This window comes from Myotis daubentonii, chromosome 8 (assembly GCF_963259705.1).
Source record: "Myotis daubentonii chromosome 8, mMyoDau2.1, whole genome shotgun sequence".
Taxonomy (NCBI): domain Eukaryota; kingdom Metazoa; phylum Chordata; class Mammalia; order Chiroptera; family Vespertilionidae; genus Myotis; species Myotis daubentonii.
In genome coordinates this window covers 34,246,503-34,358,473 of record NC_081847.1, presented here as the reverse complement: position 1 = coordinate 34,358,473, position 111,971 = coordinate 34,246,503, and the positions used below count along the sequence as shown (strand labels likewise).

Below are 111,971 nucleotides of genomic sequence, written 5' to 3'. Positions count from 1 at the left end.
CTGTGCTGGGCTTTTTTTGTACCCCTGGCCCAAGGCTGCAGCTTGTGGGGAGCTCAGTTCAGAGTGACAGCCCTCAACCATGTCCTACTCTGTGCTAGTCTCGCAGAGGGTGCTGGATACTATGGAAGGGAGCCTGTTGCCTCCTCACCGCAGCCCGAACCGATGAAGAGTCACCAGCTCCACTTTAGAGATGGGAAACAGGCTCAGCCAGGGTCAGGGACTTGATTGGGACACCTCAAGGGAGAGGGCCTATCTCTGCCCAAATGTCTGTCCTCCCTCCACCACTAGAGGGCGCCAGGGCTCAGCCGACGGGGTTTGGCCGGCTCTCATCACCATCCCAGGTGCCCCACCCCACATCCACATCCACCCCACTGAGAGGAGATTAGGGAATAAACAGTGTGGCCTCATGGGCTCTGCATTGTGGGGAGAAGACCACGGCCTGGGAGGAGGAGAGGAGGAAAGGGGAACTGGAGGCGGGGACTGGAGAAGCCCTGGTGGCTTTTCGCACGGAGACTCCCAGTTCCCTAGCTCAGCACTTAGGTTCTAACTTCTCCCCTCTCATCAGGGATGACTGTCTCTCTCTGTCTCTCTACCCCTCCCTCTCTTGTGTCTTGTGTGTGTGTCTCTCTCTGTAGCCTCCTTTTTCTCTCTATCTCTGTAGGTTTCTTTCTCTATTTCAGTGATTCTTTTTCTGTATACTACGTGCGTGTATGTGTGCACGTGTGTGTATTTTTGTCTTATCTTTGTCTCTTTATGTCTCTGCCTCTATCTCTCTGTGTGTTTCTGTCTCTTGCTATGTCCCTACCTCTCTGTCTGTCTCTGTCTCTTTACATCTCTGCCTCTATCTCTTTTTCTGTCTCTGTCTCCCTCTGTTTCACATCATACTCCCCGCCCCCCCCCCCCCAAACCAGCCACCACCACACAGCACATGTGGGCTGAGGGTCTCACTCAGTCCCTTCCTTCCCAACTTCTTACCCCTGGCAGCTGCTCAAAACTTCCCAATCCAGGCCTCCTGCCCGCCCTCTTGGGCCTTGGAGGAGGGGGTGAGGGAAGAAGGGAGGGCAGCCTGGCGGGCCCACCCCCTTTTGCCTTTCCAGGCTGGGAGGCTGGGCCAGTGGGCCTTTTAACCAGCCTGGGCGGGCTGTGCCGGACACCAGCCCTGGACGCGGTGCCTGGCTCCCGTGGTCCTGGCAGCCGCCAGCCCGGCCAGCCCAGCCAGCATGCAACAGCAGCCCCCACCCGGGCCCCTGGCCCCTGCAGCCGAGCCCACCAAGCCCCCCTACAGCTACATAGCCCTGATCGCCATGGCCATCCAGAGCTCCCCGGGGCAGCGGGCCACGCTCAGCGGCATCTATCGCTACATCATGGGCCGCTTCGCCTTCTACCGCCACAACCGGCCCGGCTGGCAGAACAGCATTCGCCACAACCTGTCACTCAACGAGTGCTTTGTCAAGGTGCCCCGTGACGACCGCAAGCCAGGCAAGGGCAGCTACTGGACCCTGGACCCCGACTGTCACGACATGTTCGAGCACGGCAGCTTCCTGCGCCGGCGCCGACGCTTCACCCGGCGAGCAGGTGCCGAGGGCACCACGGGCCTGGCCAAGGCACGCCGAGGGCCCCTCAGAGCCACCAGCCAGGAGGACCCCGGAGTCCCCAATACCACGCCGGGCAGGCAGTGCCCGTTCCTGCCGGAGCTGCCAGAGCCCAAAAGCCTAACCTTTGGGGGGCTGGTGGGGACCTTGCCAGCCAGCATGTGCCCGGCCACCACCGAGGTCAGGCCCCGGCCATCTGCGGAGCCCAAAGAGATGCCCACACCCAAGCCTGCAGGCTCAGGGGAGCTCCCCATGGGCACCTCATCTTCCTCGTGCCCGGCCTTCGGCTTTCCTGCCAGCTTCTCGGAGGCTGAGGGTTTTAGCAAGGCCCCTACGCCCATCCTGACCCCCGAGGCGGGCCTTGGGAGCAGTTACCAGTGCCGGCTGCAGGCCCTGAATTTCTGCATGGGCACCGACCCCGGCCTGGAGCACCTCTTGGCCTCAGCAGCGCCCTCCCCGGCGCCTCCCACCCCTCCTGCTTCACTGCGGGCCCCGCTGCCCCTGACAGCTGATCCCAAGGAGCCCTGGGCTGCTGGCAGCTTCCCTGTCCAGGGAGGCTCTGGCTTCCCGTTGGGGCTGACCCCCTGCCTATACCGGACACCAGGAATGTTCTTCTTTGAGTGAAGCCGGCCTGGCCTTGGGCAGTCCCTGCCACTCCGCCCTCCAGGCTGAGCCTGGCTGTAGGATCGGGGAGCTCTCAAAGGACCCAGGGCTGGCAAGGCAACGACAACTGCGACAGGAAGCCAAGATGGGAATGTGAACACTCAACCCGCCCCCAGGACCTCCGGACAGACTGGGGGGAGGGGAAGCAGAGCGCCGTGGGGTGTCCTCTGTGGCTCTCAGCCAATAAAGCCAGTTGGTGATGAGGGTCAGCTTGCTGGATGGTTGGGGGCTAAGGTCTGTGTGGGGTGGCTGTGGGGTGGGGTTGTGTGGCAGGTGAGAGACCCGGGTGGACATACTCCACATGAGGACTTCTCCTGCTGGGGACTTTCTCGGGGAGTTTCCCAGGCAGGCAGAGGAAGGGGGAGCAGGGAATGGGGTAGAGAGAGGAGGGAGGCAACCATGAGAGACAGCAGGCAGGGAGTGAGGCTGGCCTGGCCTGAGGGACTGGCTCTCCAATCCCAAACTCTGTGACTCAGCTGCCCCCATCACGATGGGTCAGGATCACTGTGACCATTCGTGACATTTATTCCATCCCAGCAGCTATCCTCTCGCCAATCCTGTGTGGTATGGGGTGACGTCCTCATTTGACATGGAGGAGTCGCAGGCTTGGAGAGTTTGGGGTCCTAGCTTCGACTCCAGATGGCACCGGAGTGGCAGAGAGGAAATGGAAACTGGGTCTGTGTCCGCCCCAGGCCTGGCCTGCAGCGTGAGAGGACGCAGGGTGCCACGCTGGGGAGAAGCAGAGCTGGTGGTGTCCGGGACGGAGCTCACGGGGCTGGAGGGCAGCAGGGTTCAAATGCCAGTGGTAAAAGGGCATCGCTTATCCCTCTCAAGGCTCAGAGGCAGGCACCAGTCCCCCCTCTGGATTTCCTGCCAGAAGGGGGGGTTCCTGGGTCCCAGACTCTGAGCTCTCCTGGTGACTTCTCTCAGGGGGGGAGGGGAGCGGCTGTCCCGGGTACGGCCCAGAAGTGACAGGGCCCTGGCCTTTGGCCTCTCCGGCCGCCCCCTTGGGGAAGCAGGAGAAATGGGTGTATAGTGCCCCCATCAGAGGAAGGACTGATGGTGTGGAAGCTCACTGTCCCCACACTCCCTCATGTCAGAGTGGCTGAGGCTTCCTTCCAGAGCCTCAGTTTCCCCATCTGGATCACGGGTGTAGGGAGAGAAGGGCCAGGACATGGAGGAACCCCCTTTCCCGTCTTCGGTGTAGTGGTCTGGAGGGTCTTACAGCCCCCAAGGTGACACCCAGGGGGCTGGAGACCCCTTCCTCGGGCGGGCAGCCCAGGCCCCTGCAGAGGCGCTTCCTGGGCAGGCAGCCACCCGCCTTCAGTCTCTGCTGCTCCCTCCTCCCTCAGCAGGTCCCCTGGGGCTTGGGAGGAAGCGAGCCCGGCTGGACAGCCCCAACTGTCTGGTTCCCACAGACTCCAGGGCCAGGGGGGAAAGGGGTCCTGCAGGGTGGGGGCGAACTGAGGCCGGAAGGGCTTGAGTGAGTGCCTGGCCAGCTGTGGGGGCCCTCCCTTCCATGTCTGCTGGACCCCAGCCTGGAACCCATCGAGCGATGGGGAGAAGGAGAGAGGGTCGAGCCTGTCCCATTCGGGCAGCCTCAGGGCTGAAAGGGGAGGAGAGAAAGGCCCTGTGTGTGGGGACAGGGATGAGGAGAGGGGCAGGCGGCTCTTGTGTGGGTCGTAGGCGGTGTGTGCCTGTGTGGGTCAGTATGTCTCAGAGTGTGTGTGTGTGTGTGTGTGTGTGTGTGTGTGTGTGTGTGTGTGTGTGTGATGCACAGAGACAGTTACAAGACAAGGACAAGCAGATTCAGGGAAGGAGGCCTCGGCCAGGCACTGTTCCCTGTGGTGCATTCCTCTGGAGACCTGGTGACCCCAGTTCCTTCCCAGCCTGAGTCCTGAGCTCGTAGGAGGATGGGGAGGCTGGCCTGCCTCAGGGAGCCCCGGCCTCTGCATCCTGCCCAGCCCTCCCCTGAGGAGGTTTGGCTTCTGAACTGAGGGTGGGGGCTTGGGGAGAAGAATGCTGCATTTCCCCCCCACCACCACCACCCTTTGCCCTGGGGACACCCACACCCAGGAGCATGGACTCAGCTCTGGGCATGAGCCCCCTCTCCACGTCCCTCTCTGGCTCCCAACATAGCCAAGAAGTGAAGACAGGCCCCCCTCAGTCCCAGCCCCCAGCAGGACGCTGGGCTCAGTGCCTGCCTTGGACTCGCTGTGTAAGACTGGACCAGTGCCCACCTCTCTGGCCCTGATTTCATTCCCTTTGCCCCAGGGGGTTGGGGAAGCAGGGAAGCAGGGAAACAGCCTGACTTTTTGAGTCTGTGTCCCAGAGGAGGGTGTGACCTGGGGGGTGACCTGGAGGGGCTTTCATCCCCCAAGGCGCTGGCCCAGAAGCCCAGACATCATGATCTCACGTTGCCCTCTGCTTGCTGCCCAGCCTGGGGACCCCACCCACTGGGCCTTCTGCCCTCACATTCTTTCCATGACCAACAGACACCCTCTGGCTCCTGCCTGGCCACCCCCACCTGGGGGTAGACAGTTCTTAGCAGAGATTCAGAATGCCCACGCTGGGCGGACCAGAGAGTGCACCTCAGCATAGATGACGAGACCCGCCAGAGAAGGGAAGTGACATTCCCAAGGCCACGCAGCAGGGCCTTCTGTACCCACCCATGGTCCCCTCTGCTGCTGTAAGCTGTTTCGGGATAAGGGCCATCCCATCTGACTGCTTCAGGGACCCTCTCCACTGCGGACTTGTCTGAGCCAGGAGGAGGTCACAGCCCCCACTCCTCCTCGAAGGGTAGGGCAAAAAGGGTCCTGAGTCACCTTGCTAAGTCCAAACTGAAAACGGTAAAACCAGTGGTATTTCAGGATGTTCCAGAGTGTTTAATCACAGCAGCTCGGATTCTTGGAATATCAGAGTTGAAAGGGCGTCTCCCGCTCAATTTCTGAATCCTCTCTGCACCAAGTAGTGCATACCACGCGGGGTTCCAGGAAAAGGGAGCCCCTGACTTCAGAGGCACCCGCACCCTTTGGCAGCTCCAAAGGGCTGTCAGGAAGTTCTTCACCTGCTGGTCCGTTGGTCTCTGCTCTCCCTGCCCCCAAGGCGGCCACCCCCACCCACAGGGCCGGCCCTTCCTCAGCAGCTCCCCCGCCCTCCACATCTTATCTCCCCTCCTGCTCTCCTGCCCACGCCCACGTTTCCTTCCCTGGTTTCTGGCATTCCATTGCCCAGAGTTCACACCCCTTCCCACACCCCAGGCAGCCCCTGGGCCGGGGTGGGGAGACCTTCTCCCTTGGAGGGCGGGTGCTCAGACGCCACCGAGTGATGAGGAAGAAGGAAGGGGGAGGCCATGGCAGCCAGCCTGGCATGTCTGCCTGTTGGGAGTGTACAGAACCCAGGAATCCAGGCCTCAGCCAAAACACCTCCTCCCCACACGGGCTCCCATCTCCCCAAGAGCTAAGCTGCCAGAGGCAGTAGGTGCAACAGCTAAGAGCAGGAGCTCTGGGAGCCCAATTGCCTGGGTTCAGATCTGAGCTGTCAATTCCTAGCTGTGTGACCTTGGGCAAGTTGCTTTACCTTTCTGTGTGTTTCTGTGTTTATCTATAAAACTAGAGGCCCAGTGCATGAAATTCATGCACTGGGGGAGGGGGGTGTCCCTCAGCCTGGCCTGCACCCTTTCGCAGTCCAAGACCCCTCAGGGGATGTCCGACTGCCGGCTTAGGAGATCCTAAGCCGGCAGTCGGACATCCCTCTCGCAGTCTGGGACCCCTCACTCCTTACCACCCATCTGCTCGCTGCTCCTTCCTGCTCAGCTCGCTGTTCCTTAGCGCTGCCACAGAGGTGGGAAAGCCTCCCGCCACCACCACTGCGCTCGCCAGTCATGAGCCCGGCTTCTGGCTGAATGGCACTCCCGCTGTGGGAGCGTTGAGTGTCTGCCCCCTGGTGGTCAGTGCACATCATAGCAACCGGTCATTCCACTATTCAGTCGATTTGCATATTAGGGTTTTATTATATAGGATGTGGACATTAACAGTACCTACCCCCATGGGGTTGTTGTGAGCATTACATGAGCTAATATTTGCAAAGTGCTTAGGATAGAGTCTAGCACATGGAAGCTGCGATATAGTTGTTAAGTACAATAAATAAATATCTGGGCCCTGGGGGCATGTCCCCTTAAACTGATTTACCCCCAAGGAAAGGCCACGCTACTGTGGAGGTGGGAGGATGCAGGGGAGGAAAGACTGTGATGCAGACAAGGCTTTGGATTTAACTCCTGGCACCTCGTCCTCCTGGCTGTGTGACCTCGAGCGTGTGGATTCACCTTTCTGAGCTCCAGTTTCTTCATCTGTTAAATGGGGATAATGATTCCAATTCCCAGGACTGGTATGTGGGAAACCCGCACCATGTGTGCACCATTCAGTCCATGAGAATAAAGCTGGACCACAAACCAGCGCCCCTGGAAGGTCTTGTCACCTCAGCGCAGTCCTCGCTGCCTCTTCGCCGCGGCAGAGCTTCCCTCCCAGCAGGTCTGGAGGTGCCTGGCCCCCTGTTCCTACTGGTAATTGGCTGGTGATGCAAAGAGGCAGCTGGTAGGGCTGACGGAAGCAGTTCCAGGCTAAAAGCAGGCCAGAGCCAGCCAGAATCCTGCCTGGTGTTCCCTGGAAAGGCCAGGGCCCCCTGCTCCAAGTCCTCGGGGTGCACCTGTCTCTCGGATACAAACGAGAGTCTGATCCTCCTGCTCCAGGTGAAGACAGCGGTTCCCTGGTGGGTGTCTTTCTCACCTCCAGGCCTTCGCACTCACTGTCCCCCCACCTGGAATGTTCACACCCCACTGGCGGACTCCTCCACATCCAGAGCCCAAGTTAAATCTCCCTCCTCAGAGAAGCCCCTCCCCTGGGTCTGAGGAGACGCCCCTAGACCATTTTCTTTCTCTGCACCCTATCTGTTTCCTCCCCTGCATGTGGAAGCATGCATTTCTGGTGTATTCACTTTTATCGTGTTTCTCCTTAGAATGTAAGCTTCAAGAGGCAGGGGTCGGGTCTGTCTTAATCCTGCCTTAATCCACTTCCTTAACCCGGTGACCAGCACAGAGCAGGCCCTCAATAAAGGTTTGCAGAGTGGACAAGTGGAGTGGTGGTCAGCCATTCATCCATTTGCCATGGATTAAATCTCAGAGGGCTCCCTGGCCTCCTCAGAGCAAAAGCCCAAGTCCTCAGGAGCCCGTGTGACCTGGGTCCCCTCCTCTTGCCCTCCCCTTACTCCACACACCTTCACCCTTGCTCTTCCTTCTTCCTGGAACAGCCTTGCAGGAACCCCTCAGGACTCACGTCCTCATGCCCTCCACGTCCTCAGAGAAGCCCCACCCACCCCACCAACACCTTCTAAATTCACTCCTGCCCTTCCGACTTCTCCTGCTAGAACGAAGTTTCACGAGGCTGGAGATTTTTGTCAACGGGCTGCTGGTCCCCAGAACCTAGAACAGCGTCTGGAACGTAACAGGAGCTGGAGAAGCAGTTGTGGGACGAGGATGCCAGCAGCCTATGCCGCTCTCCACATCTCATGTGACTTTTATACTGGCTCTGGGAGGAAGGTGCTATTATTACCCCGTTTCACAGACGGGACTCTGAGGCTCAGAGAAGGCAAATAAATAGATTGGAACCCCGTCTGTCTGACCGGCACCCAGTCTCTGCCGCCAGCCTGTCTCCCGAGAAGGGTATGAGATCCGTGTCTCCCGCCTCCTGTTCCCACATTCTCACAGCCCCTCAGGCAGACATGGCTCAGCCTCTCTCTGGTCTCCCTGTCTCCAATCCCTCTCCCACTCACTGACCTCCCTGGCTGCAGAGGCCCTTTGGAACCACAGATCTGACATGTCCCTTCTTTGCCTAAAACCCTTCCATGGCTCCCTATTGCCCAATCCAGGCTGGCATTGGAGGCTGCCAACTCCTCCAGACTTATCTCCTCTTCATCAGATGCAAGAGCCTCACTGAAACGCTCCCAGACAAGCTTGCTCTCAGCTCCAAGTCTTTGGACATGTGACCCCTCTGCCTGGAACGCCCTCTTTCCTGGATCTGGAAAAACCCTGCTCCTTTTTGCCCTCGGCTTGGCTGTCACTTTCACTGGAGAGAAAATAGGGGTTAGTGTCTTCTTCCACATCCTTCCCGCTCCACTGTCATCCCCAGCCTCCTACCCACGGGGGTCCCAGAGGTTGTGAACTCCCCAAGCGCGGGGACCATGACTAATTCATCGCCAGGCTCCAGACTGAGGCCAGGCCCAGAGCAGGGACTCAGCAATTAGCCGCGAGGTGACTGGATGTGTCGGAAGTCTGTCTGCCGGCTTTGCATCCTGACTCCACTATGTACTGGCTGGGAGCCCATGGACTTGTCCATCAACTCCCTGTGCCTCAGTTTCCTCATCTGTGCAAGGCTGGTCATGAAAATGCCCACTCGTAGTGTGGGGATGAAATGAGCTCATACGTGGAATCGCTTGGTGCGGTGCCTGGTGCTCAGTAAAGACGCCCGTTAGAGTGCAGGAAGGAACAGGCGGTGGGCAGCTGCACGCGTGGGAGCGTGGTCCAGGCGGGCACCTCCTTCAGGACAGCCCCGGCTGCTTCACACGCTGGAGGCAGCCCTGCCACTGGCTGAATCTTTTCCCACCGCTGCCCTGTTGGGGCCAAGGTGGCCAGTGGAATTTGAGGCCAGTGGACACAGACAGGAAAAGGCAGCGTCACCAGCCTTGGTGTAATCCAAACCAGATGCAGCCTCAGACCCATGGGGTGGTCACTGTGGGCTTGGCCAAGGCCCAGAGGCAGGAAACAGTCTTGGAGGAACAGCTCTCTGGGCTGGGACCAGCCAGGAGGCGCGGTCCCATTGGGGCTGTTAACCCTTCCGAGCCCACAGAGGGGGCCAGGGCACGGGGCAGAGGAGGCTGGTGGTTCTGGCCCCATGAGGCACAGAGCACCTTGCAGGGAAGGTCACAGCATCAGCCTTGTGCTGGGCACCATGCAGGAGGCGCCCACACACTAGGCACCATGGCGGGCAGGGCACCCCAAGCAAGGGGCAGGGGACAGTCATAGCCTAGCACTCGGGACTTGCAGACCCAAAGCTTTGGCCCTGGCCTGGCCCCAGCTGGCAGGCCCAAACCAGCTGAGGGTTCATTCCCTCCATAAAGTGGCTCCTCAGAGGAAAAGGCTGCTCCCACCTCCCCGAGGCTGCTGGGATGGGGCTCCCCCCCCCGAGGCTGCTGGGATGGGGCTCCCCCCCCCTGAGGCTGCTGGGATGGGGCTCCCACCTCTCCCGAGGCTGCTGGGATGGGGCTCCCACCCCCACCCCCGAGGCTGCTGGGATGGGGGCTCCCACCTCCCCGAGGCTGCTGGGATGGGGCTCCCCCCCCCCAAGGCTGCTGGGATGGGGGCTCCCACCCCCCCCGAGGCTGCTGGGATGGGGCTCCCCCCCCCCAAGGCTGCTGGGATGGGGGCTCCCACCCCCCCCGAGGCTGCTGGGATGGGGGCTCCCACCCCCCCCGAGGCTGCTGGGATGGGGCTCCCCCCCCCTGAGGCTGCTGGGATGGGGCTCCCACCTCTCCCGAGGCTGCTGGGATGGGGCTCCCCCCCCCCAAGGCTGCTGGGATGGGGGCTCCCACCCCCACCCCCGAGGCTGCTGGGATGGGGGCTCCCACCTCCCCGAGGCTGCTGGGATGGGGGCTCCCACCCCCACCCCCGAGGCTGCTGGGATGGGGCTCCCCCCCCCTGAGGCTGCTGGGATGGGGCTCCCCCCCCCCAAGGCTGCTGGGATGGGGGCTCCCACCCCCACCCCCGAGGCTGCTGGGATGGGGGCTCCCACCTCCCCGAGGCTGCTGGGATGGGGGCTTCCACCCCCACCCCCGAGGCTGCTGGGATGGGGCTCCCACCTCCCCCGAGGCTGCTGGGATGGAGCTCCCCCCCCCCCCCGAGGCTGCTGGGATGGAGCTCCCCCCCCCCCGAGGCTGCTGGGATGGGGCTCCCCCGCCCCGAGGCTGCTGGGATGGGGGCTCCCACCCCCACCCCCGAGGCTGCTGGGATGGGGGCTCCCACCCCCACCCCCGAGGCTGCTGGGATGGGGCTCCCACCTCCCCCGAGGCTGCTGGGATGGAGCTCCCCCCCCCCCGAGGCTGCTGGGATGGGCCCCCCCCGAGGCTGCTGGGATGGGGCTACCCCCCCCCCCCGAGGCTGCTGGGATGGGGCTCCCCCCCCCCGAGGCTGCTGGGATGGGGCTCCCCCCCTGAGGCTGCTGGGATGGGGCTCCCCCCCCCCCGAGGCTGCTGGGATGGGGACTCCAGTGCCGAGTGCCGGGGCCAGGCCTGCAGAGAGGCAGAGGCTTGGTCCCATTTTAGGGGCTGCCACCCCAGCTTTTTCCTGGGTGTGCTCTGTGGCCTGGAAGGAGCAAAATCTCTCTGAATCCCCATTTCCCTATCCATAGTCCTGCCCCCAGGCACCAGGGGAGGCCCAAAGGAGGTACCTAGTGAATGAAGAAGAGCTTCCTAAGATGCCCTCCCGGGAAGGGAGGGGACGGAGGCAGCGATCAGCCTGTTCCATGCGCCTGGGTGGCTTCTGGCCCAGGATCTATCAACTTGCTATGGGACCTTGATCCAGTCACTTTCCCTCCCTGAATCTGTGAAATACAGTGAGCGAGCACCAGCCCCCTACTTGATTGTCACCGTGGCCCTAGGAATGGCAGAGGAGAGCAGAGCTGAGGGTTCATATTAGGAAGGAGGAGAGTGGGGCTTGTGCTGGGAGCCAGGGGTCCTGGGCTCTCGGTCCAGCTGTTGCTGTCTCTGCTGAGGAGCCTGCCTCGTTTTGGCCTCGGTTTCCACAGCTGGGCCCAGGCCCTACATCCCTGCGGTCACTGGACCTCGTTCCTCCTCCCGCCAGCCCACAGCAGTGACTCATCCCTCATCATCACGCTGTGTGGCCAGAGCTCGCCTGGGCGGGGGCCAGCGAGGCTGAGAACTCAGAGGAAGCCACAGGCCCGGCCCGGCTGGCAGGTGGCAGGTGGGCAGACAGCAGGGATCCTCAGCCAGGGGGCCCTGCCCTTAAACTCATCTCCCACCAAGAGCCCAAGCGAGGCTCCCAGCCCCTCCGAGCCCTGACTAACCACCCACCAGGCTCAGACCCCAGAGTCACCACTCCGTGTGGCACCTGCTGCAGCAGGACTCTGCACCCACTGCTGGAAGAGGGCAGGGGTGGCGGCGAGGACCCTGGCCTCACCCATGGGGTGGTCACTGTGGGCTTGGCCAAGGCCCAGAGGCAGGGGACCAGCGTTCATCACAGAGGCAGGGGAGGGAGGGAGGGGATGAACTGTCGTGGTCTCGGTCTGTGGGCAAGGCCAAGCTTCTCCGGAGGCCGGCAGCGCAGCAGTTAAGGGCATGGGCTCTGGGCCCAGATTGGGTACAAATCCTGGCTCTGCCACTGACCAGCTATAGGACCCTGAGCAAGTGGCCCATCCTCCATGAGGCTTGGCTTTCCCTTCTGAGAAACAGACACGACACAACGCCGGCCATGCAGCGCCACCGTGAGCAGTGGATGCGATCACGAGCACAGAGCTGGGCCAGGTCCGGAAGATGCGCCGAGTACGGGAACTGCTGTCACTGCCATTCCCGCCGGGGCCCAGAGCTATGCCTCCAGCAGGTGGACCAGCTGCCCTCCTTAGGTCAGTCCCACTGCTGACCAATGGCCTCACAACCAGAAAGGCTGCACCCTTCTGGGGTTAAGCTCTCCTGCCACCCCACCCCCAGCAGCTGGGCCCCTCCTCTGCACTGCAGGCCTGTGGGGAGGCAGGTTGGGGTCCAGCAGAGAACAGCTCTTTCCCGAGGCCTCCTGGGAGACCCCCTCCCTGCAGGCCCAGCGAAGGCTCTGCCCTCTGCTGACGCCTTGCTCTGGTGAGAAGCAGGGTGGGTGCAGAGCAGAACCCTGAGCTGGGAGACAGAGAGTTCATTTCAAGGCCCAGCTTCTGACCTGTTGAGTATTCTTCAAGTTTCCTCCCCTCTATGAGCCTCAGTGTCCCCCTCGGTAATAGGAATAGGAATAATCTCTACCACCTAACCTTTCTGAGAAGAGTAAATGAGCTAATATACATACACGTGCTTGGACAGAGCCTGGTACACAGTAGTCACCCAGTAAGTGTTAGCGGGTGCTGTGACTTCCCTCTCACAGATGAGGAAACTGAGGCACAACGTAGGGCAGCCACTGGCCCAGATTATGCACTGGGCAGTGTGGCTCCTGAGGCTGCACCGGCAACGATTACACTAGGAACCAACAGGTCGCTAACTGGCTGGCATGCAGCAGTTCTCAATGAATGGGGGTCGCCTGTGACTTCCTCTGAATGAATGCAGAGAGAAGGAGGCCACATCCAACCTGTACATTTATTTACAAGGCACAAGCTGAGAGCAGGTTGGGGGCTGCCCACGGCCTTTGCACTCCATCCTCCGGGGCCTGCTGACTCCATCATCTGAGGCCCACGTGGCAGGGATGGGGGCCCACAGTGGCTGGGTTGAGCCAGCGAGGCCCTCAGGCAAGTTCGGGGGTGGTCTTCAGTGTCCCCCAGGCCCCTCCCTGCCCCCTCCGCCAGGCCTGGGCTGGGCGCCCTCTCTCTCACTCAGAGTTCCTGTGTGTTGGTGGTCGGCAAGGAAGGTGGGTGGGAGCTGGAGCCGGCCAGATGGTGTGCGCTGGGCCTTATCTGTTGGGTGTAGGGAGGCAGGCGTGGCGTGAAGATCCTCTTTCACAAAGCCGGCTCTGTCTCCCGGCAGCTGGCCTCAGGGCTCCACTTGGTTGCCTTCCTGCCCCACCAAGAGCCTCCCACCCACAACCGCGGGAGCCCCACACGCTGGGACCCCAGCCCGCCCACTTCAGCTGAGAGCAAGCTCAGGCCAGGGATGCCCGGGCAGGGCCAAGCAGGGTCACCAGGCAACAGTTCCAAAGGGGGAGCCAGGGAAGGAACAAGGGGCCTGTGGCATCTGGGCGGCGGCCGATGGGCCGGAGCCCGTCTGGGGAGGCGTCAGCAGGATGGATCCAGGCCACATCCGAGGCAGCTCTCATCGGGGCAGCGGTCGCCGTGTGGGGGCGTGGGGAGCCCCGAGCCTCCCGGCCTGGCGCAGCCTTGTCCTGCCCAGCCCACCCTGGGGTCTGGCCCTCTGCCCTGGCCTTCTGGGCTGTGAGGCCTCAGCCCCGGCCACCGTGGAGCTGCATCCAGGCCTCCGCCGCTTCTGGGGCTCAGACCCCCAGAGCCATCAGAGCCCCTGAGCTGCTGATCTTCTTGAAGCGATTGGCAGCGCTGACAGCAATGAAGTTTTTCTGGGGGAGGGTGGAGAGGGGTCCCAGTCAGCATGGGGGCAGCTGAGTGTCTCCTAACGTCCCCTTTATTGCAGGAGGGCCAGATGCCAGGGAGGGTGCAGTGCTCAAAACGGCCACAGGAGGCGCCATGACTGCATCCTCCAGGATTCCTTCCTTCCACAGATTTGTCAGCCAGACTAGCGCTCTGTCAAGGTGCTCCAAGTAAAAGATGAACCCCTCGCCATGGCCAATGAGTCCCTCCACACCCCGCCTCCCGCTCCTCTCTGCGCTCACTCCCCCACCCCTTTGACTCTTCATCAGTCCTGGTTTCCTACCTGCTCCTCACACTCGCCAACCTCAGGGCCTTTGCACTGGCTGTTCCCTCTGCCTGGGACACGCTCACCCCTCACCCCCTTCAGGTCTTTGTTCACATTCTCCCTCTCAGTGAGTCCTCCCCGAGCACCTGTTTAGAAGTGCGACCTCTCCTCTCCTGAGTTCTTTCCAGAGCCCGTCCTTAACCCTTCTCCTATCTCCCAACACCCACCACCACCACCGGTAAGTCCACAAAGACTGAAATCCCGGTGTCTTACCCACTGTGTGTCCCCAGTGCCTAGAGGTAGGAGAAGCTCAATAAATATTTGAAAAAGGAAGGAAGGAAGCCTGTGATGAGGTCAGAGACCTTGTCCTGACCCTGAGCCCCAGATGGACCCCCTCCTCAGGGTGGAGGGGGTGGGTGGAAGGTCAGGAGCCAGCCCAGGACAAAGAGAAAAGCCAACCCTGTTTTCCAGACAGGGCCAGGCCCGGTGGGCGGAACCTGCCAAGGCAGGGCTGCTGGGGCCCCCGAACCTGGCGCCAGGAGCTCTTCCCGCCTTGCAGCCCCTCCCTTCACCCACCCCCAGCCCCGTGGTACCTTCCAGCGTCTCTTCATGAGGTATTTCTTAAGCAAGATCTGGGACTTGAGGCGTCGATTACAGCGCTTGGCTTTCTCTGCCAGGTTGTTGAGCCAGGGGTGGGCGAGGCACTGGGCAGCGCTCATGCGGGCCCTGTGGGGAGGGGGCGGCGTGGAGAGGGTGGATGGCGTGCCCACAGGCACTGGAGCCCAGCCGGCCTTCCAACCAGTTCCCACCCAGCCTGCACACGCATGCACTGGGCTCGCACAGCGGGGTTCGGGTTCGTGCCCTGTGGTGGGCCTCACCCCTGTTCCTTGACGATGAGGTGGGAGACAAAGTCTTTGGCCTCATCTGACACAGCCTCGAAGGTCTCCTCGTCAAAGTACCAGTTGGCAGCTAGGACATTGTTTAGGGTCTCTGTGTCATCATCTCCCAGGAAGGGGGAGAGGCCGCTCAGCCTGGAGGGAGGGGATGGTGGAGGGCAGCGAGGTGAGACTAGAGATGCTAAGTCACCTTGGAGGGTTTGGGGGATGGGGATAGATCCTAGGAGGCAGCACCAGATGCTGAAAAGACCCCCAGCCTCTCACGGGGGACAGACCTGAGTTTGAATCTGGCTGGGTGACCTTGGGCAAGTCACTTCCCCTCTCTGAGCCTCACTCTTCTCATCTGTAAAATGGGCATAATCATCCCAGCTTCCCAGGGTTACAGTAAAGAAGAGGAATGGTGAGTGCACAAAAATGTCCACCACCCCTGTGCCCCCACCCGGGGTCATCAGAGATCTGCGGTCCGGAGCCCTGGGCTGGGATGCTACGCCTTTAGGGGCCTTGGTTTCTCCATTTGTAAGATGGGTACAAAGTTCCCCATTCCTCGTTCTCCCTAACACTCCCAACACCCAGCAAAAGCCTGACTGAGTGAATGAGTGAGGTGAGACCACCTCACCAGGACCCCAAGGCCAGTCTTGGCCTCAGCTGCCCACACAGGCGCCCCAACCCCAGGAACACACGCTCCCTTGGGGCTCACAGCATGTAGGTGATGACCCCCATACTCCACATGTCTGTCTTGTCGGAGATTTGGTCGTAATTCACCACCTCAGGAGACAGGAACTCTGGCGTCCCAAAATTCACCTTCATCTTCTCCTTGGGGTTATACCTGGGCGTGAGACCAAATGCTCGGAGCACAGCCCATTGCCAGGCACCCTGGACCTCTCCCTCGCCCTCTGCCCTCCTCAGAGGCTGGCCCCGGCCTCCCCCCAGGTGGTACCTCCGTGCCAGGCCGAAGTCAATGATCTTCACCAAATGGCCGGTGTTGTTGACACACAGGATGTTCTCTGGCTGAGGAGAAGGGTGGCCCGGATTGGCCTCTGACCCGGCTCACCCTCCCTCCCCGCTCAAGTCCACCCCAGTCCCAGGTCCAGCCAGAGCCCCAGGCTGCCAGAGTTAGCAGCCCATCCAAGACCCCAGACCCGCCTGCTCCAGCTCAGACGTGGGACCTGAGCCCGAGAGGGTTTGGGAGGAGGCCTCGCAGCACCAGGCTTCTGGGTGGGTGCAGACGGCACTTCCCCTCATCTCAGGCCATGAAAGAACAGGTTCTAGCAGTTCTGAGGATGGGGTGGTTCTGTGCCCTGGTGAGAGGCTGGTGCAGGGCCACCGCCAGGTACGTGGAGCTCCAGGGACCAGAGAAAGAAAATGCCCGCTCAGGGCCCTCAAAGAAGCCTCTTGGTACGGAGGGCTTCGCGCTGCCCCTGGCTTGCTCTAGGGGGGCTACCCTTGTCTCCCAGTTAGGGATGGTGACAGCACCTACAAGCGTCCGGCCTAGCTCCTCAACCCTCCCAGCAGCTCTGAGGCAGAGACTGTCACTTTCCGTCCCCATTTCACAGCTGAGAATACTGAGGCTCGGACACAGAAGTGACTTGGCTACAGTCACCCAACAAGTGCGCTGGTCTTTTGATATCAATCTGCCTGCCGCCAGCCAGCAAAGACCCACAGTGCACGCTACAGGGCAGGGGCCGGGCACACAGCGTGCTTTCCGTCTTCTCTCGGCCCCTTTGCTCCCCTCCCTCAGTATCGAACAAAGACACCCATCGGTGCTCAGCCATGGCTCCCAGAATCCTATGTGAGTGAAGTTACTGCAAGGCTAGTCCCTCCCGACTCTGGATCTCCATATAACACAAGGCCACTACCAGTTGATCATAAAATCTATCGTTTCCCCCAACCTGCTATCTACAAGGACTGAGCAAGGTCGGAAGAGGGATATCAATAGTCTTCCATTAAACATTTTTGTTGGCGCCTACTGTGTGTGTATTGCTGCACTGACTGATCTGTGTTTCTGACTCCCCTCCTGGAATTTTGTCTGTTTTGTTCACCCCTGGATCTCCACCTGCTGGGCCACTGTCTGGCATGGAATCGGCCCTCAACAAGTATTTGCTGACTAAATGAACAAACACCTGCAGTGTCTTTCAGGGCCCAGCACAGAAGTAAGTGCTTTTGCAACACTTATCAGTAAGTTCTTTGTGGGAGGCACTGCGCTTGGGGATCGCAGGGCTGCAAAAGTATCTAGTATTAGATGCTAGAAGCTCCTAAGAGCTAGGACCAAGTCTTTCGCTTTGTTTTCTGCCTCATTCTTTATTTCTGGTATTTAGTAAGTGCTCAGTAAACCCTTTTTGAGTCTACAGGTGGGAGGGAGAGAAGAAGGGATGGTGGCGGGTTGCAACGCTGATTTCAAGTGGTCAGATGCTGCTACCGACCCCTCCCAGGAGGCCCAGCCCCAGTACCTTGAGGTCCAGGTGCAGAACCTGCATCTGGTGCATGAAGAGGATCCCGTCGCAGATCTGCCTGACAAACACCATGGTGTCCACCTCGGTCAGCTGGTAGTCCTCGTCCACGATCCTCTCGAAGAGCTCGCCGCCCTCGATGCTGCGTGCACAGACCCCTCTACAGGCTGCTTCCGGGCCCGCGGCACCCCCCGCCCCTCCCCCACTGCTGGCACTCACTACTCCAAGAACAGGATGATGTCATGTGGGGTCTCGATGGCTGCGTAGAGCTGGATCAGATTGCGGTGGTTGAGCTGGTTCATAACCTCGATCTCAAGCATCACCATTTCCTGGGGACCAGGGAAGTCGGGGACCATCCAAGTGTCATCACTCCCTGCCCTCCACCCTCCAGACCTGCACCCTGACGGGAACCTGGCCTGGACCACTGCCCAGCCTCCTCCTCACTGGCCTCCTTGCCCACCCCAAGCCTGTGTCCTCACCACCCCGGTCCTTCCTGCTGGGACACCATTCCTTTGCAGTTCTTCCTCGCCTCCTGGCAGAATACTGGGAACCCAAGGGCCCAGACCTCCCCGCTCATCACTCCCCTCCCTACACTCTCTCCCTGGGCATTCTCTTCACGCCCCATGACTAGATAACTCCACCCGAATGTGATCAATCTCCAAATACATATCTCCACCTCTGAGCACTCCCTTGAACTCAACATACCCCTTTCTCCAGCTGCCCAGCTGCCATTTCCCTTGGATGTCTAGAGGCATCTCAGCTCTGTCAAGTCCAAAATGAAACCCTTGACACCACCCCTTCCCCACATTTGAGCTTGTCCATTAGCAATAGGACATCGCTCTTCACCCCGGTGTGCAGGACTACAAGTTAGGAGCAATCCCAGATCCTTCTCTTAATCTTGCTTCCTCACACCCCATAGCCAATCCGTTAGGAGATCTTCTGACTCTACCTTCAAACTAGATTACAAATCCAATGACTTCTCACCTCCTCCACCTCTGCCTTCCTAGCCTAAGCCACCATTATCTGTCACTTTGAGAAAGTTTGCAAGCCAGTTGTCACATTGGTAGTTTGAAATCAGTCATGGTAGAAATATGTACACCACGGAAATTGGCAAATGCCACAAATCAGGCCTCTCCCTGAACTTTCCCCCCCAGGACATCGGATCTCTACCTGAATCACTTCATCTCTCTCATGCCACTCCTTCATTCGTGTCTCACCTTACACACGCTCCTCAGAGAGGCCTAACCTCGCCCCCCTCTCTCTGCACACCCCCTCACAGCTCCGCACTCCCTGTTTCTTACCTGCCTTTGTTTTTCTTCCTAGCACTTCTCAGTTCCTGGCACCAGGGTTTTTGTTGCATTTTGCTTTTTAGTTGTCTGTTTCTCTTCTCTAGCATGTCAACCCATAAGGGCAGGGACTCTTTGAGTTCACTGCCATTTCCTTTGCACATGGAATGGCACACCAAAAATTGCTTGGGAATTAATTAATCCATAGCTGCCTCCAGTGAATGTATGCAGCACACATGGATTGAGCCTCTACACTGAGCCAGGCCCATGATAGAGGCCTGGGGACCCAGCCGTCAATAACATGGATCCAGGCCCTGTCAAGTGGAAGAGGCAGAGAAAGACAGAGTCACATAGAAAATACACGCCTCCCCCGTGTGCTTAGCGCTACGACGGGAGTTCCAGGCACTCGGAGCAGCTCCTCGTGCTCCTCCTGGGCTCCAGGCCGCTGCACGTGCTGTGGTCTCTGCCTGGAATGCCCATGGCTCACTTCTCGGCTCCCTCTGCCTCGACTCAAGGGTCGCAGCCGTTCCCTGCTATTTCCAGCTCTCAGCCCTCTCTCCCCACAGTCCCTCCTTCTTCATAGTCTTCACGACAGCAGCCCAGGAAGGTTCCCTGACCCACAGGCTGAAACAGGAGCCTCCTCTGCCTCTTCTCACTGCCGCCCTGCCCTAGCTTTCCCGGGTGACAGCTCTCACTACACCAGGTGGCTAGGTTGTCATCACCTCCTCACACACCGACTCCCTCGCTCCACGTGAGCCTTTGCCTGCATTCCTTCCTTCCTTGTTCCTTCCTCACTTGTTTCCCCTTCTTTTCTTCTTCCCTCCCTCCCTCCCTCCCTCCCTCCCTCCCTCCCTCCCTCCCTCCTTCCTCCCTTCCTCCCTTCCTCCCTCCCTTCCTTCCTTCCTCAGCAAGCCCTGCTCTCGGCCTCCTCTGAGCCAGGCCTGGGCTGGGGGCTGGAGGCAGAACTCTAGACCAGGCCTGTTCACTTGGTGCTGCCTGAGGGCAGGGACCACATTCACTTCACTTCCAGACGCCCAGTGCCCAGCACAGGCCTGGCCCAGAGCCTGCACTCACCAGTGCTTGTTGAAGTGACCAAAACAGAGGATGTGACTATCCTGTGCCTAGAATGGGAAGTCCCGGGATACGTTCACTAACTGGGGTGTCTGGTTTCCGTTTAGGGTCGTCAGGCCCCAGTGGGAGGGCTGTCTATCTGTCCATCTGGACAGACATGGGTAGAGGGAGGTGAGAGGCCCCACACTCCACAGATCCCGCCTCTCACATAACCAAGCCCCCACCCCCACTACCTTGTCTTTGGGTGTCTGCTTCTTGATGACCTTGGCTGCCAACTTGAGGCCGGTGGCTTTCTCTGTGCAGGTACAGACCGCTCCAAACTTGCCGCTGGAGAGAGACGAGGCTGGGAGTGACGGGGTTTCAGGGCCAAGGGCCGAGGGGGCCTGTGCTCTGTGCCCATCTGGATCCCCACCGTGAGATGGGGCCCTCGTCCCAGCCAGCCCTCACTCCCTCCCGAAGCTCTACTTCAGGGACAATGGCTGAACCACACAAACCGCGGGCACAGGAAGGGCAGGCTGATCCGCAGAGTGGTCCCTGAGGTGACAACCTGGAGCTCTGGGCCCCAGGGGAGGGAACCTTCAGGGCTTTTTACAGAGCAGGAGTCACCGGAGACCGACAGGAAACTACTGTCGCTCCTATAGGAAATACTGAATGGCCGACGATGTGTCTGTGAGTGACAGTGACCTGACTAGGCATCAGCCACGTGGCAGCTTGCACATGACAGGTGCAGCCACCAGAAGCGATGTGTTCGCTGGGTCACGTCCAGTGGGGTGAGGCTGGGCCTTGCTCAGGGAAGATGCTCTTCAGGGGCCCAGGGGCCCAGCTCTTACCCGCCCAGTGTCTCCTTGGAGTTCATGCTGAATTGACTGTTGACATTCCCGGTCCTCAGCTCCACGATGCGGTGGGGGAAGGGGGCGGGGGGTGGCGGGCAATCGTCTGGAGGCAGAGCAGAGCCATCACAGTCAGTGCCAGGGGCTGCTGAGGATCCACCGGGCACTCCACACACACACACACACACCCCCAACTCCCTACTTCACCCCCCACCCCTCACCCCCACCCCACCCCTGCCTGGCCTGGGCGCATCCAGAGAAGTTCACTGAGTGCTACCTGGGGGACAGCTGGCTCCAGGACAGGGGCTAGGGGACTCGGCTTCCAATTTCAGCTCTGCCACCACCATACAAAATGGCCTTGGGAGGTCCCTGCCTCTGACAGAGGGAGGCTCACCTACTCCGGGCACCACCATGGGGACGGCCCATGAGACCCCTGGGACCCCCCCCAAGCGACCTGCATCCCAAGCCATCTGCATTTCCATTGAAGAAAAAGGGGCCAGATAGGGGTTACTATGTCTGATGGGGGCAGTGATGGGATCTGCCTACCATCCCCTCAAATGGCACCACAGGCTGGCCAGGCCAGCGGAATGGGTGTCTAACCCGTGCTTGGCCCGGGGGTGGTGAGGGGTGGATGGATGGGGGGGGGGGGTGGGGGGCGGGGAGTAGAGGCAGGGACACAGTTTGTTAGGGAGAGGCTGCCACCTAGTGACAACGCTGAGCAGGGGCCCCGGCGGCGGCAGGCTGAACCATCGGGAATGGAAAGCTCTTTATAAATAGCCAGAGGCGGCAGGGAAGCCGGGCTGGCATAAATCAAAGGCCTTGGAGGCGGTTCAGGTCCCGTCACCCTGAGGATGTGATTTCGGGGCGGGGCGGAGGTCTCTGCCCTATTCAGGAGGAGGCAGGGCTCCTGGCCGCCGCCCAGCCGCCAGGCCCTCCCACCCTGTCTGGGTGGCACTGTGCCGCTCACTAGGCAGGCTGGCGAGTCTCCCAGGGCGCCTCGGCCGGGGGGGAGGGTGTCAGGACACTCTGGGCTCTCCTGACCCCATCTCACCCCACCCCCAGCCCGGTACCCTGGCCCAAGCCGCCGGCCAGGCTCACGCATGCTCGGTGGCTCCCTGCCGCCGCTGACGAAGCCGGGCTCCTGGTCTGGTCGCCAGTTAAGGCCACGCACGGTCCTGCCCCGTCTCACGTGCCGGCTTCCTTGGCCACAGCTTCCGCACAGACACCTGTGCTCCCGGCCAGGAGCCCGCCCCACCCCGTCCACCAAGTGGTTTAAGTACCAAAGTCTGGCGTTTTAGTCCTTCTACAGACTGACTTCCAGTTCCACGGCCCAGGGAGCTGGTGCTGCTCCAATGACCTGCCTGACATTTTTCAAAGCCCATTTTAGCCAAAGGAAAAGAAAGCCAGACGGAGCTCTGGCGTGAGGACGCCCTGAGCGGTGCAGGTCCTGTCCTCGCTGTGGATTTGGGGGCACTCCTTCCATGTCCTGTTGCTGAGCCTCCAGTTCCCCATCTATCAGAAGGGTCTAGACCAGTGGTTCTCAACCTTCCTGATGCCGCTACCCTTTAATACAGTGCCTCATGTTGTGGTGGCCCCCAACCATAAAATTATTTTCGTTGCTACTTCATAACTGTAATTCTGCTACTGTTATGAATCGTCATGTAAATATCTGATATGCAGGATGTATTTTCATTGTTACAAATTGAACATAATTAAAGCATGGTGATTAATCACAAAAACAATATGTAATTATATATGTGGTTTCCAATGGTCTTAGGCGACCCCTGTGAAAGGGCCGTTTGACCCCCAAAGAGGTCGCGACCCACAGGTTGAGAACCCCTGGTCTAGAAACTCATGCTGCCTGGAGTTGTGTGGCACTCAGATGAATCAGCCTGGGTGAGACATGGCTCAGAGCAATTCAGTCCTCTAAAGTGGGGAGACTTGGGGATCCCCATCCCCTTTTCCCTTGGGCCCCCAGGCAGCCCCAAGCCCACCCCTACCCCTGGCCTACCCAAAATCTGGAAGCAGTCCTCCTCCCTGGCTGTGAGACAGAGGGGCTGCCCCGCCTCCGTTCTCTCCGGGGGCGCAGCCTGGAACTCGATCCCCCTCGAGGTGTCCCCTTCCACCTCAGCCGGGCCAGCCTGGCCGGAAGCCTTCTCTCCTGCTTCCTTCTGGCTGCCGCGCGGGCTGTTTTCCCCTCCTGCTGCTGCTTTGGCTGGCACGGGATCTATGGGGCTGGGGGTCACGGGCACCCCTTCAAAGATGAGCTCCAATGCCTCATTTGGGGGCTTCTCAGCCAGCGGCTGCTCCGGGCTACAAGGTGAGAACACAGAGGTGATGCCCCATGTGGCCTCCGGCCGGTCTTCAGGCTTCCGAAGCCTCATCTCTGCTCTCTGGAGCCAATATAACCCTGCCCCCACCCCAGGTGCATGGGGTGATGCATCCCAAGTCACTTTGTGCAAAATCAAGGGATGTTAATATTATCATAAATGACTGTGGTCATTACCTTGACTATTAACACACTAATAGATAATAACTGACCATTAATAGGATTAGTGATATGAGCAATCATTATATGGATATAATTAGGGAGGTAACACAGCTTTTGATTCATAAAAACAGTGGCAATGCAATTGATGTTAATATGAAATTTCAGTTGATATGTATGGTGTTATTATTTATATTTATTGTGGTTTACAACATATCATTAATGACCTGGTTAATCTGATTAGCACTCAGGTAAGTGTAATTGATTATATCATAAGACTGATGTTTTATTATGAAAAGTATTAGTAAGTTAATGAAAGTGTTAGGAAGGATCTACCCATCTGTTATGAGTCAACTTTCCATGTTATACTGATAATTATATTAAGAAGAGGGGTTTTCCTTTCCTCCTGATATCTCGGCTCCACCCTTGGCTACACCCAAGTTCACAGAATAAGGGGAACTCTGAACTTCAGGTGCCCAGAGAAGAAGAGTTCCACCTGAGCGGCCTCTGAGGACCTCTCCGACTGACATTCCAGGCTTCTATGAAATTCCTGCTTTATGCAAGAGGTAGCTGAACATCAGGCCCACCCAATCCAGCTCTGAATGTGACGGCAATGATTCCAGGACAGAGGCGCTCAGCACGACCCCTGGGACAGAGCCCCCTCCCTGATCCCAGGCAGGGGCATTCACCTGGAGATGGCAGCAGGGCAGCTGGGGCAATGTAGAAAGGCCGGGGAGCCCCTCCTGGCCGCTGCTTGGCTCTCTATTGCCTTCTTTCGCTCCTTGGCCTCTCCAGGATCCTGGTTGCCCGAGGACTCCTGATGATCGTCGCCGCTGGGCTTCTTGACACTGGCCTCAGCCGTCTGGGTCTGCTGGGGCAGGGCTGCTGGCTGCCCAGCACTGCCCAAGGCGCCTTCTCCCTCGGGCCCCTGGCTGCTAGCTGAGGGCTGGGCCAGGCCACCTTTCCCTTTCTCTGGGGCAGGGGCTTTGGCACCTTTCTTCATGGTGAGTGGACCAGAGTCTTTCTTTGGGTCTATAGGGCCAGAGTCTTTCTTTGGGTCTGGGGGGCCAGAGTCTTTCTTTGGGTCTGGGGGGCCAGATTCTTTCTTTGGTTCTGGGGGGACAGGCTCTTTCTTTGGGTCTGGGGGGGCAGGCTCTTTCTTTGGGTCTGGGGGAGCAGGCTCTTCTTTCTTTTGGTCTGGGGGGGGAGGTTTTTTCTTTGGATCTGGGGGGACAGGTTCTTTCTTTGGTTCTTGGGGACTAGGTTTTTTCTTTGGGTCTGGGGGAGCATTTTCTTCTTTTTTTGAGTCTGGGGGGGGAAGTTTTTTCTTTGGATCTGGGGGGACAGGTTCTTTCTTTGGTTCTTGGGGACTAGGTTTTTTCTTTGGGTCTGGGGGGGCAGTTTCTTCTTTTTTTGAGTCTGGGGGGGCAGGTTTCTTCTTTGGATCTGGGGGGACGGGTTCTTTCTTTGGTTCTTGGGGACTAGGCTTTTTCTTTGGGTCTGGGGGGGCAGTTTCTGTCTTTGGGTCTGGGGAGACAGATTCTTTCTTTAGTTCTGGGGGGTCAGGTTTCATCTTTGGGTCTGGGGGGGCAGCTTCTTTCTTTGGGTCTGGGGGGGCAGATTTCATCTTTGGGTCTGGGGGGCCAGATTCTTTCTTTGGATCTAGGGGGGTAGGTTTTTCTTTCTTTGAGTCTGGGGGAGCAGGTTCCTTCTTTGGATCTGGGGGTGCAGGTTCTTTCTTTGGTTCTTGGGGACCAGGCTCTTTCTTTGGTTTTTGGGGATCAGGCTCTTTCTTTGGGTCTTGGGGGGCATGTTCTTTCTTTGGGTCTGGGGGGGCAGGTTCTTCTTTCTTTGGGTCTGGGGAGGCAGTTTCTTTCTTTGGGTCTGGGGGGGCAGTTTCTTTCTTTGGTTCTTGGGGACCAGGCTCTTTCTTTGGTTTTTGGGGATCAGGCTCTTTCTTTGGGTCTGGGGGGGCATGTTCCTTCTTTGGGTCTGAGGGTGCAGGATTCATCTTTGGTTCTGGGGGGGCAGTTTCTTTCTTTGGGTCTGGGGGGGCAGGTTCTTTCTTTGGATCTTGGGGACCAGGCTCTTTCTTTGAGTCTATAGGGCCAGAGTCTTTCTTTGGGTCTGGGGGGGCAGGTTCTTTCTTTGGGTCTGGGGGTGCAGGATTCATCTTTGGATCTGAGGGGGCAGTTTCTTCCTTTGGTTCTTGGGAACCAGGCTCTTTCTTTGGGTCTGGGGGGGCAGGTTCCTTCTTTGGGTCTGGGGGGGCAGGTTCCTTCTTTGGGTCTGGGGGGGCAGGCTCTTTCTTTGGGTCTGGGGGGGCAGGCTCTTTCTTTGGGTCTGGGGGGGCAAGGTCTTTCTCTGTAGCTGGGGGTCCTTCGTCTGCTGCACCTTGAGGTGCATTGTCTGTAGAGGAGGTGAGACACCAGTCAGGATTCACCCTCCTTCCCCTCTCTCCCCAGCCAGGCTCCCCAGAGACCAGCTCTGGGCCAGGTCCCCACTACGGCAAAGATTTGCAAATGCTTGTCCCCGTGAGCCTCTAGGGCCCCTTGACGGGCTGTAGAGATGGGCTGCTGGGATCTCAGAGTCCTGTATAGAGGGCTCCCAGTCCTCTGCTGGGCCTGGACGCCCCGTCACTCCTTGCCCTGGATTTAGTGCCATCCATGAGAGCTTCACATTTTCCTAGTTTCTCTGGGGAGTTCATGTAAGCTCTTGACCAGCCCAGTCCTACCCAGAGAGAATTCAGATTTCTGGGTCCCCCAGGCACCACACAGAGAACTACCACTGAGGAACTGGCCCAAACCTGGAGTCAAACACCCCTTCCCAAGCTCCTCCCTCGCCTCCTGCCCCAGCTTGGCACCTGTTGGTGAGCTCTGGATTCCCAGCTCCGCTGCTCCGTTTTCTGTCGCCATGAGGTAGGAAGGCGTCCGCTTCCGCTTGTCTAACTCAGGTCTTTCTAGCTGCAGAGAGAAGCGTGGGGTGTGTCAGGCGGTGGGAGTCCTCCTCTTGTCAGGCCGAGAGGCCAGGGCCAGCTGACGGAGGGGAGAGAGGTACCTGGAGCAGAGAGGGGCAACCCGTGCCGTCTGTATTGCAGCGGCTGCCCAGGAGCCGTCCTGGGGCAGTTGTAAGGGATTGGGCCGGGTGGGCAGAGGCGGAGGCAGGGGCGCAGGCAGGGGAGGCGGGGACGGAGGAGAGGATCTCTTACACCAGGGGCCAGGCAGCTCGGACTGCCACCACCTGTCACTCTTGGCCCCCATTCAGAGGACACAGCATTCTTCCCACGGACCGACGGGAGGGGGGGACGGGGGTGGGGGTGGGGGAAAGTGGTGTTGGAACAAGCAGAAGAGAAAAAGGAGGGGGCACCTGGGGCCCCGGGGCACGGGGCAGCAGCCTTTTCCCAGGCCTTGGCTCGGACAGGATCAGGGAGGGGCCTGGACAAAGAGGGGCTCCCGGACTGGGCCCTGGCTCTGCCCACCTGCACCCCACATGTCCTGGGCCCCCCGGAACCTGGTTAGAGCCACACAGGCCCAGAAATAATCACCCTGGCCCCAGTGCCCAGCTCTGTGCCCATGAGCTCTGCCTGGCAATTGGACCTACTTAGACCATCTTTGGGTAAGAAATTGTCTCAGAGGCTCTTGCTCAACATGCCCATGGGCCTAAAAACCTTTTCTTTTGAAAATGTCTTTTTTGAATCATTGATCGACTGCCTCCTGCATGCCCGCTACTAGAGATCAAGCCTGCAATCCCGGCATGTGCCCTGACTGGGAATCGAACCAGGACCTCCTGGTTTATGGGTCGATGCTCAACCACTGAGCCACACCAGTCGGGCTACACTTTAACTTTATATATATATATTTTTCTTTTCTTTTTAATATATTTTATTGATTTTTTTTACAGAGAGGAAGGGAGAGGGATAGAGAGTCAGAAATATCAATGAGAGAGAAACATCGATCAGCTGCCTCCTGCACAACCCCCACTGGGATGTGCCCACAACGAAGATACATGCCCTTGACCGGAATCGAACCTGGAACCCTTGAGTCTGCAGGCCGACCTTCTATCCACTGAGCCAAACCGGTTAGGGCCACTTTAACTTTTTTATTTGAACCATGAGCTACATGAACAGTTTACTATTCAAAGTGAGTGAATATTTTTAAATATATTTTTACCGATTTCAGAGATGAAGGGAGAGAGAGAGAGAGAAACAAAGATGATGAGAGAGAATCATTGATCGGCTGCCGCCTGCACGCCCCACTCTGGGAATTGAGCCCACAACCCCAGGCATGTGCCCTGACCAGGAATTGAACCATGACCTCCTGGTTCATAGATCAACACTTAACCACTGAGCCACGCCGGCCAGACTGAGTGAATATTTTTTTAGGTGAGAAAATGCTGAGGAGGTTGGTACTGGCTAGAAAAAAAACAAAACAAAACAGAGTTGGAGCTCCTTCCTCACTCTTGACAAGTTTTGCTCTTCCTGGCCCTCCCCTCCCCTCCTCCATTTCTCTCCTCAATGTCCATGACAGCCTGCCTCTTCTAGAAACAAAAATAATACTGACCCTGCCTAGTACTTGCCATATGTGTCAGGCCTTGTTCTTGGTGCTCTTGTGTTGATTCACTCATGTGATCTTTAGAACAATCCAATGAGGTAGGTACAACTTCAGATGGGTAAACTGAGGCACAGAGAAGTTAAATAAGTTACTCAAAGTCATTCAGTTTGTAAGGGACTGAGCTGGGACTTGAACCCAGGCTCTCTGAAGGGAAGGGAGCTCCCCCCCCCCTTTTTTTTTGAGTGCTTATTATTATTAGCTTTATCCATATTGTCTTAAAACATCATCTTTTTTAAAAAATATATGTTTTTATTGATTCCAGAGAGAGGAAGGGAGAGGGAGAGAGAGAGAGAGAGAAACATCAAAGAGTAGAGAGAATCATTGATCAGCTGTCTCCTTCACACCCCCTGCTGGGGATTGAGCCCACAATCTAGGCATGTGCCCTGACAGGGAATCACACCATGACCTCCTGGTTCATGGGTCAATGCTCAGCCACTGAGCCACACCGATTGGGTTTTTTTATTTTTCCCTCACCTGAGGAGTGAGGATATTTTCCCAATGATTTTTAGAGAGAGAGGAGAAACATCGATGTGAGGGAGACACATCAATTGGTTGCCTCCCGAATGCACCCCAACCGGAGGTGGGGATCAAACCTGCAACCCAGTCATGTGCTCTTGACCGGGAATTGAACCTGCGACCCTCCAGTGTGCAGGCCAACACTCTAACCACTGAGCCATGCTGGCCAGGGTTAAAACATCATCTGATAACTCTGTGGGGAGCTTTCATCTTATTTTCTAGATGAAGACAGGGAGATCCAAAGGTTGAGTGACTTGCCATGGCCAGTGTGGTTCAGTTGGTCAGGTGTCATCCAGTGCCCCAAAGGCTTGCCGGTCTGATTCCTGGTCAGGGCACATGCCTGGGTTGCAGGCTCGATCTCCAGTAGGGTGTGTGCAGAAGGCAGCTGACTGGTGTTATGCTCTCACCTCTCTCATGTAGATGTTTCTCTCTCACCTGCTCCCTCTCTAAAAATCAATTAAAAAATATATTTTTTAAATTAAGTAACTTGCACAAACTCACTCCACAAGTAAGGGAGTCCAGCCAGAAATGTCCTTCTTCACAACCCAAAGTTCTCTTTCTTCCATAAAATTTCCCAGCCTGTGCTCGCCCCCTGTCCCCGCTGGGGTCTCAGCATTCTGGAGGTTGAAATGCTTCCTGTCCGCACCTGCTATTGGGAGCCCCTGGCCCTCCACTTGGTTGTCCCCGTAGCAGATTCTGGTTTAGCTTGGAATGCTAGACCTCCCTCCTCTGGCCTCCTTCCACTCCAGGTGGATCCCACTATTAACACGGTCTGGGAGCCCTAGAGGGCAGGGGCTGTATGATGCTCACATGTGTCCCTGCACAAGGTGTACTTGCCAATCAGTGTTTGGTGAGACTAGCAAGGGCCTGGGCTGGGTTGTGGAACTTCTCTACCATGATGGCGCTTGCTGACATCCTCTTGTTAGTGTGGTTGTCAATTCCGCTCACTTATTGAGGGCCCAGTGAGGGCCAGGCCTGACTCTGCCAAAGGCTTCACCCCGGCTCCTTGGATCCTCACAAGGGACTCCAGGGGCCAAATGTTAGACCACGTCAATGGCGCAGAAACTGATGCTGCGAAAGGGTAAGAGGCTTGTCTCTATGGAGTAGCTTCAAATTTCCCAGATTCAAATCCAGAGCAGCCTCCTGATGAAACCAAAATCCAGGCTTAGACAACATAAGGGGCTTCACTGGCTACCTTTGTCACGGTTATGAGTCCCAAATAATAACTAGCACTTACTGAACTCTTATGTAAACAGGCCAGGCCCTGGATAAGCAACTTCATGAGTCCTCAATTCAGCTCGTACAGTCTCCGTGGTTAGGAGCTCTGTCAGCCAAGCTGAGACTAATAACACGTGTGGGCAAATGCCTTTGCTTGTCTCCTCATCCTCCTCTCAGGGGGGAGGGATATAGGAATAGGGCCTGGGTACATAGTAAGTGCATTATAAATGTCAGCTATTTCAACCCCAATTCAAAGATGTGACAGGAAAACTGAGTCACAGAGCAAACTCACAGAGTTGGGTCTGAACCACCTAATCCAAGGCTCAGCTCATTACCACTCTGCCTGTGGTCTCTCTCCCGGGGTGGCTGGGACCGTTTAGCGAGCACAGGTATCAAAGTGCTCTGTATGGCCTAGAGAAGGTCAATGGGGGATGGGTGGGGACATATGTCTATTGTCTATGTCCATTGGTTATGCATATATGCATACAAGTTCTTTGGTTGATCTCTTCCCACCCACCCACCCTCCCCCACCTTCCCTCTGAGGTTCCACAGTCTGTTCCATGCTTCTGTGTCTCTGGATCTACTTCGTTCATCAGTTTATTTTGTGGGGTCTCCATAATGATGTGGACATCCCAGGTAGAGGGCTCAGCTGTCCCTGCAGGCTCCTTCGTGTTCCCTTCCAGCTGGGATGAAACTGGACTGGTTCCGGATCCACAGGATTGCGGCTTCTGGCCGCCCAGGCTGAGCTCAGCTTGACCAGCTGCTCCTGGGAGTCCCTGAGCTTCTTCTCAGCTCTCCCTTGGAGGCAGGGGGGTGGGGCACGGGGAAACCCCCTCCACCAGCTGGGGGCTGCCAGAGCCCCTGCCCACCCTGAAGAAGGAGCTCTCCCACCCGGCACCAGCTGTACAGCCACCCTCTCTGCTTCTACAGGGCAGGGCAGGAAGTGGGGCCATGCCAGAACCAATCAAACCTGCCAGGGGAATTAAGGTCAGCAGGATGCAATTATGCCTGTGGATTTAACAAGGCCAGAGGGAAGTTCTCTCCAGCCAGAGTTCACGGCTCCTTAGGCCTCTTGCCCTGGATGGCTCTGCACTCCAGAAGCCTGGGCTCCCAGGCTCACCCATTTCTGGGAGATTTCCTTGGGAGTGGAGGGGTTAACTCCAGCCGGGCACTGCTTCCCTGGCTCTTGGGATGAAATTAATCCAGCCAAGATGCTTTTAAAAGGACCTGCTCAGAGGAGACATTTCCCAGCCTCACCCTCCCTGCTCGGCTGTGATGGAAAATCTAGGGAGTTGAGCAATGACCTTCTGACTCTAAAGGGAGCAGCCAAGTCCCCTCACAGCTTTCCTCTGGTCCTGGAGTGGGAGCGGCTGAGGGATGTTTTCTCCTGCCCTCTCCCACCTTGGGCCCCAAGCCCAGGGCTGTGGCATAGCTCTCAGGCCTCTGGGAAAGCCCTGGGCCAGACTGCTGTCCTTAGAGCAGTGTCTGCGGAGATCTGTACGCACTCTGTATAGCCACCTGGACAAGTGACACGCTGTTCCCTCCCAGAACTGTAGAGTCTTACTGCAAAGATAGATAACTTACTGAGTGCTCTCCTCTCTGGCAAGGGCTAAACCGGTTACTTTGGGGACAGAGAGATGGGGTTTGGGGAAAAGAAGAATCACCACACAGTGCCTTTTAGGTGAAAACAGCTTGTAAAATCATTCATGAGTTTGGGATCCTTTTTGTTAAAAATATTTATAGAGAAAATGTCTGGAGGAATAGAAATATACATATGAATAGGTGTGGCGTATGGACAATTTTCACTTTTTGTCTGAATTTTGCCAAAATTTTTTTGAAGTGACCATTTGAAATTGAGCAGATTAATAAATAATTCAAAACCTACCAATATGGACTCAGATTTCTACAGTTCAAGGCAGAAAATGGTAGGAGCGACACATGAAATAAAAACACTGGGATTTCAGAGGAGGAATCATTAAGACTATGGTCAGGGATGCTCTCAGCCACAGGCATGGCTAGTGCAGGCTTTCTCCGTGCCCGGGCCCCGCATTTCGGTTGGTTTCCTGCACACCCGGTGTGAGAAGCCCCACGCAGAGGGCCAGCTATGCGGGCACGCCTGAGCGCCCCACGGTGCAGCCCATGGGGACTCCAGGGCACATCTCCCTCCCGAGCCCTCTGGGCTGTGCTCCTCAAGCTTGACGCTGAAAAATACAGCTGTGAGCGAGAGGAGATGACTATGTCACCCATTTGGAAGTCCCGGGGCCTGACATTCAATAGGTGCCCTGAAAATGCTGACAAATAAATGCTCCTACTTTGGTAGGGCCCTGGGACCGCGGGCGGCAAGACCAGCCCCTCCTTCATTCTTTCTCCCTCTCCCCTATCTCAGCCCAACTCTCTGCAGCATAAACAGCAAAGCCAAAAATAGCCATCTAATGACGTCAGAAAAACAAGGTCATCTGAAAACTGCCCGTGGCCACTGGACACCTCCCTATAGGATCAAGTAGCAGGAGGGTACCCCAGGCTGGCGCAGCTGTTCCAAGAACAGGAAACGTCCCAGGAGCAGACTTGGAGCACCACCTCGGGAAGGCGGCCTGTCGGGGGCGGGCACGAACATCTAAGAGCAGAAGCAGGATCCACGAGCGGAGGAGAGACCTGGGAGTTGAGTGTAATTCAACTTCATCCGCACCCGAAGTCCCTCCAGTCACACGATCCCAGGAAATGGCTCAGAAAGCAGGGAATGCGTGTTCTGCCCCACACAGGCCGGCTTCCCTGCCCACCACGGTGCTGTTTATAAAACTTCAGGTCCGTTTGCTAAACTAAGTTGTCCTAAGAACCAGGGGGTTTGAGGCAAGCTCTGAGTGACTGCTGGGAGAAAGGGCCCAGTGTGGGATGGTGGGGGCGTCCAAATGAAGGCTGAGGATGAGGAGTGGGCTGGGCGAAACGCCTCCTGCCTGCAGACACTTGGCACTTTGACCACCTTGGCTATCACCTAGGCCCCCTGAGGCTTGTGACTTAGTTGATTGGCAGCTACCACATCCCCGACAGGAATGGTCTGAGATGCCCGCTGTGTGAAAGTGAGGAGAGGACCTGCCTCCCAGCCCCTGGGAAGCTTAGCTGGAGGTTCCCGAAGCGAGGTCGAGAGTTCAGTGCAGGCCCCAGACCAATCTGCAACCTTCACAAGACAATTGCTCCCAAGGCCAGAGTCGCCAGTCCTGGAGGGTGGCAAAAACAACCTCTTCTTCACCCAGGGGCCTTTGATCAAGAGTCACTCAATTCTAAAAAGAGCCAGGAGGCCCTGGCTGGTTTTGCTCAGTGGATAGAGCACCAGTCTGAGGACTGAAGGGTCCCGGGTTTGAAACGGATCAAGGGCACATGCCTGGGTTTCGAGCTCCATCCCCAGTAGGGGGCATGCAGGAGGCAGCCAATCAATGATTCTCTCTCATCATTTTTTTTTTTAAATATATTTTATTGATTTTTTACAGAGAGGAAGGGAGAGAGACAGAGAGAGCCAGAAACATTGATGAGAGAGAAACATTGATCAGCTGCCTCCTGCACATCTCCCACTGGGGATGTGCCCGCAACCCAGGTACATGCCCTTGACCGGAATCGAACCCGGGACCCTTCAGTCCGCAGGCCGACGCTCTATCCACTGAGCCAAACCGGTTTCGGCAATTCTCTCTCATCATTGATGTTTCTATCTCTCACTCTCCCTTCCTCTCTGAAACCAATAAAAATATTTTTAAAAAAGATAAAAAGAGCCAGGAGAATGCCAGCTCCCATGTGGCCGTCTCCCTGCTCCCTTTGCTGGCTGTTAAGGAGCAGCTGCTGGCCCGGTTCTGTTAGGTTGTTACCTCCTGGCAACCCCTGGTGAGAAAGAATGACCACTCCCTACAGGTAGCTCTACTTGAGGGATGCAATGCATGTGGTGGAAAGGACACTTGGGGGCAGAGAGACCTGGATCCGACTTCTGACTCTGCCACTCACGAGCACGGAGAACTTTCAGAAAGTAAACTCTGAGCCTCGGTTTGTCATATAGCTCATTGGGAGGACATATGAAAAAGCATTTTTCACTCCATCTTCATTCTGATCATAAAATGTTGGTTAAGGAGATAAATACCTGTTCAAACTCAGCAGCTCTCCTGTTAACACGACAGACGGCACAAAGCCGACTCCCAGGGAGCTCTGGGCAGGAGGGGTGTTCCTGGCCTCCAGATTGGCTCGTTTGGTCTGGACACTGAGGGTCACAGGAGAGAATGGCTGCTGGCTCCCTGCCCGTAGAGACCTTTGAGCTGGGAGACCTGCAGGTCCCTCTCCTGGCACAGTGGTCCTCAAACTCGGGCATGCGTCAGTCCCCTGATGGCTTGTTAAAACACACATTGCTGCCACAGTGTCTGACTGAGGGGTCTGGAGCAGGGCTGGAGAATTTGCCGTTCTAGTCTCGGTTATGTTGATCTTCTGGTTCCCGGACCACACTCTGAGGACCACTGTCCCAGACCAACTTGCTGAGCTTCCAGCCTGGCAATCCCTACCCATTTTCATGAGGCCTCTGGGTAGGTAGGAGGGTTTGGGCACTTGTGTGAGGAAAACACAAACCCTCAGACCCCACTGTTAGTGCAGCTGATGTTCAAAGAAAGGGAGATGCACAAAAACACAAACTGTTTGGTGAACGGGGGTGGGTAGTAGCAGCTCCTTCCAACTTCTAACTACTTGCTCTGTGTAGCTTCCTGTATTCAATTTCTATTCTGCAGTAACAAATTATGAGAAAAAGGCTAATGAGCAAATAAGAGCAGCTAGCTTACAATGTAGACACCAACCTCCAGCCATTGAGAACGAGATTTCTACAAGCTCAGTTCAAATCCCTTGTCTTTCTTGCTTGCACAAACTCCCAGTAGCCTCCTCCCCGAGAAATCTCCCAGCCCCTTTCGCTGGCTGTTAACTAGCAGCTGCTGGCCCTGTCCTGTTAGGTTGCTAGTTTGAGTAAACAGCAGGGGCTTCTGGCAACCCCTAGTGACACATACCCACCAACAATTAGTACTGAATATATGACTGAGTCACACTGGCCGACAGGGATAAATATGTGCCCAGGGTGACAGTCATCGCTGCTGCCCAGAGCACATGTGAGTCATGTTAACGCTGGAAGAGCCTCATTAACAGCTGGAGGAAAGGTTCTTTCTAGACCAGGGGTGGGCAAACTTTTTGGCTCGAGGGCCACAATGGGTTCTTAAACTGGACTGGAGGGCCGGAACAAAAGCATGGATGGAGTGTTTGTGTGAACTAATATAAATTCAAAGTAAACATCATTACATAAAAGGGTACGGTCTTTTTTTTTTTAGTTTTATTCATTTCAAACGGGCCGGATCCGGCCCACGGGCCGTAGTTTGCCCATGGCTGTTCTAGACACATCTCTGTTACTTCTCAGACGAGGAAATTGAGACCTAGAGGATTCCAACGACATGCTCAAGGTCACAAAGCCAGAAACCACTCCCAATTCCCAACCTAGGGCTCATCCCACTAAGTAATTCTGTGTTCCTCTTGAACCCTGTGACATTTGTCCCAAAACAACCTAAGTCCCTCTGATCATGGACACAGTTAAAACTAAACTGTGGTGGAGACAGAAGGGCAGCAAGGCAAGGCATCAGTTTGACTGGGATGTCCTTAAACCATCTACAATAGAATCACTTCGAGACAACTTCACACCTTGAAATACCAAGCATGGGAGGGACTTCATGCAGCAGTCTGTAAGAATTCACTGAACATCCATTCTGTGCAGTCTTTCACCAGTTCCAAGGTCAAGAGAAACATGAGAAAATGTGTGTATGTCAGGGGACAGTATTCAGGGATTAGTCCCTTGGAGTGATCTGGGATAGATTTCCGTTTCCAGAACAGCCCTTGGGAAGTCCTCAACAAGGTAACAAACTGGTCTCCAACATACTTCACTGAAGTTCAAATGAAAATCCAGGGGCAGGAGAGTTTGCTAGAGGTGCCCTCTCACAGTGATTGAGCAACTGGTTATAGAAAAATATAAATACGAAAGTAGGGCCCTAACCGGTTTGGCTCAGTGGATAGAGCGTTGGCCTGCGGACTAAAGGGTCCCAGGTTTGATTCTGGTCAAGGGCATGTACCTTGGTTGCAGGCACATCCCCAGTGGGGCGTGTGCAGGAGGCAGCTGATCGATGTTCCTCTTTTATCGATGTTTCTGACTCTATCCCTCTCCCTTCCTCTCTGTAAAAAAATCAATAAAATATATTTAAAAAAAACCAAAAACACAAAAGTAGGACTGGTGTAATGAAAACAAATTGCCTAGAAAAAAATTTTGAAGATATTCAAGCTGAAAAGAGCCCTGTTAATCTTTCTAGTTCAATCTCCTCATGTGACAGATGTGGAAACTGGTCCAGAAAAGGGACGTGACCTGTTAAGCGTCACTTAGCATGTCAGGGACAGCAGTGAGATGATATCCTTGCTCCTATTCTTCCCCAAAGTCACCACAGCTCCAATAGTGTTCTTTCAAACCTGACCTGAAGGCTCAGAGACAACAATCCACTGTCTGAAGATGTAGTGTTCCAAGACTTTACAATAACATAACTAGCTAGAGTCCTCTCCAGAAGGGCCCGAGTGCCAGTAACACAGACCAAGCCAGCTAAAAGGAGCTTCCCATTTTGCCAGAATAACGTCACTAACTACGCTTTTGGGAGGGGCTTATATTTCCTTTTAATATTTTAATAACAAAGATTGACTAAGTGGTTTGAAACAGTCACTTCAAGTTGAGACAGACATGATACATTAGAGGGGAGAAAATCAAGACAAATCTGCCCTATAAATCAAGTCTAGAAAAATCCTTTGCAAAACAAGCATTTTCAACAAAGAAAAGCAAAGACAAAACAAGGGAGCAGTGTGCTGTGGTTAACATTGGTATTTACAAAGTATGTGTTGATACAGGAAAAATACCTGATCATTACTATGCTGAATTTAAAAAGTAGAATACAAAATATATATACAGAAAAACCCTATAATGTAGAAAAACAGACAAAAGTTTTACACAAGAGAAAAAGAGATTATACAAAGTAATACCAGTGTTCAAGGTGGGTGATGGGACCATGGATTTTATTTTTCTTTCCTCTTATTACCAGGTATATTCCAAACTGTATATAACTAACAATGAAAAGTGTACATGACAATGCTGTGAGATTTTTGCATACAGCAAATTTAAAGCCACTTTCTAGAGACATTGTGGGTTTTCTGAGAGATTGTGTACATGAGTGCCGACCAGTGAAAGTCTGTCAGTGCTGTCCAGACCGCTTTTCATATTACAATTTACGACCACTCACTATTTAGTATCTTGACCAACTGCAAACTATGTCTCCCACCCCTGACCTGAGAAAATACCACCGGTGCCAAAACAAGCTGGGCAGCGGCGCTTGGCTACAGCTCTTAGCACATTCACATACCTGCCTGGGCGGTTCCGGGATGCCAACCCCACAACTACACGGGTCTCAGCACATCAGACAGGCCTGGTTTTTATTTCCTTTTTAATAAAAGGGAGAGGGCAATTGATACCTTCAAGTTAGACTTAGTCTGGTGAAATAGTTCCTAAATAAAACCTAGTATTTGCCTCAGCTCTTTACCCCTGCCCCTCCAACTACGATTTCTGGGAGTGAAATGCCTGCATTTGTCAAGCCCTTTCAGGAAGCTGACACCTTCCGCACATAAAAGCCACGCTTTGGCCTGAGCCCAGCCTCTTATTATCTTGCATGAGAACAGCAAACATCATCAGACAGTTCCATGTCGGCTAACTTCACTACAGCACTGAAGAGTGGGCATGCAAGAAAGCGAATGCAACAAGGAAAAGGGAGGGTTTTGTCCCCAGGCTTCTTTTTTGCAGCAACTACACTGGCTTCAGCTGGATAACAAATTGTCCTGGAATTCTTGGCGACAGAGCAAACATGTCAGCTCCCTGGTTACGCCTTCGTCACTGCTCAAAGCACCACACACTTTAACCTCCCTGCTCTTTCCATAGGCCTGGGCTTGTCCCGTATCCAGGAAACTTTATATGTTGTCTAAACTGAGCATCCCAGCAGGCTGCAGGGCAGATGGCAGCTCAGGATTCCGAATGTTGACCAATTCCTACCTGGACCCACACCACCAAGCTGAAACTCAGCCTGCCTGTGCAGAAATAGGAGCCAGCCTCGTGGCCGATGGCTTTTTTAACTGCTACTGTCAGCAATGAGGAGCCTTCTCCGGCAGACAAGATTCGGAAGGGAACTGAGAGGAAAGCAAAGTCAAGATTTATCTAAAGGGATACACAGGTTTGACCAAATATGCAAGCCAATAAGCACCCAAGGCTCAGCTAAGCCAGGAGCTAAAAAAGACCAGATGTTACTGACCTGCCCTCCAGTCCTTGGGACCTCAGGTCACTAGCCAAGGACATCATGTAGAGGAACTAGACCCCACTCCAGATCTGTTTCCATGTCACTAGATTCTCATTAGAGACTTCTTACTTCAGTCAGGGAGCAAGCCAGCACTTGCCCAAAGTAGCAGCTGAACCACACCATTCAGTGTAGAACATATGAAAAGAGTGAGGTCAGAGTGTAGAGTAGGACACTTTGTCTAAAAATAAAAGGTTAGAGACAGGAATCCGTACATGCAGAAGCCATCTCCGCAGGGGAACACACCTGGCAGCGCCAATCTGGGGAGGGAGCAGCTGGAGGAGAAAGTGGGAACCTTTACCTTGGGAGCTTTTGAATTTTGAAACATGTGAATGCATAGCCTTTCAAAGAACAATAAAAATAAAAATGTAGAATGCTGTGTCATATTGTTATAAAAAGAAAAATGCCCTATAAATCTGTGTGGACATAAAAAGCTTTCTGGAAGAACACACGATTGTTAACTGTGAGTTACCCCGGGGAATGGGAATAGGGGGAGGAGATGTTCGTGTCTTGATATAATCATTATTGTTTTCTTTCCAAAGGCAGTATTACTTTTGTGATTTTTTTTAAAAATATATTTTATTGGTTTTTTACAGAGAGGAAGGGAGAGGGATAGAGAGTTAGAAGCATCGATGAGAGAGAAACATCAATCAGCTGCCTCTTGCATGCCCCCCACTGGGGATGCGCCCACAACCAGGGTACATGCCCTTGACCGGAATCGAACCCGGGACCCTTCAGCCCGCAAGCCGACGCTCTATTCACTGAGCCAAACCAGTTCGGCACTTTTGTGATTTTTACTTTAAAAAGAAAAAAGAGCCCACCTGGCCTGGCTCAATGATTGGGCCGTCGACCCAGGAACCAGGAGATCATGGTTCAATTCCTAGTTGGGACACATTCCCCGGATGTGGGCTTGATCCCCAGGAGGGGGCGTGCAGGAGGCAGCCAATCAATGGTTCTCTCTTATCGTTGATGTTTCAATCTCTCTCCTTCTCCCTTCCTCTCTAAAATCAATAAAAATATGTTTTTTAAAAAAAGAACTGCAACCTCACCCTGGCCAGGTAACTCCGTTGGTTAGAGCATCATCCCAATTCGCCAAGTCAGGGTTTGATCCCTGGTTAGGGCACATATAAGAATCAACCAAGGAAAGAGTGGAACAACAAATCAATGCTTCTCTCTCTCTCTCTCTCTCTCAAATCAATAAAAAACCCAAAAAACAAAAATAAACCCCTGCAACCTCACCTTCAACAAGAATCTCCCTCAGCATTTGTTTCGTCTGTCTCACATGGCTCAATCACATCTTATCTTGCATTACAATGCCTCGTGTACAGATCTCATCTCCATTAAATGATGGAGCAACTGAGACTGCAGCCTGCCTCCCACTCAAACTCCACGTTCCAGGGACAAACTCTGTGGAAAATAACCAGTAAGAACTAAAATAGCAGTCAAGATGTCAACAAAGCAATCACACAAGAGCAAATCGATCAACTAAAGAGTGAACAATAATCTCCTAAGTGTGTGAAACTTAGCACAGGACTATTAGCAATGGGAAACCATGACCAAATCAAAACAATATGGAAAACAGAGTTTGTCCCAGAAATTGTGGGAATTCCAACAATGCATAGGTGCTAGTAACTTTGCAGAATTGTCGAGCAAAGTGAGACAGCCAGATTTCTCAGAAATCAGTGAATTCCTATCAGAGGACATGATCTTTGTTTAGAAAAATTGAAGTGATTTTGGAGTGTTGAGAGGCTCCTTCTAGGACATGGCCTAAAGGGATGAAGAACCTGAATTTTTCTGTAAAATCAAAGTGGCAAGTTTCAGGGGAAATGGGAGACTGTACTACAAAAATGAATGTCATGTGAGGTAGTTCAGAGAGGACTCAATACCAGACAGGCAGTGCTAAGGAGCAGAGAGAGCCACTGGAAAATTGAGAAATTCTGGGAAGCAAGAGGCAATGGATATCTGTGCCTCAACTTCAAGCTATTTGTTTGCTTCTGAAACACATTACCACTCTGACAAGGTGTTTCTGGAGGAGGTAATCCAGAATGAAGTAAATGGGATAAAATGATCCCACAGGCCCCTAATTCTCAATAATGCTCTTTCCAAAACCCTCAACTTGAGGGCCAGATTTATTCTCTGTGAAACAACCAATAGCAAGAAATGGACAACAACAGAAATGATACCAGATGGGACTATATGAAGGATAGTGAACTGTTAGAAAGGAAAGGCTGGTGTAGGTAGGGAGAAAAGCTCCACAGGACAGAGAGGGGATTCAAGAGATGAACAAAAGTTAAAAACCAAAGCAAGAGGTGATTAGGAAAAATGATAACAATAATAAAGCCCCCAGAAAATCCAAGAGATATGAGGACTGGGGTAGAATTGGATTTCTCTGGGTACAAGGGATGGAAAACTCTGTTTGGGGGTGATACCTGCATGTCCTCCTTAACTCCCCTTTCTCTTACTCTCCAGGTCCAATCTGTTAGCAAGTCTTATCAGTTACAGCTTCAAAATCCATTCAGAACCCAACCATTTCTCACCACCTCCACTGCCATCATGCAAGCCCAGGGGCCACTATCAGTTCTCACCTCGACTATAGCAAGAACCTCAACTTTCCTGTTTCCTTCTCACATGCCCCGCTCCCTGCCCTAGTCTATTCTCCACACAGTGGTCAGTCAGTCAGGGAAACATGTCTCACCTGACAGAACCGTTACTTGCTTATTGTCCGTCTCCCCTCGAAAAAAGGTAAGCTCCATGAAGGCAAGGTCTTCTATTTTTGGTCTCTGCTATATTTCTAGAGACTAGCACAATGCCAAGTTATATGTAGTTGGTACCAAATTAATATTGTTAAATGAACTACATAAGTAGTTATGGAACTGTATACCATATGCGTCTAACTGAATAAAGGAACCATATTTTGCATCAGTTAGTGGGCCTGCAAATCATATCTTACTGAATCTATAATGGTTTGTACACAATGCTCACTGAATGAATAAATAAAAGGAATAAGGTCTAATATGGTATCTAGGACTGGCCTGGACAGAATATGATTGGTATAGAGCAGAGTTCATAAATAATGTCAAGTCTAAAAGAAAACATACTATTTAACATGGACCTAGCAAATACTGTGCCAGCTACAAGAAATACAGAGATGACTAAGGAAATTTTAGAAACCTGTGTCTCTGCTAGTTTGTAAACAGTACAAGTAACTCAGTGGTGTAATTGCTGTACTAGAGATATACACAAGGAACGTTTGGGAGGCACTAAAAAATAAGTGATCATCCTTATCTGGGAAGGTCAAGGAAGGATTTATTTAAAAAATGTTACTTGAGCTGACACTTATAAGGAATCAGGGAGGGGAAGACAAACATTCTGCCAGTCCAGGTTACCGAAGGACTTCAAACGTGGGCAGCACGGCATTGCCATTATTATCAGCACCGATAAGGGAAGAATGTGCATCGTAGCAGCAGCTCTGCCAAAGCTTGCTGATGGCTACCAGCAGTCCACACCGTCTTCGTCCTTGCTGTGCCATTAATGAGGCTTTGCCCTTGTAGCAATTGGCTCAACTTGAAATTCATTTTGCGCAGAGAAGAGGAATCTGATATACTGACTGTTCCTCACTGAAGCCATGACTCAAATCCTATCTCAGTAATTAACTATCTTTATTTTCTGACATAAAATAGAAAAGAAAAAGGGGGGGGGGGGCATGGGCAATAGAAATTACATAGTGCTGATATAAAGACTTTAAATTCTAGTCGAAGTTAAAACCCATTTTAAAGGTCAACTGATGGTCCAAAGGAAATAACTACATGGAGTCTGATCGAGATATATGTGAGTTGAGTCTCATTATTCGCTTCCATAATGCAAGATAACAATTCTCAACAACATTAGAGTCCACACTTGTTAGGTATGCTCTGTCGGGCATGGGTAGGTAAAGTCTGAAGAAATGTGTCCTCTCCATACCACTGTGACAAAGAAAGCTTTGATGGAAAAGGCAGCTCCTGTTCCCAGGTAGTGTCTGCAGCCCACAGCTGAGTTCAGCAATGGAATCGAGTGGAGAACTTGGGAGATACAGGCACGGTCAGAGGCTGGTCACTTGACTTGATCTCCACACCCTGGTATTTGCGTATTGGGTTTGCCTTGTGCACCTGCAAAGTAAGGAAAATAAAATCATCACTGATAATGACGGGCGGGGCGGGGGGGGGGGGGGGGTGCCAGGGACGCAACACAGTATAATGGAAAAGCACATGAGCTTTGGAGCCCAAGTAGATTTCTGTTCATGTCTTGCTACATCCCTCAGCGTACACTAAAGAATGTCAAGCCTATCTCCAGTTTGAGTGTTTACGCTAGGATGTAATGGGGCAGTACTCAATTGTAGCAAAGAAGAGATACATGTTAAGAATTGGCTAAAGTACAGCCTTAAGCTTACTGAGTCTTAATATTCGCCAAAAGCACAGACAAAAACAAACAAAAAACAGTAACCAGGAAGGGTTGCTGAAAGAATGCCTGGTCCTGTTATCCTCTGGGCAGTCTACAACAATCATGTCAAACTCAAAGGCTAACAGAGGCCAAATAAACAAGGTTTCAGTTTATGTGGGCCACAAAAAAAAAAAGCTTCAATTTTCATAGAAACGTAGGTTTATTTTGATAGAGACATGCTGAATGCAAAGGGCTAAAATAAATGAGTAACTGTTGACATAAAATAATAGAACGTTTTAATAAAAATTAATATTTTTTCTTGAACATTAACCTACCAGACACTGAATAACTGCACAAATTAATAAGCATAACGCAAATAAACCTATTTTTCTTTTTCTCTGAAAGTGAAACATTTCCTGTTGTGCACACCAAACAAGTTAGTCCAAGACTAATGACGTGGCAATCAGCTGCTCAAATATTTGCTGCTAGTATTAGTGGAGAGAAATGGTGCGCCTTCGCGTAAGGGAAATGAATGCCACACAATTATAGTAATCAGTCATTAGCAAATGTTGTAGTTCGTTATTAACACATTGTATGCGGGAAACGTATTTACACATTTCACGTTGACTGGTAGTAGAGCGTGGGACACGTATTAATACGTTTTTTATAGACTAGCGGTAGAATGGGGGTAACGTATAAATACGTTTATTTTTATACTTTTTTATTGCTCTAAAGGGATGCTAACATGCAGATATACGAATTCCAAAGGGCAAAATTTGGGTCTCTAACACATACAATGGTGAATTATGTATGTACTTCCAGGTATAACGGTAATCAATCTATTCAACTGCAAAAATGGCCCACGCCACCTGTTAGCGCGCGATAAAAACTACCCGCAAACAATGTGTTAATAATTATGTGTAACAGGATATTGTAAAAATTAAGTTACGAAATTGTTATTAAAATGTTTCTTATACACCGTTATATTGGCTGGGCCGCAAAAATACTCGTTGTGGGCCGAAAGTTTAACATGGTTGGTGTACAATCAATCCTCCATCAAGCCGGATTAACAGGGAGCCAACTACACTGACAGAGCTGTGCCCAGCCGACACGGAGACTCAGTAAGAAACAGCTCCATGATGGGGACAAACAGAAGCAGCAGGAACCAAGTGTTGAAGAAAAATCAAACAGCCTGAGGATGGAAGAAAGGCTGGTTCTGTGAGTGTATCTGGAGTGGGGAATGTATTGTTTTTTCATTCAATCAGAAAATGGTAGCTTGAATTTTGCTGAGGAGCTAGTCCCTTTAATAGTTTGTGCTTAGTCCCTTCCTGCAGCCACAGTCACCTCTGCCAACTGCTGTATCAGCTGTTGGCTTAGCACTTTTAGACAAAACCTCAACAATTTATGTATTTCCATAGTCATTTTTATTAATCGTATGAAGCTTCATCTAAAACTGTCTTCTTCCTCCCTGATGCAGTTAATGTGGCTTGCTGCCCTCCTAGTGAAAGGGTCCTAAATGTGAATTAAGCTTTCTTTTTGGGTAACTAATATTTAAATCATTATGCTAGTGTTAGCACAGAGGTTCATGTGAACCGATATGCACTGTGACTCCAAGGAATTTGAGTCAAGTATTAAGAGGAAAATGAAAATAGAGTTACTGCCCAATTCTCAAGTCTTTCCCTAATAATGTATTCTTGTCTAATTGTAAAATACATTGGTTCTCTTAAGCCTTAAATAATAAAAATAAGCTAATGATCACTGTGAACAGTTATGCCATGATTTCCTCCTTATGAAGACCCCTGGAAGAATCTGAGTGCAATACTAAGGATAAATGTATTGTTTAACAAGTAGCTTGCTTTTATCACATGAACACTGTGAGTTATGTAACTGGCAGGTTGGTTCCTAAAAAGGGCCAAAATTATGACTCAAATTAGCAGATACATGGATCACAATGTACAGATCTTAAGCCTCATTCACATCTCCACTTTGTCATCACCCTTGATTTGTGTGGTTTCCTGCTTCCCCTGACTTTGATGTGTCCTTGTAGCCACCTTAGGTTCTTTCTGAAACAAGACAAGGCACAGAGAAAACAAAGCAGAGACAATCATGGGTCAGTCAGCACTCCTGCTGCCCAGTTACCAGTTCTTTCCGTAGCCTGGCCAGCTCCTCCCTCTGCTGCTCTTCCTCCTGCTGCCTGACTTCCTCCAACTTCTGGACTCTCTGGGCTTCTGCCTCAGCCATTTTCTTCTCCATCTCTTGCCGCTCTTTGGCTCTCTTCTCAGTGGCCAGCTGAAAAGGTTCTTGAACTAGTGAAAGGCTCTCTGAGTACAGAAACAGAGAGAATATTGGTACACAAGCAGGACTTGCATAAACCTGGCCCCGAGAGCCAGCAAGAGGCACAGACATGCATGTCAATAGAACGGCTAAGCACTAAGGAAGCCTTACTGAAAGTTGGAGTCTTAGAAGTTTAAAACATGGAAGGGCCCCTGAAAATCAACTAATTAGGAGAAAAGCACGACCCACATAGGTGAAGTAGCTTGCTTAAAACCACATTGTGACTTTAAGACAGATAGATGTAGAAGAATCCCAATTATCTGACAACCTACCCAGTGCTTAAGGAAGCAAATGTTTTGTAATTAAGGCTTGCTTCAGGGTGAACTCCAGAAAGAGGTCCTGGCTATCCCTCCCTCACTTCCTGGTACTCTTTAGGTGGGCAAAGCCTATAACTATTACTGAAATGCCAGCTGCCTCTGCCCAGGATCTTGCTCTATGAATCTGGCCCCAACATATTCTGAAACTCAACATAGCTGCTGGGTTCAACAAAGGCAAAAATCTGGGTCAAGGAGAGAGAAAACTAGATCCTCTACAGACAAATGCTTCTGGTTGCCACAGCATTATACGGACACAACTGAGTCCCCGGCAATGGCCCTGGGAAGTCTGACAATGTTGCCCCAATCCCCCAAGAATACACATAATACTACCAGTCAGGGATTTTTTCTCTTTCTTGGGAACAAAGGGCTCCTGGAAGATGACAGTGTTTGGACGAGCCTTGAAGCAAGTTGCTTCTTTCTGCTGTTTCAGTTCTTCTTCCAGCTATTAGAAAGAAAGCCTGTCAGATAACGTGCCATGACCACCACCTCCATGACTCAAGTACTAGTGTTTCTAACTGTTTCATCAATAAAGACAGCAAATGATTTCATCTAAACCCCAATTAAAACCCCCTTTACAATGAGTAGATCAGAATGACAACATCTAAACCCACTGAGAATTAGAAAGTATCTTTATGATACATTTGACCCTTGAAAAATATGGAGATTAGGGCACCAACACTCCACACAGTTGAAAACCTCATATAACTTTTGACTCCTCCCAAATGTACTTACCATAATAGCCTACTTTCGACTGAAAACCTTACCAATAACACAAATAGTAAATTAACACATATTTTGTATGTCATATATATTAAATACTGTATTCTTACAATAAATTAAGCTAGAGAAAATGTTATTAAGAAAATAAAGAAAATACATTCACAGTACTTATTGACAAAATCCATGCATAAATGGACCTGTGCAGTTCAAACTAGTGTTGTTCAAGGATCAATTGTAATTTTAAGACCTTATCTTAACACCTACCCCCAAAACAGACATTATATACCCCCAGATGTGATCATCTGTAAAGTATTCTCCCTCCCAAGCCCCCTCAAAAAAAAAAAAAAAAAAACAAAAAAAAAAAACCTAAGCAGAGTTTAATCAAGTCTCTTAATATAACTACTCATCAACAGGAAACACAGGAGACAGAGGAACATATTAAGCAACGCCACAGAATGCAATGACCAAAATCCAGATTATGGAAAACCAGTAAGACAAATAATCCAGTTTATTCAACAAATAAAATGCAAGTAAAGAAGCCTATAGATTAAAAGGGATTTGGATTTATTAAACAAATGTAATATGTGGACCTTATCTGAATCTTGATTTGAGCGATTCAACTGCTTGAAAAAAATTATGAGATCTGGGGGTATATAAATGCTGACTATCAGTCATTATTAAGTAATTACTGTTAATGTTTTACTACAATAATAATATTGTGGTTATATTTTTATTATTATTATATTTTAAAGTTACACACTGAAGTATTTTGGACGAAATGAGATGAGATGGGCCCTAACCAGTTTGGCTCAGTGGATAGAGCATCGGCCTGCAGACTGAAAGGTCCCAGGTTCGATTCTGGTCAAGGGCATGTACCTTGGTTTCGGGCACATCCCCAGTAGGGAGTGTGCAGGAGGCAGCTGATCGATGTTTCTCTCTCATCGATGTTTCTAACTCTCTATCCCTCTCCCTTCCTCTCTGTAAAAAATCAATAAGATATATTTTTTTAAAAAAGAAATGAGATGAGGATTTGCTTCAAAGTAATAATGTGTAGGTAACAGTATCCAGTGTAGAGATAAGTAGATAGAAGCATAGATAAAGTAAGATTTTCTATGTTTTGATCACTATAGCACCAGGTTACAGGTTAATGCAAGTTCATTATACTATTCTACTTTGTATATGTCTGAAAAACTTGAAAAAAATTTTTATTATGGAAAATAACCCCACAGACATTCTATGTCACGGACCTTGAAAGAGAGATTCACTAGTACTTTCAAAGCAACAGTCTCAAGTTTTCCTAGAATATAACAACAAGGGGCCTACGCTCACTCAGTCAGGTTAGCAGTCACATTTCGTGGGTTTCAAGAAGGGTGACTTCCTATAAAAAATTAGTCCAGAGCTCCTTTTGGACAGAGTGTAAGATAAGTGACAATATAAAAATACCAACAAACTCAGGGATTCGGGGGAAAATTTTTTCCAGATAGGGCAGAATTAGATTCCAACTAAACTAGCCAACAATCAATTGATTGTTTTTAACTATCTGTCATCTATAAAGAGCAAAGAGCACACTATGCTGACAAAACAGCATACCCTATTGAGAATCTATTCTCACTATTCTATTTCTTATCAAAGCACCAACAGAAACGAGTGAACATGTAATAAACAAGTCTAATATACAAAGAAACTCCAGATGCAAAGAAAGCCTATCAGTTCTCACATTCCCCAGATGAGCATTTAGAGCCAGGATCAGCAAACTTCAGCCAGCTTACAACCTCTTTGAGCTAAGAATGGTTTTTACAATTTTAAAAAATTAAAATACACACACACACTATATGACAGATCGTATACAGCCTACAAAACCTAAAATATGTATTTACAATCTTTTTTTTTTTTAATAGAAAAAGTTTGCTGACCCGATTTAGAGCAGAGACTCTGAAATAATCCAGTGTGTTATTTCTGAGATGAATTTCAATGTAGTGGGCCTACCCGTTCTAACAAACCAACAAACAACCATTTACATATTAGCTGCTGTCCTAACCCCTCACCTGGTGCTTCCAAGTCTGTGCCTTTAAAGCACCTCTTTTGTCAGTCTCCAAGCAGAAAGGCTCAGTCTGGGTTACACTCTTCACCTTCTTCTCTGGCAGGTTAACAGTGTCAAAATCAGGCAAAAGATGTGCCTTGAACTTGGGCACCTGATATAAAAGAAAACATAAGATTTGAGATAAGGCCTTTCTAGCCAGAAAGCAACAGCTACGCCAGAATATTTGGATGAATCTAAATCTAAAAAAGAGAAAAGGGCCCCAACTGGTTTGGCTCAGCGGACAGAGCGTCAGCCTGCGGAATGAAGAGTCCCGGGTTCAGTTCTGGTCAAGGTCACATGCCCAGGTTGCGGGCTTGATCCCCAGTAGGGGGTGTGCAGGAGGCAGCTAATCAATGATTCTCTCTCATCATTGATGTTTCTATCGCTCTCTCTCCTTCTTCCTGAAATCAATAAAAACATATTAAAAAAAATAAAGAGTAATGGGCTTAAAAGGAACCCAGGTTTTCCTCCCAATACTGGTATTGCCTGCAATGGGAACATAATCATGGGCAAGTCACTTAACACCCTTGAGCCAGAAAGCTTATTAAAATTACTTGCCCTTTTTATACTTCATAAGGTTGTCATGAAGAGATCAAAGGAAGTCAGTGATTTTTATAAAAATGCAACATAAAAGATTATCTTTGAGGGATCAAAGAATAGTGTTAAGCTACTTACAGAAATGAAAACACCTACCTCCATTTTCTGCAGTTCTTTTATTTTCTTCTCCTTCTGTAACTGGCGTTCTTTGTCTCGAGAATCAAATGAGAAAGGGCATATCTCCACAGTCTTTGCCTCTGGGATTTGGGGCTTAAAAGGTACCCCCAAATGTGCCCGAGGTTGAGCTCTTCTTATCACTACCGGCTCCTCTTCCTACAAGAAAAAAACGCAGTTTAAAAACAAGACTGCTCACTCTTACCTCCTCAGAATGGAGAGTCCGAAGACATTATATGACAGAAGTCATTAATTAAGGCAAGTCACTCAACCTCTTAGGTGTCTTAGTTTCCTGTGTAGCAAAGTTACCTACCAACTCACTGGGGTGAGACCAATGTGAAAGTATTTGATAAAGGTCTAACACAATTACTCTTAAAGATGTAAAGTCTTTCACAGGAAGGCTGTAAAAACGAATGAGATCAATCAGTGTGAATAAAATGAAGAACAGAAGACACACACACCTTGGCCTCCTCTTTGACCCACCCTCCATCTAGACTCCACTAAAACATGTGACTGGGAGTTAATGAGTCGTCAAACCCGGAATAGGACCAAGTAAGTTGTTTGGGTTCAAACTGGTAACGTAAGATTACTGTGTATTTTAGTTTCAAATGAACTCACATAAAATGGCTTATGCTTGAGATCTGCTATGAACTTACCCCATTTCTGGATATCTATATATATAAAAGGCTAATATGCAAAGCGTCCCCTCGGGAGTTCTACCGGGAGACCAGGAGTTCAATCGCTCACTATGGCGTGCGCTGACCACCAGGGGGCTGCGTGGAACGAAGGAAGGCCCCAGCCAGCAGCCGGAAGGCCCCAAATGGCCCTGATTGCCAGGCCAGACCTAGGGACCCTACCCATGCCTCTAATAAAACTAGAGGCCCTGTGCACAAGATTCGTGCACTGGAAGGGGGTTAGGGAGAAGAGGGTGTCCCTCAGCCTGGCCTGCGCCCTCTTGTAGTCCAGGACCCCTCGGGGGATGTCCACATGCCAGCTTAATCTGGAAGTCAGACATCCCTCTCTCAGTCCGGGGCTCTTGAAGTCTGGGACCCCTTGCTCCTTACCACCCGCCTGCAGCAGAGGCGGGAGAGGCTCCCACCACTGCCACTGCACTCATGAGCCGTGAGCCTGGCTTCTGGCTGAGTGGCGCACCCCCTGTGGGAGCACACTAACCACCTGGGGCAGTTCCTGCATTGAGAATCTGCCCCCTGGTGGTCAGTGCATGTCATTGCAACCGGTCGTTCAGCCATTTGGTCGATTTGCATTTTAGGCTTTTATTATATAGGATGAAGATGTAACAGGAAACTAGCCTGATCAATGATAGTTTATGTATTCCAGTTTCATGATCCATCATCACACAGTCACCTTTGCAACCCTTGGATTAATGGAGATAGGACAGGGTGAATGTTAACAGCCTGGTGTTTCTCTTCCTTTCTATACCCCAATCCCTAGGCCTGGTGTGAATTTTAAAGTCCCTCAGTGCCCTGACAGGGTAACTCAGTAGGTTAGAGTGTCAGTCCCAATACACCAAGGTTGCAGGTTCACTCTCCGGTCAGGGCACATACAAAAAGCAACCAATGAATGCATAAATAAGTGGAACAATCACTCTCTCTCTCTAAAAATAAATAAATAAATAAATAAATTTTTAAAAAGTCCCTCAGTGAATGGTGACAACAACTCAGGCAAAATAGAGGACAGGGATCAGCAACTTTTAATCCATGTAACAATGGTAGGCTACTGTCAATGTTATACAAACGGACAGGCCTCCAATAAGTTGCAAAGAATTACCACTGCAAGCCAGAAAATTCACACCAATTACTTTGCTCTTGGAGGAGCAAAAGAGATGATCAAATGTTTATGCCCACTGTTGAAGACAACTCCGGACAAGAATGACTGCCTTTGAGTTCCATTAAGCTTTAAGAAAGAGTAATGCTTAGATTGATGATGCAGAAGGAAGAAGGAATCCCCATCCCAGGGAATCACCTCATCGTTGATGGGCATTCGGATTCTGTTCTTTAATGCAAACGCCGGTGATTTAGGGACAGTGATTGGAAGTAGTTTCTTTTCAGGAACACCCTGGAAGGAATAAACAACTCCATTAGACATCCCAGGACAATCTCCACTAGTTAAGATTAAATCCTTGTCTTAAAGGGAAATTCACAAAACCAGGAATCAAAAAAAAGCTAGTGTTTCAGTATGTCGTTATTTACCCAACTAAGACAAAGGATCTGCAGTAGCACTCCAAAGGTGGAATATCACAATAGAAGAGAGGCAATAAGGACATAGTTTGAGTTGTATATTCAGTAAAAACAGAATTCATCAAAATCTTACTTTTGAATTTATGAAAAATACTACTGACAACAGAAAACAAACTAATGCCAATGTTTTGATGTGTCTCTTCCTTTCTATACCCCAATCCCTCAAAAACAAAATTTTTAAAAATGTTCATTTTTATAAGCACTTATACTCTATCACAAATCTGGCAATTAATACTAACTACAAAATGTTAGCTCTTGGGCTGTTGTTTTGAACGATATGTATAACCAGATCAATTAAAAAAAAATCCTCTCTCACATGCTAATGTTGCCCATCAGCTCTCTACTCTGCCTCCTCTCTAAACTCTTCACTGCCTTACCACAGGCCACATCAATTGCCTATACCATTCACCAGCCTTCTAAAAGGCTTTTTAGCTCATCTCATTCCTCTAATCCATCCTCTGTATATAGTCAGAATTATTTTTCAAAACACATCTGATATATTACTTCCTGAGTTAAAACTCTTTAATGGCTCCCTCTTACTGTTTACCTACAACAGTATAACAAATGCCCTGGCATGAAGTACAAGGTGCTTTATAATCTGATACCCTGCCTGACTCTCCAGTCTTATCTCTTGACCCTCCTACTCATGAATGAACTACTGGCAACTGCCAAAATTAACACTGGTTCTCAACTCAGTGTCTTTCCTTGTGCACTCTCTCTCAGCTGCTTTGAAGTACTTAACCCTTCTTTTCAAATCTCCACAGAAGCATCTCTTCTTCATAAAGCCTTTCAAGATCCTCAAACTCCCAGAACCTACAGAACTGACGCACTCTCTCCCTGTGTAGAGCTCTATCACAGTACATACAGAACTTCATGCACTTGTTTATTTAGATGTTCATCTGCTTGTGTGAGTGAGCCTGTGAGTGCTCCATGAGTGGGGAGTTGCATTTCATCAATCTCTAACCTTGGCAAGTATAAAGCCAAACATTCAGCAAATGTTTGTTGAATGAATACAGTAAGAATAACAGAATTTATACCTTGGACTCAAATTTACATCTTGAGAGACTTCTCCTTAATTCCAACAATGCTGCAACTGCTCAACACATCTTTGGAATATCTTTCTTGAGTGGCTTTCAAAGCCAATTTTGGGACCAAGCAAGGTAGAACTCAATCTTTACTTTTAATTAAACAAAACTGCTTCCAGACCTATTATCTTGGACTACTCTGAAGTTCTAGTTCCAAATAGCTTTACACCAGCTTCTAAAAGCAAATTAATCTTTGAAATATGAAGATTTGCCATCCCTGAAGAGATCCAAAAGACTGTGCCACAGGATCTAAGACAAGTGGCTTTTCCAAAATGTTTTGCACAGTATCAATCATTGGAAAAAATGTATACCCTCCTATGGTGACCACTACAAGGGGAATGCTCATTCTGATGTGAAAGTTCTTATGTTTGCTAAATAAAGCTAAGATCTTTAGCACAGTGAAATCCAATGTATCTGAGTGACAAAAGTCCATGAAATGGGATTTTCAAATAATGCTTACCATAAACAACAAAATCGGTTGTTGTACAACATCCTAGACATGTGAACACCAGTCTCTTGCCTAAACACACTTATGACATATGGGAATAAGAACACTGAACAAGGAGCCAGAAATCTGTTTTCACCCAACTCTGATTCCAACTGCTGTAACCTTAGGTGCATCACATAGCCTCAGACCTCAGATTATTTGTTTTCTTTTCATTAAACAAAGTATTGGAATAAATATCTGAGGACTCATTTCGTTCTAAAATAATGTCTCTTTTCCTATTTTCCCCCTCTCTCTGAATCCACCCACCAGAGATACATGCATTGTAAAAGAAAAGCAATGGAAACCTCTAACAAGTCAGCCATGAAAGAGATGTTTACCAATGGGATCAATCCTCATAATTAGTTGGGAGAGAGGGAAAGGTGATTTATGAAAATCAACTTCGCAGCAACCATCTACCCACACCCCATTCTCCACTGCAATCAAAGCCAACTGGGGGCTCAATCAGAAATAAAGAAAAGAAAACTGGGTTTTTAGAAACAAAGGCTTCTTGTTTTGCCATTTTAAGTTTTTTTAGTTATAAATTCCTTAAGGGCAGGGAGGTTGCCAATTGCATTCTCCAAGGAACCTACAGAAGTAATTGTTCAATGAACACAAGGTTGATTAATTTGTTTACATGTCAATCTGTTCTACCAGCCAGACTGAAAGCTATCAGGACCAGGGCTGTTTCACATTCCACCTCTGAATTCCCAGCGTCTACCACACTAGAAACACAGGCTGGAGCACTTCAGCTTGTACTGTCACTCACTCAGTTATCCACACTGGAGTGCCTATGCTGTGATGCTAGGTTCTAGGGATACAGAAGTGAACAGTACAGATATTCACGGCCCCTACTCTCAGGGAACTCACATTCTAGTGGAAGAAAGAGAATGAAAAAGTAATAAATCAATTATTTCCAGGTTTTCACATGTGCTATAAAGAAACCTAGCAGGAATGCAGCTGAAGTATAATGGGGGAAAGCATGTCTCTGTAAGGCAGGATATGACCCCAAGTCCCCTAGGACAAGATCTCAGGCCTGTCCCAGAGCAGTTAGGAAATTACTGTGAAGCAATGTTATTTCAGGGATAAGAGGGGGTAGGGGTGAAATTGTGCTGGTCTCCCCAAGTCATCCCTAAAATATCACTGCTAAAATTACTCACTGGCCTCACTGACACCATATCCACCTCTGTGGTGCCCCAGCTCTCCCACTAGATGTCGGCACCAAGTTCACATTTCACACCCTGGAGCTCAAGGCTTTCATCACTCCACCTCTCTCCCAAGAGCCGTTATTTCATCTCTGCCTCATGGCCCACTGCTGCCCAAGCCCGCTGTCTCCTTGCCACCTATCAACCATAGGCGGGAGCGCCTGAGAAACACCATAAGGAGACACAGATGCAGCTTAAGCACCCGGAGGACATGAATGGGGAACAATGGTGGCAGACAGACAAGATGCATTTGGGCTCTGGAAGGCAGGCTCTTTTGTGCTATCATAAAAGTCCAAGACTAGAATTAAGAGACCTAATCTCAGTTCTGCTAACAACTTCCAAAAATGGGCAGGCCACATTCCTCTTCCAGAGCTTCCCTTTCTAAAAAGCAAAGAAGAGTGAAAGAGAATACATCTAACATCTCCCTATGCTTTGCTTCTCTAGAAACCATCAGTTAAAGTGAAATCACTGGAAATTTAGAGAGCTGAAAACAGCTAGCATCAAACTCAAAAACTGTGTTTGCCAAAATTAACAATGATTAACAGCATTGTGGGGCAGGATGACAGTGCTTAAGAAGATGACAGTTCAGTCCAGCCCGTGTGGCTCAGTTGACCTATAAACCAGGAGGTCACAGTTCAATTCCTGGTAAAGGCACATGCCCAGGTTGTGAGCTCGATCCCCAATAGGGGGTGTGCAGGAGGCAGCCAATTAATGATTCTCTCTCATCATTGATGTTTCTATCTCTCTCTCCCTCTCGCTTCCTCTCTGAAATCAATATATATATATATATATATATATATATATATTTTAAAAATATGACAGTTCAAATCCTGGTTCTGCATGCTAGACACCTCTTAGTGTCTCTTTCCTCACCTAAAAAATGGAACCTACCTCTTAAAGAGTTATGAGAAATAAGATAATCGACATAAAACACTCAGGAAAAAAACACTCAGTACAATGTATGCATGCAATAAAACAGTTATTACTATTAACAATGTGACTGCTTTAGTGTGTCAGACACTAAATTCTTCACTGGGCTCTAATCTTTGCTGCACCTAACAAATAAAAAGTTCCAAGGGTGGGGCCCAGGAATCTGTTTACGTAATAAGATCCCCAGAGGATTCTGAGAACTAGCTGGATTTGGCAAACACTTTCCTGCAGCATAGCACTTCAATTCAGTTGCATACTTGCTTAACCTAGTGCTTTGCTGATTTGTTTATCCAGAATTCTCAACAAGGCATAACCTGGTACAACACTACTCTAAGATCTCAACTAACTCCTAATGAACTCTAGTCAACTTCCTCCAATTAACACTTCTCCCGAGTTATCTCCAAAGCACAACAAACTGCCAAACCAATTTCCTAAATCAATGTTTCTAAAAGTGGAGTTCAGGTATGACTGGTGATATGGAAGAGAATGTTAGATGGGATATAGTCATTTTTTAATTTTTAATAATTACATATTTTCCTTAAGAACCTTCTATTTTATTCAAGAACTAGAGGCTCAGTGCACAGATTCGTGTACTAGTGGGATCCCTCAGCCTGGCCTGCACCCTCTTGCAATCCGGGACCCCTCGGGGGATGTTGGACTTTTGGCTGGAACCCCGCAGGCCAGGCCTGTGGGGATTGGGCCAAAACCGGCAGTCCGACATCCCCCGAGGGATGCAGTAGTGCGTAAATCAGCAGGTGGCAGGGGAGGAGCCCAAGCCCAGGCCTGCTGCTCTGCTTATCCCGCCCCCCGCCCCGCCCCCCGCAGCGCCTACTGCCGCTGCCTCTTGGTAGTGCTGCACAAAGGCACGAGAAGCTCGCGCTGCCACAGCTGCGCTCACCATCCATGAGCCCGGCTTCTGGAACCCAACAGTCAGCTGAGTGGTGCTCCCACTGTGGGAGCGCACTGACCACCAGGGGGCAGCTCCTGCGTTGAGCATCTGCCCCCTGGTGGTCAGTGCACGTCATAGTGACCGGCCGGTCATCTGATCCCTTAGGGCAGTGGTTCTCAACCTTCCTAATGCCGTGACCCTTTAATACAGTTCATGTTGTGGTGACCCCCAATTTCATTGTTACAAATTGAACATAATTAAAGCATAGTGATTAATCACAAAACAATATGTAATTATATATGTGTTTTCCGATGATCTTAGGCGACCCCTGTGAAAGGGTCGTTTGACCCCCAAAGGGGTGGTGACCCACAGGTTGAGAACCACTGCATTAGGGTTTTATGTATATAGATGCTCCAAGAGTATGGACCCTGGAACCATACTACCTAGATTCATATCTTAGCTCTGGCATTGACTAGTTTATTATCTAGGGCAAGTTATTTAACCTCTATATTTCCTAACCATAAAATGGATGGATAATACTACCAATAATGTTTACCACATACAGTTATTATGAGAATTAAGTATTATATAAAGAGTTTAGAATAAAACATGGCTCATAATAAGCTGTATATTAGTAGCTACTATTGCTATTCATGGCAAAAAGTACTGGTTTTCCATTTACATGATGATTTAAATGTTTCCTTTAAAATCACTTTAAAAATGAGTTGATTTTGCCCTAACTGGTTTGGTTTAGTGGATAGAGTGTTGGCCTGCTGACTGAAGGGTCCCAGGTTCGATTCCAGTCAAGGGCATATACCTTGGTTGCAAGTACATCCCCAGTAGGGGGTGTGCAAGAGGCAGCTGGTTGATGTTTCTCTCTCATTAATGTTTCTAACTCTATCCCTCTCCCTTTCTCTCTGTAAAAATCAATAAAATGTATTTTTTTTTTAAAATGAGTTGATTTTAAAAATATATAAAGTCAACACTAGTGTATGAGATATAAGGATATAGCAAAAATTGAAAGGGTAGTATATGAATTAAATAAAAAAACAAAAACTTGTGGCAGGGGGGGAAAGCCAGGAGCTTAGGAGATGATGTTATTAAAAGCAAGGTAACAGCCGAAGCCGGTTTGGCTCAGTGGATAGAGCGTCGGCCTGCGGACTGAGGGGTCCCAGGTTCGATTCTGGTCAGGGGCGTGTGCCTGGGTTGCGGGCACATCCCCGGTGGGGGATGTGCAGGAGGCGGCTGATCGGTGTTTCTCTCTCATCGATGTTGTTTCTGATTCTCTGTCTCTCTCCCTTCCTCTCTGTAAAAAATCAATAAGATATATATTTTTAAAAAAAATTAAAAGCAAGGTAACAAATGAATGTTATAGAAGCCTTGAGAAAGTCATTTTCTTCTCTAGGCCTCAGTTTTCTAATGTGTGAATGAAAACACTGAGCGAGCCCATGTGGCGCTAAGATTCTGAAGTCGGCATATAAATCTGCATTTCCCCTGCTCTATTCAGAACACTGTTTGCTCAGCAGTTAATGACCACGGTGGCACAGCTCTTACAGACTAGTCCTTGGGTTGGAAAATTTTCTTTAAAGTTTGTGAAACACTGCTGGTGGGAATGCAAACTGGTGCAGCCATTATGGAAAACAGTAGGGAGTTTCCTCAAAAAATTAAATATGAAACTGCCATTTGACCCAGTGATCCCGCTTCTAGGAATATATCCTAAGAAACCCAAAACACCAATCAGAAAGAATGTGTGCACCCCTATGTTCATAGCAGCACAATTTACAGTAGCTAAGATCTGGAAACAGCCCAAGTGCCCATCAGCAGATGGGTGGATAAAAAAGCTGTGGTAGATTTATACCATGGAATACTATGCAACAGTAAAAAAAGAAAAATCTCTTACCCTTTGGAGGACCTGGAGAGTGTCATGCTAAGTGAAGTAAGTCAGTCAGAGAAAGAGAAGTAGCACATGATCTCACTCATATGTGGAATCTAAGTAACAAAATAAACTGATGAATGGAGTGGATCCAGAGACATGGAAGCATGGAACAGAGTGGAATCTCAGAGGGAAGGCGGGGAGGGTGGGAGGTAATCAACCAAAGACCTTGTATGCATATATGCATAACTCATGAACACAGACAATAGGTGGTGAAGGCTGGGGGCAGGCTGGAGAGGGTCAATGAGGGAAAAAGAGGACATATATAATACTTTCAACAATAAAGAATTATTTAAAAGTAAAATAAAGTTTGTGACAGAGTTTGACATTGTAGTAAACTAGTGGTGCACAAAATTTGTGCGGGGGGGGGGGGGGGGGGAGGATGGTGAGGAAGGGTGTCCCTCAGTCCGGCCTGCACCCTCTCCAATCTGGGACCCCTCGGGGGATGTCCGACTGCCAATCCCTGCGGGATCGGACCTAAAACAGCAGTCGGACATCCCTCTCGCAATCTGGGACAGCTGGCTCCTAACCACTCACCTGCCTGCCTGCCTGATCGCCCTTAACCACTCTGCCTGCTGGCCTGATCACCCCTAACTGCTGCGCCCCGCCCCCCCGACCCCCCCTGGCCTGCTCACCCCCAACTGCCCTCCCCTGCCGGCCTGATCACCCCTAACTGCCTCTGCCTTGGCCCCACCACCATGGCTTTGTCTGAAAGGACGTCCAGAACGTCTCCTGGTCTAATTAGCATGTTACCCTTTTATTAGTATAGATAGTATAGATGTGCATCATACCAAAAAAAGGAAAAGGAAAAAAATAACAACCATTTTGAGTAGAAAAGAGGTCTCATGCAGAAAGTTCTCAACTGAAAGACATCGCGTAGGAAGAGGGGAAGAACCATTTCTAAGCATTATCATGCTTTTTAAAGCCTGGAAAATATAACTTCAAATTGCTTCTGACTTAGTACTAAGAAACAGAATAAACAAAAGTTGAAGGTAATAAACACTGGTGAACAGTTTCACTTGAAACCACGGTGATGCTAAAGGGTAAACGAGAAAGAGGACAGGGGAACAATGTTCTTGGCACCTGAACATAAGTAGGTCCAAACCAAGGGAAGAGGGTGCTTCTTCATCTGCACGGAAATTCATCTAAAAACCATCTTTGCACTTAAGCCGGTGCTGACCTCCATTACTTATTCTTGGACTGTGGCATCTCTTCCCCACCATCAAAATAAAGTAACCCACTTTTCACATCTAGTTTCCAGTTGCTCCTCTTAATATATAGACTTCCTTTTTCCAGCTTAACTGCCCCACTAAGTTTCCAGCAGCTGTCCCGTTTTCTACCTTCAGGCTTTTTTTGTCACCCCCACTGCCTGGAATGCCTCGTGAGTTCATCTGCATTTCTGTAAGTACAAATTCTACCTTGTAATGGAGAAGCAATATAATGACAGTTTAGGATCACAGACTCTGGAGCCAGAGTGCCTGAATTATTATCCTTGCTCCACTGTTTACTGAGTGTCCTAGGAAATGCTACTCAACCTCTCTGGGCCTCAACTGCCTCATCTCAAACTAAAGATAATTAGACTAAACCACCTGGAGGGGCCATGGTCAACATGAATGGCTTAATATATGAAAAAGGCTTAGGGCAGTGCCTGGCACATACTGAGAGTGTCAGCTACTACAACAGTGACAACATGATGAGGATGACGGTAACTCAATATTGTCAAGGATGAAGTCAAACGCTTCCTCCTCCCAAAATCATTCCCTGAACCTTCCACCTAGAAGAAATCGTTATCTCCATTGAATTCCTATAATTCTTCTAACTGCCATCTCTCTGAGAACACTTCTGTCTCATTTTATATTACTTACACATATGCTGTCTCCCTTATTGGACTTTAAGTTTCCTGAGAACGAAATCTACCTCTGATATGTCTCTTTATCACCTACAACTCCTAATATGATACCCTGATCATAGTATATATTCAAATATGTATACGTGGGTAGATATTTGGTCATAAGCAGGACAATTTTGTCAGCATGCAGGGCCTCAACCATTCTTACCACAACATCTTCCAGGATCTTCGTCGGGCAAGGTCTGGAATGGAATTCGAAGTGCTCATCCTCTGATTTCCTCTTTGACTCTCGCTCCTGGATTCTTTTCTCAATTTCTAAATCAAAGCCAACAGGCTGAGTGGGTGGCTTCACAGGCGGTTTCTTGGGCAAGATGGGCCCACCTTCCAGAATTCTGGGATCCAGTTCCCTTGCTTTGAATTTATATCTGTAAGGTGAGAATTTAAATGCCATCCCCCGCAAAATTTTAATAATTAAAAAAAAATACATAAACAACAAAGTAGGCCAAACAGAAAAACAATAATCATTAAGCTTAGCCATCATGCAGAGCAAAATTTCTCTCCATAGCCATTATTTCTACTTCTAGAGCAAAGAATAAGAAAATCCTAACATTCCCACCACTTTAATGATTGGGGTTTCTCTTCACAGGGGAAGCTCCCCCTTCTCAAAAGTACAAAAAGAAATGGAAAGAGGATATAGGAGACAAATCCAGTGCTAACCATATTTAGTTCCAGTTTCCTCCCATGAACAATCCCTTGGGTAGCCATGAAAGAGTAGGATCTACCTAAACTAACCTCAGAGGACACTCCCTAACTGAAATCAGAACTGAGTTCTCCCACTCTAACCTCTGCATTCGCTTTTTATCAGTTTACCCTCCAGGGCATCTCCACATTCCCACTTTCAGGACTAATCATAGAGGCAGGGACACAGCCTACAGAGCTGGTAACTCAAATGCTGACAATCCCCATGGCATGAAAAATAGCAACTGTCCCCTTATAGAACTGAAAAGAGAGCAGGCGGTTTCTTAAACTCTTCCTCAAATACTGCCAGTGGTACTTACTGTTGCAGTTTCTCGAGCTCCTCGGCCTCCAGATCCGCTGCACTTTTGCAGGTCACAGGCCTTGTGCGCTGTTTGGTTTGCAACACAGGAGTCTGTGGTTCTGTGACAATCTTAGCCACAGTAGATTTGGTGGGTAACAGAGCTGTAAACCGAGATCAGAGACATTCACCTGGCTCCTCAAGACCCCATTTACCTGTAGGTGCTAACTCATCTTGGCAACCCAGAGAGGCCCAACCACAGAGTGGTTGGCCCTCCATATTCAGCTCAGTTCACATTAGGCAACCTGACAAATATGCAGTCCCTTCTTCCCTATCACTCTTTACTGAGGAGTATGATTGATGAAGGTAAACTTTTGGTCAACTCTATTATCTTCTGAACTTAAAAACCACCCATGTCTGATAAATTCCTTATCACTGCACAGGCCTATACTGCCTTTTATTGGCAATGCCAACTATTTTGCTTGTAATTGACAAGTAAGATTTTTACTTATTCCCACTTTAAAAATAAGGCCTTTCTAAAGACCAAGTAACAATTCCCAATTTTATAAACTCCCTAAAAGCATCTATATCAAAGTATCAAGACTACCTCGCACAGAAAGTTAAATGGACAAAGTAAACTATGTCAAAGCATCCATATTAAGACCATCACCCAATGTTCCCCCAATAAGTTCAATAAAAATAAAAATTTTAAAAAGACCATTGTTACTACTCATAGAAAATACTGATTTGCTGGGTCAGGGGCAACCATGTCAGTTTTATTATGTAGAATGAGTTCTCTAATTTAGAACTTATCACATAAGAAAAGAAGGTAGAAACCAAATATATTTCTTTTATAAAGAAGCCAGGCTTCAAGTATATACATAACTATTATTTAGCTATCACTATAAAAAGTTTTAAATAAAAATTACTTTCTGTAATTTCTGAGATTATAAGAGCAGGACATATCCAAGTCTAAAAGTCATATATTATTTGAAAAGTCATGTTTAATATTTAAATTTCCATTAGGATACAAAAAAAATTATTATTTTCATTAATATAAAATTTGACAAATGAGCAGTATTAAGCTTGTCTGGCTACCTGACACAGCACTACACAATGCCTATGTAAGGGCAGAAAAAACTGAGACCTTCAAAGGCAAAATGACCAGATTCTGCTTTATCCATAATGCTAGCTTTATACACTGGGCTATTTTATACCACTATTTTTAAACTTTTTTACCTTCCTTCTTATAGAAATTATTTTCATAAAAAATAGAAACTATTAGATTAGAATTCTCTCATTTGTTCACCACCAAATCTATACACCCACCAGCATTTGCACTCATTCTTCTCACTCTTCCATCCTCCTTTCAAAGAACGAGAGCTATGATAAGTACTCCTCCTCTACCTGCCTGTGCGGGGATTTAACCATTGGTTATCTTCTTTCTCTCCTCTATTTTCAACTTCTCTGCCAGGAACTTCTTAGTACGCAGGCACACTCTACCTATCTTCCACATCTTTTAACTCTGACATCTCCTTTCATTTCATAGCATTTAGAATAATTTGTAATGATCTACTTGTTCATCTCTCTCACTGAATTAGAACCTGATGTTGAGTAGCACCAAGTCCATTTTGTTCACTTCTATACCCTCAACACCCAACAAAGTACTTGGTTTGTAGTAGTAAAAGAAACCTGTTGAATCACTGAACAAAAAGCACACAACCTTGAATGAATGGAATGCCTTCATTTTCTCAGTAAATAAATGCACCATGACACTTGAATATATAGCAAAGATATCTTTGATTCCCCTTATTACTGACCAGAAGGATCAAGTGATTGATAGGCATAAGTGGACAGATAGCTGGGTGGTTTGAGAAAATGCTCAACAATAAATCAGTTGTCTGCATATAGGTACATATCATACTTTAGTTCAAAAACTAGGATATCAACTAAAGGCAAATTTGTGCCTAAGATGCAGCAAAAGGAATTCTAGGGGAGACTCCAGCCAGCTGTGATATTGGTAAGAAACTTACTAATATCATCCTTCTTGCTCCTCAAGTGATATCTGTTAGGAGTTCCTTTATAGAAGGCTTCGACCTGCTGTGCAATAGGTACATATGTAGAAGCTGTTTCATCAAATTTTCTTTTCTTTCCTTGGGACAGGTTGAAAGGTTTTATAATGGTGCATCCCTTAGTCACTCGGGCCTGTAAAGAAAGAAGTTGTTCCCCAAATGAAATGTTATAGAAGCTCAGATGTACCACAAGTCACATATTCAGCAGAGAATCAAAAGGAAAAGAGCTCGTGTAAAACCTTAAGAATTATTACTCTTAAATCTGTCAGTCTGTGAGCACAGGTTACCAGTCTATTCCCATCTTTAAAAAAAATAAAATAATCTAGCACTTAGCAAATTGTTCTACAATAGTACATAAAGTGATCTTTTACAAGTATGTTAATGTTTTAAAGCAATCAAGAGCAAATCTTCTTAGAATTAGAAGGAACCAAAAATGCTTAAAAGGTACTCTATCCCTAATCCATTTTTTAAAAACTGATTAGGATTCTGGGAGTGATCAGATCGAGTGTGTAAAAGTCTGAATCAGACTGATACCCTCCCCAAAACTGAGTGAAGAAGCCGCCTCCTTGGGACACTGATTTTGATTAAATTGGTCTCCGACTGAAAACAACTTTTCCAGAACCTACATCTCAAAGAAAGAACACACCCAGGGTTTAAGACTGAAAGACTGACTTCAACAAATGATGATGATGACTGAAATTGCAAGTAGAGATGCTTAGAATTCTTATTTAGGATGGTTAGTTTTTGTTAGTGCTCCGGTAACAACACTGCATAGGACTGGAGTGGTCTGCCCCAAAGCCATTTTCCCCATAAATGGTATTATATTTTGTACACAGCTTTGCAAACAAAACTTTTTCAAGAATTTTGTAACAGCACAAGCTGTAACAAGCCTGTGCTTATGATTTGCCACCCATAATTCCATGAGTTTTGTGTATATCATCAATTCAGTTTGCACAGCAACTTGGCAAGATGGTTCCCAAAGAGACAGTAATTTATCCAAGATCACAGAGCTAACAGGAGGCAAAGTGAGAATTCAGATCTTAATTCAATTATATTATTGTAAGGGGTGACCACAAATGTTACAGCTAAAGTCCTCACTAAATCAGTAAGAGGAATATTCACTTAGCCCATCAACTTACAGGAGATGGAGGATGCTTTCGCAGTTCTGATGTAAAGTTCACTTCCTTATATTCCTCCTGGTTCTTAGGATGTTGTTTGATTCGCTCATCGGTGCGAAAGTGGAAGTTGACTGATTTGGTTACCTGGCTCACTGTTTTCTTCACAGGTTGTCCTGAGTGAGGAGCAGAGCAAAAGACTCAGGTTACACAGAGAACATTAGTAAAGCTCCCTTTATCCAGTCTTTTTGGTCTATTACCATGGATCTAACTTTGTTCACTCTTTACATGTAACCCAATATTTGAAACAGTCCTAAGGACACTAATATATGTGCCTTATTCATTAAGTTGAGTACTGTTGGAGGTGAGGCCCTTTGGTCAGATGCCAACTGTTAAAGAGGTAAGACAGGAAGAAAAATCCCATCTCCCAGGTGTGGCCATAGGTCTGAAGACAATGTGTAGCTAGAATATTTTTGATAGACAAAGATCCCAACTGACTTTAAAATCACACTTAACTAGCCCTGCTGGTGTGGTCCAGTGGTTGAGCGGCTATCCATGCACCACGAAGTCACTTGTTGATTCCTGGTCAGGGTACATGCTCAGGCTACAGGCTTAATCTGAGGTGGGGGCCATGCAGGAGGCAGCCAATCAATGTCTGTCTGTCTGTCTGTCTGTCTGTCTCTCTCTCTCTCTCTCTCTCTTTGTAAAAATCAAAAAATATATTTTTTAAAAAGGCACACTTAACTAAACGTCTCTAAGAAGGAAACACTATAACCTCCAGGGGTGCTTCCTTCAACCCAGTAAGCAGGGCTTTATAGCTTCAACTCCACGAATAAACATGCAAGAGCAAAGCAGAGCTCTGATCCTTCAGTTCCCTCAGTCATGCTTTTCCTCCATAGCCACAAGTGAAATCATTCCACTTCCTCTTCCTCTACCAAGGATAAAATGGGACAACAACTGGCCTGCCCTATTGCTTTATCTCCTGTCTTAATCCTAGTCCCTCTTTTTCTACTATAAACAAAAAGAATTAGTAGGAAAAAGGAGGGGGAAATCAATTCTACTTGAAGAAATGAAGGCATGGGAAAAGGTCTCAAAAGATAGGTTTGCCCTAACCGGTTTGGCTCAGTGGATAGAGCGTTAGCCTGCGGAATCAAGGGCCCAGGTTTGATTCCGGTCAAGGGCATGTACCTTGGTTGCGGGCACATTCCCAGTAAGGAGTGTGCAGGAGGCAGCTGATCGATGTTTCTCTCTCATCGATGTTTCTAACTCTCTATCCCTCTTCTTTCCTCTCCGTAAAAAAATCAATAAAATATATAAAACATAAAAAATAAAAAGATGGGTGTGACTTCTACAGTTAGAGAAGGAACAGCATGCTTTAAGAAAGGGTCAATGTATGTAACATGTTATAGGGAATAATCACAGAGATGGTCCAGCCTTCTCAATAAACGTTATTTTATGCCAACTAAGGCTAAGGAAGACAGAGACTTCAAAAAACCCTACCAAGATTATGAGAAGCACCCCCTCATAAATCAGTCTCAACCAAAGCCAAGCTGACCTGCTCCAGCAAGAGCAAATTTCTTGAATTCTTCATTCTTTTTCCGCATCTCCATCACCTCCTGCTGCATTTTCATGCTCTTCTCCAACTCTTGCTCCTCAGTACTTTTTAGAAGTTTCTGTCTAAAGGGCAAATCAATAAAGGAGATAAGAGAGGAGAGGAGAAAGAGGCTCAATGGTTCAAAATAATCTAAAGGCATTATATAGATTAGATTTTAAACCTGTGATACAATAATTACCCAAACAAAAACTTAGATAACCTATGGAAAAAATAATCCAGGTGTACAATTTATACCTTAATACTGAACAAATTTTCAGAAAATAGCTAAAATAGACAAGATGTTCCAAAAGATCCACAAATTAGACTATGTCATGATTAGCTTTTTGCCACCATAAAAGCTAAAATTAAAATGCCACTAGAATGGGAAAAATCTTTGCAACAAATATGGCCAAAGGTTAATAATATATACAGAACATATACTGTGATAGAGAGAATAGACTTAGGAGTAAAGCCAGAGAGTTCAAATCTCAGCCCTGTCATTTCATTTTCTGCCTATGTGATCCTGAGAAAATGATTTAACCTCTCAGAGCCTAAGGTGTCTCCACTGTAAAATGAGAAATATACTCATCTTCACAGAATGTTTGTAACTATTAAATCAGATAATGTTTCTGAGTATCTGACACATAGTAAACATTCCAGTTAGAGTAGCCATTCTCAGTAACAAACAAAAAGGAAACAGAAAATTTACCCAAGAGGAAATATGGAAAAGATGTTACAATAACAGTAATACAATGTTGTTTACAATGTAATCAGGTAAATACAAATTAAAATAATTAAATGCCATCAACAATACAGCAATTAAATGTGGAACATTTTTTATTGATATTTTAGGGGTGGGGAAGGAAAGGAAGAGAAAGAGAGCAAGAGAGAAATATCAATGTGAGAGAGAAGCATCAATCTGTTGCCTCCCACATGCACCCTGATGATGGGGGTTCGCCCTGACAGGGAATCGAACAGACACCTTTTGGTGCACAGGACGACACTCAACCAACTGAGCCGCACAGGGCAGGGCAGGAACATTTTTTAAAAAATATATTTTTATTGATTTCAGAGAGGAAGGGAGAGGGAGAGGGAGACAGAAACATCAATGATGAGAGAGAATCATTCATCAGCTGCCTCCTGCACGCCCCCTACTGAGGATTGAGCCCACAACCCAAACATGTGCCCTTGACCGGAATCAAACCTGGAAGCCCTCACTCAGTAGGCCAATGCTCTAGCCATTGAGCCAAACTGGCTATGGTGGCAGGAACATTTTTTTAAAGTAAAAACATTCAATGCAGATGAGACAAGGAAATAATAATATTCAAAATTGATGGCACTGTAAATTTATATATTCTTTTCTAAAATAAAATTGGCTATATGAATAACCATAAAACTAGTCATTGAGATTACTCTAAAGAAAAAGCTCTGCCTACAAAGATGTTCACTAACTACTTATAATAATAAAAAATTAGAAACTACATTTTCAACAGAAAATGTTTAAATATAATGAGAATATTAACAATCTACCAAAAGAGGTAAATGTAAAGATTTTATAGTAGTACAGAAAAATAAATAAATCAAAGTCTCATAGTGAGTGAATAAAGCAAACCCAAAGGTTGTTTACATACTGATTGGGAAAATAGCTATTTTACTTGAATAAAACTAGAAGGGAGCTTGGTGAAATAAAACCATTCAAGTTGGATAGTAAGAACCTTTACTTTTTCCTTTTATATTTCTATCAATTTGCTTTAATAATATATTTTTCCCAATGTTTAAGACTTGGGTACCCACCAGGTTATAAAACAATTCACCTCACCGTGGTTATAGCCTCAGGCATTTCCCAAGCTCCACGTACAACAAATAGACTGGAGATGTACCCATTTGCAATTTTCTTCTATTGACTCTGTTTAAAATTCAGGAAAGCAGCCAAAACCGGTTTGGCTCAGTGGATAGAGGTCGGCCTGCGGACTGAAAGGTCCCAGGTTCGGTTCCGGTCAGGGGCATGTGCCTGGGTTGTGGGCACATCCCCAGTAGGAGATGTGCAGGAGGCAGCTTATTGATGTTTCTAACTCTCTCTCTCTCTCTCTCCCTTCCTCTCTGTAAAAAATCAATAAAATATATTTTTTTTAAAAAAAGAAAAAAAAAGGAAGAAAGGAAAGGTTAAAAAAAAAAAAAAATTCAGGAAAGCAGCATACCTTACAGGTGGCATACCAGGCATAGTACGTCTCTCCTTGGCTTTCTCTGGGGAAGACTCATTCTTTCCAGAAGTATCTTGACAAGGAGCAATGCCATCTTTCTCTTCTTCTGACTTCTTTTGATTAGAACTTGAGTTCAAAAGAACAAAAAATATCCTCTTAATTCCCTAAATTATACCCTGCTCTAGCCTCCTCCCCAGATCTATCACATACGACTTTAATTTTCACTCTCTAAGACAGCAGTTCTCAACCTGTGGGTCGAGACCCCTTTGGGGGTCGAACGACCCTTTCACAGGGGTCGCCTAAGACCATCGGAAAACACATATATAATTACATATTGTTTTTGTGATTAATCACTATGCTTTAATTATGTTCAATTTGTAACAATAAAATTGGGAGTCACCACAACATGAGGAACTGTATTAAAGGGTCATGGCATTAGGAAGGTTGAGAACCACTGCTCTAAGACAACAAGCATACTTCAACCACAAGATTCTTCTACTGGTAGGTAACTAGTGGTTATCAGATCATCTATAAGAGGTAAACTTTAAGAACACCAATAAAAATCAATATAAGAATTGTTTGGTGAAGGTTCAAGAGGATAAGAGGGATTCCAACTGTTCATCATCCAATGCACAAATGCCAGACAGCTGGTTGCCTTCCAATATCGATTCCATTTTCTTTTTTATTAACAGAACGCCAATTGTGTTTGGGGCGACGATGGAAAAAGGCAAAAGTATTGTACTTGCATCAGTAGTCTCTATTGCACCTAGGAGGGATCCATGACACAGGTGGGCAACTAAGATAAAACAAGAGTTTCTGGAAAATATTTTACTTTTGTGATATAGGTGGTGCTGCCCCTCTTCCTTTGCCTCCTTCTTCTCTTGATACCTAGTGATATAGCAGCTATCTTGTGGGAACAAGGCAACAAACACAAGGAAGAAGCTAAGAAACAGAGCAGCCATCTTGAGGAACAAGCAAGGAATAAAAGCTGGCTCACAGAGATGCTGCCCTAGCATTGTTCCACCACTGAACCAAAGCCAACAGTAAACTTCTGTGAAGCAAATAAATAACTATTCTGTAAACCACTCTAGCTGAACAGGTAAAATGCATTCCTAACTGATAAAAATAAGAGCACCATATATTCTGCTTGCTATTAACCTCAGGAGCAAACAGAGGTAAAAACCTATGCCAAGTGTCAAAAGCTGTGGCTACTTACACTTTCATTCTTTTGGAGGGTGGAGTTTCACTGATGATTACAGGAGTAGGACATCTCTTGGCTTTCGTTTTCACATGGTGTTTTTCTTTCTGTGCCAAAGCTTTCTGAGCAGAGAGTCTAACAGATCGTCTATGGTAAAGGAATTGACAAAAATTTATCTGAAATGAATTTATCTTCTACAGATATATAAAATGTTCTTCAGAAATGTGAAAGTATGTCAAACTACAAAGAGCTATAAAAAGTTTAGTGGTATTATTTCAACTCTAAACGTCTAATCTCTTGTTTTACTGATAGTTATAAAAATTTCATCATAAATATTAGTACTTAAATGCATTTGTACTTGTAAATTAGACGTCAATAAAGCTGAGATTTTTTTAAGGCACTGGCAATCACCTAGCAGAATTCTTTCTTTCATAAGTGAGAAAAGTAAAAAAAGATGAGGTGACTTGACCAATCCTGTTACATAATTAACTGCTGTCAGAATTGAAATTAGAGATCAGAGCTCCTGGAAACTGACCATAGTATTTATTTTCTCCTTTTACTTATAGCCACACAGTAAAAACATAACACATACCAAAAAATGCACAAAACAAAAATTAAGTTAAAAGATTACAAAATGAGCCCTAACCGGTTTGGCTCAATGGATAGAGCGTTGGCCTGCGGACTGAAGGGTCTCAGGTTCGATTCCGGTCAAGGGCATGTACCTTGGTTGTGGGCACATCTCCAGTGGGAAGCATGCAGGAGGCAGCTGATCGATGTTTCTCTCTCATCGATGTTTCTAACTCTCTATCCCTCTCCCTTCCTCTCTATAAAAAAATCAATAAAATGTATATTTAAAAAAAAAAGATTACAAAGTGAAATCATGACCTAACCTAAGAAACAGAACACTGGAAGCAGCTATCTTGACTTGTCTTATAGTAATCACTAGAGGCCCGGTGCACGACATTCGTGCACTGGGGGTTAGGAAGGGTCCCTCAGCCCGGCCTGTGCTCTTTTGCAGTCCAGGAGCCCTCAGGGGATGTCCAACTGATGGCTTACCCCACTCCCCGCATAAGCCGCAGTCGGATGTCCTTAGCGCTGCCAGGGAGGCGGGCCGCTATGCTTGTCAGCCATGAGCCCAGCTTGTGGCTGAGTGGCACTCCCCCCTGTGGGAGTGCACTGACCACCAGGTGGCAGCTCCTGCTTTGAGCATCTGCCCCCTGGTGATCAGTGCATGTCATAGCAACCGGTCATTCCACCGGTCAATTTGCATATTACCCTTTTATTATAGAGGATTACTTTTTCTCTATCTTTTTACCATATAAGATTGGTACATTAAGGGAAGAAACAAAAAAATAAACCTTTGTGTAATGCAATCAGACTGCTGCAAGTATTTTTTTTTTGTCTCGTTTATTTCACCCATCATTATGTTTGTGAGATTCATCCACATTGATTCATGTAGCTTTAACTCAGTTTTCAATGATGCATTCATTGCACGAATGTACCACTATTTATCCCATCTACTGTTGATTCTCAAGTTCTTGGTGCAGAGTACACATGCTGCTGTTGGATATCTTAAGTTGTAAGATTACTGGGTCATAGGACATTGGTTAAAACAACTCAAGTCATTTTTCCAAAGTGCTTGAATCAATTTATGCTTACACTGGCAAGTTTATAAGAGTCTACATCCACCTGAATATTAGGTATTATCAGATGATTTAATTATAGCCATATTAAATGATTTGTAGAACTTCACTGTGGTTTTATTTTGCTTTTCCCTGATTACCAGTGGACAGAGCAACTTTTCACGTTTATTGGCCATTTGGTTAACCTTTTTCATAAAGTGCTAAGTAGTTCAAGTCTTTTGCCTGCTTTCTGTGGGTTATCAATCCTTTTCTAATTGATTAGTAGAGACTCTTTGTATACTACAAATGAGTTTTTTGTAAATGTTATGTTACAAGTATCTTTTCCCACTATGGGGGTTGGCTTTTTTACTCTTTATAGTATCACTAGGGGCCCGGTGCACGAATTCGTGCACTGGGTGTGGGGGGGGGGGGGGAGGCGTCCCTCAGCCCAGCCTGCCCCCTCTCACATACTGGGAGCCCTCAGGCGTTGACCCCCATCACCCTCCAATCGCAGGATCGGCCCCTTGCCCAGGCCTGACTCCTCTGGCCTAGGCGTCCGGCCCGGGCAGCGGGGACCCGCAGCTGCAGTGGCCCCACGATCGTGGGCTTCGCTTTAGGCCCAGGCAAGGGACCCCTAGCTCCTGGGACTGCCAGCTTCGACCGTGCCCAGCTCCCATCGCTGGCTCCACCCCTACTTCCTGCTATCACTGGCCAGGGCGGCAAAGGCGCCTGATTCTCCGATCATGGCTGGGGGGCAGGGCAAAGGCGTAATTGGCGTACGAGCTACCCTTTTCATTGGCTAATCAGGGCTATATGCAAATTAACTGCCAACTAAGATTGGCAGTTAACTGCCAACTAAGATGGCAGTTAATTTGCATATGTAGGCACAATGCAGGGAGGCAAAAGGGAAAGCAGGAAGAAGCCCCCTGCCACTGACAGTGATTGGAAACCCAGGGGGGAGCTAAGAGCTGGGGGGCAGGGCAAAGGCGGCCCTGGGGCCGCCTTTGCCCTGCCCCCCAGCCATGATCGGAGAATCAGGTGCCTTTTCCGCCCTGGCCAGTGATAGCAGGAAGTAGGGGTGGAGCCAGCGATGGGAGCTGGGCACGGTCGAAGCTGGCAGTCCCAGAAGCTAGGGGTCACTTGCCCGGGCCTAAAGCGAAACCCACGATCGTGGGGCCGCTGCAACTGCGGGTCCCCGCTGCCAGGGCCGGACGCCTAGGCCAGAGGAGTCAGGCCTGGGCAAGGGGCCGATCCTGCGATTGGAGGGTGATGGGGGTCAACGCCTGAGGGCTTCCCAGTATGTGAGAGGGGGCAGGCTGGGCTGAGGGACACTCCCCGCCCCCCCACCCAGTGCACGAATTTCGTGCATCGGGCCCCTAGTATATAATAAAAGGCTAATATGCAAATTGTCCCCTCGGGAGTTCTACCGACCGGGAGTTCAACTGCTCACTATGACATGCACTGACCACCAGGGGGCGGCATGGAACAAAGGAAGGCCTCCGCCAACAGGAGGCAGCCAGGGGAAGGAAGGCCCTGATTGCCAGCCAGGCCTAGGGACCCTACCCATGCCCAAATTTCATGCACCAGGCCTCTAGTGTGAAATAAAATAGTAGGGAATTTGTATGATTGTCTATACCAGTGGTTCTCAACCTTCCTAATGCTGCGACCCTTTCATACAGTTCCTCATGTTGTGGTGACCCCCAATTTCATTGTTACAAATTGAACATAATTAAAGCATAATGATTAATCACAAAAACAACATGTAATTATATATGTGTTTTCCAATGGTCTTAGGCGACCCCTGTGAAAGGGTCGTTCGACCCCCAAAGGGGTCGCGACCCACAGGTTGAGAACCGCTGGTCTACACCATTCTATTTCATATGCTGTTCCTTTCTAGATTGGGCATCTCTAAGTTAAATCTTAGATCTGAGATAATGGCACTAACATTTTACCTCTTATTATGCATTTTCTTTTTTTATTATCCTCACCTGAGGATATTTTTTCCAATGATTTTTAGGGAGAGTGGAAGGGAAGGAGGGTAGGGAGGAAGAGGGAGAAAGAGAGAGACATCAATGTGAGAGAGACACATCGATTGGTTATGTCCCACACACTCTCCAATTGGGGCCGGGGATCAAGCCTGCAACCCAGGTATGTGCCCTTGATGGGGAATTGAACCTGAGACCCGTAGGTGTATGGGCCAACAATCTAACCACTGAGCAATAGCAGCCAGGGCTTATTATGCACTTTCATAATGCAATATCATTTACTAAGTACATATTATCTTATTTGGACCTTTTTTACAATTAGCTCCCTTATTCTCAATAAACTGGGGTTTTGAATAGCTGAGGGTACATGCCCCTAAGAAAAAAAAATTCAGGCAGATCTTCTGACAGAAGCTATCTTCTGTCATATCATCATTTCTAAAAAGCATTCTAGAATTCAGTCAGGTTGAAGAACAATTTTTGTAATCATATACATATACAAAACAGAAAAGCCAAGACACTAACAGTTTCTTGAATTCTGAAGGAATCTATAGGACACTGGGTCTCTTTTCCATAGTCCTACTTCACAATCTAAACATGGAACAGAAACCACTGAATCAGCCAATAGCAATCTCTTCAGCCTGTAATATATACATACAAGGTTGAGATTTCATAGAATTCTTTGATTAAAATGGGCTTCTTTACCAGAAAAGATTAGTATAAGCTTGTGATATCCTCAAAAGTGATACCCTTATGCCAGCATAAGGCTTTGCAAAAGGTAATTTCATTATTTCTGAGCAATAATATTATAAATACTCTACCATTCCTCTTCCTTGAGATATTCTAGGTGATGTCGTCAAAGTATAAAGCAATTAATAGTCCTGCAATTTAAACTCTGGGTGGGTGGTTAATTATTAGATGGTGAACGCTCTGAGATTGCTAGTAAAGATTGCAGATTAATCTACCCACCCATCCATTCATCAAGAATTTATATGCCGAATCCGGTTTGGCTCAGTGGATAGAGCGTCGGCCTGCGGACTGAGAGGTCCCAGGTTCGATTCCGGTCAAGGGCATGTACCTGGGTTGCGGGCACATCCCCAGTAGGAGATGTGCAGGAGGCAGCTGATCGATGTCTCTCTCTCATCGATGTTTCTAACTCTCTATCTCTCTCCTTTCCTCTCTGTGAAAAGTCAATAAAATATATTTAAAAAAAAAAAAAAAAAGAATTTATTGAGCTTCTGCTCCAGCCAGACACTGGTAAGGATTAAAGATACATTATAGTTGCCCTTAGAAAGTTTCCTTACAATGTGGTGTAAAAAAAAAAAAAAAAAATTCTGTCAAATAGCCATAAAAATAAATCTAAAATTGCAACTAGTGTTGGTGGTGCAAACAGCAAGGGCTTTGGAACCAAACTGATCAGTTTGAATCCTGGCTCTGAAATAAAGTTACCATAGACAAGTAACTTAGTAACCTCTGAACCATTATCATAAATGAAACATATTACCTACATCTCATAAATGTTATGAAGATTAAATAAAGTAACATAAATTGTCTAATAAAGTATGGCACACCTAGTAGATGCTCTGTCCGGTAACTACTCTTTGAACATCATTAATATAACTACCACTTTTGACTCTGAAACAATCTTACCTCTGAGGCAGAGATGGAGTATTTCTTGAAGTGGTTCCCTTGACTTCCAGGGCAGAACGAGCATTTGAGGGAATGGACTGTTGCACCAGATTTTCTTTTTCTGACTCTTTGTAGTAAGTGTTGTCAACTGCAGGAGAGTAAAAACCAGTCAGCACTCAGCCCTAGCCAGTGTGGCTCAGTTGGTTGGAGCGTCCTCCTGTACGCCAAAAGGTGGCAGGTTTGATTCCCAGTCAAGGCACGTACCCAGGTTGTGGGTTCAATCCCCAGTGTGGTTGTCTGGTTGGGGGCACATGTGAGAAACAACCAAGTGATATTTCTCTCTGACATGGACGTTTCTCTCTCTCTCTCTCTCTCTCTTCCTCTTTCTAAAAAAATAAGTCAAAGTAAAACAAACAAAACTAGTCAGTACTCAAATCTCAAGAAAATAAGTTAAAAATAAGATATACACAGTGGGGCAAAAGTAGGTTTATAGTTGTTCATATGGAAAAAGAATACAATAATTAATAATACAAGAATATACTGTGTTTTGTGTACTCACAACTGTAAACCAGCTTCCCCCCCCCACCATGTATATATATGCTTAAAATAGGATTCTAGATTGAAAATTTTATGTGTGTGTGTATACATATAGCCCTAAGCAATTGAACCTTTAGTTCTAGTGAAATGTTCCACAGAAGACTTAGGCACCACCTCAGAAAAAAAATCCCAAACACATCCTCATGACATCTTATTTATTTTTATTTTTTGGTAATTCCACCCGAAGATATTTTTTCCCATTAATTCTTTTGAAGTGGAAGGAAGGAGAGAGGGAGAAAAGCAGTAATGTGAGACACCTAGATCGGTAATCTCCCACGAGTGCCCAATCCCAGGGCCGGGAAATCAAACCTGAGGCCCCTGGGTTCATGCTCTGACGCTCTAACCAATGTGTCACACCAGCCAGGTCATGATATTTGAAAGGGATAAAATGTTAAAGCTTTCACAGAGAAAAAAAAAAACACCTGAGATGCAAGGAAAATAAGATAAGCTTATTCATAGTAGTCAAAACAACTTTTTTAAATCTACAACTCTATATTAAGTCAAACTTTCAATTGTATTATGAATGTGGGATGATGAAATTTTGAGACATGAGAGAACTCAAAGTTCTCTTCTCCTGCACCTAATCTTGGGAAGTTCCCAGAATATGTACTCCAACAAAATGAAGGACAAATAAAAGAATATAAGAAAGAAACATAGGATCCAGAAAATATCAGCAAAGATATTAGGAAAAATAATGTCCTCTCTTAAAAAGCAGTTATAACTTCCAAGGATATTGTCCAATATGAAGCAAGCTAAAGTATTACAGTAATTTAAGTAACTGATGAAGTTTAAAGAAGAGAATCTTCCTGACCTTGATGTCAGGGTCATCTTTATGTGGCCCACAGATTTTGACAATGGAACTGTGGAGAACCAAAGAGAACCAAGAAGAAATGCAGCCGCACATCACATTAACTGACCTGTCATCAAATAATATTTACATAAACATAATGTAAATATTGCTGATACAATCAAATTTTCAGGCATTATGTATATAACCACAATTTAAAACAGTAAAAGTTTAAAGAAGTAGCATTTGAGGAAGGGGACTAGGTACAGGGGTGTGAAAGAAAAGAAGGTATTTTATTTTATTTTATTTTTAATATATTTTATTGATTTTTTACAGAGAGGAAGGGAGAGGGATAGAGAGTTAGAAACATTGATGAGAGAGAAACATCAATCAGCTGCCTCTGGCACACTCCCCACTGGGGATGTGCCCGCAACCAAGGTACATGCCCTTGACCGGAATCGAACCTGGGACCCCTCAGTCCGCAGGCCGACGCTCTATCCACTGAGCCAAACCGGTCATGGCGAAAGAAGTTATTTTATTATTAAGCATCACGATATTACCATGGCCATCATGAAACAGAAACAGAGAAAAGGTGCTGAGAATACTGAGAAAGGAATAATCAAGTAAAGGCTTCATGGAAGAAACAGCATTTGATGGTACAGCTTATGAACTGAGCCTTGATAAAAGAAAAAAACTGTATGACAGGGGAGAAAAGGCCATAAAAACAGATTCCATGCATTATTTATTCCAGAGAACAATAACTGGGCTCACCGACTAAAGAAATTTTTTTGGAAGGAAAATAAAGACATCAAAAAAACCAAAAACTGATAGATTATGACAAGGCTATACTAGAGACACTTATTCCTAATTAAAAGGAAGAGATTATGATATTACATTTTAAAAAGACCCAATTTACACTGCCTACAAAAAAATGTACTTGAAATATAAAGACAATGCTAAATGCTAATACTAATCAAAAGAAAACTGAAGTTAATATCAAAGTAGATCTCAGAGCAAAGAATATTACTAGAGATAAAGAAGATAATTTCAAAATGATAAAATGGTCAATTCATCAAGATGACTTAACAACCTAAGTATTTATGTACCTAATAACAGAGCTTCAAAGTACACAAAGCAGAAACTATAAGAAATAGGCAAATCCATAATTATAGTCTGAAATTTAATATTTCTCTAATTGATGGAAGAAGCTGACAGAAAATCAGTAAGAATATAATAGCCATAAATAATATATGCGTGAATATGCACGGTTATATTCCAATAAAACTTTTTACATAAATATGTTCTAGTCAACTCATCAAGAAGATGTAACAATTAGACACATATGTATCTAACAACAGCGCCCCAGATACATACATAAAGACAAAACTAACAAAATTGACAGAAAAAAATAGGCAATTCAACAATTATAGCTGAAGACTTCAATATCCCCACTTTCAGTAATGGATAGAACAATTAGAAGGTCAATAAGGAAATAGAAGACTTAAGCAATACTATCAACCAACTTGACTTAATTAACATTTATGTAACTCTCCACCCAATGACAGCAGAATACACATTCTTTTGAAGTGCACACTCAACATTTACCAAGACAGACCTTCTGGCCATGAAACAAATTTCAATACATTTACAAGGATTCCATTATTGACCACAATGGAATTAAGTCCATCAAGAAATCAATTCTGAAGGACCTAAATAGACACCTTTCAAAAGAGGACATTCAGAAAGCCAAGAGACATATGAAAACATGCTCAAAGTCACTAATCATCCGAGAGATGCAAATCAAAACAACAATGAGGTACCATCTCACACCTGTCAGATTGGCTATCATCAACAAATCAACAAACGACAAGTGCTGGAGAGGATGTGGAGATAAAGGAACCCTTGTGCACTGCTGGTGGGAATGCAGACTGGTGCAGCCACTATGGAAGACTGTATGGAGTTTCCTTAAAAAACTAAAAATGGAACTCCCATTTGACCCTGTGATCCCACTTCTAGGAATATATCCCAAGAAACCAGAAACAACAATCAGAAAGGATATATGCACCCATATGTTCATAGCAGCACAATTCACCATAGCTAGAATCTGGAAACAGCCTAAGTGCCCATCAGTAGATGAATGGATTAGAAAACTGTGGTACATCTACACGATGGAATACTATGCTGCTGTAAAAAGGAAGGAACTCTTACCATTTGCAACGGCATGGATGGAACTGGAGAGCATTATGCTAAGTGAAATAAGCCAGTCAATGAAGGAAAAATACCACATGATCTCACTCATTCATGAATAATAGAGACCATTATAAACTTTTGAACAATAATAGATACAGAGGCAGAGCAGCCTCAAACAGACTGTCAAACTGTAGTGGGAAGGCCGGGGAAGGGTGGGGGGCAGGATGGAGGGGTGTAAGAGATCAACCAAAGGACTTGTATGCATGCATATAAGCATAACCAATGGACATAAGACACTGGGGGGGTAGGGGAGGCCAGGGGATTGTCAAGGGCGGGGGGGGAAAAAGGGACACATATGTAATACCCTTTGTAAGACTGTAAGCAATAAAATAAAATTTAAAAAAAAGAAAAAAAAAAGAAATCAATTCTGGAACCCCTGCAAATATTTGGAAATTAAAACTTCTAAATAACATATAAGTAAAATTTGCAACTAGTAGATCAGTCCTGAAGGTCTAGGCATAGCATAGAGATTATAGTCAACAATACTGTATATAAACTTCAAAGTTGTTAAGAGACCAGATCTTAATTGCTCTCAAAACAGAAAAGAATTATGTGATGTGACAGAGATAAGGGATATAAGATCCATAAGAGATATAACCATCCTTATTTATTGTTGGTCTCATGTCAGGGTTTGTGCCATATCACAGACCCAACATCAGGCAATCCTATCTCTGTTTAGGGCTAGATTCTGAGTAGCATAATCCATCCATTTTGAGCCTCGACCTATGAAACCAGAGGTCGCGATTCAATTCCTGGTCAGGGCACATGTCCAAGTTGTGGGCTGGATCTCCAGTGTGTGGCATGCAAGAGGCAGCCAATCAATGATTCTCTCTCATCATTGATATCTCTCTCTCTCTCTCCCCCCCCCCTTTCCTCTCTGACATCAATAAAAGATATATTTTTTTAAAATTAATTAGGAAGCCAGGCTGGTATGGCTCAGTTGAATGAGCACCATCCCATGCACCAAGAGTTTGCTGGTTCTATTACCAGGGCACATGCCTGGGTTGAAGGCTAATTCTCCAGTAGGGGGTGTGTAGGAAGGCATGTAGGAGGCAGCTGATCAATGTTTCTATCTCTCTCCCTCTCCCTCAAAAAAAAATGTTTCAATAAAAACATTTAAAATAAATAAATAAAGCCCTAACCGGTTTGGCTAAGTGGATAGAGCATCGGCCTGCGGACTCAAGGGTCCCGGGTTCGATTCTGGTCAAGGGCATGTGCCTTGGTTGCAGGCACATCCCCAGTGGGGAGTGTGCAGGAGGCAGCTGATCGATGTTTCTCTCTCATCGATGTTTCTGACTCTCTATTCCTCTCCCTTCCTCTCTGTGAAGAATCGATGAAATACATTAAAAAAAAAGAAGAAAAATAAATAAATAAATAAAAATGAATTGGGGTGGGGTAGCAAGAGGGAAGTGAGTATAGTTATAAAAGGGCAGCACAAGGCTGCTCGTGATGTTAGAGCTGTTCAATATCTTGACTCTGACGGTAGACCCAGAAACCTACACAGATGATAAAATTGCATAGAACTTACTACACATAAACAAAAACAAGTACTAGTGAATTGGAAAATCTGAGTAAGACTGGTGTATTGTTCATCACATTGCAATATATCAATGTATCATATCAAGTTGTCCGCCTTAAACTTACGTTACATGTCAATTATACCTCAATTTTAAAAAATGCGTGAAATAAACTATCAAAGGGAATATTAAAAGTATCTTGCCAGCGCATGGCTCAGTGGTTGAGTATTGATCTATAAACTAGGAGGTCACAAGTTCAATTCCCGGTAAGGGTACATGCCTGGGTTGAGGGCTCAATTCCTAGTATGGGGTGTGCAGGTGGCAGCCAATCAATGATTCTCTCTCATCATTGATGTTTCTCTCTCTCTCTCCCTCTCCCTTCCTCTCTGAAATCAATATATATATATATATATATATATATATATATATATATATATATATATGTTTTAAAGTATCTTGAATGGGCCCTGGCTGGTGTGGCTCAGTTGGTTGGGAGTCACGTACCATAAGGTTGATGGTTCAATTCCCAGTCAGGGCACATACCTGGGTGCTCAATCCCCAGTAGGGGGTGTGCCGCAGGCAGCCTCTTTTTAATGGAATGAAAATGAAAACACAATATATCAAATTGTGGGATGCCATTAAAGCAATGATTTTCAGAGTGCGGCAAGAATTTGACTATCATGACTATCTTGTCAGGGGCCCTGACCTGTTTTCCCTTAAATTGTCAAATAAAAAAATGACAATAGCCAACACAACAATAGCCATCTGGTGTGAATGCCCTGTCTTGAACCATAAATATATAAGTCACATAATAGAGCTGCACCTTCTAAGTTACTTCACAAAATAAGGTTGCATCTGATTGGTTAATTCTTGGTACCAAAAATCCTTATATACATATACTAGAGGCCCAGTGCATGGATTTGTGCACCAATAGGGTCCCTTGGCCTGGCTGCAGAAAACGGGCTGAAACTGGCTCTCTGACATCCCCCAGGGGGTCCCAGATTGCAAGAGTGCGCAGGCCAGGCCAAGGGACCCCACCAGTGCACAAATACGTGCACCAGGCCTCTAGTATGCATATAAGGTCTTTGGTTAATCTCTTCCAGCCCTCCCCACTGCCCCCTTCCCTCTGAGATTCAGTCTGTTCCATGTTTCCATGCCTGTGCCTTGACCATCTGCCCCCTGGTGGTCATTGCGCATCACAGCTACCAGCAGGTCGGTTGGTTTGCCAGTCAACTGGTCGGCCAGTCAACCAGTTGCTTAGACTTTTATATATAGAGAAGATAGGCACCTGATTTCTTAAAAAGTCACTTTGGAGGAAAAAGGATAATTACTATTTATTATTTTTTTTGTAAACCAATCAAAATCCTACCCTTTTTTGTCTGTCAGATTGGCAAAAAATATATTTTTTAGTGTGTTGCAGAATTTTAGTGATTTAGTTTATGTGTGTCATGACATTAAAAAAAAAGTTGAAAATTGCTGCACTAAAGCAGTACTTGGAGGAAATTTATAGCAATAAACACAGTAAAAAAAGAAAAAAGATCTCAAATAATGACTTCAGTTGCCACTTTAAGACACTAAAAAAAAACCCACCCCATGTGGCTCAGTGGATGAACATTGACCTATAAACCAGGAGGTCATGGTTTGATTCTGGGTCAGGGCTGCATTCCCAGTAGGAGGCATGCAGGAGGCAGCCGATCAATGATTCTCTCTCATCACTGATGTTTCTATCCCTTTACCTTCCTCTCTGAAATCAATTTAAAACAAAATCAATTTTTAATAAAACAAAAAGAGCATATTGAGCCCAAAGTAAGTGTAAGTTAAATATTAAAGATCAGAATGGAAATCTATAAAACAGAAAAATAGGGGGGGAAAATCAATGACAAATTGATTGTAATGATGGTTGCACACTACTCTATGAACATACTATAAAAAACAAGGACACAGCCCAGCCAACATGGCTCAGTGGTTGAGAGTCAACCTAAGAACCTGGAGGTCATGGTTCCATTCCCGGTCAGGGTACATGGCTGGATTGCGGGCTTGATCCCCAGTGTGAGGCGTGCAGGAGGCAGTCAATCAATGATCCTCTCTCATCATTGATGTTTCTATCTCTCTCCCCCTCTCCCTTCCTCTCTGAAATGAATAAAATATTTTTTAAAAAAGCAGGAAATGTACACTTTATAAGTAGGTGAATTCTATGTGTGAATTATGTCTAAATATAGCTATGACTTCAAAAAAAGATCATTTTTAAGGATCTGACTCTTTTTTTTGAAGTATAAACGTGAGCATAAGACTTTATTGTGAATTGAGGGGAATTAATACAGCCTCCAGGATGTAGAGGATGGGCAAGCTCTAAAGCACTGCCCACAGATTTGTGACCTCTTAAAGGATGCCTCTTTTGTTCTGATCAAATAGACTATTCTACAGATTTAGTAACCACCAGTTTAAATGTCAATCATCTTTTAAAATCAGACAGACAACTCAAAGAATTCCTGTATAATATAGAGCAGTACCTTCTTCTCTCCTACTGGTTTATTTACCAGCCAGACCAGCCGTGGGCAAACTACGGCCCGCGGGCCAGATACAGCCCGTTTGAAATGAATAAAACTATAAAAAAAAAAAAAGACCGTACCCTTTTATGTAATGATGTTTACTATGAATTTATATTAGTTCACACAAACACTCCATCCATGCTTTTGTTCCGGCCCTCCGGTCCAGTTTAAGAACCCATTGTGGCCCTCGAGTCAAAAAGTTTGTCCACCCCTGAGCCAGACCCATATGTTACATTAAATACTGTCATAAAAAGATCGTTACATATCTGGGCAATCAAATTCTAGTTGGAAAAAATAATTCTATGTTAGCTTAATTTCCAAGAGATTATTTTTTCTTAAAAGTGTAGCACATCATTAATTTCACATTCACCATGATGAATTAGCCCATTTCACCAAAAGTAAACCAAGGGATATACAGCATTTAGGTAATTCCTCCAGACCCCTCAGGCTCCTAATACACTGTACCACCATTCTGCAAAGAAGCTTTTTTCTAATATTTTCTCTTACCTGGTCTCAAAGGTGTCACAATAGCTTGCGGAGGATTTGCTTTTCTCATAGGAGTCATGTCAGGAAACCTATTCTCCAAATTGGCCTTCTCTTCTGTGAAACAATAAGAGTGTCATTATATAAACAAGCAAAATAAGTCAGTGCGATGCACTTAAAATGGGGCCTAAAGCCCCCAACCAGCACACTTCTAACTCATTAGACAAGTACAAGCAAAGTTCTAGTGGTTAAAAAAAAATGAGTACACATTATACGTCAGAGACAGAGACTGTAAAAACTATCACTAAAACACTGGCAACAGTGAACAATGTAATTTAGAAAAGAAGTACAGACTCTGCACTGTGAAAAGCTCCTTGTCTTTGCTTGATTCAGTTAGGACCATACAAGCATGAACTGGCCTTATCTACCACCTAAATACATCATGTTCCTTCTAAAGAAAACTGTAGCCACCAAGCTCTGCAGGGTTCACAAGAGACATCTTATAGTCTGAGTTGAGGTTATTCCTTAACTAAGAATAGTGCGAGGGGAGTATGGGGTATGTGAGAAATGAAGAGAACTTTCTCATATACCCCTTATCCCAAAGGAAGAGGCTTTATGCAGTAATCTTGTCTTAGGTTCTGCTGTGCCTAACAGTCAGCACAAAGCAGTGAAACACCTGTTCTACCCTAGCCTACTGATAGAAGTATCAAGATTGTGGTAAGAATGCCCTAGCCAGTTTGGCTGAGTGGAGAAAGTGCCAGCCTGCAGACTGAAGGGTCCCAGGTTCGATTCCAGTCAAGGGCACATGCCCAGGTTGTGGGTTCAATCCCCAGAAAGGGGTGCACAGGAAGCAGCCAATCAATGGTTCTCTCTCATCATTGATGTTTCTATCTCTCTCTCCCTTTCCCTTCTGCTCTGAAATCAATAAAAATATATTTTTAAAATAATTTTAAAAAAAGATTGTGGTGAGCCCCAGCAAAAAACATGGTGCACGTAAACTGATTGCAACTGTGTAAAACAGGGGTCCTCAAACTACGGCCCGCGGGCCACATGCGGCCCGCCGAAAACATTTATCCAGCCCGCCGGGTGTTTTTGCCGCCGCTGCCTGTCCTGCTTAGCAGCCGACTCGTCCCAGGCCCGCAGTGCGCATGTGTGGAATGTCTGAGGGACAGTGAACTGGCCCCCTGTTTAAAAAGTTTGAGGGCCTCTGGTGTAAAAAGATGTGATTACTTGGAAGAAATTAGAAAGCAACATATAAGAACTAAAGTTTTGAAAAAACAGTGGGATTAATTTTTTTCTTCCCAACTATCCTATATAATAAAAGGCTAATATGCAAATCAACCAAACAGCGGAACGACCATCGCTATGACGTGCACTGACCACCAAGGGGCAGATGCTCAACACAGGAGCTGCACCCTGATGGTCAGTGCGCTCCCACTTGGGGAGCACCACTCAACCAGAAGCCCAGAGCCGGGCTCACAACTGGCAAGCGCAGTGGTGGTAGCGGGAGCCTTTCCCGCCTCCGCAGCAGCACTAAGAATGTCCGACTGACAGCTTAGGACATCCCCTGAGGGCTCTCGGACTGCAAGAGGGTGCAGGCCAGGCTGAGGGACCACCGCCCACCTTCCTGCAAATGCATAAATTTCGTGCACCGGGCCTCTAGTATGTAAAAGTATTGTTATACTAGTATTTCCTTTTTTTGATTTAAAGAAAAGCTATGAAAAAGAGGTAAACAGACAACCCAAGCATTTCCTCAGAATTTCTGTAGAGCAAGGGCATGGAAAGACCCCTGTTGGGCAGTTGGCACTCATCTCTCTTTCTTCCCATACCACTTCCAAGAAACCTCTCCTCCTGGGATCCGGATTGGACACCATTAAAGTCCTTTCCCAGGAGAATGGCTTATGCCCTTGCATTTGGACTCTGCATTATCAGTGCTAAGTACAGCTTCAATGGACTCATTTTCCTGTCAACATTGATTTCTCTTAAGGAGTAAAAAGGACATGCGAAAGAGTAAAATGAAGGGGCCCCAGCAACTATCACTGGTCTCATATATTACTCCAAAGTAATATAAAAATATAATCATCCTTATTTATTGTTGGCCTGGTTCAGGGTTTGTGCCACATCACATGACCCAACATCAGGCAATCCTATCTCTGTTTAGAGACTAGGTTCTGAGCAGCATAATCCTTCCCATTTAAAAACAAATTGGAAATTGGGGAGGGTTAGCAAGGAGACAAATGTAGTTATAAAAGGGCATCACAAGGCTCCTTGTGATGTTATAACTGTTCAGTGTCTTGACTGTGGTGGTAGATCCACAAACCTACACAAGCGATAAAATTGCATAGAACTTAATACACATAAACAAAAGTGAGTATAAGTGAAATGGGAAATCTGAGCAAGATTGTGGATTTTATCAATGTCAATATCATAGTTGTAATATTACACTCTATGCCCAGTGACAAGTAGAGCAAATTTTTAGGTGGCTGCCATCACTATAGACATGGTTTTTGAGTCCTAGAGTTTCACTCAACTTTGCTTCATCATATTTTAAGAAAATATGGATTTCTGGATTTTCCCATATATCCCTAAAGTTTAAATTATTTGTCATTCTTAACTGCAAAATAACGTTGTCTTATACTGATAGTTCATTCCCAAAATACTGGGCACTTCAATTATTTCTCTCCTATCATGGATGACAAAGTATCTTGATTCAGATAGGAATTTACATTTTAGTTATTTTCTTTCAACCCCTTCTTTTTTTAAGATCCTCAGAACAAAGCAAGCCACTTAACCCTTAAAATGGCAGAGAAAGCAGACACTTACCAAACCAAGAATCTATGTTTTGGGGGTCTTCCTCCTCATCCAAAGATGTAAAATTGATGAAGTCCGTGGGAGCATCATAGGAGTAAGACATTGTCCCCACCTTGGCAAAGAAGAGCAGGTTTTTCCAATATTAGTGTCACTTTTCTCAACAGGTCAACTTGTAAGTAAAGAAAGTTTCAAAAACTTGACTGCACATGTCTTACTTTTCAAATCAAATCATTTTTGGTAACTTGAAAATACTCCTTGAGGTAAATATGGTGGAATTAGAAAATGGCCAAGTTTGAGTACCTACAACATGCCATCCACTGTGCTAGTTGTTTTACATTATTTTATTTTCCCCTCAATCTACTGTCTTCTCACCCAATTTACTCTCTCTGCCCTGAATAACCCAATCCAATTTTCTCTCTCTCTGTCCCACAAAACCCAATTTCTGAAATGAACACATTAAATTTCATACCTACTGACCAAAATCTTCCTCATCATTCAAAGTCCAATTCAATTCTCTACAAATTATTTCCCACTTCTACCCATCAAACATAATTGGTGCTTCTCCAACGCCACAGTGCTTCGTTTACCCTCCAATTTTATATTAATAACCTACACAAATGTCTCTCCTAGTAGACTGTAAGTTCCTAAAGGATGGATTTTACTCATTTGTGTATGCTTCATCCATCAAGGTGCTTAGAACAGTATCTTATACATAGTAAGAGCTCAATACAGTTTTGCCAAGTTTAGGTTTTCTTTCCTTATTTTCTTAAAAATATTGTTCCTGGGCATGAAAAAAAAAGACTTAAAAAATATATAAGCCTTGGCCAGGTGGTTCAGGTGGTTGAAGCATCATCCAACAAAAGGTTGCCGGTTCAATCCCCAGTCAGGGCCTGTACAGGAGGCAACAGATTGATGTTTCCCTCTCCCAGTGATGTTTCCCTGTCTCTCTCTCTTCCTCCCTAAAATCAATAAACAAATCCTCGAATGGGAATTTAAAAATATATAGGAGATTAAAAATGGTGGTGGAGTAAGTAACACTGACACACTCCCAGGACCAAACTGGAATTACAACTAAAATAGCATCTGGGATCTAAACACCATGCTGGGCTCCCCAGCAGAGAGCACCAGAACTGAGAAAGGTGCTGGCATAACATCTGGCTGTGAAAAGCAGCAGGGCTGTTCTCTACCAAAGACAGATGGCTGGAAATTCAGGCACCCTCTTAAAAGGTCAACACACAATTCACCTTGGGTTCCAGCTGAGGGAGGGCAGAGTGGACTGGAGCTGTGTGAGCAGGGTTGGGGGCTCTGGGATTAGAGCTCAGAAGGCAGACATCCCAGATTCCTGTGCTGAGTCATTCCCTCACACTGTGGAGGACATCTTTTCCAGGCAGACCTTTGCTATCCAGGCAGTTTTTGCCTGGAGGGGTGGCAGTTGCCCCATCCTATTGGAAAACCCCCTACCCCACCCTGTGGAGTTTCTGAGGCCATTAAGAGACTGAGAATAGCAATTAGCCTCCAGGCAGAATCAATTGCCCCACTATGTTGGAAAACCTCTCACCCCACCTGTGGATGATTTCCTGAGGTTACTCAAGACTGAATCCAATCAGTCTGCAGGCAGAGGCGGGTTTCTGGAGGCTTTGAGTCTTTGCCTGATCCAATTAATCAGAAACATCATTTGACACTGTCCTGCACTAGAGAGTGGGAGGTATAGCAGATCTACCTAATACACAGTCACAAACCCAAACAGGCAGCCAAAATGGGGAGACAAAAAAAAAAAAAAAAAAAAAAAACAAGCCAGAAATGAAAGAACAACAGAATTCTCCAAAGGAAGAGCTAAATGAAATGGAGGTAATAAATTTACCAGGCACAGAGTTCAGAATAATGATGGCAAAGATGCTCAACAGCATGAGAAAGATAACTCTGAAGAATGACATAGCACTAATAAAGAACACAGATGTATGTGGAAAAGCTGAGGATCAGATCACTGAATTAGAAGACAGGGTAGAAAAATAATCACTCAATCACAGAGCCAAAAAGAAATAACAATTTAAAAACAGGAGGACAGCTTAAGGGAGCTATGGGACAATATGAAATGTAATAAGTGTGCCCGAGAAGAAAGTGAGCAAGGGATAGAGGATATGTTTGAAAAAATAATGGCAGACTTTCCTAACCTCATGAAGGAAAAAGTCATTCAAGTACTGTAGGAAGCGGATATAGGGTTAAGCCTCGGACTGACCTGTTGGCAAGCCACAAACAAGTCCCAGCTTAGAGGGCACAGCCCTCTTAGCATATTTAGTCTTGACCTTATGATGCTCCCTAGATCTTATCTGGGTGGCTAATGGGTTGAGGAAAATGTAGCAAGTGCTGCCAAAACAAGTGAAACTCACAAGAACATTGTAGCTATGGTGACCACTACCTTGTTTACCTCTGGCTATAAAATAAAGGCTCAGTTTGCTGTCTGGATCTCTCTCTGTGACCTCAGCCAGGCACAAGAAGATCCACCTAGACCCAGCATATTCTCTTTGTCTGTCATTTCTACATCCTTCGCCACCCGCCCTCAGACTCCCCGAACCCTTGGCTGAGCTGACTCGGCACATGTGGCACCCAATGTGGGGCCTGAGTTCAGGGGAACTGCAGTTGTAAGATGAAAGGACACTCCAGTGAAGCACATGCAGAAAGTAAAAAGGAAGGTAAGGAGCGAAGTTTAGTAATAACTAGGTGTAAAACATGGGAAATTCAGGATCATATATACGTATCCATGCTTAAGGCTATGCTCCAAGCACAGGGCTGTTCTGTAAAGTATTAACAGCTTTTCAATTTGTTGGATTTTGTAAGTAAAACCTGCCCATGATTTTCTGAGGAAGGAAAGGTAAATGTAGAGACATGGGAGAAGGTAGGAAAACCACTTAGAGATCGTTATACAGTGGAAGGTTACCAGAGGCTTAATATTGTCACAAAGGCTTGTCTCTCATCCAGAGACTACTTATTATGGAAGTATTATATTCGTGTTTGTGCTGACACTGGACCAGCCTATGTTCAAGGAGCAGTATTAGCTGCCTCATTAAAGGAGATGTTACTCGCTGATCAGCAGAAAAAGAAAGGAGGCTGCTTTAACTGTGGCAACCAATGCCCCCTAGGCAGGAAAACTTCAAGTGGGGCCAGCCCCAGTCCCACCAAACAGTAGGGGCCTTATCCTTAACCCCACTGCAGCCTTTCCAGCCGGCTCAGTAAACCGTCATTATGCCACCCCAGGAAGCACAGGATTGGCAAGTTCTTCCTGGGGTGATGGATCAGGACTCAGGCAACCGTGGAAAGCGCCAATCCTACTCTTAAAATTCAACTATAAAAACAAAAAAAAAAGGTGGAGAAGAATGTTATGCGTTAAACTTTTTGAATTACAATGCAGAGAGCTGTACAGTGGCTGAAAGGCATCGGGCCTCCTGTACAATAGCCTCTGCTGGGTTAGCCTGGTGGAAGGATGCACAAACCAGACAAGAGTTTTACCAGAATCAGTAATGATGTGGGGAAGAGGTTGTGTTTTGTATCTTTCCAGAAGGAGCAGTGCAGCCAATTTGGGTACCAGAGCATTACATGCGTCACCACAATGGACCCAGAGAAGCTCCTTGTCCCTTCGTTCAAAAGACTGAGAGTTGCCCCGATGACAGCAAAGCAGAGAAAAGAAGAAAAGGAAGGCTATGCAAGGGACTGAAGTGCCAACATGGTGTCAGATGAAGAAGTTAACAACTGAGACCCAACAGATGGTAGAAAAACAAGATGTGGAAGCTACTCCCTCAATCATGTTTCTGGCTATGGTAGCATTGGTTAGCTGCCAGTCTTCTGCAATCTTGTGCAGCTAAGTCCAAGAACTCTGAGTAAATCAGCAAAAGAAACTTTCATTTAGTAGAAAAATGTTGCTGTAGTTTGATTTCTCACTTATTGCTGTGTTGCACTGGCATTATTTTGTTAATAGCCAGAGCTTTATTCTTTTTTTTTTTAATATATTTTTATTGATTTTTTAGAGTGGAAGGGAGAGGGATAGAGAGTTGGAAACATCGATGAGAGAGAAACATTGATCAGCTGCCTCCTGCACTAGGGATGTGCCTGCAACCAAGGTACATGCCCTTGACCAGAATCGAACCTGGGACCTTTTAGTCCGCAGGCTGACACTCTATCCACTGAGCCAAACCGGTTAGGGCCAGAACTTTATTCTTGATGTTTTAAGTTTTAAAATGTTAACATATCTGTAGTTTGGGTTTTGCATTGGCATTGTTCTGTTATTGTTTTAATAGCCAGAGATGTTCTTGATGCTTACTGATGAAAGTTTTACTTTCATTATGGTAGCTTAAAAATAAAAGAAGAGTGAGATATAGGGAGCAGCTATAGGGTTAACCTCTAGAGTGCAGGGAGCAAGGATTGCACTCTTCCTGTCTTTCCCCAAAAGTGCCGGGAGCGCTATGGCGCTCCTCCTGCAGTGTCACTATTAGATGCTAGTAGTTCACTCTTTATTGACAAATGGCACCTAAGTGCAGATTACTTATGATACCGAATGTTTGTAGTTCTAAAATTGACCACTGGCATTTATCTGCCTAATTTTCATAATTTTTTTCCTAAATTGCTGTAAAATCAGCAAAAATGCCTTGGCAAATTTAGCAAAGTTCCTAGGATATTGGTTGGCACTCAAAGGGTTAAGCCTCGGACTGACCTGTTGGCAAAGCCACAACAAGTCCCAGCTTAGAGGGCACAGCCCTCTTAGCATATTTAGGCTTGACCTTATGATGCTCCCTAGATCTTATCTGGGTGGCTCATGGGTTGAGGAAAATGTAGCAAGTGCTGCCAAAACAAGTGAAACTCACAAGAACACTGTAGCTATGGTGACCACTACCTTGTTTACCTCTGGCTATAAAATAAAGGCTCAGCTTGCTATCTGGATCTCCCTTTGTGGCCTCAGCCAGGCACAGGAAGATCCACCTAGCCCGTGGTCCTCAACCTTCTGGCCCTTTAAATACTGTTCCTCATGTTGTGACCCAACCATAAAATTATTTTCATTGCTACTTCATAATTGTAATGTTGCTACTGTTATAAATCCTAATGTAAATATCTGATATGCAGGATGGTCTTAGGCGACCCCTGTGAAAGGGTCGTTCGACCACCAAAGGGGTCACGACCCACAGGTTAAAAACCGCTGACCTAGACCCAGCTTATTCTCTTTGTCTGTCTTTTTTTCATCCTTCACCGCCCTCCCTCAGGCTTGCAAACCCTTAGCTGAGCTGGCTCGGCACAAAGTACAGGAGGCACAGAGAGTCCCAAGCAGAATGTACCCCAAAAGGCCCATGCCCAGACACATCGTAATTAAAATGCCAAAAATTAATGACAAAGAGAATCTTAAAGGCAGCAAGAGAAAAACAATTTGTTACCTACAAAGGAGCTCCCATAAGGCTGTCAACTGCTTTCTCAACAGAAATTATACAGGCCAGAAGGGAATGGCATGAAGTACTCAAGGTAATGAAAAGCAAGGATAGGTGGTAAAATAAAGAGTTTCCTAGATTTAAAAAAAAAGGCTAAAGGAGTTTTTCACCACCAAACCAGCACTGCAAGAAACGCTAAAGGGACTACTGTAATGAGAAGAATAGAGAAAGAAACATAGGCATACAGAATTAAAATGGCAATAAATACCTATCAATAATAATCTTAAGTGTAAATGGATTAAATGCTCCAATCAAAAGACAGGGTAGTTGAATGGAAACAAAAACATGACCCAATTATATGCTGTCTACAAGAGACCCACCTTAGAACAAAAGACTCACATAGGATGAGAGTGAAGGGATGGAAAAAGCATTTCCATGCAAATGAAAATGGAAAAAACAAAAGCTGGGGTAGCAATACTCATACCTGACAAAGTAGACTTCAAAATGAAGGCCATCATGCTGAAGGGAGGGCGGGCTGGAGGGGATCAATGGGAGAAAAGGGGGGGACATATGTAATACTTTCTACAATAAAGAATTATTTTTAAAAATGAAGGCCATCATAAGAGACAACAAGATCACTATATAATACTAAAGGGATCAATCCAACAAGAGGATATAACCCTGGTAAACATATGTGCACCCAATATAGGAGCACTTAAATATATAAAAAATCATCTAGAAGACTTTAAGGAAAAGATCAACAACAATATAGTCATAGTAGGAGACTATAATACCCCACTGACTTCACTGGATAGATCTTCCAGACAAAAAAATTAACAAGAAAATAGGGACTCTAAATGACACACTGGATCAGAGGAATTTAATTGATATTTATAGAACATTTCACCCCAAAGCTGCAGAATATACATTCTTCTCAACTGCAGTGGGTCATTCACAAAGATAGACCACATGTTAAGACATAAAACAAGTCTCTACAAGTTCAAGAAGACTGAAGTCATATAAAGCATCTTCTCAAATCACAATGGAATGAAATTAGAAATCAACCAATCAGAAAGAATGTATGTACCCCTATGTTCATAGCTGTATAATTTTCAATAGCTAAGATCTGGAAACAGCCCAAGTGCCCATCAGTAAACAAGTAGATAAAAAAGCTGCCGAGCCGAAACTGGTTTGGCTCAGTGGATAGAGCGTCGGCCTGCGGACTGAAAGGTCCCAGGTTCGATTCTGGTCAAGGGCATGTACCTGGGTTGCAGGCACATCCCCAGTAGGAGATGTGCAGGAGGCAGCTGATCGATGTTTCTCTCTCATTGATGTTTCTCTCTCATCGATGTTTCTAACTCTCTATCTCTCTCCCTTCTTCTCTGTAAAAAATCAATAAAATATATTTTAAAAAAAAAAAAAAAAAAAGCTGCCGAAACCGGTTTGGCTCAGTGGATAGAGCGTTGGCCTGCAGACTGAGGGGTCCCAGGTTCGATTGCAGTCAAGGGCATGTGCTTGGGTTGCAGGTACATCCCCAGTAGGAGATGTGCAGGAGGCAGCTGATCGATGTTTCTCTCTCATCGATGTTTCTAACTCTCTCTCTCCCTTCCTCTCTGTAAAAAATCAATAAAATATATTAAAAACAAACAAACAAAAAAAGCTGTGGTACATTTTTGCCATGGAAAACTATGCAACAGTAAAAAAAAGAAGAATCTCTTACCCTTTGAGACAGCATGGAAGGACCTAGAGAGTATTATGCTAAGCAAAATAAGCCAGTCAGAGAAAGACAAGTATCACATGATCTCACTCATGGAATCTAACCAAATAAACTGATTAACAGAGTGGATCCAGAAACAAAACAGAGTGCAGAATCTCAGGGGAAAGGTGGGGGAGGGAGGGTGGGTGGGAAGAGATCAACCAAAGAACTTGTATGAATATATGCATAAGCCATGGATACAGACAATAGGGTGGTGAAGGCCTGGGGTGGAGGTCAGGAAGGGCTAGAGGGGGTTAAGGGGGGGGGGGGGGCAGGGAATGGGACATATGTAATATATGTATGTAAAGATTTTTTTTTGGAGGGGAGGGGTTGTTAATCCTCATCCAAGGATATTTTTCCATTGATTTTTGGGGAGAGTGGAAGAGAGAGGGAAAGACAGAGAGAAACATCAATATAAGAGAAACACATCGATTGGTTGCCTCCTGCACCTGCCCTGACCAGGGCCTGGGCAGGGGAGGAGCCTGCAACCAAGGTACAAACCTGGGACCCTTTGGTCTGCAGGCCGATGCTCTATCCACTGAACCTAACTGGCTAGGGCTCAACAATAAAGAGTTTTTAAAAATAAAGATTAGAGCACAAAAAAGCTTTTATTTTTTAAAAAAAAATCTAAAATGTAGTGCTATTCCAGCCTCTCTCTGCTATCACATATATATTAACTTTTAAAAATGAGATCAGCTTGGCCGGCTGGCATGACTCAGTGGTTGAGCATCGACCTATGAACTAGGAGGTCACAGTTTGATCCCCGGTCAGGGCACATGCCCTGGTTGCAGGCTCAATCCCAGGTGTGGGGGATGCAGGAGGCAACCAGTCAATGATAATCATCATTGATGCTTCTAGCTCTCTCCCCCATTCCCTTCCTCTCTGAAATCAATAAAAATAAATTTTAAAAAATAAATAAAAATAAAAATAGGATCACTGACATTTTGCATGTTTCACAGACATATTTTCCATGTCAATAAATATCGATATATAATCAGATGATGGTTATACCATAATTTACTTACTCCTTATTTTTAGGCTTTTCCCAGTATTTTCACTTTAAAGATAGTACTATATCCTTGGAACTAAATTTCTGTACACATCCATAATTGCGCCCTTAAGATAAGTTCTTAAAAATGGAATTGCTGCCTTTTGCTACATACTGTGAAATGTTCCTCAGAAGTAATACCCACTTACATTACCAGAGAGGTGTGCTAGTTCCCCAAACTGTTACCAATTCTGAGTACGAACAGCCCTCCGTACTCCTTTTCTCTGTATTATACCGCTATAGGTATGCTCTGATTAGTTACACCCAATGTCACTGATGCTCAGTGGTTTGGTCAGCATTTCATTAGTTTCTCTCAGTGGCCTAGGATAATTCAGAAGGTATTTCAGTGCCTCAAGAACATTTGTTCTGACACATTTGGTTTATATGTTGACATCAATCCACACAGTAGAAAACTTCACCTTCCCATGGTCTCGTATGAACTCAGACCTCCACAGATAACCTTTATAATAATGCCTCAGTTGAAGGACTTATTTTAGAAACATGACATTTTTTAATTGGGAGGAATCTTAGACAACAATAGCTAAGATCTGGAACCAGCCCAAGTGCCCATCAGTAGACAGTGGATAGAAAAGCTGTGATATAAACTTTTGCAGTTTATAGATAAGAATTGATGCAAAAAGGGGTCCTTCAAAATAACCCCACAATACTAATGATCATGTTAAAAACAGTTACCAACAGTGCTTAACATGCCAGGTGCTGTGAAGTACTAAATATGTACTATTCCTAATACTCTCAACAATCTGTAAAGCTGCAATTATTATCCCGGTCCCAGAAGAGGAAGCTGAAGGTAAAAGAGATTAAATGACTTGCCCAATAGTGCAGTTATGTAAAGCAGATTTAGATCTACAACTGAGGTCCCTGACTTCAGTAAAATGTTCTTTCCATATCATTCTTCCCTCTCACCCTGTGAACTAGAGAAGCATATTAATGCAGTTAAGGTTTATATTTTTATAGAAAGTAGTACTGTATTATTTATTTCTAAGTAGATCCATTCTCCATAGTTTTTTACCTCCATTCTAACTTTTTACTCTCACTCATTTCTACGTTCAGTATTCAATTTAACTCAAGCTATTTCTTAGTAGTTCATAAGATGTGGGTTTTGGTGATATCGGAGTTCCTTTCTCAAAAATATTCAAGGATGAAACACCAAGTCTCATACAAAAAATAGATCTAGTCTCAGACACAAAGGAATTAAAAAATCTAGACAGTAGCTGAAGTCCTATACTCTCAATAAATAACACAGTATACAATATTTATATAGTATGAACTATAAATATAAAGAGAATTAGAGATTAACATAACCTACGCCATTGTTAAGTATTTTTAATTGAACATCATCAAAACAGTAGGAAGCACAATATAATGGAAGTCATCTAGACCAGCAGTTGCCAACTGGTGGTCCGCGGAGGTCCGTAAAGTTGGAAACTGCCACCTTCTGAGCTTGGAGTAGCCATGGGACAGTTCTGGCCAATGAGGAAAAAGTCAGAATCTGCTGACAGATTCATAAGAAAACTCTTATTTTTCCTAATACAGCTACAGCCCCTGGTCCTGCCCTTTTCGTTCACCCTCCTTCTTGCCTTCAAAGCAGATATAAATGACTAGAGCTATAACACCCATCATGTACACATGAGTGGATGGCTAAGAGTATAACTAACATTGGCTCTGATATCACTGAGCTACTGATCATTGATGACTAAATATCAGTAACCGCCCAGCCGGTGTAGCTCAGTGGTTGAGGGGTGACTTATGAGCCAGGAGGTCACAGTTCGATTCCTGATCAGGGCACATGCCCGGGTTGGGGGCTCGATCTCCAGTGGGGGGTGTGCAGGAGGTGGCCAGTCAATGATTCTCTTTCATCATTGATGTTTCTCTCTCTCCCACTCCCTTCCTCTCAGATAGTAATATGTTTTTTGTATAAGCCATCAGAGTTACACTTTCTGTCACAAAAAGATGAAAGTAATTCTAAGTAACATACAAGTCCAGAAATCTAGCCATCTTTGGCATTTACCAGATGTATATGGCCAACGGGCAACTCATCTACCTTTCTGCCTACCTACTTCCCATAAACAAATGAAAAGATATTTCCAGTGCTATGAAATATATTACCATAACATTATCACTGCCTTTGACCTACTGATACCTTTCTTCTCTTTGATTTCTATTCAAAGGACTATTACTGAAAGATTCCCCGGTGACTGACAGTGGTTAAAATTCCCCTTCTACAAGGAGAAAGTTTTCCTGTTCTTGTGAACAAACATGCTGAAGACATGGGAAAATGTTGGGTTCCCATGATCTTAATGTCTAACCCAGGTCACTGGGAACACTTCCCAGGCAAGAATGTAATGAAGACAACTAAAGTTGGGGGAGGGAAGAGGCAGGAATGTAATTTTGCAGCAACCCCACTTACCCTCCTGAAAACCATGATTCCACCAAAGCATGCTGCTGAAAACCACCTGGAAAGTATTCAAGTTTAACCCCTAACACCCCTTTTTCTTTTTTTACTTATGGAGCTACACTGCTAACCTCTTTGGAGGGCAATTTGCATTTTTCTTTTTGAGAGATCTTGACAAACACAAAAATTTATCTTACAGGTATGTATTTATGCATATATGTAAGTATAAGAACATTCACTATAGAATTGTGCATAAAAGCAAAAAAAACTGAAAACTCAAATTCCACCAATAAGAGATTTGTTATATAAACTATGGCACAAACGTATATATTAGGTAACTTTATATGTGATTATATGTGCAGAATAAGCTCCAAGAGCTACTGAATGAGAAAAGCAAAATGCAGAAATGTGTGCCCCCATTCATGTCAAAAAAAGAGAAAAGAGTAATATATACTCGTTTATACCTTAGTACATACAAAGACTGTTGTGAAAGGAGACTCAAAAATGTTAACAGTATTTGGGTCTGGGAAGAGAGCTGGGAGTTTGGGGTCAGAAGACTTTCTATTATATGAACTTTTATACTCTCTGAATAGGTTTTATTATATAAATGCATACCATTTCAGTTTAAAGAACTAGTTAAACAGTATTTATCTCCCCCTAAATCTATGTTTCTAGGGCTTTCTGGAATTTTTATTAAGCATTCTTAAATCCAGCAATAACTGTTAAAACTCTTGATTTTTTTAAATAATGCTTCCCATTTACATGGTCTATAAATTAACTACTAACTCTCACATATACAAATGTTACATATTCTCTTTCTTTAGTAATGTTTCTGTATAAAAGTTAAATTGGCCCGGACAATGACTTAATAAAAAGGTATGCAAACTTGAAAAAAAGCTAAAAATAATAATAGCTATTAATTACTGAGTATTTATGACATGTTAGGCACTGTTGGCAGTGTTTTACATTAAATCACTAAATCCTTGCCCTGACTGGTTTGGCTCAGTGGATAGAGTGTCGGCCTGCGGACTGAGGAGTCCCAGGTTCGATTCCGGTCAAGGGCATGTACCTTGGTTGCGGGCACATCCCCAGTGGGTGGTGTGCTGGAGGCAGCTGATCGATGTTTCTGATGTTTCTCTCTCATTGATGTTTCTAACTCTCTATCTTTCTCCCTTCCTCTCTGTAAAAAATCAATAAAATATATTTTTTTTAAAAAATCACTAAATCCTCACAATTACCCTATGAAGTAGGTACTGCTATTACCTTCATTTTACAGAAGTGGAAACTGAGGCAAAGATATTTATTACTTATTCATGGTCACAACACAGCTAAGAAGTAGTAGAACCATAATCTGAATCCAGACAGGCTCTAAAGGGTATGTCTTCATCTACTGCACCACCCACTACCTTTCATATTTATTTTAAAATAGATATTTGTATAGATCAATATCAAATGTCAAGGAGCAAGAGACAAAACCATTTGTAAGTAATAATATATTTCAAATACTGCTGTCTACTATAGGCCAAGCACCTTATCAGGCACTTCATATAAATCATCTCATTTAAACTGAATTAACAATATAGAAAGTAGCTATCATCATCACGATTTTACAAATAAGGAAACTGGCTCAGAGAAGTTAAGCTACTCCAATTACCAACTAGTATAGCAGTGTTGAGTTTTAAGACCAGGTCCATAGGATTCCAAAATCTGGAATTATTATAACACTAGAGGCCCGGTGCATGGGTGGGGCTTGCTGGTTTGCCCTGAAGGGTGTCCTGGATCAGGGTGGGGTCCCCACTGGGGTGCCTGGCCAGCCTGGGTGAGGGGATGATGGCTGTTTGCAGCTGGTCACACACCCTTCAGGGTGGGGATCCCCACTGGGGTGCCTGGCCAGCCTGGGTGAGAGGATGATGGCTGTTTGCAGCTGGTCACACACCCTTCAGGGTGGGGGTCCCCACTGGGGTGCCTGGCCAATCTGGGTGAGGGGCTGAGGGCTGAAGCTCCCAACTGCTCCTTTTTGTCTTTTTTCTTTTTATTCTGGGCCAGCTTTAGCTCTGGCTCCAGCTCTGAGGCCTCTGCTGCTGAAAGCAGGTATCTGGTTTGTTTGGGTTCTATAATCAAAACAATGTATAACTCCAGCTCTGAGATCCCGACTCGCTGAAAGCAGGTTTCTGGGGTTTTGTTTAGCTTCTATATTTGTTACAATGTTTCAAACTGCAGGCTCAGAGGCCTGCAAGGCAAGGCAGGCAGGGAACGTTGGTTTCCTCCATCACTGAAGCAAGCAAGCCTCATGTTAGTTTCAAGCTGCCAGCCGCCATCTTGGCAGGCAGTTATTTTGCATATCGCCCTGATTAGCCAATGGGAAGGGTAGCAGTCGTACACTAATTACCATGTTTCTCTTTTATTAGATAGGATGCAAGATTTTCCTATAAATATTTCTTCAAAAATGAGGTAGTCTTTAACAAAATATTGCAAACCGAATCCAGCAGTACATTAAAAAGATCAGATACCATGACCAAGTGGGATTTATTCCAGGGATGCAAGGTTGGTACAATATCCACAAATCAATTAATGTGATACACCACATAAACAAAATGAAGAATTAAAACCACATGATCCTATCAATAGATGCAAAAAAAGCATTTGATAAAATCTAACATCCATTTATAATAAAAACTCTCAGCAAAGTGGGAATAGAGAAAACATACCTCAAAGTAATAAAGGCCATATATATGTATATATAGCCAGTGGCCATAACACCGTAACGACCAAACGACAGGTCACCAGGGGGTGCATTGATGGGTCCCGCCTGCGGTGGCACAGCGTGTGAGTCTGGGGTCTCACACGATTTCGCGCACTGGGCCTCTAGTATATGATAAACCCCAACCAACATCATACTCAATGGGCAAAAACTACAAGTGTTTCCCTTAAAACTGGAACCAAGACGGGATGTCTGCTTTCACTATTCTTATTTAACACAGTACCAAAGTCCTAGCCACAGCAATCATACAAGAAAAAATAAGTCATCCAAATTGGAAAAGTAAAACTGTCATTATTTGCAGATGACATGATACTATGTATAGAGAGCCCTAAAGATTCCACATAAAAACCACTAGAACTGACAAATGAATTCAGCAAAGGAGCAGGATACAAAATAAATATCCAGGAATCAGTTGCTTTTTTTTTTAATCTTCACCCCAAGATATTTTTTTCCCATTGATTTTCAGAGAGAGTGGAAGGGCGGGGGGAGAGGAAGAGAAAGAGAGAGAGAGAGAAGAGAGAGAGAGAGAGAGAGAGAGAGAGAGAGAGAGAGAGAGAGAGAGAGAGAGAGATGAGAGAGACATATCGATTGGTTGCCTCCTGCACTCACCTCGACCAGGGCCGGGGGATCGAACGTGCAACCCAGGTACATGCTCTTGACCATGAATGGAACTCAACACCCTTCAGTGCACAAACTGATACTCTAACCACTGGGAAATGCCGACCAGGGCAACCAGTTGCAGTTTTATACACCAATAATGAAATATCAGAAAGGAAAACTAAGAAAACAATCCCATTCATAATTGCTTCAAAACAAAATAAAATACCTAGGAATAAATTTAACCGAGGAGGTAAAAGATCTATACTCAGAAAATTATAAGATACTGAAGAATGAACATAATTAAAATGTCCATACTAAGCAATCTACAGGTTCAACACAATTCCTATGAAGTTACCAATGCAATATTTCACAGAACTAGAATATTCCAAAATTTCATATGGAACCACAAATAGCAAGAACAATTTTGAGAAAGAAAAAAGATGGAGGTATCATGCTACCAAATATCAAATACAAGAACTTAGTAATTAAAACAGCATGATACTGGCATAAAAACAGACATATAGCCCAGGCCAGTTTGGCTCAGTGGATAGAGTGTCGGCCTGCAGACTGAGGTCCCAGGTTCGATTCCAGTCAAGGGCATGTACCTGGGTTGCGGGCACATCCCCAGTAGGGGCTGTGCAGGAGGCAGCTGATCAATGTTTCTAACTCTCTATCCCTCTCCCTCTCTGTAAAAAAAATCAATAAAATATATTTAAAAAAACAAAAACCAGACATATAGATCAATGGAACAGAGCATCCAGAATAAACCCATATCTTTATAGTCAATTAATATTTGATAAAGGAGGCAAAAGCATACAATGGGCTAAAGAGAGTCTGTTTAGTAAATGGTGATGGGGAAAACTGGGTAGATATATGCAAAAAAATGAAACTAGACCACCTTCTTATACCATACACAAGAATAAACTCAAAACAGATTAAAGACTCAAATGTTAGACTCAAAACCATAAATATCCTAGAAGAAAACATAGGCAGTAAAATGTCAGACATTTCATGTAACAATATTTTTTCTGATATATCTCCTCGGGCAAGTGAAACAAAAGAAAAAATAAACAAATAGGACTACATCAAACTAAAAAGGTTTTGCACGGCAAAGGAAACCATCCACAAAATGAAAAGACAATCCACTGAATGAGAGAACATATTCTGTTTTGATAAGGGCTTAATATACCAAATTTATAAATAACTTATAAACCTCAACACCAAGAAACAAACTAACCACAATCCAATTTAAAAAGGGGCAAAGGGCCCAGCTGGTGTGGTTCAGTGGTTGAGTGTCAACCCATGAACCAGGTCAGTTCCATTCCCTGTCAGGGCACATGCTAGGGTTGTGGACTTGATCCCCAGTAGGGGGTGTGCAGGAAGCAGCTGATCTTTATTTGGGTGAAATTTTAAAAGCAAATGCACATTCATTGAGAAGTCTGACTTTCCTCAATAAAGGGTGATAGCACAAGGACATGAACAAAGTCAAAAGTAACGAAGGGTTATTGCCACTTTCACCGCACTGCCTCTCCCATAATAATAAATACAGAATGTAAAACCTCCAAAATTGAAGAGCACAAAGCCTAGAGGAAATGGAGCAGGCCGGGGCTAAAGCCAACTGTTTAAATGAGAGCGCCCACACATGGTGGGAACTGGATGCCCTCCTGCACCCCTTAATCAAGATTGAATTTCTGTCAACACGTCTCACTGGGGAGGGGCAGGGGGCGGCACATGCGTCAACCACATTCCCCCAAACAAATTAAACTGCCAAGCAAAAGAATCAGCATCACATTTCAAAATTATCTAAATCCACCATAGCTTCAGAGTCCTGCAAACCTAGGAACATTATAAGTGAAAAAAATAGCTCTTTCTGACAAATAACTCCTACAATAGAGAAAAAAGCCTCTCTGGTATGTTATGAACTAGTTTCCTTTTAAAAACTGCCTACTAAGTGCCACCCCATCATGTCATATACCTTATTTTTGTTTCCAAAAAACAAAGACTAAAAGGATATACATAATGCCCTCCCTTATGAAACTCATAGTTGAGTGGAGAATACAATTATAACACAGTGTGATCCTTGCTATAATAGGGGATAAACCAAGAACAACTAAGGATAAACTACAGAAGTGCAGAGAAGCATAACAGAGTAAAAAAGAGTCAGAGCCCAGCCAGCGTGGCTCAGTGGTTGAGCATCGACCTATGAACCAGGAGGTCACGGCTTGATCCCGTCTGGAGCATGCAGAAGGCAACCGATCAATTATTCTCTCTCATCAAGGATGTTTCTCTCCTTCCCTCTCCCTTCCTCTCTGAAATCAATAAAAATATATATTAAAAAAAAGAAGAAGAAGAAGAAGAAGGGTCAGAGCAAGCTTCCTGGTAGAAATGATACCTAAAAAATACAGTTCTACTGGGTAAGGATGAATGGCGACTTTTTATAGGGGAAGAGATAAATGGAAAGAGGAAACAAATGGGGAGAGGATACACAATTGAGGAAGACTGCAAAAGAAGCAATGCTACCTGTTTCCACAGTCATCTGATATTAACCTCTGTTACCTCCTGTCTACCTTTCTTCACTCTAAACCAAAAATAACTAGTCTTGACAAGCTCTATAAATCAAAAGGTGTAGGTTCAAAAGTGAGTGGAAGGAAGTGTCAAAAGGGTGCATTCTAAGCAAGGCTGAAATAGTGAACTGGCAGCTCCTAAGTACAACAAACACTTTGGTGTGATAGATGTTCTCAATTGAGAATCTCAATATCCAGCTTTCGAGCTGTGTCTTGCCTATTTCTATTGCAGGAAAAATCATGAGGTAAACAAACAGAAATATCATAGAGTAAACAGAGCAACTCAAGACTTTATTAGAGCGTAGTTAGTTAAGATGGTCCCATCCCAGGCAGTGCCATTTCCCCAGGGACACCCTCTCCTACTTTCACAAGGGATAAGATATCCTATTACATACCACAAGTTAAATAGAGTTGAGTTATTTTCATCTTACCCAGAGAGAAAACACCTACATTTTTTTGTGTGCATAAGAGATCAGCAGGAGTCAGTAAATGGAACATAATCCAGCGTCCAATTGTAACTGTTAATCTAAGTCACAAACTAAGTCTGAAGGAAGTTAATGGACTTTGTGTTTCCACATTTATGTTTACTAATTTCTGTGTTGAAATTGGATCTGTTTACAGGAACAGATCTATGAAGCTTCCAAAATTGGGTCAATTTAAAACCCAATGGCAATCCCTCACTGTCCAAGCACTCTGAAATCAGCACAGAATACATAGACAGTTGTTCTAATTCATCACTGTCCAGACACCTCAAACAAGTATATTTTTTTCTATCACTTCTCTCCCAAACTTGTGTTTCAGATCACTCTCTTTGAAGAATTACACTCAGTTCTGCTTTATTTATCCATCGATTCTATAAACCATAATCCACTCTTATATGACTAAAAGAACCTGGATAGACTTCAATGCCATTTACCTCTAGGCCAAATAATGACACAAATCTTTGTAAAATGTTAGTGTTCTGATATTCCAAGAGTAAGAAGCTGAAAGCGTTTGTAAGGATTGACAGTGGGGCTGCAGGTTGTAATCCTCATCAATTCTCAATCACTCCATCTTGTAGAGAGAGATATTCTTCAAAAGGTTTGGGAAGCAGAACCTAAAAAAGTGATCATCTGAGGTGACAGGGAGTGAGGTCAACAGTGATAGGGTCAGAAGATTTTTAAATACTATAAATCTTTTTACATTATTTTGATTTTTGCACAATGCAAATGTATTACATATTTTTAAAATATAAATTTGTGCCTGTATGAATATATACTGTCAGTGGGTATGTGAATCAGCATAATTTTCCAATGAGGCAATTTGGTGTTATGTACCAAAGGAATAACACATAACCATTAAAATATGTTCTACAAAATTTTAATGGCATGAAAAAAATGTTCATAACTATTGGGGGTTAGGGGGAATAAAGGTTTTCAGTGAATAGTTTTTTAAAACCAAACATAGGCACAAAAAACAGTGGAAAGAAATCTATCAAAATGTTAGCCACAGTTTATGAGATGGGACAATGGGTTATATTGTTTTCTTTTGCTTTCCCAATATTAAATAAATTTTCTTCGAAAACATGTTATTTTATAAAGATATATTAAACTTACTTAAATACTTCTGAAGCTAATATATTAATGTTCCTTTATTTATTTATTTTTTTTTTTACTAAATGTGACTCTTTATTTTTTTTTTTTTTTAAATATATTCCATTGATTTTTTTACAGAGAGGAAGGGAGAGAGATAGAGAGTTAGAAACATCGATGAGAGAGAAACATCGATCAGCTGCCTCCTGCACATCTCCCACTGGGGATATGCCCGCAACCCAGGTACATGCCCTTGACCGGAATCGAACCCGGGACCTTCCAGTCCGCAGGCCGATGCTCTATCCACTGAGCCAAACCGGTTTTGGCTCCTTTATTTTTTTTAACGTAATTCACTGTGGACACAAACTTACCTGTTAAGTCCAATCAAAGTTGCGATATACTTTCACCTCTCTTCTGATATCTTGAAGTCTAGCAAGTACTTCTTATCAAGAACCTGAGAGAAAAATAATAATAATAATAAAGAAAAAGAAACAAGACCCTGGGAGAAGCAGAAAGATGAAGAAACAGGTTCAAGTTCTCTGTGGTAAAAAAGGTTAACAGAGAACAGGAAGGAGCTCTAAGATCAAGGATACCCACTCTCAAAACCACAGAGTTCTCTGAGAGTTAAGGTCCAAATAGCATGGATCCCCCAAACACCAAACTTCTTAACAGACTGTTGTTCCATCAGTGTAAAAGTGTTCTTAAATTTTGGGAGGGCATATTTGCTGTCTCCTGGTGTCTTTCATATTACCTACACCTACTCCCTCTTTAGAGCCACCTTCCCAAAACCTGCAATTTAGGAACATTGACATCAAGGGGTGGTAGTGTGCACTTCTATCCTATTCAAATAGGACAAATAGCAGGCACACTTAAAATATGAAAAACACTTTTACTAAGTGTGTTGGGTTTCTTTAAGTAGAACTAGCATTCTTTTAAAATTTCCAAAGTAAGCTTCTACATACAACTTTACACCTTTCTCACTAATCTTTAATGTCCTCCTAATCAAGTTTATCTACCAAAACAGACAAAAGCAGAACCCCTTCCAGTTTTCAACACCTTTTTCACAAAATACCTTGGGCTGCTCATCTCTATGTCCCTGTCGCAAACACAGACCTATTCATAAAATTGCTCCCTGTCGTCAATTCTGCTTCCTACCTTTACCCATGGCAAAGAAAACCAAGTCTGCCAAGGGGCACTTGAACCTCTCCTCCTTTCTTCCCCAGCAAGTCAGAAAGAATTAGGGAAGAGACCCAGAAAAGGCTGGAGAAAAAAAATATGGATATAGAACAGTGATGGCGAACCTTTTGAGCTCAGCGTGTCAGCATTTGGAAAAACCCTAACTTAACTCTGGTGCTGTGTCACATATAGAAATTTTTTGATATTTGCAACCATAGTAAAACAAAGACTTATATTTTTGATATTTATTTTATATATATAAATGCCATTTAACAAAGAAAAATCAGCCAAAAAAATGAGTTCGCGTGTCACCTCTGAGACACGTGTCATAGGTTCGCCATCACTGATATAGAAGAAGTCTGGACTTCTCTGGGTTCCTACACAAGAAATGAAGGACCTTCCCATGTAATCCCCTTCCCTGGAGAAGCATAATTGCAACTGTAGAGTAAATTAACTTAAAGGTTAGAATAAAGACTTGCGCCTAAGGCTGGCCAAAGTAACTCTATTTATATAACTTGAAAGTTCAAACAAATTTACCAACCAAATCGATTAAGTCCACTTTTTCATACCTGCAATTTTATAGTCAATTTAGAAAATGCCCATCTGCCTGTTCAGTTCAGTAGATATTAAGTGGGTGATTTCTATGCACCAAGACTGTTCTAGTTCCTGTCTCACAAACTGTGCTTACCAAGAGCCAGTGTATGTCCCGCCGGCTTCACAAAGCCACCCTTGTCCATTTCTAAGCTTCATTGATCTCCCTCGCCTCTAAATTGCCAGGGCACTTACAATACAAAGCAGTACAGCACTCAGATGCTGTCTTGTCCTCAGCAGGACTGATTTGGGGGGAAATCCTTGGTACTTAATTGCGAAAACGGTACGTGATAAAAAGAAACCATATTATCAAGAAAAAGGGAGCAAACCAATCCTACAATACTATAGCCTGGTTCACACTTCTTTCCTCTCCTACCTATAAATGTCCTAGGTTAGGACCAGAAATTAGAAAGGCAATAATACCTAGTTTTTAGACCCAAAGGGGAGGGCTGGGCAAATGCCGATAGAACAGAATTAATTTAAAATCCCAAGTAGACACACAACTCCAAGTGGAATTAAACTCTCTCTTGAGTATGTTCTCACACCACCTCGATGATCTAGTTTTGAAATGTGGTTGTCTGTGACCACCGCTATTTTCCTCCCCCAAAAGCCACTCTTCTTGTTTCACCCATTTCTCTACGTTTGTCTAGGTTGTGGGCCTCAGTTTCCTCTTCTACAGGTGGAGCAACGAATAGCACTTCTTTGGCTTGATGTGGAAATTAAGTGAGAAAGCGCACGCAGAGTGCTTAGCCCAGTAAATGCGTATTTCACGTACAGAATAACACTGTCACCACTACCACCAGCCTACGGCCTCTCGCACATCCTTCTTCCCCTATTTCCCACGGTCGGTCTCCATCTCCACTTCCAGATACAGCCCGCTAGACGCGGCCCAGACAGGCTTCACGGGGAAATCCGGTAAGGAGAAGGGTGGCCGGAAGGCCGGCTCCCACTCCGCCCCTGCCTGGACGGCGCCCCACAACAAAAGCCTCCAGAAGCCCGGGCTTAGCAACGCGGACCGAACTGCGGGCTTGGAGGCAACCTCCAGCCGTTCGGAAATCAGGAAAAGGCACCCCCGCGCCCCAGCTGCTTCCCTTTTCTCCCCACCGCTCACCTCCTCTCATCGGTAACGGCGAAGCGCCCGCAAGAACCGCCGCGGGATTTATTCAATGCCGTTGAAAATTTGAACCCAGGCTCTCCAGCCGAATGCACCAATCAGACTGCCGGAACTTGGCAATCCCAGCCTCCCGATTGGCCCTCCAAATCGCTTGATGCCGGAAGTCAGGATAAGGGAAGAGCAACCACCCTCCGGAAGGCTCCTGGGAAATGTAGTCTCAGGAGCTTTCGGGAGCCCATTGGAACAGGGCTAATAAGGATTTACTACAAAGCCCAGAATGCTCAGCTCCAAACTCTTTGGGGAAGGTGGTACCAATTGAAAAGACGGGGAATCGAATTAGTTAACAAAACAGCGCCCATCCTGGACCTCCCCAAAATCTTTACGGAAGAAAATTATAATTTTATTTTTTTCTCCTTGTAATTGTGCATCGTGCCTGATATTCGTAGGAATTCACTTCCATTTTAATATAGAATCCCCTTCCTGCAACATAGACTCGCCCTCAGCTTCTCTGCCAATGAAGGAGGCCCTCAAATTCTTAATACAGTCCACGACCTGATATTACTGGTTTAAACAGCGGTTTATTGGTTTCCTTGTTTTTTCAGTTTTAATTCCAACTACGTCTCGGGTGTTGTTATCCTTGTATTGTAGGAAAAACCACAAGAACTCAAAGAAGTTGAGTACACATGTCTAATCACGTAATAAGTGGAGGAGATAGGATTTGAATTAAAAATGTCTGGCCCTGGCTGGTGTGGCTCACTTGGTTGGGCGTCTGTTTCTCCCTCTCCCTCCCTCTCGCTCTAAAAAATCTATTTAAAAAGAGAACCAAATAATGATAATAATTAATTTAAAAAATAAAAATAAAAATAAAGAGAGAACCAAGCGCTGCCAGCGTGTCTCAGTTGTTGAGTGTCCACTTATGAACCGACTAGGGGCCCGGTGCACGAAATTCGTGCACTGGGTATGGGGGGAGGGGGGAGTGTCCCTCAGCCCAGCCTGCCCCCTCTCACATACTGGGAGCCCTCAGGCGTTGACCCCCATCACCCTCCAATCGCAGGATCGGCCCCTTGCCCAGGCCTGACGCCTCTGACAGAGGTGTCAGGCCTGGGCAGGGGACCCTCATTTCCCCGCATCACTGGCTCTGCCCCTTGCCCAGGCCTGATGCCTCAGCCAGAGGCGTAGACCCCCATCACCCTCTGATCACCTGATCGGACCCTTGCCCAGGTCTGACACCTCCGCCAGAGGTGTCAGGCTTGGACAGGGGACCCCCATCTCCCCCGGATCACTGGCTCTGGCCCCCACCCAGGCCTGAGGCCTCTGGCCCAGGAATCATGCCTGGGCAGGGGACCCCCATCTCCCTCTGATCGCTTGCTCTACCCCCTGCCCAAGCCTGACGCCTCTGACCCAGGCTTCAGGCCTGGGCAAGGGGACCATCATATCCCCCCAACCCCCTGCTCAGCCCCCCGCCCAGGCCTGATGCTTCGGCCAGAGTAGTTGACCCTCATCACCCTCCGATCACCAATCACCGGATCGGCCCCTTGACCAGGCCTGAGGCCTCCGGCAGAGGTGTCAGGCCTGGGCAGGGGACCCCCAGCTCCCCGCGGTTGCAGGCTCCGCCCCTGCCCAGGCCTAACGCCTCTGGCTGAGGCGTCCGGCTCGGGCAGCGGGGACCCACAGCTGCAGCGGCCCCGCGATCGTGGGCTCCGCTTTAGGCCCAGGCAAGGGACCCCTAGCTCCCGGGACTGCCAGCTTCGACCGTGTCCAGCTCCCATCGCTGGCTCCACCCCTACTTCCTGCTATCACTGGCCAGGGCGGCAAAGGCGCCTGATTCTCCGATCATGGCTGGGGGGCAGGGCAAAGGCGGCCCCAGGGCCGCCTTTGCCCTGCCCCCCAGCTCTTAGCTCCCCCCTGGGTTTCTGATCACTGTCAGTGGCAGGAGGCTTCTTCCTGCTTTCCCTTTCGCCTCCCTGCATTGTGCCTACATATGCAAATTAACCGCCATCTTGTTGGCAGTTAACTGCCAATCTTAGTTGGCAGTTAACTACCAATCATAGTTGGCAGTTAATTTGCATATAGCCCTGATTAGCCAATGAAAAGGGTATCGTCGTACGCCAATTACCATTTTTCTCTTTTATTAGTGTAGATAGGTCAGGGTTCGATTCCGGTCAGGGCGCCTGCTCCATCCCCAGTGTGGGGCCCAGGAGGCAGCCAATCAATGATTCTCTCTCATCATTGATGTTTCTCTCTCTCTCTCTTCCTCTCCCTTCCTCTCTGGATTTTTGATATATTTTTTTTTTTAAGTGCAGGTACCTGGGTTGTCCGTTTGATCCCCATCCAGGTCAGCTGATGCTGGAGGCCGCCAATGGATTTGTCTCTCTCACACCAATGTTTCTCTCTACCTTCCTTCCTCCCTCCCTTCCACTCTCTAAAAAAATCAGTGGAAAAAATATCCTCGGTGCCCTAACCGGTTTGGCTCAGTGGATAGAGCGTCGGCCTGTGGACTCAAGGGTCCCAGGTTCGATTCCGGTCAAGGGCATGTACCTTGATTGAGGACACATCCCCAGTGGGTAGTGTGCAAAGGCAGTTGATCGGTGTTACTCTCTCATTGATGTTTCTAACTCTCTATCCCTCTCCCTTCCTCTCTGTAAAAAAATCAATAAAGTATATTTAAAAAAATATATCCTCAGGTGAGGATAAACAAAAATAAACAAGAACAACAAATCCAGATGAGTACAAAAGATCTAGTTTCTTCAAAAAAAAATAAACTGCAAGGTTTTTTGTTTGCTTCAATTTGGTTTTTTGGGGGGTTTTTAGTACTCCTTACTTATAGAGATACGTATAGAAATGGAAGGGATACAATGACTCCTGAATTTACTTCAAAATAATTGGGAGTGTCCTAGCCGGATTGGCTTAGTGCAGTGGTTCTCAACCTTCCTAATGCCACGACCCTTTAATAAAGTTCCTCATGTTGTGGTGACCCCCAATTTCATTGTTACAAATTGAACATAATTAAAGCATAGTGATTAATCACAAAAACAATATGTAATTATATACATTTTCCGATGGTCTTAGGCAACCCTGTGAAAGGGTCGTTCGACCCCCAAAAGGGTCGCGACCCACAGGTTGAGAACTGCTGGCTTAGTGGCTAGTGTTGGCCCGACAACTGAGGGTCTCAGGTTCAATTATGGTCAAGGGCACATACCTCGGTGGCAGGCTCAGTCCCCAACCCCAGTTGAGGCACATGTTGGGAGGCAACCAATGGAAGTATGTGTCTCTCTCAGACTCCTCCTCCCTTCCTCTCTCTCTAAAAAATTAATAGAAAAATATCCTCGGGCGAGGATTAATAATAATAGTTGGAAGTAAGTAGGGGAGGAAAGTAGGTGGGAATATAAATGAAACAAGATTAGCCACAAATTGATAATTGTTGAACCTGAGTGACATATATGCATACACATACTCATATACAGATATATGTTTGAAATTTTCCACAAAAGTCATATATATAAATATATATTATATTTCATTGATTTCAGAGGGGAAGAAAGAGAGAAAGAAACATCAATGATGATAAAAAATCATAGATCAGCTGCCTCCTGCACGAGGCCTCCCACTGGGGATGAAGCCCACAACCCGGGCATGTGCCCTTACCAGGAATCAAATTGTGACCGCTTGGTTCATAGGTTGACGCTCAACCACTGAGCCGCACAGGTCCAGCTTGCAAAAGTCTTTTTGGTTTTATTTTTATACAAACGTGTGTGTGTTTTTTAAGTAGGGAATTGCCATAGAGAAATTTCTTAATCAGTAGAAGAGTTTAAGAGTATAGAAAAAGACCCATGCATATCAGAATTTAGTAAGTGCTGCATAGAATTGAAATCAGATAGAGACAAACAAATAATGGAACTGGGACATTTGCTTTTCATTTGGGGAAAATAGATTTTTATTCTGTACCAGTTACAAAAACAAGTTTCAAAGGAATTAAAACCCTAAGGATATTTAAAAATTAAAAATTTTACAGTTTAAAAGAATATGTTGATGACATTGGGGTAGGAAAATCTTAGTAAGACATAGGAAAAAATTAAGACAAAAGAAAAGACCAACCAAACCAAAATTTTTAAATTCTGTTTGACAAAAAAAAACAAAAAACAAAAACAAGACTAGGGGAGGAATACTTCTAACACATGTAACAAAGGATTTGAACCCAGAATGCGAACAAACAAAAAGTCTCCTTTGAATCTCCTGAGACAAGAACCAAAACAAAATTTAATTGGAAAAATAGCCAATTCTTAGAAGAAGAAACAAAACTGGCCATTAAAGGCAGGAAAAGGTGCTTGGTCTCACTAGTATGGGAAGTTTAAACAAAGAGGTACCGTTCTTCACCCATCAGATTGACCAAAATTTAAAGTTGGAAAGTATCAAGGATTTGCAAGGTAACTCAGCAGGTGGGAGAATGGATGGGTTCCCCTGCTCTGGAGGGAAATTTGACAACATCTATTAAAATGACAAAACACGTATACCCTGTGACCCAGGATTTCTGTTTCTTAGGTTTCGTTCCAAGAGACACACTCCTCCGCTTTCGCACAGAGGCACAGTCACTCCAGCAATTGAGGGCCTACCCTGTGTCAGTCCCTGTGCTAAGTGTGGGGATGCAGCCGTGAAAAGACAGAAAAATCATTGACCTGAGAGAGCTGGCATTCTAGTGAAGAGGACAGATCCTAAATCAGGTAAATAAATAAATGATGTAGTGTCTTGGGAGGTGATAAATGCAAAGTCATTTGCTCCCAGGCCCTGAAGGGTGGATGACAATAAGAGAAGGAAGGAGGGGTGTTGGCGCGGCCGGGCCGGACCTGAGAGATGGGGTCCGTGCCCGCCCGGCCCGACGAGGTCCCTGTGCTGTCTCGGAGCTGACATTCTGGAGGGAGCCCAGTGACAATGGACCTCTTTTTACTGAACTAAAGTTCTACCAGCGAGCTGCCAAACCAGAGCAAATTCGGAAATGGATTCATACTCATAAACTGAAGTACCTGGGTGTTCCTAAGTATTGGGGGTCTGGTCTACATGATAAAAATGGGAAAAGTTACAGATTTATGATCATGGATCGCTTTGGGAGTGACCTTCAGAAAATATATGAAGCAAATGCCAAAAGGTTTTCTCGGAAAACTGTCTTGCAGCTAAGCTTAAGAATTCTGGATATTCTGGAATATATTCACGAGCATGAGTATGTGCACGGAGATATCAAGGCCTCAAATCTTCTTCTGAGCTGCAAGGATCCTGACCAGGTGTACCTGGTAGATTATTGCCTTGCTTATCGCTACTGCCCAGACGGAAGTCATAAAGGATATAAGGAAGACCCCAAAAGATGTCATGATGGCACTATTGAGTTCACCAGCATCGACACACACAATGGTGTGGCCCCATCCAGACGTGGCGACCTGGAAATACTCGGTTACTGCATGGTCCGGTGGCTCAGCGGCCATCTGCCCTGGGAGGATAATTTGAAAGACCCTAACTATGTTAGAGATTCCAAAATTAGATACAGAGAAAATATTGCAGGTTTGATGGACAAATGTTTTCCTGAGAAAAATAAGCCAGGTGAAATTGCTAAATACCTGGAAACAGTGAAATTGCTGGACTATGATGAGAAACCCCTTTATCAGAATTTACAAGACATTCTTTTGCGAGGACTCAAGTCTATAGGAAGCAAGGATGATGGCAAACTGGAACTTCGGGCTTTGGAGAACTGAGCTCCGAAAGCAAGAACGACAACCAAGAAGCAGAAGAAGGAGGCTGGGAAGCGCACAGAAGCAGGTGTGGAGGACACGGAGTGCTCGGATGCGCACACGGAGGAAGCCGTGCAGACGCGTTCACAAAGGAGAAACAGAGTCCAGAAGTAAACCACATGCTGTGAGCCAGTTTTTCTTTTCTTCCTGTCGTTCGGCTTTTTCTTCATTTTCTATTTTGCGTGTTTTCATGTGGGTCTTGTGGGTGGGGGTAACAGGGAAATACCTATGTCTTTGAAAACCAATTTTTTATTGGAATAAATGCTTTGTACAGTTTATTAAAGGCTAACTTATAAAAAAAAAAGAGAGAGAGAGAGAGAAAGAAGGAGGGACTGATCAGACAAAGGGAGGGCAGGGTCTGCTTGGGCTGTGATTGCCACTTTTAGCAAATGTCACCAGACCTCTAGAACCACGGAGAAGCCAGGCCTGAGATGAGGGTGGAGGCAGAGACAGCTTGCTTTACATTAGGAGTGAGAGGTCATGAGACCTGTGTTGTCTCCAGGGCCTAGGAGGCGTAAGGTGCTCAGTGATTCAGTGAGTGAGTGAATGAGGCAATGCCAGGAGGCCAGGATGGGAGCAGGAACTCCCCAAGTCCTTCCAAATGAACAAGACGTAAGCCTGATCCAAGGGATTCCTCTTTTGTCATTGTTTCCGCATCGATTACATCCTAGGCTGAGTCTCAAGTTCCCATTCTTCGTGAATGGGAGACTTCGAGGTCTGAAACCACCAAAGCAGAATTTTAGAGCTGAAGGAAGCATAGACACATCTGGTCCGCCCTACCCACAATTTCAGCCATCACTGCGTTGCCATTATCTCTGTAAAAGAGTTTTGTAATTTTCATAGGGCAGGGCAGGGACATTCGGGCAAAGACCTGAAGATGAA

General features: G+C 46.3%; 4 protein-coding genes across 8 annotated transcripts; 2 read left to right on the top strand and 2 right to left on the bottom strand.

Moving 5' to 3' along the window:
• The first annotated feature begins 901 nt into the window (after nucleotides 1-901).
• On the top strand, nucleotides 902-2,443 carry FOXS1 (forkhead box S1). Its single transcript, XM_059705842.1, has one exon. It carries the CDS (start codon nucleotides 1,221-1,223, stop codon nucleotides 2,214-2,216), a length of 996 nt encoding a protein of 331 aa, XP_059561825.1. The 5' UTR covers nucleotides 902-1,220; the 3' UTR covers nucleotides 2,217-2,443.
• Nucleotides 2,444-12,634: 10,191 nt separating this feature from the next.
• Nucleotides 12,635-26,100, bottom strand: MYLK2 (myosin light chain kinase 2). Of its 3 annotated transcripts, XM_059705837.1 has the most exons (13): nucleotides 25,953-26,100; nucleotides 25,759-25,858; nucleotides 23,585-25,304; nucleotides 22,419-22,720; nucleotides 20,408-20,513; nucleotides 19,811-19,904; nucleotides 17,440-17,549; nucleotides 17,221-17,362; nucleotides 15,711-15,781; nucleotides 15,471-15,599; nucleotides 14,756-14,908; nucleotides 14,471-14,603; nucleotides 12,635-13,581 (listed from the first exon to the last, which is right to left on the bottom strand). In XM_059705837.1, exons 2-13 carry the CDS (start codon nucleotides 25,808-25,810, stop codon nucleotides 13,501-13,503), a joined length of 3,093 nt encoding a protein of 1,030 aa, XP_059561820.1. In that variant the 5' UTR covers nucleotides 25,811-25,858; nucleotides 25,953-26,100; the 3' UTR covers nucleotides 12,635-13,500. The 3 variants fall into 3 exon arrangements, 2 of the variants coding, with proteins under 2 accessions (XP_059561820.1, XP_059561821.1); XM_059705838.1 differs by having other exon boundaries at nucleotides 25,759-26,092; XR_009454066.1 differs by lacking the exons at nucleotides 12,635-13,581; nucleotides 14,471-14,603 and adding an exon at nucleotides 15,049-15,116 and having other exon boundaries at nucleotides 14,773-14,908.
• A 15,204-nt stretch (nucleotides 26,101-41,304) lies between these two features.
• Nucleotides 41,305-105,443, bottom strand: TPX2 (TPX2 microtubule nucleation factor). Of its 3 annotated transcripts, none has more exons than XM_059705835.1 (19): nucleotides 105,313-105,443; nucleotides 102,806-102,888; nucleotides 101,780-101,975; nucleotides 84,329-84,428; nucleotides 81,530-81,622; nucleotides 73,344-73,470; nucleotides 68,108-68,236; nucleotides 66,889-67,017; nucleotides 64,652-64,773; nucleotides 63,121-63,272; nucleotides 61,943-62,114; nucleotides 59,932-60,073; nucleotides 59,082-59,298; nucleotides 50,224-50,316; nucleotides 48,223-48,399; nucleotides 47,495-47,641; nucleotides 45,060-45,171; nucleotides 44,218-44,399; nucleotides 41,305-41,807 (listed from the first exon to the last, which is right to left on the bottom strand). In XM_059705835.1, the coding sequence occupies exons 4-19, from the start codon at nucleotides 84,417-84,419 to the stop codon at nucleotides 41,697-41,699; spliced, it is 2,196 nt and encodes a 731-aa protein (XP_059561818.1). In that variant the 5' UTR covers nucleotides 84,420-84,428; nucleotides 101,780-101,975; nucleotides 102,806-102,888; nucleotides 105,313-105,443; the 3' UTR covers nucleotides 41,305-41,696. The 3 variants fall into 3 exon arrangements, with proteins under 3 accessions (XP_059561818.1, XP_059561819.1, XP_059561817.1); XM_059705836.1 differs by having other exon boundaries at nucleotides 101,780-101,959; XM_059705834.1 differs by lacking the exon at nucleotides 101,780-101,975.
• Nucleotides 105,444-110,232: 4,789 nt separating this feature from the next.
• LOC132240275 (serine/threonine-protein kinase VRK1-like) lies at nucleotides 110,233-111,309 on the top strand. The gene has a single exon (XM_059707569.1). The coding sequence runs from the start codon at nucleotides 110,397-110,399 to the stop codon at nucleotides 111,051-111,053; it is 657 nt and encodes a 218-aa protein (XP_059563552.1). The 5' UTR covers nucleotides 110,233-110,396; the 3' UTR covers nucleotides 111,054-111,309.
• Nucleotides 111,310-111,971: the final 662 nt, after the last annotated feature.

Coding starts and splice junctions, on each gene's coding strand:
- LOC132240275 (XM_059707569.1), top strand. CDS start 110,397: ATGATCATGGATCGCTTTGGGAGTGACCTTCAGAAAATATATGAAGCA.
- TPX2 (XM_059705835.1), bottom strand. CDS start 84,419: ATGTCTTACTCCTATGATGCTCCCACGGACTTCATCAATTTTACATCT. Junction 44,400..45,059: donor AGAGAAAAAATCCCTGACTG/GTAGTATTATGT, acceptor TTCTGTACTCAG/AGAGCCTTTCACTAGTTCAA. Junction 41,808..44,217: donor CCAGGCTACGGAAAGAACTG/GTAACTGGGCAG, acceptor CTTACTTTGCAG/GTGCACAAGGCAAACCCAAT.
- FOXS1 (XM_059705842.1), top strand. CDS start 1,221: ATGCAACAGCAGCCCCCACCCGGGCCCCTGGCCCCTGCAGCCGAGCCC.
- MYLK2 (XM_059705837.1), bottom strand. CDS start 25,810: ATGGCGACAGAAAACGGAGCAGCGGAGCTGGGAATCCAGAGCTCACCA. Junction 15,782..17,220: donor TTCTGCACCTGGACCTCAAG/GTACTGGGGCTG, acceptor CCTTCTCCTCAG/CCAGAGAACATCCTGTGTGT. Junction 13,582..14,470: donor TCATGAAGAGACGCTGGAAG/GTACCACGGGGC, acceptor ACCCTCCCCCAG/AAAAACTTCATTGCTGTCAG.